General features: G+C 42.8%; 1 protein-coding gene, 1 non-coding gene and 1 pseudogene across 3 annotated transcripts; all 3 read left to right on the top strand.

The window, feature by feature from the left end:
* Nucleotides 1-3338, top strand: part of LOC118993961 (60S ribosomal protein L24-like) — a 3427-nt pseudogene extending 89 nt beyond the window's left edge.
* A 23260-nt stretch (nucleotides 3339-26598) lies between these two features.
* On the top strand, nucleotides 26599-90855 carry TNFRSF21 (TNF receptor superfamily member 21). 2 transcript variants are annotated; one of them, XM_037054441.1, is made up of 7 exons: nucleotides 26599-27143; nucleotides 46303-46951; nucleotides 48481-48975; nucleotides 68939-69204; nucleotides 87557-87785; nucleotides 89201-89268; nucleotides 89515-90855. In XM_037054441.1, exons 1-7 carry the CDS (start codon nucleotides 27057-27059, stop codon nucleotides 89674-89676), a joined length of 1956 nt encoding a protein of 651 aa, XP_036910336.1. In that variant the 5' UTR covers nucleotides 26599-27056; the 3' UTR covers nucleotides 89677-90855. The 2 variants fall into 2 exon arrangements, with proteins under 2 accessions (XP_036910336.1, XP_036910333.1); XM_037054438.1 differs by lacking the exon at nucleotides 89515-90855 and having other exon boundaries at nucleotides 26600-27143; nucleotides 89201-89494.
* A 12814-nt stretch (nucleotides 90856-103669) lies between these two features.
* LOC118994423 (U2 spliceosomal RNA) lies at nucleotides 103670-103853 on the top strand. Its single transcript, XR_005068044.1, has one exon. It is a non-coding gene; the product is annotated as a U2 spliceosomal RNA (small nuclear RNA).
* Nucleotides 103854-140902: the final 37049 nt, after the last annotated feature.

Below are 140902 nucleotides of genomic sequence, written 5' to 3'. Positions count from 1 at the left end.
ACTAACATCTTGGCTCTGCTGCTGGGTGGCTTTGTGATTTTGGATAAGGTAGCTAAATTGCATGAACCTGTTTTCTCATAGTAACCATTCAGTACGTGTAAGTTATATAATTTAGTATTATCGGCAAAAAAAAAGATATTGGTATCTTGGCAGAGGGAGGAGAGGGGGTGTGCCAGGCATTAAGTAGCACACAGTAGGCACTTGATACAGCCTTACGTTGACTGAGCATTTACTCTGCCAGGCATTGGGGTAAATGTATTAATAATGTCTCATTTCATCCTCACTACAATCCTATCAAATAGGTATGGTTATTATTCCCATGTTATAGATGAGGATAAATCTCTAAACTGAGACTTAGAGAAGTTAAGAAACTTAACCAGGTCTTGTAGCTTGGTAAAGAGGAGAATTCAAAAGGCAGATGAGTCTAGCTTGAAAGCCAGGGAATTTGAGAACTAAGCTATATGACAATGCTTCTTAAAGTTGTTCCTCATAAGGGCTGCCTGGTGCATAGTTTAAAATGCCCATCTCAGGATTTAGAAGTTCTGGGGTAGGCTAGTGACTCAGTATTTTCTACAAGTACCACAAATTATTCCTGTGATCAGCCAATTTTGGGGATAATTGCTATGGTGCTTCTCATAGATCCTGAACAGATGTTACATTAAAGATTAAGCTAGCCAAAAATTCTAGTTTACAAAACTGGGGACATGTGTGAGATTTTGATAGGAGTAATAAGGAGGGAATATCATGCACAAAGGTAGGAGGCTTAAATGAATGGGGGTTGCTTAGGTGTTTTAGTAACAAGACGTAACATTTATTTTGCACTTGGGGGAACAGACATTGTCCTAGGCATATTTCATATATCATCTTATTTAATCTTCACAAACAACTTTGTGAGGTAGGTACCATGATTTTCTCACTTACAGATGAAGAAACTAAAGTGTAAAAGAGGTGAAGTAACTTGCCTAAGATCTCATAGCCAGCAAGTGATCAAGCCAGGACCTGACACCAGACAGCTTGCATCCCATCCTCATAACAACCAGATTGAAGTGCCCAGGACTCAGGAAGTAAGGAACTTGTCCCACGCTGCTCCTCAGTCACAGGGATTAGTTTATTGCCAAATCTTTATTTTTCTACTACAACACAATTGTCTCACTCCAAATTGTGGGGTGCTTTAAAATACTGTAGCTTCCTAATTATTTTATTTTATTAAAAAAATTTATTTTTAGAGAGAGGGGACAGGAGAGAGAAAGAGAGGGAAAGAAACACCAATGTGTGGTTGCCCCTCACATGCCCCCTACTGGGGACCTGGCCTGCAACCCAGGCATGTGCCCTGACTGGGGATAAAACTGTCAACTCTTTGGTCCACAGGCTGGCACTCAATTCACTGAGCCTCCCCAGCCAGGGCTATAGCTTCCTAATTATTTTAAAATCATTTACTTCATGCCCATCATTCATGCAAAACCACCATGGAGTGTGTTCATTGGGCCGGAGCCCCAGAGCTACAGAGAACTAAGGCATAGTTGTGTCCTAGAACATCCTAATCTTGAGTGGAAACAGACACATGAACAATTATTTCTGACAGCAGGAGAGTGTAAAAAGCACACTGTCTAGAAAATAGGATGAACTGAATTCTTCCCAAGGGAGCAGAAAGTTGATGAATAAGTCCAGGAAACATGCTGGGGCATAGTCTATACTTAATTCTTCACAATAGGGCACAGGTAAGAACAAAATCAAATGGCATTTGAAGATTAGTTGAAGGTAAGATGGAAATCGATTGAGAGCAGATAAGTTGCTAGTGCAGGCAGGAAGCTATATCAGGAGCCTGGGGATAAAGTAGGAGATGCTGGGTCTAGAATTAGGGCCATGAACATGGGGAAGGGAAGGGAAGGGAAGGAGAGATGATAGAGTATGTACCCAGTGAACATGCAGTTAGTTGTTAAGTCCTTTTATGCGCTCAGTGCTGGGCAGGAAGACTTAGAGAGGGAAACGGCATGAGGGTGCAATGCTGAATCTCAGTGGTTACTCCCTTATACAGTGGAGAGCTCTATGGACCCAGAGAAGAGGATAAAATTCCTTCATTTAGAGGTATTTTGTGGCTAGAAATTTGTCTTTTGACAATGCAAATGCTTACAGGAGAGTGTCTGACATTGGGGGAGGGAATGAATGAGAGGTCAAGAAGTTTCCCCAAATTTTTAATTTTGCCAAAACCTCTGATGACATTTCGTGAGTGAAAATGCTGTCTCTGAGCAGTTCTTATTATCACAAGGATGCTATTTTCATTTCCATGTTCCCGCTAAAGAATCAGGACTCAGTTCTCCTTGCCATCCTTCCTCTTTTCCTACAGCCACAGCCTTGAAGGTTAAGCTCTGCAGTCCTGGTGGATGCGAAGTCTACCCTGGACAAGGGAGGCTCTGCACCAGGACAGATGGAATAGCTTCACAATATTTTAATGCAAAATGCAAGTCAGCATTGCTTTCCTAGAGGAATCCTCAGCAAATAAATTGGACTCTCTGTCCTCCCTGGAAGATACACAGAAAAGGGACGGCCCAAAGACATTTCAAAGAAAAGAACCCACCATGCAGTCAAATTCTGAAAGGCCATCACTGGAGCATCTCTTGCTGATATAGTGGCCACAAGGAATCAGAAAGGCTGAGGAAAGGGGAAGATACAGAATATATAAAATGGAGTCTCTTTAACCAAGCTGCTGAAATTACTAGCATCATGACAGGAGGAAAGATTCCTTTCTTGTTCGAACTGGCCTGGAAACTTAAACTTTTCTGAACTGGCCAGTCATGTGTCAATGCCTGGATGTATATGCATCTGGACCTCCAGATAACCCTCTAGTCACTCCCTAAAAGACTCACTTACATGTCCACCTGACATCCATTGCCCAGACCTCCGGGCATCCCATCCCGACTGCCTGACATCTGACTGGGAATCATCCTGTGCCAATCCTAGGGCTAAGAATGCAGGACTACTATAATTCTCAAAATGTGCTTCTAGTTGTAAGAACTTTGAACTTTTCTTTCTTCTCTGGAATACTTCTAGGTTTTTGTCTATATGTATTTCTAAGACCCTTGAATAAATTTTATTTGTAGGAAACCCTCCAGACTTTTTGAATTTGTTCGACAGGCTCAACTACAACAATCTAACAGGGCTGCCAAGGAAAGTAAAAAAGACTAAGAAATCATGTAAAAAAGACAGCACTGGCTGTGGCTGTGTTTCCCAGAAAGGCAGCTCATCATAAGCAAAATATTTTAAAGCTTGTGAAGGTTGCTCTTCCTTGAGTTGGTGGACACCACCAAATTGGCAGATCAGATTTTAAAATAAAAATCTGAATATTAAAAAAGAGCTCAGTTCTTAAAATCAGGTTCAAATATTTACATTTTTCTTTATTTTCATTTCTCTCTCCCCTGTATTTTGATTTTTTGTTTTTTTTCAACAAATTGTTGAGCGGCATCTTTAAGTTAGCCATCAGCTGGACCTTCGCTGGCCCCGAGTATCTAGATATAGTTATCTCACATCCCATTCCATGCCCGATAGGTGTTCAAAGCCCACCTTAAGGTAACTGTATTTCCAGGCTTACAGACTGTTCTGATCCAAAGTCCCATTTTTCCTGAGTTTCTTAGCTTTCTGATGAATCACCTGGCAAAGTTGTGGGTGTCATCCCTCCTTCCTGCAGAAACATTCACTCTAAGCATGTGATATAGAATTCACCGAAGACTTAGGGAGAAAGAGGGAAGGTTTACACTGCAGAATTATGGGGGAAGAGGAAACTTTCTTCTACCTTCAAGGTTCTTTCAGCTGGTCTAATAATTAAGTAGACATGATATGGGCTAGTAAGAGTAAAATGGCCAAATTTAACTATATACACATATATGGGAACTCTGCATATATGGGCAGAGTCGGAGACCCTATGTACACAAGAGGTTCAAAGACAGAAAAGGAAAATGAGACGTACAGGACAGTCTGAGCTAAGGATCACCTTAGGGTTTCAGAGGAGGAAAGGTGATTGCGGGAGTATAAGAAAAGCAGATGTTTAGTAACCAGAAGTTTGTCTTGCCCCAGAGTTAGGTTAAAAAGGTTATCTCCTATTATCTCCTATTAAAAGCAAAGCCTCTAACTCAAATTTTTCTAGGTAGTTGGTGGAGGGTGGGAGGATGGAAGTTCATCCTGATCCCATGTGAACTTGGTTGCCTTAAGCTGAAAATAATCTGCATACCACAGAGGCAATTCTTGGAGTGATTCATTTTGAACAAAACCTACAAAGTCCTCCAGCCTTATAACTAACAGCAACTTTCCAGCATCCCTGCTCAGGCTCCTAGTCATACCAACTTCCTCCTCTTTCTCCAGCCCCTTGAAATTCTCCTCCTTGCTTTCTGACAAAAATAGTCAGGTCCCAGAAGCCCATACTCTGAAGCCCATTGGATATTCAAGAATTTACCAGCACAATAAGGTTCTTTATTTAACAGAATCCAGCCTTCTTAGATGGAAATTTGTGGTTGTAACTAGCAGGTTTCTTCTCCTCCATCCACTTTCATCACTTGCTGCCTCTACCATTACAGGTATCTTCTCTGTAGGAGATTTTAGCCTCTTCAGAATAAGGCCTAATAAAGATAAATGCAAAGTGCTGAAAAGACATCAGGAAAGGAGAGACCTGTACCCAAAGGCACTTGTGGTAATTAAGGAAATGCTTTATGAGCGTCCATCCATCCATCTGTCCACCCATCCATCCATCCATCCATCCATCCACCCTTCCATACAGCTAACATTCACTAAGAGTAGCTAAGTGTCAGACACCGTTCTAGCCATTGGGTGTATAGTTGTGGACAAACACCTGTCCTATTGGTGTTTATATTCTAGTGGGAGACATGAGTTTTAACTCATGTCTTACAGGCAAAAAAAGTATTCACTGGATCAGTAAGGGAATTAAGACTTTTCCTGCAGAGAGAACAAAATATACAAAGGCACAAAGGCAAGGAATAGCAGGAAATCTAATTGAACTTCTAAGAAATACATATGGTTGGCACATAGAATGTGCAGTGAGAAGGCAAGACAGAGAGACATGAGGCAGGAGCAGTTCTGTATGTAGTTGGGAGTTTTGTTATTACCCTGTGGTGAGGGGAAGGTTAGCTAAATTTTATGTTATGTCTGCTTCCTTTTATCCTGCTGCTGTGCCCTCTCCTGTCTATTCTGGTCAGCATGTGTGCTTGTCCTTCCCACCAAAGAAGCCAGTGAAGATGGGAGCATTAATTTGTTTGAGTAGATATGTGTCAACATCATTTGGAGAAAAGGCACCGGGCCCATTCAGTACACTCAAGTAATGTGATTAGGACTAGTTTGAATGAAGCAAACCTCAGGCCCTCCTAATTCAGTCTTGACTGCTTCAGCCCATCTGCTTCTCAGACTGTATTTTTGGCTATTTTATTTTCCAATTGGCTCAGTTCTCATCCCCACCCTGTTCCACTTTAGTGTCTCTTTTGTTGTCATGATCCTTGTTAGGGCAAGCCACAATATTCATTCATTTCCATAACAAGGAAGGAGTAAGTTCTTATAACCTATCTTCCTTAATGCGGGGGAAGCTACTGTAATGAAAAGATGCTTCAATCCTCATCCCCTCACAACTTTAGTAGATTCATGACTTGCATGGGTGTCCAATCTGTGGTCCGCAGGCTGCAGGCAACCCAGGATGGCTATGAATGTGGCCCAACACAAAATCATAAATTTACTTAAGACCTTTTTTTGCTCTTCAGTTTTCATTAGTGTTTGTGTATTTAATGTGTGGCCCAAGAGGACTCTTCTCCTTCCAGTGTAGCCCAGACACGCCAGAAAGTTGGACAACCCTATTTGGATGAGCAGTTAGAGACTGTTTAGTGAAATTTAACTCCTTTATTTTGTTTTGGGGGGGGAATAAAACAGTCCTTGACTGTCCCCAGCAGGAGTGGCTCAGCCCTGCCTGTGTCCTGTAGTTGAAATGTCAGAGAGTTGGGATGTTTATTTTTTGAGAATATGAAAGATTAAAACGGGGCCCTGAATGTGAAATTCAGTCATTACACTGGTCAAAATTGAGAACTGAAAAGGTGCCCTGGATGACATGGCTCGGTGAATCGAGCATGGGCCTGTGAACCGAAAGGTCACCAGTTTGATTCCCGGTCAGGACACATGCCTCAGTTGTGCTCTGGGTCCCCAGTTGGAGGTTTGCAGGAAGCAACCGATCATTGATGTTCTTTTTGTGCATTGATGTTTTTCTCCTTCTTTTTCTTCATCCCTTCTCCTCTCTCTATAAATAAATAAAATCTTTTTTAAAAAAGAGAAATGAGAATATAAAACTCAATATTAATAACAAAACAAAAATGAAAAATGAAACTGCTTTATGAGCCAGCAAATTCACTCCTGAGTATATACCCAAAGAAAAACCAAAACACTAATTCAAAACAATGTATGTACCCCTATGGTCATTGCAGAGTTATTTATTATACACTGGCCAAGATATAGAAGCAATGTGGGTACCTATCAATAGATAAGTGGATTAAAAAGTAGTGGTTCATGTATACAATGGAATATTGCTGGACCATAAAAAAGAACAGAATATTGCTATTTGAGACAGTTTGGATGGACCTAGAAGGTACTATGCTAAGTGAAATGAGCCAGACAAGGAATGACATACCATATAATTTCATTTACACGTGGAATCTAAAGAACAAAAGAAAGAAACAAAATAGAAATAGACTTATAGATACAAAGAACAGACTGATGGTTGCCAGAGGGGAGGGAGGACTGGAAGAAAAAGGTAAAGGGATTAAGAAGAAATTTGGTAGTTAAAAATAGTCACAGTGAAGTACAGTGTGGGGAATATAGTCAATGATATTGTAATAACTATGTATGGCACCTGGTGGGTACTGGAAATATTGGGGAAAACACTTTGTAAAGTATATGATTTTCTTACCATATACTATACACTTGAAACTAATACAAAATAATATTGAATGTAAACTGTAATTAAAAATAAAAATTAAAAAATGTAACTTTTTGACAAATTTAATCATTCTGGCATATTTTTAAAAGGAATACAAAGAGTAGACTAGACTTCTGACCAAGATGGAGGCATAGGTAGACTTGCTTTGCCTCCTTCCACAGCTATAAGGATAATAATCAATCTAAAAACAAAAAACAACCAGAACTGCCAGAAAAAAACAAACTATATAGAAGTCTAACAACCAAGGATTTAAAAAATAAACATTCATCCAGATGGGTAGGAGGGACAGAGGACATGGTATGGTGCTGCAAGGAAGAGACAGGCAGTGGCAGCAGGAGGCAGTTTCGGTGACAGCCAGTGGAACAGGCAGTCCCATGTTCACATGTGGCAGATAAAAACCAGGAGGGACAACTGGGGAGCAAGTGATCCCAGCCCCAGTCCAGACTATGCAGCCCAGGGTTCCAGCGCCAGGAAAATAAAGCCTTATAACCTCTGGCTGTAAAAGCCAGTGGGGGTTGACATGGTGAAAAAAAACTTCTGGTTTCTCAGAGAGTTTGTTTAAAAGGCCCACAGGGTCCTAGAATATATGCAAACCCACTCACTCTGAGAATCATCACCAAGACAACAGCCAGAAGGGCATCAGACACTCATGGAAAGTGAGAGGAGTGACGAAATGGGGAGAGAGCTGAGCAAGTGGCATTATTCCTTCTCTGACCCCTCCCCCACATACAGTACCACAAAGCAGTGAAGCAGGTTGTACCTGGTGAACACCTAAGGCTACTTACTCCCTTTACAATATAACAGGTGCACTAATAAGTGAAGCCAAAGTAGCTCTACCTAATACACAGAAATGCAGGAAGGCTGCCAGATTGAGAAAGATGGCCCAAATCAAAGAACAGATCAAAACTCTAGAAAAAGAACTAAGTGACATGGAGATAGCCAAATTATCAGATGCAGAGTTCAAAATACTGATGATAAGGATGCCCAGAGGAATGACTCAGTATAGCCACAAAACAAAGGAAGAAGTGAAGGCTATACAAAGTGAAATAAAGAGAAATATATACAGAACCAACAGTGAAGGGAAGGAAGCCATGATTCAAATCAACGATTTGGAACTAAAGGGAGGTAGTCAATTGGAACAGGAAGAAGAAAAAGGAATAAAAAAAATAAGGAGAGGTTTAGGAACCTCTGGGACAATTTTAAATTAACCAACATCTGAATCACAGGTGTGCCAGAAAGAGAAGAGGAAGAGTAAGAAATGGAAAATGTATTTGAAAGAGTAATGAAAGAATATTTCCCCTCTTCAGTGAAGGAAATAGACATACAAGTTCTGGAAGCTCAGAGAGTCCCAAACAAGTTGGACCCAAGGAGGGCCACACCAAAACCCACCATAATTAAAATGCCAAAGATTAAAGATAAAGAGAGAATCTTAAAAGCAGCAAGAGAAAAAAGAGTTACCTACAAATGAGTTCCCATAAAACTATGGGCGGATTTTTCAAAAGAAACATTGCAGGCAAGAAAGAACTGGCAAGAAGATCAAAAGTGTGAATAGTAAAATGACAACAAATGCACAACTATCAACAACAGAATCTAAAAAAACAAAAACAAACTTGGCAAGCAACTAGAATAGAAGCAGAGTCTTAGGGATGAAGATCACACAGACAGATGTCAGCAGGGAGAGGGTGGGGGCAGAATGGGGGAGAAGGAGCAGGGAATAAGAAGCATAGCTGTTGGGCACAGAATAGGCAGGGGGTGTTGGGAATAGTATGGGAAATGGAGAAGCCAAAGAACTCATGAGTATGATCCATGGACATGAACTAATGAGGGGATTGCTGGACAGAATCAGGGTACTGGGCAGAAGGAAATAGAGGAGGAAAAATGGGACAACTATAATAGGATAATCAATAAAATATACTTAAAAATAAAAATGTAAACAAATAAATAAATTAAATTAAAATTTTTAAATTAAATTTAATTTATTTAATTTATTTTAATTTTAATTTATTTTTTAAAAAAAGAGTGGGCCAATTAGGCAGGCCTGAGTTTAAGTTTTGACTCTGGAACTTAAATAATAGCTGTGTAACTTTAGTATATAATTACATTTCTTTACATCTGAGTATTTTCTTGTGTGTAAAAATAAATACAAAAATATTCAGCTCATGAGTGTAGGAATTAATTAATGGGGATGTATCTAGCGAACACCCATTCTCCCGCCTTTTGAACTCTACCTCACTTCCTCCCTCCCTTCCTCCCTTTCTCCCTTTCAGTTTTTTAAAAAACAGCTATATGATATTCTAAAGATGTTTAGAGAAAACAAATATACCAAAAAGATTTAAATTAAATGTTGACATTTTTCTAAGATAATGTTTCAGTGTTCATAGCAAGTATGATACCAAACCTAAAGCAATGAAAAGGAGAAGAAAAGGTAGGAAGAAATTAAGAAAGAAAGGAAGAGCCCTGGCTAGTGTGGCTCAGTGGATTGAGTGCTGGCCTGTGAACCAAATGGTTGCTGATTTGATTCCCGGTCAGGGTGTTACAGACCAGGGCCAAGTGGGGTATGATATACTATTACTGAATGGACCCCCCCACTAGGTTCGCATTGTCCACCGCCAGAGGAAAGACATCTTTCAGTGCCAGAGATTTGTGAAAAGGAAAGGAAATGTTTATTTAAAGCTATACAGACTTAGAGTAGTGACCTAATGTCTTCATTAAAATATTAAAGTCTTTTAAGATACCAATAGACCCACACAGTCCTTCCTTCTCTCTCTGCCCTTATCTGGGGTACTGTGTCTTAGGAAAAGCTGCAGTCTGTGATTCAGGCTCCCAGCACCATCAACTGTGTCACTGTCAGGATCTCCACTTCTTAAGCCATGCGGCCAAAGAGAGCACTCTAAAACTGCGTGGTTCTCTCTCGGCAAAGCTACCTGGTTCTCTTGGATGGCTGCTGCATCTGGGTTTAAATCCCCACACCAACCTTCCTCTGCAGCCCCCTTTCAGACTCCTCCCACAATCGGCTACACTTGCCAGCACTCCCATATTTTGTGGCTTTTCTGGGCTGTCATGGTAAATCTGGGCAGGTGTGGCCCCATGGTATGGAGCCAATCATCTCCAGGCTCTCACACAGGTGCTGTAACCAGGGGTAGTTGTCTCCCAGTATGTTTTCGGTGGAAGTCACTCCCTTCTCCTTGGCTCAAAGCATGGCCACAGTTATTTAACATATCTATGAAACCAGTTAAAGGTTATATAGATACGTTAAATGACCACACCAGAGGTTAGCTGCAAAGCTGTTGCTATGCAAAGCAACACTCAATGGCTCCTGTGTCCCTTCCCCCAACTCACACTTGTGGGGTGGGGGCAAGGGTGTGTGTGTGAGGACATCCTATGTATCTTTCTAATATTTCCTGGACACCTTGACTTCTGGACCCCATTCCAAATTCCTATTTGGGGTCCCCCTCTTGACTGCATCCTGTTGTAAGGGCATATGACTGGATTGCAGGACAAGAGGCAACCCATCCAAGTGTCTCTCATATATTGATGTTTCTCTACCTCTCTTTCTTTCTCCCTTCCACTCTTTCTAAAAATAAATAATAAAATCTTTAAAAAATATAAAAAAGGAAGGAAGAAAAAGTCTACGTGATATTCTCTTTCTTCTCTCCCCTTTTTCCTTTCCTCTCTTTCTCTTAGGATGCAAATTATTTTTTAAATTTATTTAATTATTTTTCAAGTACAGTTTTCTGTCTATTACTCCCATCCCATCCCATCCCCCATGCTCCCCCCTCCCTCCTATTTCCACCCTTCTCAGTTGTTGTCCATGTATCCTTTATATATGTTCCTCTAAATCCCTCCCTTATTTCCCCTGAAATTCCCTCCCCTCTCCCCTCTGGTCACTGTCAGCCTGTTCTCTATTTCAGTGTCTTTGGTTATATTTTGCTTGCTTGTTTGTTTTGTTGTTTAGCTTCCTGTTAAAGGTGAGATCATATGGTATTTGTCCTTCAACACCTGGCTTATTTCACTCAGCATAATGCTTTCCAGTTCCATCATGTTGTTGCGAAAGGTAGGAGCTCCTTCCTTCTTTCTGCGGCATAGAATTCCATTGTGTATATGTACCATAGTTTTTTGATTCAGAATGCAAATTCTTGAAGGGCATGGCAAGTTTTGCAAATCTATTTTTACTTTTACATCAACTTAAGGCAACGTATCCCAGAAAAAAGGTTGGATATGGCTAATCTTGAAGTAAATGGGCAAATATTTATCAAGCCTTTGTATGGAGAACATTGTTCCAGGTTTGCACCACCCCCAAAGTGGGGATTACAAACATGAATGAGAAAGATCTCCACTTTCAAGTGGCTTGTGCTCCTGCTGGAGCACATACAGTCTTACAAAAATGACTAGAATAACTATAATGCAAAGCAGCCATTCTTGCATGAAAAGAGTGTGTGTTTAGAACCATATAACCTAACTGTTCTTTCTATGGGTGCTTAGGGTTTGTATATTCAAGGATTTGGATAGCAGGATGTTGGGGAAGATTGGTACCTTGTCTCCAACCCTCATCTAAACCACCATCCTCTCCAGTCTGGGCTATTTCAGTAGCGTATCTTAGTGGTACCCCCTTCTCCTACAGTCTATTCTCAACACAACTGCCAGACTGATCCAGACAAACACACATCAGATCGTGAAACGCTGATCATCAGCTACCTGACTCACTGGGAGAAGTTGCAGCCAGGGCTCAGGCCCTCCAGGATCTGGAGCCTGTTATCTCACTGATCTTATCTCCAGCCACTCACCGGCACTTAGGTTTCTCAAGGTTCCTCAAAAAACCAGCACTCCAGCCCAGGGCTTCTGCAGGTGCTGTGTCTCTCAGACACAGGCATGGCTCCCTCCCTCAGTTTCCTCAGATCTTTAGGCAAATACCATTTTCCTCAATCGCACTGTTTAAAATTGCAACCTCTCTTTTTCTGGTTTGACTTGTCACTATCATACCATATCATTGTATTACTTTGCTGGGGCTGCCGTAACAAAGTACCACGGACTGGGCTGCTTAAACAGCAAAACTTATGTTCTTTCAGTTCTGAAGATTAGAACTCCGAGATCAAGTTGTCGGCAGACTGGGTTTCTTCTGAGGCTCCTCTCCTTGGCTTCAGGCGGCTGTCCTCTCCCTGTGTCCCCATGTGGTCTTCCTTCTGTGCAAGTCTGTCCTCACCTCTGCTGGTAAGGAGGCCAGTTTCTTGCGGGAACCCTTTGTGTATGTTGAATTTATTTGTACATATATCAAATCATCATGTTATGTACTTTAAATATATCATATTTTTGTCAGTTATACCTTAGTAAAACTGGAAAAAAGTGTTCCAAGTGGTAATAGTTAAACATAAAACAAAATATTTAAAAATAAGTACAATAAAATAGTATCAAACTAAAAAAAAAAAAGAATGTCAGTTATATGGATTGGGGCCTACCCTAATGACCTCATTGTACATCAAGTACCTCTTTAAAGGCCCTGCCCCAAACACAGCCACGTTATCGGGTGCTGGCCATCAGGACCTTAATATATGAATTTTGGGGGGACAGACACAATTCAGCCCATTAAAAATAACTGGAGTATTTATTTTTATTTCTTAGTAAATTTCATGATGTTAGGAGTTATTGTTTGTTTTGTCTATTGCCATGTTCTCAGAACCACGGCTAGCCCATAGTGGGTACTTTAATCAATATTTGAAATTAATAGGTAGTAAAGGAATAAAAAAGCAAAATTAATCTTTCCATAGTTTGGATATATAATAATGGAGTGGGGGGCGACAATAAGCATAGTGAATTTAGAGAGCTGTCTCCAGTGAGGGTCAAATTTTTTGATACTAGTCGGAGAAAGCTGCATTTCTGAAAGCGCATCTTTGCTCCTGCCACCCGCAGGTGTCATCCACAAGCAGCTGAGTGGGACTTTATCTTTATCACTTGGTTGTGTGATCTTGCACCAGTTGCTAGTTTCTCCAAAAAACTGTTTCTTCATCTGTAAATATGGTTAAGATTTTGTGCCTCACAGGATGAATGTAAAGTACTTGTGAAAAGTTCTTAATTGCTCCTAGAAAAGTTTCCAAACTGAAATTGTAAGTTCTATACTTCTCTGAGCTCTGCAGAGTTCACACTCCAATCCTCAGCCCTGGCTTCCCCACCCCTACATTCTGTTCTCTGCTTTGTAAAGCCCTCTGTCTCCGCCCAGGGGACAGGAGAATCTGAAAAAGAAGCAATAGAACTGAAGGCATGTGTTTTTCCTTCCATTGCTGGTAAACAGATGTAATTACTTTGTTAGGGAGACAGTAATTTAATGCCATAAAATGAAACTCATTTTTTTACAATTGCTTCTAAGAGAAAAAAAATTACAGAAAATGCCAATTTACCAACCAATAAAGGCATTTTCTCCTCCTCCTCTTCCTCCTTCTTTTCCTTTCTCAATTGTTTGCTTATTGATTTGAGAGAGGGGGTGGAGAGAACATAGATTTGTTGTTCCACCTACTGATACAGTCATTGGTTGATTCTAGTATGTGCTCGGACCTGACCAGGGATCAAACCTGCAACCTTGATACATCTGGACGTTGCCCTCCCTCAAAGGGGGAGCTGGCCAAGGCAATAGAGGCATTAAAAGCATTTTCAAACCTTACTTTTATTTTTATTTTTTATACATGATATAATTCAATTTATATAAAATTCTCTGGAAAATGCAAAACAGTGTATAATGACGGAAAGATGGTCAGTAATTGCCCTTGCATAGGGCCTGGTGGGGAAGAACATGAGGGAACTTTTGGGGATAATGTATTTTTTTCACTTTTTAACATTTTTTATTGTTGTTCAAGTATAGTTTTTTGCCTTTTCCCCCCCACCCCTCCTTACCCCCCAGCCCTCCCACCTCCTTCTTCTGTTTCCATCCCCCCTTGTCATTGTCCATGTGTCCTTTATAACTGTTCCTGTAAACCCTTCCCCCTTTTCCTCCATTATCCCCTCCTCTCTCCCCTCTGGTCACTGTCAGCCTGTTCTCAATTTCAGTGTCTTTGGCTATGCTTTGCTTACTTGCTCATTTTATCGATTAGGTTCTTGTTAAAGGTGAGATCAACCCTTACTTTTAAAAATAGTAAACAGCTTGCCCTGGCTGGTGTGGCTCAGTGGATTGAGCCCTGGCTTGCAAACCAAAAGGTCGCTGGTTTGATTCCCAGTCAGGGCACATGCCTAGGTTGCAGGCCAGCTCCTACTTTGAGGAGCATGTGAAAGGCAGTAGATAGATGTATCTCTCCCAAATTGATGTTTCTCTCCCTCTCTTTCTTGCTCCCCTCCCCTCTCTTTATGAATAAAGAAATGAAATCTTTAAAAAATAGTAAACGGCTTTATATTAAAGATAGTTAAACTGATTTGAGGACAAGACATATAAGTAGAATGGATTTTCAAACAACACTGTTCATAAATCAGTTAAAAGATCCATTGTGCTCACTGTTTTGAATTATTTATTTAGCATTAGTTTTAGTGCTGTGAAGAGAGATAGATGCCTAAGAACCTTGCAAAGTGACACCACATTGTTGATTAATCTAAGACTTTTAAATATTTTAGATATTTTGGTAAAATGATTATTTTTGAGCAAACTTTGAGTGTTCATGTTCTTTGGGAAGTGACTTCAGATATAAGCAAATTACTTTGATTTATTCTAAGGCATATTGTGAGCAGGACATCCTAAAATCTTAATGCAGTTTAAGCTTTCATTTCTTCATGAGTGTATGTGTTACAAATACCACCACCACCAACACCAAATCTTTGGAAAGTGTATTATTTCAATTTCTCTTTTATTCATTTTGGTGAATTTTGGATAATGTTTTATTTTAATTTTTTTGCTTTGGTCAATGTTTGCCATCTTCATTTAGAAAGACAAAAACTATAATTAAATGTGTAATTTCAGAAAAAAAAGTAGCAACTGTACAAAAAGGTTAAAAAATATTTTTCCAAAAGTACTTAAGTTTCAAACTGCACCAAGACTTTTGGGTCACCCCTTGTAAAACACTATATTTAGTAAGTGCTATGGGGAATAAAAGTGAAACGATTTAATCAGAAGGGAAACTTTCCTCTGGAGAAAAAGATGCTTTTGTTTCTCAATTTAGTTGCTACAGGCCAGTCATCCAAAAAATCTTAAAGGCCCTTGAAGGGGCGAGGCAGGTTGTGTGTGTGGGATGCTAAATAGGGGTGTGTGTGATAACCTTGCCTAAATTTCCATTGCATAAGTAAGGGACTCTGGATCCAGTTTTTCTCTGTCCATTTGTCAGAAGCTTTGCTGCTTTTATCATTTCCAAAAGCAAAAGAATGGCTCAAGAGACATGCTGGTGTATCTACTCATACAAAAAAATCTACAATCGACAACCTATCATTGTGAAGCTATCTCCTGTGTATTGGCTAAGCAGGTGAGCTATGAAGCCAGTGGCTAGGAATGTGACCATAGGTAAGTTAGAAAACCTCTATAAGCCACAGTCTGCCCATCTATAAGATGGGGGTGATGATTCCAATAATACACAATCTAAAAGTTTATTGGGTGGATCAAATGTGATAATGCATGTAAAGGACTCATATGCTGACTAGTACATAGTAAATGTTCAGTATGTGTTGTTGTTAGTGACACTCTGACTACAGCACCCCAAACCCCCCACCTTGCTATTGTTATAAATGGAATCAGGTTTCTTTTTTTAAATATATTTTATTGATTATACCATTACAGTTGTTCTATTCCCCCCCTTTCATTCCCCTCCACCCGCACACTCCCTCCCCCACCATTCTCCCCCCCTTAGTTTATAATCACGTGTCTCAAGTTCTTTAGATTCTATATTTCTCCTACTATTCTTGCCCTCCCCCTATCTATTTTCTACTTACTGTCTATGCTATTTTCTGTACCTTCTCCCCCCTTTTCCTCCTCCCACTCCCCTGTTGCTAACCCTCCATGTGTTCTTCATTTCTATGTTTCCTCTCCTGATTTAGCTGTCCTCTTGGTTTGCTTTTGTTTTATGTGTGGTTGTTAATAATTGTGAGTTTCTTCATGTGAAGTTAGCAAATGGTGAAAAGGAGTCCTTTGTTTTGCATACTGCCTAATTAAAAGACAAGGTCCACTGGTATCAACAGAGCTCTACGTAACAAAGTAAAATATACCTTCTCTAGGATAAGAAGTTTCTTCTATGTAAAATAGTTTGGGATTTCCTAGGGACAGATCCCAGGAAAGTTTGGAGAAGTGTAGGGATGTTGGGAAGAGGAGAGATGCAAGAAAGGACTGTGCACAGAGAGCTGGCCCAAGAAATAGGTGGGAATTTTCAGGAGAGAGAAGTCTGTTTGACCCACTTCCCCTTTAACTGGCAGCTGGACTTTCAGAACAACAGTATCTAATCTAGCTTCCTATTGTACCTAGACTCCTAACCACTTACGATGAGGGGCTCAAATATTGGAAATAATTTAGTTTCAGGTAATATAGCTAATAAACTTAGTAATCAATGTATGTAAAAAGCTATTGTTTCAGTAACTCAAGATATGACTCACCTTGACTCTAGGAGACCTTAATCGGTTCCACCTTTGTGTTCAGAAAGTCTCAAGCAATTAAGATGATATCTGAGCCATGTTACTCCAAAGTGAGATGCCCACACCCAGGGCACACAGATAAAGACCATTGCCCAGGGCACAGATAAAGAAGCAGCTTTTTACCTGATTAATTTTTTCCTTGAATTCGAATCCCCTTACTTTCACCTTTCTTCTCCTTATAAAAAGGATTGGTTGAATCTCAGACAGTCTGTTAAGGTAAAAACCCGCTGTCTTCTCAGATCGCCAGCCATCTGATTTAAGTACCCATAAAGATTCTATCCCCGCCTCTGCTTATTGGTTCTGGTAGGTGACAGGTAGCATTGAAAACCAGCTTTTCTGGTTTCACTTACTTTGCAATGTGTTCCTCTGATAGACATTCAGCTTCTGCTTTAGGCCTTCCCAGATGGGCCCTCAGTTGAAGTGAATCTTTATTTCCCATTTCTGTGTACTATGCACAGCATGCACTCTGTTTGCCTCTCACATAATAACCATTCAGCCATTCAACAAACATGCATTGCATGATCTGTTGCCAAGCTTTAGCTAGGCTTTCAGTATGGAGTGTCAAAATCTGAACATATTGCCCTGGTTGTGTGGCTCAATGGATTGAATGTTAGCCTGCAAACCAAATGGTCACCAGTTCAATTCCTGGTCAGGGTACATGCCTCGATTACGGGCCAGGTCCCTGGTAGGGGATGCGAAAGAGGCAATCCCACATTGATATTTTTCTTCCTCTTTTTCTCCTTCTCCTCCTGTCTAAAAAAAAAATCTTTAAAAAAATCTGAACATATTTGTGTTCCCAATAATATGTCTTTTTAATAATATTACCAGCCCCTTGAAGGCAGAAGTCACCTTTATTCACCACTGTATACTCACACTACCTAGCATAATACATTCAACATAGTCCTCAGAAAATATTTGCTGAATTTGAAACCAGAAATGATGTGTATGCTGCCTGTCACTACCAGAACCAATAAGCAGAGACAAGGATGGAGTCTTTATGGGCGATGTATTCAGAAGACTGTGATCTGAGAAGTCAACAACCATTTTAACATCTCATCTCAAGCAAATCTTTTTTATAGGGAGAATGTGAGCATAGGTAAGGGGTTTAGGGAAAGGTTAATCAGATAAGCGTTGTAATCCTGGGGCAATTTGAGTCATGGACTTCCCTCCCTGGAACACAAGGGCTCAGTCTCCAACTCCATCATTTGCAGACACCCTAGGGCACAAAGGTTGAATTGCCTGTCAGGTTCCCTGGAGTCACAGGGTCATGCATTCCAGTTCCTGGAATAAACAGCTTTCCACCTGCATTAATCACTTAAGCCTATCAACTAAGGCTAAAATCTTAAAATCTTTAAATATTGAGTTTCCCTATCAAATTGAATAAAAGTAAATAGAAGTAAAATATTAAGATGAGCCTTGACTGGTTTCAACTGGTAGAGATTCCAGGCAGAGAAAGTGGACTAAACACAATCGCTCAGTAAGAAAACACATGGCATGCTCTAGGAAGTGAAAAACTCATGCTCTCTGTAGCTAAGCAGGTGATGATGATGCATAAAAGTGATGCTGAGACCCTATCATGGAAAGCCTTGATTGTCAAAATGAAAATTTTATACTTGGTTGTTCAATCCATGGGGAGCCATTGAGGGTTCTCCAGCAGTTCTGAGAAATAATCAAAGTGTGGTACAGGAAGCATCGTGTGGCCGTGCTCGGTAGCAGTGTTAGAAGAGATGGACGAGAGAAAAGTAGCACAATAGTCAAGCCAATTAATGCAGCAAAGGAAGTTGGTAAAAACTCCAATGAGATTGTTTGTAGAAAGTGAAACCATAAAAGCCAGAATTTGCCCTGCTTGTCACTACCAGACCCGATAAACAGAGACAGGGATTGAATCTTTATGGCACTTTATTCAAATGCCAAGAGCACAGTGAGTTTGTACCCTGACAGACCGTCTGAAATTCCATTTTTAATGGACCCTTTTTATAAGGAGAAGAAAAATGTAGGTGAGGGGATTGGAATTCAGGGAAAAAGTTAATCAGATAAAAAGCTGCTGCATTCTTTCATTTGTGTCCTAGGAGGTGAGGTGGGGGGGGGGGTGTCTTTATCTGTGTGTCATCCTGGAGTATAATGGTTCAGATACCATCTTGATTGCTTGCAGTCTTTGAGGCACAAAGATGGAATTGCTTATGGTCTCCCTGGAGTCCAGGTGGGTTATACCTTCAGTTCCTGAAATAATAGATTTTTACCTACACTGATTGCTAAGCTTATTGGCTGTTACCCAAAACTAAAATTTTTCCAACGTTTGAGCCCCCATCAAAAGAAATGGAAAGACATACTGAGACACAGGAGACTTTGCTAAAGTACAGGTCTTAGCAGCAAAGTAGGTGCTGGGCTAGGGGGAGGTAGGGGATGTGAGAAGGCAAAAAAAGACGGGGGTTCATTTTGGGAATCAGGCCTGTGGACGGGAAAAGTGTGGTGCTGTTAAAAAGACCAAATCAGTGATAGCAAAAGAGGTGTTGGTTCATTTAGAAAAGAAGTGGAGAATGGTAAAGCATAATGGTTTCTTTCGTTTAAGCAATTATTTACAAACTTATGGATTAAGATTTTGGACATCTTATAGATGGAGGAAAAGAAAAGAGATTTTTTAAGATACAGGGAGAAAAGGAGCTGCAATCTTAGAGAAGACTGGAGCAGGGAACTCAAGATCATAAAAGAAAGCGTCAGTCCTGGCAAGAAATAGAAGTAAAGAAAGAAAAGGCTTGGAAAGATAGAGAATGACTCAGACCTCTGAAGAAGAAAGTGGAGGAAGATTTCATTGCAGCAACATGAAGCCAAGACTATCCGATGAGGGTGAAGGGGCGGAGATTGGGACAGGGGCTCTGAGGAAAGAGAAGTAGAAGAAAAAAGCATGACTGCCACTGAGGAAGGCCCAAGCTGAGGTAGCATGGCCCGGAGTTCAGTCAGCAAGGATGGGGCTTCTGTACAAACACGGATGTGGGAAAACAGAGACAGGGCTTCTGCCAAAATAGATAAATGTTGTAAGGTGAAGATGGTGAGCCACGGCGTGAGGACTCTGGGGATGACTCTGGGACAAATGGAGCGACAGTAGGAAGAGGGACACCAGACTAGGAGAGCAGAGAAAGGTAGATAGATCAGGAAGCCTGCGGAGAACACAGGGCAGGCTCAGCAGGGCCGAGGGGGAGAAAAGGACAAGGTGTTTGGTTTTAGAGCTTAAAAAGAAAAATGACATCTCTTTGTCTCTGTGCCTTTGTTTACAGATACAGTTCGGGCCACACATCTTGGCACTAAATTATAGCTGAGCCAAACTTTCATGCATGTTCATCTAATCTATCTGAACTCATTGATAGCTTCTGGAAAGCAGGGAACTTACTTGATATTCTGTCTGCAACCCTGCCTCTTAGCACAGTGCTCAGCAGAAGCCTGCCCTACATAACTCTCTGGTGATTGAGTGGATGAAAGGCGATCAGCCAGAGAGCAAGATCGAAAACTGGAGAAGCCAATGACTTGATCATTCCAACTGGACAAACAACTCCTAGACAGAGGCTAATCGTACTCCATGCTTCCTTCCCCATCTCCCAGCATCTATTTGGTTGTCCTGCTCCCAAAATTCCGTCTTCAGTCCTCTCTGCCTTCTTACTTCAAGCAATTTGAACACCCAGCTGGAGAAAGTATTCCAGATGAGGCAATGCTAATCCCAGAACTTCAGTCATAGAAAGGGTCATAAAAGATCACTTGGCCTACATTCATCATTTTGTACATTGGGAACCTTGAAAGAGAACCCACATGAATGAACAGAATTGCATTGACTTGTTCAAATTCACACTGCTGGCTACTGCCAAAGCCAAGATCAGAAATAAGATCTTTCAAATATTACACTTTTCTGAAAGGACAAAGCCAGCTCCATTTGCTATTGTGGCACCATTTCCTAGCAGGCCTGTGACCTGATTAACCACGATTGCCCTTTTACCCTTCTGAGCCTGTTCCCAGGACTGGAAACTACTGGAAGCAAGAACAGAACTAACCGGTCCCTACAGCCACAGGCAGAAGACGACAGGGGCAGGAACTGTAAGCCTCTGGTTACAGTTCCTCCACTGGAACTCCCCACAGCCCTGGGGCCGCACGGCAGCCACCCCCACCCTTTTAATCCAATTGTAATGCAATAAAAACTCAAAGCCCCACCCCTCAATGCAGGTGTATCTCTCCACACCCCCACTTTCTTTCTTGGAGAGTGAATAAAAACTTTTTTTCTCTACACTTTCTTTTCTTTTTGAATTCTCTCACAGCCCACCTCATTGACCACCCTAACATTTCTTTGGCACTCTATCACATGATACCAGAGTCATCATGTTTTCTATCCATCTTCATGCCAAATTCTAATGCATTTCTGAAGGAATTAAAAATTTTTCGATTTCACATTTCTTCTTGAATTAAAGTAGCTAATGAAAGATTATCTCAAAAGGGGATTGGAGAAGGGGAGTTAATTGACTGAGCACATACTGAGGGACAAGCACTGTGCTGGGAATTTTACATATTTTCTCTCGTTTATTCCTCATACCACCACTAGTTCTTACTCTCTTACAAATGAGGAAACTAACTCAATAAATATACTAAGGCCCTTCCTAAACCTACTCAACTAAGTGGTACACAAACGATCCACGTCTGGTGGCTCCCCAAGCCCATCCTCTTTCACTTGAACTATTCAATGAGGTCTATTTTCTCATCAACTCTCCCATCACAGGAGAAGCTATTCGGGGCTCTGAGGGAAAAGCTTATGGTAAAATGAAAACGTTAGAGGTGTGGATTTCTAAAGCACGTGGATAATGGGGAATTCAAGGTGAGTTCCACTTTTCACAGTATAGCCGGCTGTCTCCTTCAAAGAAAGAAAACAATTTCATCATCTCACTGTTCTTGGGAATGAGACAAAGGTGTTATACCTTCAAAGGCCTGGCTATTCTAGTTTTCAAATTATCCCTCTCTTATCATCCAAGAGAAAAGGAAGCCTCTGAAACCCAACCTGTTTGGCAATTCTCTTCCTATTTGATCTTACCCCAAAGTGCCTTCTTTGTCACCATGGAGATTTGATCAAACTCGTGCTCATCCACTTAATTTTGCAATCTCTTACTGAATGGCTGCTTTTTCTTCTTAGGCCAAAGAACAGCAAGTTTTTAAATGAATTCTTCTTCGGAAACAGAGTCGCAGACAAGTTGTTCCACCCTAGTTCGGGACATGGCGATTTGGTAACAGACAAGATTAAATCTGTTATTGTTTATACAACACAACTCAGGATGTTTGATGTAAGACTTGAAAAAAGGAAAGGTACACCAGGTGTGTTAACTATTGTTTGTCAAACTTTTCTGAGTTTGTTTCACTCAGCAAGTATCTATTGAGCCATGTCAATATCTTGACTTTTGACTAGGGAGCTATAAAGATGATTAAGTTATGAACTTCGGCCCAAAGAACTCAAAAGCTGCCCAGGGACACGGAGAAGTAAACTTACTCTAGTATAATGTCATACATGCTATCACACAGCCACATGAGGGAAAGAACCAGAGGAAGGAACAACTAAGCCTGTTCAAATGAGGGTAGAGAAAGTACAGAGGACATTAGACATTAGAAAAGGCTTCTCAGCCCTGGCTGGGTGGTTTGGTTTGTTGGAGTGTCATTTCTGTACACCAAAAGGTTATGGGCTGGGGTCCCGCTCAGGGTACCTAAACTAGGTTGCAGATTCCATCGCCAACTGGGGCACCTATGGGAAGCAACTGATTAATATTTCTCACATTGATGTTTCTCTCTCTCTCTCCCTAAAATCAATGAAAACATATCCTTGGGTGAAGATTAAGAAAAAACAAAACAAAAAAGAAAAGGCTTCTGCCCTCGCTGGTGTGGTTCAGTGCATTGAATGCCAGCCCGTGAACCAAGGAGTTGCCGGTTTAATTCCCAGTCAGGACACATGCCTGGGTTGTGGGCCAGGTCCCCAGTGAAGGCATGTGAGAGGTAACCACACATTGATGTTTCTCTCCCTCTCTATCTCCCTCCCTTCCCCTGTCTCTAAAAATAAATAAATAAAATCTTAAAAGGCTTCTCAGATAAGGTACCATTTGAGTTTGGCCTTAAAGGCTGGATTCATGGGAATTCAATAAGCAGAGCAGGGGAAGTGAAAAGAAAACAACACCTAACAGAGCCTGGGGAGGATAACAGGGACCAGGTAGTTAAGAAACAGCGATCTAATGGGATCAGCATAGGGAGCCTGAGGTTTGTGGGGACTGGTAGGCAGTGGAGATAGAAAACCAAACGGGGATGAAGGAAGTCAAGGCTCTGGGTGCCACACCTGTACACGTTTACCTAACTTGGTGGCAGGGGGAGTGTTAAATGATAAGTTGTCCTGTTAGGACTTTGGACTTCAAATTAGGGATAATGAAACTTTGTTGGTGAGGGAAGGACGTAATCTGATCTGGGTTCTTAAAAAGTTCATTTTTCCTTAGGATGTGAAGGAGAGACTTATTGTGGAATTGAGAGGTCCAGGCAAAAGGAGAGGCTGGGATGCCAGTCATGCGGTTTGTGTGACCAAGTAGGTAAGCAGTCTAGGCCAGAACAGAAGGGACAAAGGGGAGGAGCAAGGGGGAAAAATGACACAGATTAGAATTTTTTAAGGTAGAATTACCAGGTGACAGATCAAATGAGATGGATGATGAACCACCAAGTCCTAGACTTGGGAAGGTTTCCCAGGAGGCGCAGGACAACATTCTGCTTGGCCAGAACTTTAGTCACATAATCATACCTAAGAGCACTGGAAGCTGGGAAATGTAGTCTTTTTTAAAAAAGATTTTATTTATTTATCTTTAGAGGGGATGAGAAGGAGAGAGGGAGAGAAATGTCAATGTATGGTTGCCTCTCATGCGTCCCCTGCTGGGAACTGGCCTGCAACCCAGGCATGTGCCCTGCCTGGGAATCGAACCGCGATCCTCTGGTTCGCAGGCCCGTGCTCAATCCACTGAGCTACACCAGCCAGGGCTGAAATGTAGTCTTTATTAATCTGGGCGGCTACACAATCAGTTGACAATAAGTGTGGAGCTATCCTGGGGGGAAATAGCAATCTCTACCACTTGTACCTGCTATGTTATTTCAGTTATCTTTTTTCCTTTCTCCTCTCTGAGGCTGTGAGCTCCTCATGTCCTTATTATAATTTTTGAAGTACCAAAGTATGTCTGATACATAATAGATACTCAGTATGTGTTAAAATGAAATGTTTCATCCCCCCTTTTCCCTTTGAGCTTGATTTCAGCTGATTCCTGCACCTTTTGCACATTCGTATCTATTTTCATCAAACTCCTGCTCTTCCTTCACGGATCAGCAGTGCATTGGCCACAAAGCAGTCACTGCTCAGAATGAGGACAACTGTTATTTTCATTATAGAAAGTGGGTACTTACATTTTTAAAAATTAAAATTTTACTAGAACTGGTAGAAGTGGGCAGCATAAATAAAATAAATTTAAAAATGAAGCAAAATTCAAGGCAATATGGTAGTTTTGGTGATTTCTCTAGTGCCAAGATATATAATCAGGTTTTAACTATAAAGACAGAGAAGGATAGAAAAAGCATGTTGGCTGGAAGAGTACTAAGGAAGGGGAAGGAATTAACAATGATTCTGAGTCTGGAAACTAGGATAATTGTGCACAACTGGCAGAAATAGAAAAAGGCCATAGTTGGAATGTGTGTGAGGAGATGGGGGTGTTGGAGAGCGATTTTATGGCAAAGATGTGGCAAAACTAATCCTTATATATATTGAATTTCTATCATTTTTCAAGAAAATAAACATGTCTAAGTGACCACACTGAAAATGTGGCAATGAGTTGATGAATTTTCACAAGCAAAATAAAAAGCATTTACAAGTTTGGTTGGTCCTTTCCCCAGTTCTTTTCCCATGTGGCTGTGTTATAGCACGTGTGACATTATACAAAAGTTAGTTTACCTCTCTGCACCCCTGGGCAGATTTTGAATTCTTTGCTTTCGAAGAGAGAGATGAAAGGAGAGAGAGAAACGTTGATGTGAGAGAAAAGCATTGATTGGTTGCCTTATGGAGGTACCTGGACTGAAGACCATAGGCGCCTGACCGGGAATTGAACCTGCAACCTAGGCATGTTCCCTGATTGAGAATTGAACCTGTAGCCTTTTGGCTACAGTGATGCTCCAACCAACTGAGCTGAACTGGCCAGGGCTACAAATTTTAAAGTAACAAATATACCTTTGTCTCTCCCCCATTTTTAAATAGCCATGTAACTCCCTAAAAAAACCCAAACAAACAAAACTTATGATGGTATTGACCAGTCACGTGAATCGTTGAAGAAATAGTTGAAACTGTTATGTATGGAGACATAATGCATATATCCCACTCTTTTGAACTTTTGGAAATAGCTAAAGAAATTCAGGTATAATCTCTCCCCACAATTCTATAGAGAGCGGTAATGTTTTCTAGAATGTCTTCGAATTCTACCAGATATATTTTATGGCTTTTCTCCTATCCAACATTTCAGGACAATTCTTTTCTTTACTGATGACTGTTTGAAAGAATAGATTGGAAATAATCCTTATATTAATTTTCAGCATCTTTCAAAGTGTGCACAAAGACCAAAAGCACAGTATAGTAATCAGAAAACAAATAGTTGACACCTCTGGATACCTTCAAGAGTATTGGGTTTTGAGTTTTGAAACAAAAATTGAGAAAATGTGTTTATCTTGAAGTTGAAAGGACCAAGGAAAGCTAGAATAAACCTAAGACCACATAGGGCTTACAAGTGAATGGTGTGGACCAGAGGGCCAAAGACTTGATTTCAATAAAGTATGCCATGTGCTGTCAGTGCCTGGATGGTGGAGCCCAAAGTTAGGACATTCTGCCTCTCTCTAGGGGAAACAAAGCAAGGGATGCCAGATCCTCTCTCACATTTGGAACGGTGGGAGATGTCCATCATCCGTGAGTATGCTCTGGCTTTTCTTACTTCTGAAGAGGGGTACTACCTTTCTTTCCACCTGTCCACATCTATCAAAGGCATTTGCAACTCAATTAAAACATTTTAATAAAGTATGTGTTTTTTATCTCTATAATAATCCGATTAAAAAAAACTCTTATTAGGAAAACATACCTGCCCACACATTTAAGGATTTCCAAGGTCTCTGGAGGACCATCCTAACTGCACTGGCCTCTGGGTTTGGAGTCCTTAGTCTGGATTTCCTTAGCTGCATTCATTAGCCCGAAGGTCTTCAAACTTCACCCCACATTAAAATCACCTGGAGAACTTAAAAAAATCCAAATGCCCACGCTACACCCAATTCCGATTAAATCAGAATCTCTGGTGGGACCAGGCACCAACATAGAGCATAATATATGTTTTAAATTCTCCTGCTGATTCTAAAGCTCAGCCAAGTTTGAGAACCAACTCACTGGTCTCTTTTTGGCACGCGGTTGATCTAAGTGCTCTGTGGTCGTTGGCTGTTTTTTAATCCTTGAGTCAGAAACAATAGAAAGGCGTCGATCGCAGATATAATTTACTCAGAATCATCGTGGAAAAAAGAAGTACATTTGGGTCGGGGTGTGCAAGCCTTCACAGTGATTTCCTTGTCAGTAAGCAGCTGCAATTTTTTCAGTGAACGCCAAGGGGCACCCTCTTCCTCCTCGCTCTACCTGGAACGNAGCCAAGTTTGCGAACCAACTCACTGGTCTCTTTTTGGCACGCGGTCGATCTAAGTGCTCTGTGGTCGTTGGCTGTTTTTTAATCCTTGAGTCAGAAACAATAGAAAGGCGTCGATCGCAGATATAATTTACTCAGAATCATCGTGGAAAAAAGAAGTACATTTGGGTCGAGGTGTGCAAGCCTTCACAGTGATTTCCTTGTCAGTAAGCAGCTGCAATTTTTTCAGCGAACGCCAAGGGGCACCCTCTTCCTCCTCGCTCTACCTGGAACGCCTTCCCAGTTCGGATGCACAAAGAGCCCTGCCTCTTCCCGGGTGACATCACAAAAGGCCGATCCTCCGCCCCATCGGCGCCACCACGTGTGTCCCCACGCCCGGCGGCCACCGACTTAGTCCCTCGCCGGCGGGTCTCGGCAGCGGAGGAGGGTGGCTGGCAGTGGCTGGAGGCTTCGCTATGGGAAGTTGTTTCTTTGCTTTCTCGCGCCCAGCCCTCTTCCCTAGTTCTCCGCAACCGCTGTCGGAGGAAAGCACCGGGAGGCGCCGGTTGCAGCCGGGGCTGTCTCACCCCGCCCGGGTGGCCGCGCCGCTGGGCAGGTGCTGAGCACCGGGAGAGCCTCGGTTGCCGCCTCCCTCCTCTGCCCGGCTGCCCGGCTGCCGCAGTGCATATGGGGTGTTGGAGGTAGATGGGCTCCCGGCCGGGGAGGCGGCGGTGGATGCGGCGCTGGGCAGAAGCAGCCGCCGATTCCAGCTGCCGGAGAGCCACGCGTGCCCGGCGCCCCTTCGAGCCCGGGGCTCAGCCATGGGGACCTCTGCGAGCGGCACCTCAGCTTTCGCCTCCTGCAGCCACTTCGCGGGAGCCACGATGATCGCGGGCTCCCTCCTCCTGGTGAGCGATCGGGGGGCCGCGCGGGAGCAGTGGGAGCAGCTCTCCCGGGGAGGGGCGGGTGCCCGGGCTAGAGCTGGCGTTGGGGGCAGTGCGTGTGGTGGAGCTGCGGGGTCGCGGGGTCGGGCCGGCTAGGTTAAGGGGCTTGCAATGGAAGGCAACACTCCGGAGGACTCCGAGGGGTCATTTGGGGGGAGTCGCAGGGCTGAGCTGGGACTTGGGGAATGACGGCGAATTGTTTTCCTTGCCATCGGGCTTCCCTGGAGGAGGCGCTAGAGGTGGTAGCTGGGCTTCCTTAGCGTTTCAGGGCTTTTCCCCTACTCGGTCCCCTCGTGCCCCCACCTTCCTCCCCCTCCCCAGCCACTCGCCGCTGCTCTCTCCGGGTGGTGTGGGCCCCGGGCTGTAGTGCTGGGCGCCGAGGGTTGGCCGCTGCTGGCGCTTTGTTGCAGCTGCAGTGTCATGTCGGGATGCTACCGCAGTGGGAGAGTGGTACCGGTGCGCACCGGACGCTGGAGACGGCGGTACGCGGCGCCTGGCATTCCCCAGTAGAGCGCAAGCCGCCCCTCCCCCACCTCTGCTCCTTGGCTCGGGTGGGTCCCAGTTTTTGCTCGCCAAAAAAAAAAAAGAAAAGAAAAGAACCCTCAGACCCAATCTCCGGCGCCTCCGAGCGCCGGCTCCCAGCCAGCCAGAGAGCTTGCACTTGAGGGGGGGAAGGGGGAGAGAGATCTACATAAAGAAAGATGAATTGTCTTTCGTCTTTTCTAAGCGCCCTTTACCTGAGGCCAGACAGGTGACCCTGCAGGGTTGGGGCAGATTCTTCACCAACTGCATTCAGCCCTACGCATATCCTATATCTAGTCCTCCATCAGCTATCTAGTCAAAGCCTGAAACCACTTCTGACCCAGAACTTATCCCTAACTTAACACCATCCCTTCCCACTTTTCTAAATGTTAGAGGGGAGTGGGCGAGTTAAGTTTCTTAATTCTTAACGGAATTAAGAAAATTCAGTTGAGATCACACACCAGAGCCATCGTAAGCTTCCCATGGCATTTTTTTTTTTTTTTTTTTTTTGCAGGGAAGGTGAAGGTTCTTAGCTAAAAAACCAACAAATTTTTTTTAAAAGCCATGAAAAAAACAACAACAACAAAAAACAAGAGCCTAAAGGCAGGCTTGCTGTCTCCTTCTGGGAAAGGGTTTAGTGCCTGGCCAGCCAAGATCTGCTTAGATCCCAGCCCAGTGCAGTTGCTATGGCCTGGGAATTCATCCTACAGACACTGTGGTTTTCCGTGGGAGCGAGTGTTTTAAGGGGAAGAGAGAGACTAGAGAAAAGTTTGGTGCTGTTAGCATTTATAATGAAGCAAGTCCCAATCTGCCTTCAGAGACACTTTTCTGCCCATTTAGAGTAAGTAGTGGCAAAGTCAAGACAGGTTTCCGCGGAACAAGTGTGGTGGGTGGGGACCACTAGGGGGTCCTTTCAAACACAACCTGAATTGACAGTCTTGCTGTGGAAGGAAACCCTGCTAATCCATCAGTAATCTTACTATCAGTGGAATTAAGGCCATCCTTGAGTTTCCTCCTTCTCTGCCTTGAATCTACTCTATGGGTTCCCACCAACACAACTGATCGTTATGCTCCCCATAGAATCCACTCCTACATTAACTCTTAAGTCAATATATTTCATTTATTTTACCTTTTAGTATGAGATAAGTGTTTAAGGTAAGGTCTTGATATAATCCAAGGGTATAGGTTGCTTTAACCACCTGAGAAAGACCTCAGCTCCTTTTCCTAAATTATTAAACTCTGTTATGTAAAAATTGTGCTGGACTTGTAACCGAAGACCTGATAATTAAATTTCGCTATCTCTTTAAGATTTATTTATTTTCAGAGAGGGGAAGGAGAAAGAGAGGAAGAGAAAAATTGATTTGGGAGAGATACATCTATCTCACAGGTGCCTCTTCAGGGACTTGGCCACTTGGCCCGCAACCCAGGCATGTGCCCTGACCAAGAATCGAACCAGTGATCATTTCCTTTGCAGGCCGGTGCTCAAGCCACCGAGTCACACCAGCTGGGGCAAATTTTGGCTATCTCTTTAAAAAATGAAATTTATAGTGGAGGTTAGAAGCAACCCCAAGGTGTTAACTAAAACAGGTATCCTTAGTCTCCTGGTAACTATAATGGAAAGGTTCTTATTCAATTCATGGAATGGCCTAGGGTTGATCCCTTTGTCCTAAAGAGTGATTGAGAGGGTGAGTCTTGAGTTACTGGGGCTGGCTATGCTGTAACCCCAAGCAGGGTGGAGAGGCAATGTCTTTTTTTTTCCCCCATGCCCACTCTTCAAGCTCCAGTTCTTGAGACAGGTGTTGTTAACATATAAAACGATGGTCTCATGTCATTGTCCTAAGGATTATTTATCCCGTTGAATTCTTGACTGTGTGCAAATGACAAACACCAAGCCCAGAACTCAGGTAAAACTGTCAGGTGTTCAGAACACTCCAGGGAAAGGTGGGGAGGTTAGTGACCTTACCCATACATTGCAGTTAGATTAGAAAAGAACCCAGTATGTCCTGTTTATTATGCCTTTCAGTTACCCCTCTTATTTCAGATCCCTCCTGAGCTGTGTCTCAACTTTTGTTATTGTCACATGTTTGATGTGTTTTCTTGTCACGACAGACTTAACTGTACGGAAGAGAACTTATTATAAGCTTTAAAAAATCAAGTAAATATGTATAGTTATGATATGTATAATATAGTACACTTATGGATAATATACATAACACATAGTATGGTTATGTCTATGTAAATTACTATGTGTCAGGTGCTTTATATGCAGTATCTTATTTACTGTCAGCATTTCTGTGAAGCAGGTGCTAGTCTCTCCATTTTACAGGTGAGAGAATGGAAGCTGCAGAGTCTTCACTGGTTTGCCCTGGACCACACAGCTCACAAGTGAGGGCACTGGGGCTGGACCCTAGGACTGCCTGACCCCTCAGCTCATGCTGTCCCCACTCCTTTGCCACATTGACAATTTCGAAAGTCCAAACTGCTAGATGATGAAATGTAGCAGGAGAGGAGGCTCACTAGGGGAAAGTTGGGACTGGTGTTTTGCTTCGTTGCAAAGCATTAATGAACATTACATGAGTGTCTTTGGAAAGAGGTGTTCTTGCCACTTGTGCTTCTGTTTCTGGTGAGTGGTGTCTGCATGGTATTGGAAAGTAAACCATAAACTGAAAGTCAAAATATTACATGTTCCAGGCCAAAAGTCTGGAGAGAAGATAAATAAGACCTATAGGTTTGTGCCACTTTGAAGGAATGCCTACAAGAGCTTGCCCGGTGTGATTCCAGGTGTCTTGTGCCCTCAGGGAACCTGCTTGGACTAGACGGATAGAATGTTGGCAGTGGGGCAGTTACAAGAGAAGGAAACCATAACTGCCAAGGAAATGAAGTCTGAAATTTTGAAAACAACTATTCTGCATACATTATGCATTCCGGATAGAGGGACATTTGCTGTAAGAGCCTGCTCAGCTGTGTGGTAGCTTAGAAAACACCAGCAGTAGGGATCTTCTCTGTTTTTGTGACTGGGTGTCTAGCTTAGTGCCATCTCCTGGCCTTCACTTGTCAAAGTTAATTATCAGTATCTTGGCCCTTGACTTTGATTCTTTGACTGGGCAGTCAGGGAGTGTGGGGGCTGAAGTCCTGAATGGACTTGATGGCAAGTTCCAGTAGAACTTTGAATGAGAGCCGATATCATATACAAAAGATTTTTATCTTTTTCCGTATACCTTAACTCCAGAATTCTAAGGTGTAAAAGTTGGAAGGGAAGCCTGGAGGGGAAAACACCCAGCCTGGATTATTTTTCTTACTAATAAATCTACATTGAACAAGTTCCGAGACAGGCAGTGGAATCCAAGGATGAATTAGGATTTGGATCTTGCCCGCAGGCACAATTTATATAGTATGTAGTGTTTGTCTTGGCCAGTGTGCCTGGCTGAATGTGCCTTGCCACTTGGTTGGAGTGTCGACCCATTAATCAGAAGGTTGCCAGTTTGATTCCCGGTCAGGCAGGGCATATGCCTAAGTTGTGCATTCTGTCCATAGTCAAGAGCATAGGATCCGCAGACTGGGTGCATTTGGGACTGGGTGCATTTGGGACTGGGTGCAGCCAATTGATGCTTCTCTCTCCAATCAATGTTTCTCTTTTTCCCTTCCTTTCTCTTTAAAAAAGCAATGACAGAAAATGGCTTTGGGTGAGAACAACAAAAAAAATGTATGTGGCCCTCAGTCCTGCTGATTGGGTTTCACTCTCTCATGTGGAATTACCAGACAAATGTACAAAAAGCAATACACAAAATGTGATTGATGTGAAAACCTTTAGAAACATGAAGTAAATTTGCTGTTAGTCTGAAAGTCAGAGGAAGAGAAATCTGCCAAGTTTTGTAATGACGTACGTTAGCTTCAGTGGGGAAAGTGACTTAGAGTCAGCAGCATGGGTCACGCAGGCCTGTACTGGAATGCAGGCTTTCTGACTTACCCCACGACTCTCCCTCCCATCCCTGCTGTCAAAATGTATAGAATGTGATCAAGCTTTCTTTTTTTATCTGAACTGGTTCTAAAGGCATATGCATGAATCTGCCTCAGGTCCAGTCTACACGGAAGAAACAAACAAAACTGCAGTGTAAATAAAATACACAAGCAAACTGAAATAACAAGAAAAAAATGTTCTTGTAATGGAACATATACTAACAACTTAGACCAAGAAAAAACAAACAAAACAAAAACCTGAGGCTAACTAGGCAGAGATCTACCAACTGACTAAATTATACGTTAGTGTGGTTCAGTTTGGACAAAGTCCAAATTGGTAAGCGCACTCTTTGGGTTTGGTACACACAGTTAATGCCATGTTTTCCAGGACAGTTTGCAGAAGGCCCCTTTCTCTGGGCATGTCTTTATTGGATAAGGGCAAGTGGGTGTGAACCGCTGGGCTGACTTGATCTAGCAAGTGGTTCCTGTACTTTATGCATTGTAAATCAGAAGGCAGAGACCTCACACTTGAACTTCATACTTGACTCAGTCCCTGAAAATGAGAGGTAGAGCCTCTTTGGAGACTCTGTAGGCAAGTTGCAAATTGGTTTTGTACTCAGCTGGCACTTTATAAAGCCTGTAAACGATAATTAATTGGCTTAAGTAAAGTTTATTAAGTTATTTTTTTGGGAATGGGACATGGTCAGATGCCTCATCAGACTTTTTGGGGGGCCAGTATGAATTAAGTGACTTTTCATTTTGGTGGCTCCGATGCTTGTATTCCGGTATGCACTAGTACTCGGATGACCTTCTTCCCCTAAAGCAGGCCTGGCAAATTCTGGTGGTACCAGGTCTCTGGCAACTTCCTGGCAGACTCAGGTGCTTCTCTTCTGTGGCAAGAAGAGCCCAGGTTACCTCATTACTTCTGGGCATGTGCCCGATGACCATTTGGAGCAGGCTCAGTCTGGACTGGCAGGCACTGATGTGTCTGCTTGACAGAATGAAAACTGAAGCCATCATAGGAGTCAACTTGGTCCCTAAAATTAAATCTCTATTTGGCGTTAGCTGGACACCGGGCTTTGTTGCTGCCGGAGTAGCAGCTGCTGAGCTTTGCTTCTTTAGGAGTAGAGCTGAGATCGTGAGTCAATACTGGCCTTGCCCCAGTGTTTGTATTTGTCAAATAGCAAAAATAAACAGGAATCCTAAATTGGCTTGAATGCTGCCACCTGGCTTTTCTACCACCTCCCATTTCCAGCCTGGGTCCAAGAGGAGAGGAGCTGGGCCAAGGTCGTAATCTGGGAGGAACCTGGCAGGTGCCTGTGAGTGTTGCTGGATTTGGGACTGCAGGGAGGTGGGGCTCCCTGGTGTTGGCTGTTGATTCAAAGCAGCAGTGATCTCCTCTCCTTGAGGGGTGCTAACGGCTGCCAGGAATGGTTCGTGCTCCGTGGTCTTGGAGACGACCGATGTTTGCAGTGGTGGGAAAGTTGTGCTCTGAGGGACCTCAGAGAGGGTGGGTCTGGGCAGGTTGTGGGTGGGTAGTGAGGGCACTGAGCTATATAGCCCCACCTTCTCTTTAGAATATTTGAAAATTATCTCTAAGGGTTTGTCTTAAAAGCAAAAACACGAGCAGGGACTTAGGAAGCTAAGGCCTAGCAAGGCTCATTATCTGATCTTTGTATAATTTTCCATTTGCTCTTCTGCCGCCAGAAGTGCCTGGTGTCTCAGTCCCTTGGAGCCATTTGCAGATCTGTTTCAGGAGGAGGAACATGACTTTAATGGATTTAGGAGGGAGGGGAGGAGTGAGTCCTTCAGTCCTGGAATCAAATGAGAGCAGCCGTGGATTCAGGAGGACTTGAACACTGAGAACTCAGAAGGAGGAATATTAGTGGCTGTTCATATTAATCACTGATATTGGTATTTTTATTGAGTACTTAACCATTGACTACTTTACCATTGAATGCCTTTTAATAATGATCTCAGTTAATCGTACAAGAGTTACAGCATTTGCCCCATTTTATACATAAAGAATGAGGTGTAAAGGAGGTTATGGTGAAGCAATTGGCAACTGCTAGATGGAGGATTCAGATCTCGGCCACCGTGGCTTTACACACACTGCTATTCTGCCAAGTTGTGGGTAGGGGACAAGTGACCTTAATTTACTGGAAATTTGTTTTCTGTTACGGGAATGATATTTCCCGAGAGCTGAACATTCTCTTTCCATCCGATGAGCACTTCTGCTCCGTGATGGCACTTGGACTTTTAGCCCAAACAGCCAAAGTATGAGCAACCTGTGTGTGTGGCTTGGAAGGGGAGGGCCGGACTCATTGGCGAGCATTTTCCTATGGCGTGACTCTGACGGGCAGTGGTGCCATGGTTGAGATGGAAAGAGACGCTTGCAAATTGAAATGTTATAAATAGGGGATGGTTACTTTACTTTCCTGCTTCTTGGGTTGCTTTTGAAAAATATTTGCTTAGTGAGTAACAGTGTGAGATGGAGTCTACTTAGCAATAGTTTCAACTCATTCATCCTGAGAAATTGAGGACCTTTTAGGGTTTTCTTTGCTGCCAGCCTGATTATTTGTATGGGATTAGTGCATGAGTTTGCATCACTGGTTGTTAATATTTCCTTTGTTAACTTCTCATTTCAGGTCTCTTAGAAACTGGTTTGGACTCCGTGATTGTTGAGGTTTATCAGACTCCCTTGTAGTGCTCCTGTAAGCAAGCTTTTAATCGTATCTCTTCATAGGCTGTAGATACTGAGTAAACTAAAGAGAGGCAAAGGGCAAGAGGAAATTTAATCACTGGTTCTGGGGAAAGAGGTTAGAATTCTGGTTTCCCAAAGAACCTTTGAGACAAGACCATTATCTGATTTCGTTCTCAGGATGGGCAGGTCAGCTTAATAAGGATTAGGAAGAGCAGGAGGGTTGGGGAGGGGAAAAAGCTTCACAGGCAAGTGGTGACAGGTTTCCAGAATAAGTTAACTGGTTATTATTCACGCCTTGCTCTTCCTTTGCATTTAGAAATCTAGGCTCCTCTCTCGCTCTTTTTGGGTTTGAATCTTTTGGGTGTTAAAACGTGGTCCAGGAAAAAATACAAAACCTGTCAAGGTTTGGGTGTGCTTCTTTCCTTGTTTGGAATGCTCAGGGCCAGGGCTGTTACTCCGTTTCAACTTCTTCAAGATGACAGTGTGCTAGTCATCTTTGTGTTTCTGGCTCAATGCCGTGACACCTAGTAGTTAAGCAATAAACGATTGTTGAAGGAATTCCAGAAGGATGTTGCTCTAAACTAACTGTTCATTCTAGACAAGTTAGAGGGCAGCCGGAGTGTGAGCTGTATCTTACTCCCGAGATCTATAATTCAAGGGTATTTGAGTTACTAACAGAACATTCTAAACTTAAGCAAGTTGGCAGACCAGAAGAAGTAGGGTATGGAATTCTCTTTGTGAGTCTTCCCAAGTCATTTCTATTCTCTGATGACAGTGTATGAACATTTATGTGTAGTTAAAACTAATGTACTTGCTTGTGTTCTGCCTTTTTCATGTAGCTATTTTCTATCGTCTTACAGAGATTATTTTTATATTTCATTTAATAAATATGATGCATCTCTTAAATGTCAGGCATTGTTAGACTCTGGGTCTGTATATGCTAGTAAAAGGTTATTTATGGTTCCTCTCTTGGAGTTCATAGCCTAACAGGGAAGACAAAAGGGGCAATATGTAAGGATGAGCCAGCCTTTAAGAACAGAAGGAAGAGTGTGCTAGAAAGAGGGAACAGCATGTGGAATGGCACAGAGGTAAGAAAGATCCCGCATGTTAAAAAATTAGAAAGGTCATGTGGTTGGCGCTCAGCAAATAGGGGCAAAGGGCATGTGGATTGAGGGTAAAGAAGCAGCAAGGGCCAGATCATATAAACCTTTTTAAAGGTGTGAAAGTGTCAGGATATCACTCAGAGTACAGTGGACAGCAGGGTTATAATGTATCTTAAATAAATTTTTTTTAAGAGATTGCTGTGGCAGCTCTGTGGAGAATGGATTGGAGAGGGAAGCCTAGACAGACGCAAGAGACCAGTTGAAATCTGCTGTAGTGCAAGGGAGAGATGATATTTCTGGGGTGGTGTTACTGAAGATGGGGATTAACAGATTTAAAAGATTTTGGAGAGTTTGCCGATGGTGAAAGATGGGGGTGGGCAGGGTTGAAGGAAAGCACTCGTTTAGTCTGACTCCCCAGTTCTTGAGCTGAGTCTGGTGGTTGATTACTTTGAAGGGGAGGCGGGGGGGAGGATTGGAGTGGACTGGGGAACCCAAAGTTTGGATGGGTGTTAGTAAGTTTAACGTACTCATGATTCTTATCAGTTCAAGTCTTCATGCCTACCATTTCTAATGGCCACTTTTCCCCGGCTAGCAGTGTGTCCAGCCATCCAACTTTTGTGGGACACTTGGATTGTTGTCATTGTTCTCCCACTGCGAGCAAGCAGCACTGGTGAAGTTGTCTCTGTGCAAACCAGAGGCTCTTTTTCTTTTTGGATTGTTACCAAAAGAGAAGGGTATTTGAGGCCCATTCCCCAAGGTGGAATCCCTGGGTCATGGGAAACGAAGGAACAGTTTTATGGCTCTTGCTGCATATTTCCAGATTGCCCAGAGACAGACTAGATTAATTTAAAGGGCCACCAGCAACCTGTACATGTGCCCTTTACCCCACAAGCCTGCCAGCATTGGAGTTTGTCATTTTAATTTATTTATGCTGCTTTAATAGACATAGGGAGATATCCTTGATTGTGTAAGTTTGCACCCCAGCGGTTGTGAGGGATGTCATACATTTATCCATGAGATGATTACCTGTACTGATATCACCCGCTGTCCCAACTATTGAGTGGAATTTTTGTTAACCTCATTTGCAGTGATTCTTTGTATTTTCAGTTATAAGTTTTTTTGAAGTCCTCACCTAAGGATATATTTATTGACTTTAGAGAGGGAGGGGTGGAGGGAGACTGAGAGAGGACCATTGATGTGGGAGAGAAACAGTGATTGGGTGTATGCGCCCAGGCCCACAGTCTAGGGGTCAAACCCACAACATTTTGGTGAATGGGGTGATGCTCCAACCAAGTGAGCCGCCTGGCCGGGGCGAGTTGTAAGTTTTTATTAGCTATGTGTAACATATATTTTTACATTCTACTTTTAATATTGGTATATTCAGTAACAAAAAATGAGGTTAATATTTTTAAATCCATTTGTGTCTGAGAGTATCTTCTTTGTTATTGCTGGTTTGAATAGTCGGAAATGATCTCCTTACACATGGGCTGGATAAACGTATGTGATTGCTTTGAATTGTACATTTGATCATTTTCACGTGGGGGTGGTTGACTTTAGTGGACTTCAGTGTCACGTTGGTGGTGAGCACTACATCAGTGTGCCCTGCAGGTTGTCCGTGCACCTTGCAGTGAGGAAGGGATGATATGGTCAAGAGCGTTTCAGAACTGCCATGTTCAACTACAGCACCATCTTCTGTAGCCAGGTGGCAGCCATACTGCCAGGGCCTGCTGGAGCCGTCAGCAGCTAATGGTAACTGTGCCTCTCTGAGACAGGGCTGCAACTGGGAGCATTTCCTAAACCTTTAGGCCAGGGATGGGTAACCTTTATCTGTGAAGAGCTGCCTAGTGAGTGTTTTTGGCTCTGTGGCCCATGGCCTCTCTGTGGAGAGGACTCAGCCCTGCCTTTGCAGTACTTTGAAGCAGTACTTTAAGCCATACCTAAAAGAGTGGGGTGGCTGTGTTCTGATAAAACTTGATTCGTGGACACTGACATTTGAATTTCAAATAATTTCCGTGTGTCACAAATATTGTTCTTCTTTTGGTGCCCCCCTCCCTGCCCAAACTATTTAAAATGTAAACAGCATTCTTAGCTTCTGGGCTGTAAAAAAGTAGACAACGGGCCGGAATTTGTTCGCCCATGTTTTAGACCCTAGAATCATGAACATCCGGTGGGACTAGATCCAAGGACGTCACTCTGGAAACGCTGACGGAAATGGCGCCCCGCTTGTCTACAGTGTGCTTCCTAATAGCAGGGCCTCGCTCCTCTGCTGCGTTCTCTCGTCTACTATATACTAAGTTTATACTCTACATCTGTTTTGAAATGCCCCCTAGTTGGTCTTTTACCTCAGTTTGTAGGCTCTATTTTTTGTTTTGTAGAGTGCTCCAATCTAGAGAGGTATATTTTCAGATTATAGCTTTTTTTAAAATCTGGAGTCTTCGAATTTAAATTGGGACATTTAAAAAGATTATCGATTCTCTAATCCCAAGGGAATAAAGCTAAAATACTGTGAAATGATACGTAGGAGGAGTGATAATTAAAATAACATTCATGGAGCACTCTTTGTGTCACGCTTGTCCTATCTGCTTTACCTGTAGTAACAATTCTGAAAACCATGTTAAGAGAGTAGATGTTGCTCAGTGGATGGTGTAGCTCAGTGGGTGGAGCACGGGCCTGCAAACCGAGGGGTCGCTGGTTCAATTCCTGGTCCGGGCACATATGCTTCTCTAAGACAGGGCTGCAGTCAGGGTTGCAGGCTAGGTCCCTAGTGGGGGAGCATATGAGAAGCAGCCACACATTGGTGTTTCTCTCCCTCTCTTTCTCCTTCCCCTCTCTCTAAAAAAATAAATAAATAAAATCTTTTTTAAAAAGAGAGAGAGGTGGAGACAGGGCTGCCCGGATCCCCTTGCTGGGACCTGCTTAAGTGGGCCTGCTTAGCACACTGCAGGTTAAAATAGGTTTCATTTATACATTCTGGCTGGAACTGCTGCACTGGCTGGTGTTGATACTGTCGCCTTGGTTTGTATCAGGATTCTTAGTGAGCACAGAAGAGTATTTCCCCTGAACCTTTACCACTGTCTTCTTAGCAAAGTGGCTTCTGCACGTAGCTGAGGGTCTCAGCCAATAGAAGTGTCAGTTGCAGCAGATGGAAGGCGATGAGGGTCCGTGGTTCACAGACTGAGTGCTGAGTGCACGCTCTTCTGCATTGCAGGTTCCAGGCAAGACAGCAGCTGGGTCAGGTCTTCCCGTTTTTTCCTTTTCCCAGTGTCCCCTAAGCTCTCCTCCTTCCAGTCCTATAGTCAGCACGTTCTAGCTTTGGCATTCTCTATATTTGCAGTTTTGACTGTTACAGTGCCTACTTTTGCCCTAGCAACAGAAGGCTTTTTTAAATCAGAGGGGATAGTAGGAAATGAATGCAAGAGCTAACCAAATTTATATAACATTACCGGGAACAAATCTATCTATGCTTTCCCCTTGCAGCTTTTCCCTTCATACGTTCTTTTTTCCCTTCAAATCTAGAGAATTCCCAGCAGTCAGTTCCTTGCTATTACCAATTTAATGTGCTGCTCAAAATAAAATGGTCAGAAATTCTGGGGGTGTCTAGCTCTGCCTGGCTTTTGATTGTCTGTTAGCATGTTTTCTAGTGACCATCTCAGAAGTAAATCTTGGTTGTCTTATCTTTGTTATAATATTGACAGTAACTGAGGTTTTTCTTAAAATACTAGTTTTATGCAGTATGAAATTTTTTTTTATATTAAGCTCATGAAGTATTCCTGCTTGCCCAATATGAATACACAAAAGTTTATCACTGCTTTCAATGAATTTTGTGAAGAATGAGGTCAATTTGCCCTGACAAAGTGTCATTATTTAGTGTGGCTCAGTTGACTGGGCATCGTCTTGCCAAGCGGTTCTGTTCTCCTTCAAGGCACCTACCTAGACTGCGTGCTCGGTTCCTGGTCAGGGTGCATGTGGGAGGCAACCCACTGATATTTCTCTCACCTGGATGTTTTCCTCCCTTTCTTTCTCCCTCCCTTCCCCCTCTCCCCCTTCTCCCTCTCTAAAAATAAATAAATAAGTAAAATCTCTTAAAAAATTATTGCAATTTGATAGGGAATAAGAATAACATAAATTATGTTACACTTGTAAACTACAAGGAAATTTTTCCCCACTTGCTTGGAGGATGAGGTCATAGGATACGAATCATTAAAGATATATTGGCATCCATGTTCTGACATGTATTAGCATAGCTGCACGTGTCTTGTCTTCAGTCAGGCCCATATCTGTGCCCTAAAGTAGAAGTGACACGGGACAGGAGTAGTGTGGGTGACTCCAGTGAGTGAGGGGGCCCTGGAAGCATTTATAGCTCGTCATTTTAGAGCTCCCTCTTCCTTGCTTTGCAATTTGCTTTGTCTTGGACTTTACCATTTAATCTCCTCGGCAAGTATTTATAGTTTTTCCATATCCTGTACAGTTTGGGCTGCTTCACCGATATTTGCTTTTTTATCCACTACTGGTGAAGTATGTGTCCTGGGTAAATGAAAATTTCTAAATAACTAAAGTTTAAACTAGGGTGGATCACTAATAACCTCTGGAGAATAATATTGTGATACTGCTTATAATTCTAAGCATCAAATTAGTATAATCTTTTTTATTAAAACAAAGGGGGATGTTTTAAACTCATCATTACATTTGCTTGTCACTTTAAGTACCATGCTGAGCATCATACTTGTGAACCAGTTATGGTTCTGTTAAAACAGAATGATACCCTCTGGGTTTCTGGAGATGAAACTATTTGCTCTTATCCAAAGGGTGCCAGATGATTTCATCTCTGAGTTATTGTGAGTGTGCAGTGAAGGCTCTTTGGTTTTCTCACAGTTGCTTTTATTCCTGTGCTCATGTCCAACGGCCTGCTGTACCACCACACTTTAATTGGCTGCTTCTAGTTTGTTCAGGTCTGCAGATCCATTCATTTAGTCCACAGAAGCTTGTCAGGCACACCATGAATCAGGTGTTGGCCTTGAGGGCTTTGACAGCATCACTATGGAAAACAGACTCTATCCTTGACTTCCTGGACCTTGTGCCTCAGAGGGGAAAGAGGACACACTCAATGGAAAAATTTGTCAGTACAAAATTATGGAAGTCATAGGGAAAATAAAAGGAATGAAGGGAGACAGTGAAACCTAATTTAAGTTGAGGGAGAAGAGGGCAGGGATGGCATTTCAGAAGATGCCCTATCTCTGTGAAAGATTTTGCGTCTTCTTCTAAGTTATGTGGACCACTATTGAGAGTTTGAAGCAGGAAGTAAAATTCTCAGACTTGGTGTGTGAAGGAGAGTGCGTGTCGGAAAGGAAGCCAAGAACTCTGTACTTACTGCTGGGTTCTAAAAGAGGCCTGAGGCTCCTGGTCCGAGCATTTCAGGCCTTTCTTTGGACTGATCAATGAAGTATTGGCAGACTTTTTTTTAAAAAAAGCATCAGATAGTAAATATATAAGTTTGCGGGCCGTGTGGTCTCTTTTGTAACTCTTCAGCTCTGCCATTGTAGCTTGAAAGCAATAGCCAGATGAGTGATGGAATTACAATAGAACTTACAAGAATGAGTGGCACGGGGGTTTAGTTTTCTGACTTCTGGCTCAGAGGATGCTTTATCTGTTACTTTTGTCATCTTCGTTTTGAAGTGGTTGAGCAAGCGAGGAAATGCAATCTTCATGGTTGTCCCTGGCCTTGAGCTGCTTCTAATCATTTTGGGAAGAACATAAAAACATACACTTATGAGGCCATCAACAACATTACAAGACAGTATGTAATTAGACACCTACATGATGAACAGAAACAGGAAATGTGGTGGATGGTTGCTCATCTGATTGGAATTTGGTTGTCCAGGAAATATTGTACAGGCTTTATAGAGAAGGTGAAAGTTGACAATCGCAGAGGCTAGAATTGACTACAACTTAGTCCGACCTGCTAATTTTACAAGCAAGGAAAACCAGGTCCAACCGATCTTAAAGCAGTGTTTGGACAAGAATACAAGCCTTCTGTTTTCTAAATCTTTGTCCAGCTGTTCTTTCTACTTTAGATGGGGTCTGCCCAGAGGCTGAAAACACATGTATGGTATTAATGTCAATACTATATCCTATTAATACTATGTCATGTTAGTAGGAGGGAGGAGGAGGAAGAGGTTCCAAGTTGTGGGTTGTACGGAAACTTCTTTTGTCCCTGAAGAAAGCGGTTCTTAAAAGACCGAGAACGGCACGGTGGTAGCTGTCATTTGGGATGAGAAAGAAACAAAAGAGAAATGGGTGGGGAGTGGGAATCAAAGGAGGGAAATATGGATTATAGAGAAATGGTTGCCTACACTCACAGAGGGACAAGGAGGCAATCTACATGTCCCCAGAGGGAAGTGCCCACAATAAGGCATAGCCGCACGGTCGAAGAGAACTTGACCATTCTAAAGAGGGAAGCAGTCCATCTGTTCTGACATGGAAAAATTCAGTGATGCAGCTCATATGAGGAGATGGACACAGTCCAGTCACAGAATGGCGTGTATGGCCTGTCCGCTTTGGACGAAACCGAAGCAGCCAACCTGAAGTGTGTGAGTGTGTGTATGTGTAAGTGCTCAGGGCAGGTCTGCACCAAAATTAACAGCGAGTGTGTCCAGGGGATGTGTGGATTTGAGCAGATACTTAAACATTTTATTCTATTTGGTGGTTGCGGGAACTATTACAAGAATGTTTAAAAATAATGAAACAAGCACAGTATTTCAACAAGAAGTGCCAGGTTGGAAAAGAGGCAGGGGAGAGACCGTGGAACTGGGCTGCTTCCCATGTATTTCTCAGGATCAGAGAATATTCAAGCCAGAGGGGTCTGGCCTTAGTTCAGAGGGTCCAAAAGTGGGAGGGGCGTCAGATTTGGAAAGCTTAAAAACAAAACACGTTCCTGGCTCCATTGCAGAACCACCTGAACTTAAGTGATGGGACTGAGGCTGTGAGTTTTTTAAAAAGCTTCCCAGGTAATTCTGTTGCGGCACCCGAGGTCTGAGGCCTTGGTGAACCTCTGGTTTAGTTTCCCCACCTCTGTGCACACGAAGGAATGGGGGCTCTTCATCAGGTAGGACTCAACCTTGGGTGTTCACTTTCCAGTGACTGTGTCTCCTGATTCAGGTGTTTTCCCTAACAGAAGCATTTAGGTATCATTAAATTGTCTTAACACTACATCTTATAGGGAACAGTCTTAAATGTTGATTTCGAACTTGATCTTTGTCCTCCTACTACCCATGGCTTTGCCCTTTGAATTATCTTTGGGAATGATTTTTATATGATTTTAATTTTTTTACAAACCAGAGAGCTGGCCACTAGGCTGGTGGAAAAAGCTGTAGTTTTAGATCATGAGTCCTCAGCTGACTAAAGGGCCTTAAGAAAATAATTTTTCTCAGGTGTCACCTCTGTCTCTGTTAAGGGAGAAGGACCTGGCACTTCTTTCTCTGGGCAGGGATTCAGTGAGGATGAACAGCCCAAGGGACAGTCCCTTTGGCTTTGTAGCAGGGGGAGTAAACCTTCCTTCAGATGAATTCTTACTTGGAAGCCCCCTAGCAAATTGGCAAAGCAGAGCCGCTGTGTTTGAGGCAGATGGGGAGCTCAGAGTCCTATCTCCTGTTTCTGCCCTGACGTGCACCCTCCTGGCCCATGGGACAGCCCAAGAAATGTGTTTGGTACTATGCCTTCTTGAGTCCAACTTGAAAACCATTGCTTTTTTCCTCTTTCTCCTCCCATTCATAATTATTTCCCAGATCCAGCTGATCTGACCTCTCATATCTGTTGCCTTCTCCTTCCATGACCTCACCCTTGTCTACATCACCCCAACTTCACCTTTAAGAAGGTTTGCATATCTACTGTGTTCCCCAACCACTTTCACTGTCCACTCTGCAACCAGATAACCCTTTTTATTCCTAAATGTGATTGTCTGCCTCTATCCCCAACCTCCAGTATAAACGTACAGTGATTTCTCAGTGCATTTCGGGTTGTGATCAAATTGGGGAGCCTCTCCAAGTGTAACCGTGGCCACTGCGTTGCATCTGGATGTAGAGCCACACAAGTGTCTTGGTTGCTGAGCTGAGCTTCCTCTGCTTCAGACTTTTGTTTGGGGGCTCCCTCTGCCCAGTCCCCTTCCACTAACCCTGTCCAGACTTAAGTTGTGTTCCTCCGTCCTTCAGAAGTACTCCAAAACTTTTCTCTAGTATCTCTCAGCTGGGGGGTACCTGCTAAACCCTTTCTCACAGAAATCTATTTCTCCTTCTCTGCAGTAATCTCAATTCTAATTAAGCAATTACTGATATAATTAGTTGTTTCTGTCTGTCTTCTTCTAGAAGGTAAATGCCATAAGGGCTGGAATAGAGTTCTCAAGGTTCTTGCACACATATAGTAGGTCTTCAATAAATATTGTCCAGTGCTTTCCTGGTATCTAGTTTGTACATAAAACGCATGCCTAGTGTTCAGCTCAGGTGAGATGGCCAAGGCATGTTGTGTGGTAGCTCTGTTTGTAGGAGCTGGAATTGCCTGTTCAAGGATGAGGTAACTTGATGGTCCTTTTTTAGAGCCATATTGTCTTAGGTGGGTAACTTAGTATAATGTAGTTTAAAGAGCCCCGAGTTTTGATTAATTAGAATCTTGATCAGTTATTTTAAGTGAACGAAGAACTGGAAAATTCACTTGATGAGTGGAGAAGTCTGTGGGTACAACGGGGTTTGGGGGTGGGTTTTGTATCTTGCCTGGAGCCCTCCAGTAACTCAGTAATCATGGGACTAGTGTGGAATGGAGTAGCATCCTCACCTTGAGATGTAGAGGTGTGTACTCTAGGGAGAAAAATGAAACTGTAGGAAGCCGGTGCTTAACCCCACATCCAGACACACATACAGTGAACGCATGACCTCTGTGCTCAGCCCACAGAGCCACCTCCTGGGTGTGTGTTGCACTGCCTGTCTAGCCTCCCTGCGTGGGTAGGGGGCCAGACTCGAGGCCCGTAGCACATCAGAGTGATGTTCGTCTCTGCCCACTGCTCTCTGGCTAGATTGCCTGTTCTGTTCTCTGATTTCATTTAATTTGCACGAGTGTAATAACCTGCCTCGGGGTCATTCATACATCTTGCAAACTTCAGAACACCTTAGCTCCCTACAGCTGCTGTTGCCCTTAGAAACTTGGAGAAGTACAGAGCAGAGCCTTTTTTGCAACCTCTTGGGTTGCATCCTTATGGTTGGGTAGGTTGGGGGAAGGTGTGTCTTCATGTACTTGCCAAATGGCAGTTGGGCTCCAGGAGCTGGTCCTGAGTTTTCTTTCCTCAATCAGATGCATCTGCTATGCTTAGAAGGTGTGGCTGGGGCTGATTTTGCAAGACAAGGTGCAAAAAAAGGCAGGAGTGAAGAGGGATGGTACCACAGAGTTAGTTATTGAACAGATTATTTTTCTTGAGTCCAAGATGAAGTTAATCATCTTAACAAGTATATCAGCTACTATCTTTTTGGAGGGTATTAGATTAAAGAAAAGATGAATATATTCTTGTAAACTGAAAATTTTTTAGTATTGTCATTTAACTGGAGGTAGCTCTGGGACAGGGCAAGAGACTTTTAATTTAAGGGTGATACTTTTGGTTCAAATAGTTAAATTTGAGGTAGAGCAGAGTTGAATCTTGGGTTGTTTCAAGATGCTAAGGAGACAGGAGGCACTTTGAAAAAAATTCTTGCTTTATTCTCTCAGTTACTGGTACAGAGACAAATTGAGAAGGAATTTGCCCTCTTGGGTAGCTGGTATTTGAGGTAGCCATTATTTTCTTGACGAATAACCTCTCTCCATTTTGTAGGAGATAATGAAAACTTTCTGTTGGACCCTCTCGATATTCGTTAATGCAGGAAACTCTCTTTTAATATGTATTCTTAACCGCCCACCCCACCCCTAAGGACTTTGGGATTTAGTGCCACAAATATAATTTCCTTCTTCCCAAGTTTTCATTCCGGGAGGTGGTATAAAATTCTGTCTAGCTGGGTGAAGTTTCTGTTGCATAAATTAATTTAGTAGCCACTGGGTCCTGGCTGAGCCCAGCTTTGTGCTTGGGCTCCTGGCAGGCTACAGGTCTGTGTTCTATTGACCATGGCCTTTAGAGGCTGTACAAATAGGATGTGCATCTAAAAGCATCAGCTCTGTTGATTAAAGCACATTAAGAATGCCAAGGGCCTAACTCTGTTTTGCAAAACAAACAAACAACCCAAAACCAAGCAAACAAAAAAACACAGCTTTGCATAGATGAAACATTTGAAAAAAATCACACTATGTCTCTAGGTTAACTGCAACCGGGTGCTGTGAAAGTAGCAGCTTGAATAGATAGATGCCAACCTACTTTGCGCTTGTTTTGTCCTGGTATCAGAATATGGTAATTTAACAATTGGGTCATGGAAAGGAAGATAACTAACTAGTGAGCAAGTTGTTTTCTCCTTGCATTAGGATGTTTGACTTCTGTACAGCATTTTTAATACAAGCTACACAGTGCTTTCGTGTTCATATTCTCTACTGATTTTTATAATTGAGAGGTATTGTCACCTTCACTTTACAGTTGGAAGAAAAGGAAGCCAAGGTAAAGGTCAGGCAAGGAAACCAAAGCTTCACAGCTAGGAGGTCAAGCCCTGGGGTAGAATCAGTCTTTGTTTCTCAGTTGTATAGTAGCCTAGTGTTAGGAAGATATTGTCAGATTTTCACTAGGAATGATAATGGTGGCGGTGGGATTGTTCCATCTTTTATTCTCTGTTCCTGTGTAACACCTTGGTTATTGTTCCTCCCCCTCTCTTTTTATTCCTTTCAGCTTGGATTCCTTAGCACCACCTCTGCTCAGCCAGAACAGAAGGCCCCGAATCTCATTGGCAAATATCACCACGTTGACCGTGCCACTGGCCAGGTGCTAACCTGTGACAAGTGTCCGGCAGGAACCTATGTATCTGAGCACTGTACCAACACGAGCCTGCGAGTCTGCAGCAGTTGCCCTGTGGGGACCTTTACCCGGCATGAGAATGGCATAGAGAAATGCCATGACTGTAGTCAACCATGCCCATGGCCAATGGTTGAGAAATTACCTTGTGCTGCCTTGACTGACCGAGAATGCACTTGCCCACCTGGCATGTTCCAGTCTAATGGTACCTGCATTCCCCATACGGTGTGTCCTGTGGGTTGGGGTGTGCGGAAGAAAGGGACAGAGACCGAGGACGTGCGGTGTAAGCAGTGTGCTCGGGGTACCTTCTCTGATGTGCCTTCTAGTGTGATGAAATGCAAAGCATACACAGACTGTCTGAGTCAGAACCTGGTGGTGATCAAGCCAGGGACCAAGGAGGCGGACAACGTCTGTGGCGCACTCCCGTCCTCCGGCACCACCCTGCCTTCCCCTGGCACAGCCATCTTTTCACTCCCTGAGCACGTGGAATCTCATGAAGTCCCTTCCTCCACTGGTGTTCCCAAAGGTAACTTAACCTCATGAGTTCTTTATTTGAAGAGGGATAGGTGCAGGGGGTTTATACCAAGGATGTTTTCTCCATTTTGTATATTCCAAAGTCACCCCTTGATGAAGGGACTTGCATTTTGTGGCCAATTAAATCTGGCTTCTCGGGACCTTTTAGAAACATTTAGACTCAGAAGTGTTCAAGTAGCCAGAGGTATCGGATATTTAAAAACTGGGTCACGTCAGGCTAGAAAATAAGAACCCAGTACAACAAGGACAGTGTATGGCTTTATATAAGTCACTGAACGTCTGGCCTTGGTTTAAAAGTTGTCAAATAAGTGGATGATTTAGATGTTTAAGGTCACTTCCGGATTAAAAGTTTTTCAACATCGAGTCAGCCCTGGGTAGATTCGGGCAGAAGGTCAAAAGGAGGGAGAAGGGGAGAAGAGAACAAAACACGTGGAAGGGAAGGATGAATTTTGGATTCAAGGTTAGGCAAAGAGGGAAAAATAAGTTAGAAACTTCAGGAAGCAAGCAAATTTGTATCACATTGAAGATAACTAGGATTCACATCTGGAAAATAACTTTTTTTTTTCCCCAAATGATTCTAACTTGGTGCCCTTCATCAGGTATCTCAGTTTTCCTCAGAATTCATTTAGAATCTCAGGGAAGAATATAAAATTTAGTCTTTATTTTCAAATCCCTTTCGGTTGAACTTAATAACGTTCATGAGATGATAGCCAACTTAGGTTGTGCTTTCTAGCGTGATATCACGTGTGATCGGATTTGACCTTTATGATAACCCTGTAAGCAGGGCCTTCTTACAGCCACTGTTTTGAAGGGAAGAAACTGGTTCAGAGAGCTCCAGTGACCTGACCAGGTTCTCTCAGTGGCTGATACAGGCCAGGTCCTATTTCTTGGGACTCAAATCTCTGTCTCTCACAACTTGTTAATGAAGGTAACTTGTGGAAGCTTCTCTGAAAGAAGTCCAGTAAGCTGCCAGGCCAAATCTTATTTACTCTATTAATAGAGTATTCTAAGGAAGTGTCCTACCTTTTGGTATTCACTGACATCTCTCACCAAACCTTTCTTTCACTGGTCAAATTTGAATTTGAGCTTGAGCTCTTTATCTCAGTCATATTCTCAATTTTACCCTTGCATTATGAAAGGTGGGAGAGGAGAGGTATAAAGGAATTAAAGGACAAAGGAATTAAATTTGAACTAGTCAGACAATTAAGAGTTGACCAAAGTTCTTAACATACATGTGTCTGCTCAGGGTGTGGAGCACAGGAGAAGCTGCTGTGAGGATGCCCTGGGTTTCGGTATGAGGAAGCGAATTAGTGCAGCTGTCAAGCTTAGTTTTTACCTTCTCCATAAAGGTGCTTTTAAGATCTTTATGAAAATGTGCAATATAATTTATTCTTAAGCTCCAAAGGGCATCTCTTCTTTAATTATCTGGCCTGGTTTGGAGATGAGCAGGAAGAGGAGGGGATATCCAGATCCCCAAATATAGAAAAGCTCTTCCCCCCGTCCTTACTCTTTTTTCTCTAGGCATGAACTCAACAGAATCCAACTCTTCTGCCTCTGTTAGACCAAAGGTACTGAGTGGCACCCAGGAAGGGACAGTCCCTGACAACACAAGCTCAGCAACGTGGGAGGAAGGTGTGAACAAGACCCTCCCAAACCTCCAGGTAGTCAACCACCAGCAAGGTTCCCACCACAGACACATCCTGAAGCTGCTGCCATCCATGGAGGCCACTGGGGGCGAGAAGTCCAGCACGCCCATCAAAGGCGCCAAGAGGGGCCACCCCAGACAGAACCTACACAAGCATTTTGATATCAATGAGCATCTGCCCTGGATGATTGTGCTTTTCCTGCTGCTGGTGCTTGTGGTGATTGTGGTGTGCAGTATCCGGAAAAGCTCAAGGACTCTAAAAAAGGGGCCCCGGCAGGATCCCAGCGCCATTGTGGAGAAGGCAGGGCTGAAGAAGTCGATTGCCCCCGCCCAGACCCGGGAGAAGTGGATCTACTACTGCAATGGCCACGGTGAGCTTTCTTTTCTCCCTGCTCACAGAGCCCCTGCCTCCTCCTCTTCCCTCATCCCTGGTGTCTGAAGGAGTGGGAAATGCAAAGTTTTTGGAATCTGCTTTGTTCGCTAAGTGCTGTTTGATCTAGTTGTGTTATGAGAAATGAGGTGGTCAGCATTTGATGCAGTGCATTCAGAGAGTGTAACCACTCTGCCCTTTTCTCTCCTGGCACGTTTAAACGAGCGTGTTGCAAAATGAGAGACCTGAGAGGGAACTTGAGGGACTTTGTTCAGCCTTGTCATTCAACGCGGGAGGACACTGTGTTCAGAGAGGTGTGGCTGCAGCCTTAAGCCAGGCCTGCTGCTGGTTCAAGGCAACTGGGACTGGCTCCTCACTGGAGCCCGCCTTTTAAAACCCGGCTAGGCTGTTAAGAAAGTGAAAAACCACTGATCTTAAGTTTGCCTTTTGGAACTTGAACTTTGTTTTTAGAGTCCTATTCTTTTTGCCCAAGTACTTCCCCGTCCCCTGTCTTACATTTTCAGGACCCCATTTCTACCAGGATAGGAAGGTCTTTTAGGTGAGACACCCAGAGCCTGACACAGTGGTGGCTGTTGGATGCCGGGCCCCTCATCTACACAGTGGTCAGTAGTACACAGTGTGTTGATACGGGTCGGGATATTTGTTTTTCCTTTTCTGAAGGCCAAAAATAGCTTGCGGAAGTTGCCCTAGGAGCTGTTGGGTGTGAGGATGGCAGTTTTCAGACTGTGGCAGTAACTTCCCTTTCTTTCAGTCCTAGAGTGAGATTTCAGCCTGAAATATTGATAATTCTAGTTAGGTACCCTTTTGCCCCTTAATGGTAAAAGTGTTAGCCTAACTTTCTGAAAAACAAACAAACAAACAAAAACGGTTTGGCTTTTTGTATTGAGTCTTACAAATGTTTATACCCTTTGACCCAGCAGTTTTGGGGAGAATCTATTATAAAGGCCTAAACTAGAAGTACAAAAAAATTTAAGCACAAAGATCTTACACATTTAACTCAGCATTATGTATAACAAATTGATGCTGGAAACAGTCAAAGGGATAGTTTTAAGGAAATAATGACTAAGTAAATTATGGCCTATCTATCTATAATACGGAATAGTATATTCTCATTGAAGATTCTATGAATTTTTTTTACTAATCTGATAGGAAATTGTTGACATTAGGTTAGAGAAAAAAGAAAAACCAGCCCAGACTACGCAAGTCATATACTACAACCCCAATCCTCTTAAAACCTTGGAACAAAGACGGAAAGAAAACAGGCTGAAATGGCAGTGCTCATTTCTTCCAGTTTGGTGGGAATAGGTGAGCTGTGTGTGTGCGTTTTTTTCTCCGTTAGTTTTCTTTCCCCGAATTTTTTCAGATAAGCCCATGCTACTTTTATATTAAAAAATTTAGAAAAAGTGAAAAAACCAACAGCAGCAGCTCATTCAGCTTCCTTTGCCGATTGGTGTGATCATCAAACCAAGTGAAAATCCGACTGGAACGGACGTGCTCCTGGGGATGGTGCCGGCCCAGACTTGATGAGACTGCCCCTTGCTGGCAGCCTTGCTGGGCAAGGATGGCATCAGTCCTCTCCTTCTTTTTAATAAAAGGTTTTCTTGTTTGGATATAATTTCAAACTCTGTGGGAAAATTGCAAGAATAGTATGAAGAATACCTGTATACCTGTACCTAGATGGATCTATGGTTCACATTTTGTCCTTTTGCTTTATGTGCTTTCTTTATATAAAAAATAGATTTTATAAATGATAAAATATGTATAATACAGAATAGTTTATTGTATAGTATACAGTATATATTGTCTATATACACACATATGTACATCTATAAAATAATTTTTCTGATCTCTTCCCTGACCCTTTATTTTTATCTCTGGTATAGGATCTGGTCTAGGGGCAAATATTTCTTTATATTGCCCTTAAAGTGACCAGTTAGAACTCTTGTTCTGGTATATCCAATTAGTGGAAAACTAGTAGAGAACATCCTGCTGGATTATGCAAATATTTGAAACTCTTATTATTCACTTTGTTAAAGAAATGACTCTATTCTTTTCTCTTTTTTTAAAGATTTTTTTTGTTTGTTTATTTACAGACCTAGGGGAAGGGAGGGAGAGAAACATCAATGTATGGTTGCCTCCCATGCGCCCCCTACTGGGGACGTGGCCCACAACCCACGCATGTGCCCTGGGAATTGAACCAGGGACCCTTTGGATCTCAGGCCAGCACTCAATCCACTGAACCACACCAGCCAAAACATGAGTGATTCTATTCCTTTAGTAGTTGAATTTATGGAGTAGATTATGGCCCGCTATATTTCTGAACTGTCTTTCTCAGTGTAGTTTTCAGAATTTTTGAGGACGCAGTGAGTTATCAAAGTATCCAACACCTGCAGATTCTTATGACCATGGTAATGCTGTAAACTACTATGCCTGTGTTGTTCAAACGTTATCTAGTTTTGTAAAAAGAATGGAAGTGCCAAACTGAACAAAGCCCAACCGTATTTTCTGTGAAAGCGGTATCTCAGAAAAATGCTTTCCCAACTAAAATCAAATGCAGTAGTTCCCCCTTATTTGTTTCAATTACCCACGGTCAACTGGGGTCTGAAAATGTTAAATGGAAAATTCCAGAGATAAACAGTTTAGAAGTCCTAAGATGTATGCCATTTTGAGTAGCGTGGTGAAATCTCATGCTCTTTTGCTCCTTCTGGTCCTGGATGTGAATCATTCCTTTGTCCTGTGGCTCCGCGCTATAGACCTACCTGCTCTGTAGCCTGTAGTAGCCACCTCAGTCATCAGGTTGGTCGTTGGGGTACCACAGGGCTTGGGTTCAAGTAACACTTATTCTACTTAAGAATGTCCCCAAACAGCAAGAGTAGTGATGCTGGCGATTTGGATACGCCAAAGAGAAGTTGTAAAGTGCTTGTTTAAGTGAAAAGATGAAAGCTCTCGACTTAATAAGGAAATTTTAAAAAATCCTATGCTGAGGTTGCTGAGATCTATGATAAAAATAAAGCTTCTATTGTGAAATTGTAAAGAAGGAAAAAAGAAGTTTGTGCTAATTTGCTGAGAGAAAGAGATCACGTTCACATAACTTTTATTACAGGATATTGTTATAATTGTTCTATTTTATTATTGTTGGTAATCTCTTACTGTGCTTAATTTATAAATTAAACTTTATCATAAGCATGTATAGGAAAAAGCATAGTAAGTATATGTAGGTTTGGTACTGTCATCAGGCACCTACTGAGGGTCTTGGAATGTATTCCCTGAGGAGAAGGAGGGACTAGTGTAGACTCATTCAGGTGTTCTGTCTTTTCCAAAAGTTTAAAGCCCCCTCCCAGGTTTTTTCATTGGCATGTTTATATTTAGAGTATTTTTCTAAAGAAGGTCTATTTCCCCCACTAAATTTCTGCTCTTAAAGGTTCAACCAAGTAAGATCCCATTACAAAGAGAGGTTCTGTTTACTAAAAACCATTCCAGGCGCTCGGAGAGGCCTGTAGAAACAATATCTTGTTCTGATTGCATTGAGTTCTGGGCAGCAGGTAATCCGTATAATAAGGTCTTTTTCTGGTCCTTGTCCATTTGTGAGGATGAGAGTGGGGATGGAACTGCAAGGCCTGGGTCGTGTAGGGCCTCATTGACGCCTGTCCCGCTTATGCAGGGCAGGCCCTGCTCCTGAGCACTGTAGACCCTCAGTGCTCTGAAGCCAGGCCATCAACTCCTGTCTTTCTCCACAAGAACCTCTTTCTTTGGCTTTATGCACCCCTCTCTGCCTACCATGGACTTATGGTTTTTGAAGTTGAACTCCACAAAACTGTGGTCCTACTGTCACGGAATCCTAGTATTGGAAGCCTGAGATGAGACCCTATGTGGCCAGGAGACTAAGGGTGCTGTGCTTTTAGTCTGGTCCTTCCTTTGTGGAGCCAGAGCCACGTTACGTTTAGTAGACTGGGATTGGAGTGTGGCTTCTTGAAATGCGTCTACTTCAGCAAAAGGCATTGGAAGTTCCTTCGGAATTTTCATAGACACAACTCTTTTTAAGAGTTTTTTATTGCTAGATTGAAGTGTCATTAAGATGTAAGTCTGTTGCTAATTCTCAATTTATGTTTTTGTTGTTTAAGTAAAACTATTTCTTTTTGCAGTATAACCTCAACGTTATAGGGTAAGTGGGGTTCCAACATGTTGAATTTTACTTAAAATTAAGATTAATGCAAGTTAATGTTAATTGGAAGGTTACATGGAAAACAGTATATTTTGTCTGATCTGTTTTGTCACATAAAGCACAAAAGTAATTGCAGTGAAACCTAGTTCACATACAGATGGCAATAATGATCCCAAAACAAGTCACTTCACTTTCTTAGAGCTGTGGAAGACACAGAACTGTGGTGCAGTCCCAGTTAAGAATGGGGGTGGCTGAGAACAGAACCAACTGCTGTTCTCTCGTTGCTCTTTCTACTACGGGTCCTTCTTCATGACCTTTCCTTCCTTTCTGCCTCTCCTCGTCTCTCCCTTCCCCACTTCTCTCTCTTCCCCTGCCCCCTCCTCTATTCGTCTTTACCGCTGACTATTTGGAAAAACTATGACGTTGGGTCCCCAGCAACCTGTTGCCCCAAGCAGTCTGAAGAGACATTGGAGAAGCAGATTAGGAGTTGAAAGTGCCTGAAAATGCTTGTAGAGGAGGTTCTGCAAGATGATAAAGAGGACAAAAAATGCACAGTATGTCTGCTCAGGCATATTTCCTTTTGCTTTCAGACTTCAGGCTATGAAGAAAAGTAGGGTGAGGGACTAAGGAATTGGGTTTATTTTGTTTAGAGTGGCTTAGTTCCTAATTAGCACATTCTTAGTCCTGAACCGTAGGGAGACAGTAAGCATTAGAGAGGGACACTAATCCCTTCTGGTGTACTTACTTCAAGTACATAATATGTAAGGACAGCATCTCCTTTGAATTGACTGCAAAAGGGATTGTGAAAGCAGCCGGCGCACTTTCTCTAGCAGACTGCTTTGTACCTGCAGCAGCGAAAGGGCAAAGGCCTTGGTCTATAGAACTAGATTCTAAGGTTCTATTCCTTAATTCCTTCAGCTCCTGCGGTCGTGCACCATTTAAGTGTTTGGTGTGCGTGGTTTGTCTCCCCACATTGCTTATAACCTCTTAAGAGAGCAGACACTGGGACTTATTGTGTGTCCCCTGTGCAGGACCAATAACACAGGGTCCCAGGAGAGGTGGTCTGGAGGTGTGCTGGCTTATAGGGTAATTACATGAGCTATTAAATTTAAAACTAAATTAGCTAAGTTAAAAATCCAGTTTCTCAGTTGGAGCAGTCACGGTTTCACTGCTCCGTAGCCACATGTTGCTGGTAGCTACCATATTGGATAGGACAGATACAGAACATTGCCATGTTGGGTGCCACCTGTCTAGAGCACCCATGCCTTACCTACACACTTAACCTTTTCAAGGTTGGATCATTTTCAAGCCTTTCACCTATTGGATTTATATCCTTTTGACTTACAATGATACATGGTGTTAGGGATTTAAACATATAGATATTAAGGTGAGTTCTTTATACTAAATTGCCATATAGTCAAGAGGAATTATTTTTTGGTGCTAGAGAGCCTTCCATGACAGCAGTGTTGTGAAATAATGTGAAAACCAGCCACAAAAAGATTGCTGCTATTCCTTTATCTGATTAGCTTCTTTAAAGTGGAACGCTTTGGCCCTGAACACTGGGGAGCAGCATGATGGGAAGAGAGGAACCCGGTCATTCGAAGTCTGAGGCACCTTAGGAAACGCTTAGATGTCTGTGTTTAACCAGAGTGGAAGTGGAATAGCCTTGTGAGAGACCTCAGGCCGAGAAGCCACGGGAGCCCAGGAGTCCGGCGGCTGAGTCAGAGGTGGGAGGGAGGGAGCTATGGAGGTGATTAGTACTCAGCCTTACTTTTAGTAGGAACCGTTCCCCAGTCCCTAAAGGGATGAGCAACAAAGTAGGACTGTCAGACAAGTGGCGGAGCTAGGAAAAGGTGGCAGGGTGATAACATGTTACTTAGCCCAGGTGTCACCTATGGGACAGGAACTGGGCCCAGAGAGGGCCTGCTTCCTGCCGGCCAGTAGCTTGTGGGTTCTTGATTTCGTGCAGGAAAGATTTCACAATACGAGTCCGAGTGACTTTGAGAGTATGTGTAATAAAGCTGGGGACAGTGAAACAAGGAAGAGCTTAGGGTGAAAGAAGAAACAGGAGAGAGCTTAGGCAGGGCTGCTTTGGCTCTGTGGGAAGTACAGAGTGACAGAGGTGAACCAAGGCGGGGCTGCTGTTGGTTTGCTTCGGAGGGGACCCTTAGAACCGAGGGAGAAAAAGCACACTGAGAAAGAAACGGGGGAAAAAGGCCTGGGTGTGAGGCTTTTAAAGGCTGGGAGCTTAGGGGAGGTCTTACAGGGGCTCTCAATGGAATATTCATCAGTTTTATGCTGATGCGATAAAATGAGATTTATTCCCTTAACTTTCCATCCTTCCGTGTGGTTGGCACAAATGGTACTAATTGGATTTCTTTTTTCTTAATTCTTTTTTGTTGTTATTCTATTACAGTTGTCCCAATTTTTCCCCCTTTGACCTCCTCTGCCTATCCCACACCCCTCAGATTTCTGTTACCTATCTCCCCGAGTAGGGTGGTATAAGTTAATTACCCTCTGGTTGAAGAGGGGCAGTGTAAACCATTTACTCTTCAGTTTCTTTGGTTAGGGAAGATAGGGAGACTTTGTGACTTACTAGATGACTAAACCGCTGGACCGTTTATCTGTCTCTGTTTCCCTATTCCGTGTGTCTTGCTTACGGGCAAGTGGCAGTGAAAGAACACGGATGAGTCAGGCTGGCCTGGGTTTGGAATAACAGCCCTCACTTTATAACTGTGTCAAGCTGCTGAACCTTTCCTCAGTTTTCTCATCTGTACTGTGGACGTAACTCCCGTCTGTCTCATGGGGTTATTTAGGACACTGAATGAGATCATATGTGATATTCATAGAGCTGCTAGCTCAGCTTCCTTTTCTGTCTCTCCTCCCACGAGAAGGTCAGAGAGGTAAGCTGTGCTGCCGAAGCCTTCATGGAGATCTGGGGGCAGGGCAGAGGGACGCACGGCTCTATCTCATCCAACCAAGCAGGAATCTATTAAGGGTCAAATTTAATGAGTCATATGGACCAGGAGAAGTGGCTGCAGGGAAACCGTCCGCACTGGCAACTTTGGCCATAAAATGCCTTCAAGGCCGATTGCCCTGTACAAAAGAAACTGGAAAATGTCAGTGTGGCGCATGTAGTCTGATTCTTAGCATTCTACAGGGAGAGAGGAAGGAACTTTGCTCCACTTGAACCTGCTCCTGCAGGGTGAGGAGCGTGTGCTGAGGTGATAGTGCGCAGCCTGGGGAAGTGGGAGGAGGGCAGCAGGGGGTCGGGGGCAGGGAATGGAAACCTCAGTAGGAGACGGGTGGACAGGTGGAGTGGGGCAGTTACTGGCTGGGAGAGGGGTGGTGTGCAAAGGGAAGGACCTGGTGGTGTGGTTTTGCTCACTGGTATGATGAAACTCTTGGATTCAAGTATGTCTAAGGTCTCACTCCATTCTAAAATCCTTCAGTGATATAAAAATTGAAACGTGAAGCTGAAAACAACTCACCACCAAACACTTGCCATATCTCAAGCTTGGAAACCCAAAGACAAATTTAAAGAGCCGTTGGTTTGGTGGTTGAACCTCTTATTTGCATAACTTTGATGTCCTAATCTGTATGTCAGGGCTGTTCTTAGGGGAAACAAGACAGACGGAGAGCCAGCACCCAGTTTGCTTAGAGCACTTTATCTAAAAGGTTCAGACACTGTCCTTGAACCAAGCTATATTTTAGACCCTGAGTTCCTGGTAACATACATTTTATTTCTTTCATCCCGTCCCCTATCCACAACTCCCTGCTCAGTCAGAGCAAAACATGACACCGTCTCACCTTTACCTAGTCAACGCACAGACACGTCTGTTCTTGTCTGTTGTCTTTAGGTTTTACCTGGTAACAGCCTGGTTCTCTTTTACGTCCTTATGAATACCAAAGAACGTTTCCTTTTCCTTTTCCTCTTCTTCTTCCTCTTAACTTGTGGCTCCTCCTTTGGGAATGGCTGGGTGTGGGAGAACTGTTTTTTATTGGGGGCTGTGAAGGAAATACATCTTCTAGATTATCAACTCTGCAGACTTTGTCCTCTTCCCAGACTAAGCAGTAAGATGCAGTCCAATTATAGGAGTGGAGTGTGATTGGGTTTTTTTTGTATAAATATACTAAAAATTTTGTATTCAAAAAAACAACCTGAGTTTGCAGTGGTTGCTTAGGTGATAGATGTTGAGTCCCTGGAAGCTGTGCCTTGGATATATTTGAACAGTGTGAACAGACTCTTCGATCTGGTTTCGGGAATAACTAAAAGAACCATTTCATCTGACTCATTAAAAATGCCATAGGCAGTGTTTAGAAATGAAGAGCCAATGAAGTGTGTTAGGATTTTGATAATGAGTACTTCTCCCCTTCGTTATTTTTTCTGAAGTGAGGTCTTAGGGTGTTTGCTCCTGCTGACCCGGGGCCCAGGGTGATTTGGGGCGTAGAGGCTACATAAATCGTGACGACTGATCTGTTTTTCTGACCTCTTAAGAGAGGTTTCTGCTACCATGAAATTTTCATCATTTAGTTTTCTTTAACAAAGACCTTTATCTTGCTTAATAAGTGCCATATCTGGTTCTAAATATTTTCTAAAGATTAACGTAATTTTCTTAACCTATGATGTAGGCCACTATCATCACTTTCGCCTCTTTATAAACGGAGGAGACAGGTACGGAGAATAACTTGCCCAAGTTCACACAGCCAGGAACTGGCTGTACGGGCTTTAAACTTGGGCACCACACTGACTCCAGGTACTACCCCTTGATTCTTAGAATCTGGATTTATAAAAATCTGGATTTTTATATTTCCAGTTTTGAAATTTTCAGGTTTCTGTGGTTTATTATTATTTTTTTACCACATTCAATCAAGAAAAATTATTGCCCTCAATAACAAAACCCTGCTTGTTCTGAAATGAAGCAGCTACAAAATTTTCACCAATAAGGAGTTTTCCTCTGTAGAGGTCGCTGTGATTCCCTACATTTTTCTGGGATTGCTTGAGATGGAAAAGCCAGATACCCAATGGCTAAAGGTCTGAGAGCTATTTTTTAAGAATAAGGGCTCTTTCAAATAAGTCAGAGGTGGAGCCCTGCTAACTGAACTCACATGTGTTGAACTTGCTTTTCTCAGCACCAGGCAGCGGCAGCAGCTAGAACCAGAGAAGCCATCCCCCTCCGCCAGAAGACTCCTTGACTGAAAATTCCAGACAGTCATCCTGTCTGTCAGCCCAAATTTCCTATGGGAAGTAGACTTGAAGTGTAAACACCAGGAAGCCTGGCTGGAGGGAGCAGACTATTCCCTCTAAGAGGCTGCTGTGTCCCAGCACTTGCCCCCAGCGCTGTCCCAGCCACGGTCACTTCACAGCGGAAGAAAGAGGTGGGCTGTTTTTACCCACACCCCACCTCTGCCTTTTCCAACTCTGCTTCCAGTAAAGCCATTACCAGCAGACAGCACCTTTCTGTTTTACCTCTTCTGATGTTTGAGGATTGTGAATCACACAGAAATGCCTAAGGAGAAAAAGCCTTACTGCTGTAGCTTAAAAAGCATTATCTTGCCCTGGCTGGTGTGGCTCAGTAGGTTGGAGTGCCCTCCCCTAAAGGAAGGGTTGTGGGTTCGATTCCCAGTCAAGGTATATCCCTAGGTTGTGGGTTCAGCCCCCAGGCATGTACGGGAGGGAACCGATCAGTGCTTCTCTCTGGCATCGATGTCTCTCTCCCTTCTTCTCTCTCTAAAAGCCATGAAGATGTCTTTGGGTGAGGATAAAAAATTTTATTTGAAAGTGTTATCTCACGCAGTGTGGCTGGCCAGAGAGAAAGCAGCTGATGTGGCCTTTGCTCTTCGGGGGGTTGAAGCTGCTCTTTTCCCCAGGCCCACCCACCGATGACGTCTTCCTCTGGGCTTTAGAAGGAGGGTATTAATTTTTTAGATGTGTATTTCATTTTATAATTTATCTAGCAGCATTTGAATTTCAGCTGTTTGGGATATTAAAACACAAATCGGTGTCTCCCCCACCAAAGGCTAAAAGGCAAATAAAAATCCTTAACAATTAGTGTCCCCGAGTCAACCTGGTCAGGTATTATGCATGCAGATTTTGCAGATGAGGAATTTCTAGAATTCTGTTGATCGTATTTCACAACCAGTTGGTTGTGAACATTAGAGTGTGTATACATAATTCCCCATATTTATTAGGTGTGTTGATGACATTGAATTTGAAAAAATAAGTGGGTTGAAGTTTATAAATTAAAAAAAGCTCTTATTGTATTTCATAAAGTCTAAGTTGCTGTTGAATGCGAGGCACACTGTCATTGATTCACCAGTGAGGAAACCCCACTGCAGCCAAGCGTGAGAAGGCATCCACTCGAATGTGCATTCAGACATCTTGGAGTCGGTGAAAGCCGGCTGCCTTCTTGCCTCTTTTCCGTAGAGTGTGACAACAAGATTTCAGCTGTGATGTCAGCTGTATGTCAGCTCAGTTCTCAGTTCTTGGCTCATGGGCAGCATTTGGTACCTTCGTTCCCTTTTCTTTGAAACACTTCCTTCCACTGGCTTCCAGGACACTGAATCTTCCCGGTTCTCCCCTCTCTGGCTGTTCCTTCTTCAGCTCCTAGGTCCTCTTCAGCTCCTGGCTGGTTCTTCTTCTTCAACCTGCCTTCTGAGCATCGGAGAGTCCCAGGCTCAGGACATGCAACTCTTTTCTACTTGCACACTCTTCCTCCCTTGATGGCCCTGGCTTTAAACTGCCCTCTGTATGTTGGTAATTACCAAATGCTTATATTCAGCCTGGGTCTTGTACCTGATCTCAATGTGATACAGGGTGCAGCCAAGAGGGGGTCCCAAAAAGGGATTTGGAATGGGGTCCAGAACTCAAGGTGTCTAGGAAATATTGGAGAGACATATAAGATGTCCTCACACATGACAGGTGTGAGTTGGGGGAAGGAACACATGGAGCAGGAACATGCAGAGCTCTTTTGTACAGCCACAGCCTTGCAGCCAATCCACTGCATGGTCATTTAACATATCTATACCCTTGGGCAGGCCAGTTGGATATGTTAAATAGCTGTGGCCAGGCTTGGAGCTAGGAGGATGGAAGTCGCTTCCCCCCAAGATGGAACTGGGGGCAGGTTTCCTGAGTTACAGAGCCTGCATGGGAGCTTGGAGAGGATTGGCTCTAGGACATGGGGCCATACCTGCCCAGACTAACAATGGCAGCCCAGTAAACTTGGAATAACACAGGAATGCTGGCAGGTGTAACTGATTGTGGGAGGAGTTGGAAATGGGGGTACAGAGGAAGATTGGTGCGGGGATTTAAACCCAGACATGGTAGCCATTGAAAGAGAGCCACGCACTTTTGACAGAGTGAGGACCCCTTCTTAGCTCTGGTGGAAGAAGGGAGAACCATGAGGCTTAGCCAGAGTGCAGACCCCCACAGCTCTGGCGGAAGAAAGAACCATGCGGTTTTGGTCAGAGTGCAGACCCCTGCAGCTTTGGTAGAAGAGGCCAGGTGGCTTTGGGGTGCTTCCTTTGGCTTCGTAGCCTGGGAATCAGGAGAGATTTTGCCTGGAAAATGGGTACAAAGAACTCTTGCCAGTAGACTGTGAGGAGGTGCCACGTTACTTTGGATTAATTAGAGATCCTGCCTGGATGATGACACAGTGGACAGTGGCAGGAGCCTGGATCCTGGACTTGTGCTCTTTTCCTGACTTACGGTACCCTGAATTGGGGCAGGGGGAGAAGGGAGCGCTGTGTGAGTTTATGGTTATCCTAAAGGACTTTGATATTTTAATGAAGATGTTAGGTCACTACTTTAAGTCTGTATAGCATTAAGCAAACGTTTCCTTTCCTTTTCACAAATCTCTGGCATTGAGAGATGTCTTTTCAATTGGCTGTGAAAATAATCCAGCCCAGCAGGTGGTCCAGATGGTATTAGTATGCTGTCCTTGGTTGGGGGGGGGTGCCTGTTGATCTGTAACAAACATGCAGATATCCTCCTGCCTGCTTGACAGACCCAGATGTCTAGTGAGCGCCTCACTCTTAAGACGTGTAATGCTGAATCCCAAACCATAGCTCTGCATCAGTTTTCCATTGCAGAACGCGGCTGCCATTCCAGTTGTCTGCTTGTTCAGACCAAAACGTTAGCGTTACCCTCAACTCCTTTCCTTCTTTCTCATCTCATGTAGGATCCAGTCGTAAGTCTAATCAGCTCTACTTTCAAAATATGTACAGATGTTGGCCATTTCCTATCATTTCCATTTCTACCACTCTGGCCCAAGCCACCGTTACCTCACTCCTGAATCCTGGCCTTGGCCTCCGACTGCTTGCTCCACTTTAGTTTCTTCTTCTTCTTTTTTTAAAGATTTTTATTTATTTACTTTCAGAGAGAAGAAAGGGAGGGAGAAAGAGAGGGAAAGAAGCATCAATGTGCAGCAGCCCCCTGTTTGCCCCCAACTGGGACCTGGCCCACAACCCAGGCGTGTGCCCTCACTGGGAACTGAGCCGGAGTCAGTCAGTCCATGTCATTCTCTGGTCAGAATCTCCCGTGACTTTCACTACATTCAGAATAGCAGCCTTGATGGCCCAGTGTGACCACACTCCCCACTCCACGGTTCTCCCAGCCCGACTCCCACTTCTTTCCCGCTGCTCACTGGCACCAGCCTCCTGTTCCTCCTTGTTCTGTCCTCTGCGCCTGCTGTTCCCGCTTCCTGGGTATGCCTTCCCGGGGTATCTGCAGGGCTTCCTCCCTTACCTCCTTTAGCTCTTGATTGGAAAGTTCACCATCCGTGCAGCCTTCTCTTAGGCATGGGGGAGAAGACCCTGTATCTAAAACCTGAGCCCTGCCCCCTCCTCTTTATTTCCCCACTCTAATTTTCTTCTTAGCACACCTCACTATCTAACACTAAATATTTTATTACTTATTTCCATTATTCTCCTTGCTTCCCCCAGTACAGTGCGGGTTTCACGAGGAAAGGATTTTGTTTTGCTTTGCTCACTGCCTTGTCCCCAGTCCCTGGAACAGTGTCTGGAATGGAGGAAGTGCTCGCTACACTTTGGCTGAGTGAATAAATGGACAGCTTCAAACACTAACTGAGACAGGAGGAGGGAGGCATTTTTAGTTTTGTGGATTTCGTTTTCCCCTGTGGAATGAAAGGAAGGATTATTAGTTTTTCTCACAGCCTCAGTGATATCTGTTCCTTCTATCTGTAAAATTGTCTGCTGTTTTGATAAAGCTTGTCATTGGTAAACATTCCATCCATTAATCTCACGAGACCTTGGCACAGTGCTTTTTAGTATCTTTTGAGAGTCATCTAAGCTTACAATGAGTGTCCATTGAACCTTCAACAAGATAACGATTACTTTTTTTAATCCCCACCTGAGGATATATTTACTGATTTCGGAGGGTGGAGAGAGAGGGAGAGAAAGAGAAAGAAACAGATGTGAATGAGACACGTCAGTTGCCTCCTGTATGTGCCTCAGCTTGGGGACTGAACCTGCAACCTAGGTATGTGCCCTGACTGGCAGTTGAACCTGCAAACGTTTGGTGTATGGGATGATGCTCCAACTAACTAAGCCACTTAGCCAGGGTGAAAGCAGTGTCTTTTAACTCAGGGCGAGAAGTCAAGTTCCTGGTACTGATACAACAGTTTCCTGTGCAATGCGTTGGGAGTGATCCCTGTTAATAACCATTTTTTTAACCATCCTGTGATATACGTGTTACTGCAACAACACACCTGCATGAGAGACTGTTGCTTTTAGGAGCACTTACTCACCAGGCCAGACAGACTATTTTGCCTGGGCGGCTCATCTCTGCAGGAGGATTTTGCCGCAGTGGCAGAATCCTGGAGAACTTTGCTCCTCCTGATCTCTGGTCCCTGACATAGATGCGGTGGACCACCCTCAGTGGGAAGGGCACCAGCAGAGGAAGAGGTTGTTGCACAGGAAGTGGGTGACTTACTGTGCCAGAAAACTCAAGTTCCACCCATTGGTGACCACGCTGTGGGTCTTCCTTTTCATTATTATAGAGACTGGAGATCTGGCAGGGCCCCCTGGCAAAGGTGACAGACAGTATGTGGCTTCTCAGGCAGTTAGTGGCTTGTTACAGAGGCTAATGAGATGGTAAGTGGTGGGGGCATTCAGGCAAGAGGGGAGAGATGACAAAAAAGGCTTTCATTCATTCATTCATTCAAAGCTACTCATTTTACTTTTATCCTGTGCTAGGCTCTGGGAAGTCCTGGGCACAGCAGTAAATCAAAGTAGACGTGGGGCTTGGGCAGAAGGTGGTCAGAAAATTACCATTGTATAGGGAAGAACATTGATTCTAGGAGTGCTAATGCCGGGCTTTAATTCAGATTTCCAAACTTGACCTACATTGTTCTGAATATACATTGCATCCATCTTTGCCCATATATCTGTCATGTGTAAGCCGGAGGTCACAGCACATGCTTACACATGCCTGGGGCAGGTGGCTGGGGTCAGGGTGGTGGTAAAAGGGAAGTAGTCCTGAGCTCACGTCTCCTGGTCCCCACGTGTGTGTCTCAGAGACTGCTGTGTGTGTGGAGAAACCCGCACAGGGAGAACTGGGGAGTCGTCTGTCCTGGGAGGAGGTTGTACATCAATCAGCTCCGTGGGAATTTTCTCATCATTTGTCTCTCTACCTCTCTTTCTGGAAGAATAATGAGAACTGACATTACATTTAACAAATATGGGGGATGCTGTGGGGATGCTTTGGTCTTTTAAATGATGAGCTTTTGGTACTATGAAAAAACCCTTTTTTAAATGAAAAATTCCTTTTCCATGCACGCTTTCTGTGTGGAGCGGGTCAGACAGCACGAAACCCAGAGTGCTGCGTCGCAGGCTGCAGCTGGCCTTCGTTCCCTTTCTCTGGCTCTGCACTGCTGTCCTCCATAGCTCGTCCAGGGGTGGCTTTCACATGGGCTCTTAATGATGGCTGGCATTTCGGATATTTTACCTCCAAAAGCAAAGCGCTCTAATACCTTCCAATGACAAAGGTCAGGCTTTTGTAAAAGGGGGAGAAACCCTTTTTTGCATACTGCAGTTCACGTGGAGCCTAAAAAGGAAAGAGCCTCACATTAGGGTTGTCGCCCAGATAGTATATAATAACTCAGGGTTTTAGAATGCACTGGAAAATGCCGTTTCTTCTGCAGTCACCCAGCTGTCACGTCATGCCCCTCTCCCTCACAGTGGACCTGGGCGGTGTCGGTGGTGCCTGCTGCTGTGTGGTCCTGCACCAGACTGGCACGGCAGCAGCGTTTTTGTTTTCACATTTGCCTTTTTTGTGGATGGTGCCCCTCCCAGCACATACGTGTGAGGCTCTGGGAAGCACAGGACTCCAGGATTCTGGTGCTTGGCTTCATTGTTCAGCACCTATAATCCTGGTGTTAAAACCTCGGTCTTTGTAGAGCTCCTTCCACCTTTCAGGTATGCTGCCCAGTGATACTGTCCACTCAGGGATGGGAGGGACAGGGGAAAGAGAACCACTAGGCATTGACGTGCTGTGCTGATAGTTTTAATACTGGATTCCACAAGTATTCGTACCTACCTATGAGATGTAAGAGGTGGTATTTTATTGATGTGGACATCGAAATCTTAGAGTTTGTCATTTACCCAAGGTCCTGGAGTCATACATTGTGAATGCAGAGTTCATGTTATTTTGCACTCCTTGCATCTTAAAATTCACAAACCATTTGCCTGGGGCCAGGGCCCCCTGAGTGCACGTCCTTTCTGGCAAAGTGCAGGCCCCGGTTTATGGGCCTTGACCCCTTCAATAACTTGTTTAGAAACTTTAGCCGTTCCCAGCACTCTGACATCATAGGAAAAGGAAAGTTAAGCTCCACGCCTCTGTCTGTCAGCACTTCGGGGGGTCGAAGGTTGTGTTTCTTCTCAGTCTAAGAAAAAAAAAAGTTGGTGTCACCTTTAGCTAAACAGTTCAGGTCAGTGCAGCACACTGACTGTCTCCCGTCTGGAGGAAAACTCAGGACTCTGATGGGGCAGAGGTGGTGTCTATTTCACTTGCTGTCATTTCAAATTGAGGTGGAAACTTTCACTGGGGTGTGTGTGTGTGTGTGTGTGTGTTTTCCTTTAACAAAATGCTTCTCTAAATCGTATGCCATTTGATAGTCTATGTCTCTTTAAGGGAAGTCATGGGGAAGGATCTTAATAGAATATTCATCATCTTTATGAGATTTATTCCCTTAACTTCATCTGTCCTTGGGTGTGGTTGGCAAATGGCACTAATTGGTTTTCTCCTATCTCCTGGAATAGGGTGATTTATAAGGCATTTACTCTCTGGCTGGGGAGAAGTATAAACTATTTACTCTTAAATGTCTCGGTTATAGAAGATGAGAGTTTGTGATTTACTAGATGGCTGTAAACTGCCTGGCAGTTTAAATTGCTATAGTTTCAGGTGTTGGTGAACTACAGCACTTACTGTATCCAGCCCACTACTACCTCTTTGTATATAAAGTTTTAATTAGAACACAGCTCCTCACACCATGGCCAGCCCTGAGTGCACTCATACACACCCTGAATGGCCCTGTCTCCAGAACCTGCTTCCAGTGAATAGCCCTGCTCCTCGGCAACACAGTGTTCCCGGTTAACCAAGCAGAGGGACTGCTAACCAGCTGGGTGACTTTGAACGGGACACCAGCTTTTCTCCATGAGATTCCTCGTATAAAATACAACACTCAAAAATTACATATCCCACATAATAGTATGTGCATATATAAAGTATATAAAAACACATGTTATATAAATATATGTATGTGTGTTATATATACAGCTTAGAAGGAATAATAAAGTAAATGTCAAATGAAGTGATTAAAGAAGAGCCTTTTTGTCACCATCCAGCTTAGGAATAGAACCTTGTGCGCAGCTTCCGAAGTTCCTTCTGTGCTAACGTTCCCCACCCACCCACCCCCCCACCCCCCGAGGAAACTGTCTCAATTTGTTTTAATCATCCTGCTGCTTTCCTCTCTAGTTTTTATTTACTTTTGCCTAAAGACAGAACACTTTAAAAGCCCACCCAGTTTTGCTTCATTCGTGTTACTACGGTTTTCGCTGCATTTTCTTGGTGATAAACTCTTCTTGTCCTAAAAGTTCTGAAGGGCTAGCTGTCCGGCAGACACAGTGGCATGCAGGGGCTGCTCAGTAAAATCTCCTGGAATATCCCGCAGCTGTTTCTTTTTTCCTTGGTGGTAAGGTGAGGACAAGATGCATCGAACCGATGGGCCAGCTCAGACTGGTCTCCCTTCCCTGGCGGATTCGTGACTGAGCCGTGGGATAAAAGGCTGGTATCTCCAGAGGGGCCTGTGGTGTAGAATGTTGCCGACCCAGGCCAGCTCACGAGAGTTGGCTCACATGTTTTCAAAGTAAAAGAATAAGATAAAACCCGATTCGCAGGCCTTAAATTTAGCTTTTAGTCAATTTTAGTTTGAAGGACAAGCTCATTGTATTTAGTGTTTGCGTTTTTCTGTTTTTCCTTTATTTTGTGGCTGAAAGAAAAAGTATAAATACTGGGTTTTGGAAGAAGGAGCTGTTATTAAGCTTAAGCCTTTTCAACTCTGTAATTACTCTATAAAGGCTGTGTATTTGCATCAGAAATGCATTTAGTTTTAAGTTATAGGGCCCAGTATATGGAGCATTTATCATCATGGGGTACTTCCAAAAATAAATCAGCTCTATAGAAAATGTTAATCAGCTCGTCCCCAGGGACCATAGTGAATATCCCCATTGTACAAATGAGGAAACGAACATGACAGTTAGTGGTTTGCCCAAAGCCACACTGTCATTGGCATTATGAAGATTTAAGCAATGGACCCACATACAAGAAAACACAGTCATATTTTCATGTAAAACACAGTGGACCTTAGTCAAATTGACCTAAATTAAGATTCAGGGAGTAATAAGCCTTTTGGTGTTTGGTACAATCTACCACATCGACCTCAAGAGCTGCCTTACTCCTCAAAGTTACCTGTGGGGGTTTTGGGAGGAGTCTGTTTGCTTGAAATGAAAAGCTCTGTATCTGGCTAAACATTGCTCTGAAAGCCGAAAAGCAACTGGTTCGAGTCTATTTTACACTGCCAAAGGAAACAGTGTAAGGACAGTAATGTCTCAATTTGTGGCATTCTACTTGTACAGTTGACAAGCAGGCAGCCTCTACTAAGAAATTCTGTTTTAAAACCATTTTCAGGAGGTTGTTTCAGGATGTATATGCAGCCTTTTAAACCATCTGCCTCAATAAGGTTGCATGGGCAGAGTGAGGATTTATTTATTGAGGAACCACAAAGTTCTACATTTTCAAAGAAATTTCTGGAACTTATATTGCTCTTAAGCAAAAATTGTTAGCTCAATTTGTAAATATCCCCCCCCTCCCAAAACTGATAGGAGCAAAAAGTTGTTTTCTCCTTGGTTAACCCCTAATTAATTGAAAAAGGCAATTATCCACAACAGGAAGCTTTTTCTATCTCCTCTTTTCCTTTCCTCATTAACCTTCATTTGGGAACGTGGCCACGTTTTGTTTATTGAGTAGCAAGTGTTTTTTTTTAAGGCATTCTAACTGTAAGAACTCTCGTATCAGGGCATGTGCGTGTGGCCCCATTGGAAGACATGGTATTGACTCAGAGCTCACCATGTAAACTACCAGAGTCCTGTTGTGCGGTTACAGGCACACTCTATATAAATTTGGGCAAAGCCATTATGTAATTGAGGGGAGAAGCTTCTGTAAAGATGAAGAAACCAAAGCATGCTATTGAGGGAAAGCTGTACAACCCTCACAGAGGGTTGGCGCCACGTGCCTATCCTGAGTTTGCAGATTCCAAGATTCAATTTGGGCACTTCACCCGTGTTCATCAAATTTAAGGACTATGGATTCACACTGATTGAGTTTCTAAGTGACTGATAAACCAGACTGACAATATATAACATTTTTCAGAAATTGAACTCAGTACTCAACCTACCTATCTTTTGTAACATTGAGCAAATTGTAAAACTTTTCTGAGTTTTTTTTCCACCTGTGCAAATGGAATGTGTTAATGCTTTATTAAGATGTTCCGTGAGCTAGTGTCTTAATGCGTGGAAGATAATAGCTGTTGTTATTATAATGTCATTTTGACTGTTGTCTTCATTGTAATTGCATGTCAACTTAAATAGATCCGAAGATTGCTTCTTGAGCATAAATTAGAGCACAAGAAGTCAGGAGTTCTTAAGGAATGCCTCCGTTGGGCTTGAAACGGCTGGGTGCATCGTCAGCTGACAGCATGGACACCCTTGCCAGAACCTGAACACCCTCACCCCAGAGAGGGCTGGATAAACTCCACTGCAGTTTAAATCTGTGCCTTATCTTTTCCTACGTTTCTTGAAGTCACCACTTTTTTTAGTCTGGCAGGCTCTGATTTTATTTGGTTCTAGTTTTTTAGCAGCAACAAAGGAATTACTCTGATTACTTTGTTTGAGTTTGGTTTTCAAAACATCTTTTAAGGGCATTTTATTACATGGTACATCCCCATGACTTATTTATTTTATACTTTCAAGATTGCTCCTACTTCTGGTTTCACATTCAAGAACTGAAATTTGCAGGCAAGTGCCTAACTGGTCCCCAGGATGTGCCAAGTGCTGATAGGAGGCAATGCATTGAGGTGAAATAATAAGTATGCTGCTTTTAGTTTGTTATAACAGAGCGATCTTTATTATAAAGACCTTCCCTCACGTGTTTGTTTGTTTCCTTCCTTCCTTATTTATTATTATTCTTATTTTGTTTCTGGAACAGGTATTGACATCCTGAAGCTTGTGGCAGCCCAGGTGGGAAGCCAGTGGAAGGATATCTATCAGTTTCTCTGCAATGCCAGCGAGAGGGAGGTGGCTGCTTTCTCCAATGGGTACACCGCCGACCACGAGCGGGCCTACGCCGCTTTGCAGCACTGGACCATCCGGGGCCCCGAGGCCAGTCTCGCGCAGTTAATTAGCGCCCTTCGCCAGCACCGGCGCAATGATGTGGTGGAGAAGATTCGTGGATTGATGGAGGATACGACCCAGGTAAGGTACACCGGGTCTTCTGTCTTTCCTACTGACGTTTTGGTTCCTGTGCTTCAGATTTTGCCAGGTATATGTAATAAGGAAACATAACTGATGTTACGTGTTTAGGTATACGCACGTGTACGTGCACACGCGCACACCTTCAAAGGCATTAGTTTTCAGTGGGTGTCCATCTAGACATCTTTTTGAAAATTCTGGTACTTGGCCCCACTGTAGACCAGTCAGGTCACAATCCGTACGGGGGACTAGGAATCAATATTTTTCAAATCTCTCCAAGTGATTCTAATGCGTGATAAGAATCATTGTTTTGGGGGAGATTCTGACGTCAGACTGTGCCTGATCTGCCCTCCTGAATACAAAGGAAGACTTTCTCCTAGACCCTCTCCCCTCCAGAGGCTGTTTCCTGTGATGTGGCTTAGGAGAGCTCCACGTTATCTCCTGAGCATGCCGGTGGTTCTGGCAGCAGCAAGTAACAGGATTCAGCCTCCTCCTGGGCTCGTTCAATGCCCACATAAGATGGGAACCAAGGGGTCCTAGGAGTGTGACTTATGTACAGTCTGTGGTCAGTGAGCTGTGGCCGTGGAGCTAAAAAGTGCTGGATTTGAATCCCAGTTCTGCCACTTACCAGCTGGGTTATCAAAGGCCAGGGGCTTTAGCTTTCTCTGCTTCTGTTATCTCATTTGTAAGCCGACTTTGTAGGGTGAATTACGACTAGAAATGAAGCATATAGAATACCTGATGCATTGCAGGCGTTCTGCAAACGGTAGTTATAATCATGATGTAACTCATTTTACTTAGCCTTTCCTAATCATAATGTGCTTCCCTCAAAGTCCACGAATTAAGTGTAAATTTGGATATTGATTTATAATTCTCAAAGTCTTTGATTAAAGTTGTGGAATAGATTCCCAAAGTTTAAAAAAAAGATTATGACACTGAGATTTGAAAAAACCCACTTGAAATGTAAAAAAGCCATTCTGCCTGTGTTATTTTATCATGGCCCATACTCATTATCTGAAAGAGCTGGTGAATTAACTCGAAGTCACTATTTTTCTACACCAAATTTTATATCTCAAGGGACTCTATTTTATGTATTAAATATTTAAGAACTCCAAATGCTTTAACTTTTCATATTGATGGTGTAGTGTGTCTTCACCTATTAAAGCAAATAGTTCAGGTGAATCTTTTATGTAAGTGACTAAATGAAAATTTATAGGTGCTAATTGACTCTGAAGGTAGTTTTTAAAGCTCCTGGCATATTTTTAACTTCTTTGAAATAAGGAATTTCAGAGAAAAACATTTCCTAACACATGTAGTAGTAAGCATTCAAAGGCACGCAACAGTGTCTTGTGAATTTCTGAGGGACAGTCACAATACATGTGGCTCACAAGTTAAATGAGGCTTCAAGTAGCTGGATTTGGTGGAAGGAGAGGAAGATGTTTAATGCCCAATCAAAGTGTCTGAGGTTCACATGGAGGGAGTCCAGAGGCAGGTGTTACTGTGCTTCCTTGGAGCGTTGGCTTTAAGGAGAGGACTGGCAGGGCAAGCAGCAGACTCGAAGAAGGATTTTTAGACACAAGAATAAGTCACTCGACCTCCTTGATGATGCCTACAGGAATGAATAAAACGTGATGGGTGCCATGTTAGCATTGGTTAAGTGCAGTATTTAAGAAGGTGGGAAGATGACTATGATACATTGTTAAGGGAAAACAGGGTTACCGAACTGCAGTTTGTATTTCTCATTAAGAAAAGCAAATGTAGGCATGGGAAAATACAAACATAGGAAAATGAAAATGTATATGTGTTATGTTATTCCATCTAGGTGGTGGATGTAGAAGTGATTGTCTTCTCTTTAAATCATATTCTATAATAAAAATAGTACTTATGTGATTTAAATGTGTTTTAGAATGACAGCTGAAAGGGCACAAGAAAAAGGGTAGGTAGGGCTCGTTTTACTGTGCTGAATTGAGAGAGTGACCATCCTCATTTTAAGGGGAACAGTGACTTATGTGACAATCAATTCTTCCTTATTTGGACTGCAAGAGGTTTTTGATGTTGGGTCAGATTTGCCAAAAATTTACTAAAACTTACTTTGGTTTTTGGTTTCTGTGAATCCATTTTATTTCTTTGTGTACACTCAGAATCATGTAGAATTTGGACCTAGTGTTTGGGGTAGGTTTTTTGTTTTGTTTTGTTTTGGTTTTTGTTTGTTTGTTTTTTGGTATTGACTATAACAAATGCCTTTTTGAGGTTTCTCTGATGGTTGCATTGAATTCCATAAAAGTTTATTGAGCAACTACTTTATTTCAGCTCCTGTCATAATTGCTGGGTACAATGGGCCCGAAGTTGCCCATTTTTAGGAGAGTGATGTATAACAAAAACCACTGAGTCAATGAGTAAGAAACACACTTAGTTCCGAGTGCCAGACTCTCATACTTTTAAGTTCTTTCCTTGCTCTATCTCCTCTAATAAAAGAAATATATATAGTTTCTATTTTTCATTACTTATTTTCTACAAAACAGTGGTATGAAAGCATCTTAGAGCTTTCTCTTTGGTGCTAGTACAGCCTACGTGTTATGATGGATGCTGAGAAGGCAATATTAAGCTTCCCGTTCCATGCCTTAATAATGCCCGTCATTATCTAGCAATATTCTGGACCCAACTTGAACTCTATATTAATGGCCAGTGAGCATGGATTCTGGCTGCCAAATCTTACCAACTGCACAGTATGTAACTGTATATTCATAGTTTATCCCTGAGATTTGTGGAGTCAAACCAGAGAATCAGAATGCAGGTGGCATAATTGAGACTGATTTTTCCCATCTTATGATGGATTTGTATTCTTTGGGTATTGTGGTACTGCCCCAGGAGCTAATGGATTCTTAATGTGTAAAAATGACTGTGCGTGTTTAAAAATGGTTAACGTTTCCTCCTATTCATGAGCTTGAGAGTACCTATGTTATGTTCCACTCAAGGATTAGCCCCAGTGTGCTTTTCAGTGACCTTGGTCAAGAACAGCTGGTCTATCATTAACCATGGTAGCCTATTAGCCATTTTTAAACTAAACACATTCAGAAAAAAAATGTGTTTAGTTTAAACACTTTTCTTTAAAAAAATCTTTTTATCCTTAAAAAATTACATACGAAAATTCACTTTTTGGTGTACTGTTCTTTGAAAAAAAAGTCTTTTTCTAAAAGACTTTTTGGAGCATTTTTAGGTTTAAAACAAAATTGAGAGGGAGGTGCAGAGATTTCACACAGTACCCCCAGCTCCCGCACATGCACACCCTCCTGCGTTATCAATGTCACTGACCAGAGTGGCATATCTTTTACCAAGGATGAACCTACAGTGGCACATCATAGTCATCCAAAGTCAGGAGTTTACTGCAGGGTTTACTCTTGCTGTTATATATTCTATGGGTCTCGACAAATGTATAATGACATCCGTTCATCATTATAATCATACGGAGTATTTTTACTGCTATTTCAGTCCCCCTGCTGCACCCCTGGCAACCGCTGATCATTTTATTGTCTCCATAGTTTTGCCCTTTTCAGAATGACCTGTAGCTGGAATCTGCCCTCTTTCACTATGGTTCCTCCTTGTCTTTTCATGACTTGATAGCTCATTTGTTTTTAGCAGCGAATATTATTTCATTGTCTGGGTGTACCACACTTATCCATTCATCCACTTTATCTTAGGTATGAGCTGTATTTTTCAGTGATCTCTTCTTTCAACATCTAAACTGAACCTGGCCTTCCAGGATTACATCTGTTCTCTTTTTCCAGGTCATGAACATTTGGAAAAAGCAGCAAAGCAGAGGGGACAGTAGTTGGAGCTTACTGGGACTTGGCCAAAGCTTCTTAAAAATCAAAATGAAACAAAAACCTAATATAACATTATCTCTTTCTCTACCCTTTTACTTTGATTTTTTTCTGTAGATTTATTTAAAGAAAGCCCTTTGTAAGTAGCATTTATTTAAGGTTTTAAAAAAATCTAATCTGACAGCTTTTGTCATTTAATTAGGGAATCTCAGTGTGGTTACATTTTTAAATGTAATTACTCGTATGTTTGGGTTTAAAATCTACTCTTATTATTTGTTTTGTATTTGTCCTGTCTGCCCTCTTTTTCCTCTCTCCTCTTTAAAAAAGATTTTATGTGTTTATTTTTAGAGAGAAGGGAAGGGAGGGAGAAAGAGAGAAACATGGATGTGAGAAACACCTATTGGTTACCTCTTGTATGTGCCCCCACTGGGACTGAACCCACAGCCCAAGCATATGCCGTGCCTGGGAATCAAACCGGCAAGCTTTTGCTTTGTGGGATGACACCCAACCCACTGAGCTACGCCAGTCAGGGCTGTTTCATTTCTTGCCTTGTTTTGGCTTAAGTATTTTTTATTATTTGACTTTTTCTCTTCTGTTAGCTCGTTAGTTACACATTTTTAACCCTTCAGTTAGTGAATATCATGGGGATTACAATATACACACTTAAGAGAGATGTTTTATAAATGTGTACTTTTTACTGCTTTCAAACAATACAGCAGCCTCAGAAGACTTTAGTCCTGTTTAGTCTTCTCTTCCATTATGTTTTTCGATGTCATGAATTTTAACACTTCACTCTTCTTAACCCCCCAGAGGCATAATTACTGTGGTTTTACGTAGTCAGGATTCTGTTGATTTACCTGTAGATAAACATTTTCTGTTGTTCTTCATTTCTTCCTACAACTTCACCTTCTATCTGAGATCATTTTTCTTTGGCATAAAGAATATTTGTTGCAGGTTTCCAGCAATAAACAGTTTTTCTTCGTCTGGAAAATGCCCACTAAATCAATACATTGTATTATTTGCCCTTTGACTTTGAAGGGTAGAAGGAAAATAGGATTTAAGCTTGACAGTTATTTTCCTTCAGGCCTTACATACCTGGGTTTACGTTTCCCCTGCTGAACAGCAAGGGAGATGATGTGATTTTATTTTTAAATCTATATTACATAACAAATGATGCATGCAATATTATAATGGCACTTTGGGCAATGCAAAGATGCATAAGTAAGACAAGGTCAGTGCCATTATGGTAGTTCACAGCTGAATGGAAGAAACTCGAACATATGACTTAAGCGGGGAAATGCACCAGAGCCATTAAGGCCACGAATGGAACATCAGTGTGGCTGTGTGTGCCAAGCGAAATTCCTGTCCCGGCAGCATCTCACTTTGGGGCTGTTAAGGTATATTACTTGGCCTCTCTACCTCAGTTTTTTCCTGAGAAAATGGGAACACCATTAAGTGCTTGTCCTGTGAGCTGTGGTGAGAGTTGGTATGACCCACAGTGAGCACTTAGTGACTCTGTACTATTAATAGCTGCAATTATTCCCAGGCTCTGGAGGTAAGAGAGATGGAAGAATGTTTCTAACTAGCTCCAACTCATACACGTAATAGATCCTTTAAATTCTGAGCACTAAAGGTTACTTAGTGTGGGGTGGGGAGGGACTCCCACTTCAAGACTGCTTAGACTGCTAAGCACCAAGGGTTGCTCTCTGGATTCGGTGTCCAAGAACTGGAAATCCCGACTAATTGTAAATATTTATCCCTTATTGCCTGCGTGAATGTTCCTTACCTGCAGGGATGTCTTCCCTAGTGAGGAAGCACAGGTGGAGGTGTGTGTAAAGGTAAAGGTCTGTGCTTTCAGTGCTGTCAGAAAAAGGACAACAAAATCCAGCAACCAAATTTCTGGGGTTCCCTTTATGCTTTTTTCTTTTCTTTTAGAAACTTTGTGTATTTAGATAGGCTCGATTGGTGCCAGCTTTCCCCACCCCTCACTCTCTTGAAGAGGGTAGACTTGTTTGTGTTTTTATTCATTCTAAATTTTCTGTTTAAAATGGGAGTTCAAGTGGTTATCAGAAGTAAATGAGGTGTAATGGCTTGCTAATCTGGGATGTAAAACAGGGAGGTGCTAAAGTGATGCTTAGTGGAAATTCAATGCCAGTATTTCTTTATTTCATTTTGAAAAAGGTAAGGAAAAGGAATTTAATGTACATTTAAAAAATGGTACTATTTTTAAAAATCACAATAATTTAAAATAATATAAAATGTTATTTAGCTGTCTGTTTTGACCACAAATTCACAAATGTAAAGAACTGATGTGTTTAGACACGGAGTTGGTTATTTCATCTGTCCTTCTGTCCTTCTCTACGATTGAGTAGATTAAAACTGCACTGCAATTAACAACAAATGAACCTGAAGCCAGTGTTGTTGTTGCTGACTTGTATGTAGTAGAATGATTTGATTCTTGGTTAGGGTATCTTATCCTTTCCAGAATTCACATAGAACTGTATCCCAGGGGACCAGTTCGTTTTCTCTCCCTCTCGCCTTCTCTCTCCTTTCCTCTCGCTCTTGCTCTCACTCTCGCTCTCACTCTCGCTCTCGCTCTCTCGACTACAGTAGACTCTGTGTTGCAGATTGGGTGACTTCGCGCTATATAATCAACTGGGAGATTCTTAACAGTGAGAAGAGCACTGGGCATTCTCTTGGCGAGGACAGAACCACTGCTTCTGCCACAGAGGGAACTACAGTCACTGCTTTTTTTGCTTACCAGCTGCAGGATGCAGCTGTCCTTATCGAAGGTCTGACTGAGACCAGCTATTTTCGGAAATTTAATATAGTGAGGATGAGTTGAGGCAAATACCAGCTGTACATTTTACTGTTGGCGTTTTGGCTATTCAAATTTTGTCTTTGTCTTCACTTTGCTAGTTGATCATCTCTTAGAAAATAGAGATTATTGTCTTAAGGCCTTAAGGTGTTGGCTAAACGTGCATATATTCACCCCTTGCTCCCTGTTGCATTACCACAGCATATGGGGTCATTTAAGGTCAGGTTACTTAATTTGTAGAGTGTGACTTCGGGCTCTGGGGAACTTCTGGGGTGATGGGAAGGAGACGTTATAAAAGGATTGCAGACCCACACTAGGTCCTGGTACATTAATGGTGCTTGTGTTTCAGGTGGTCACTGTGCATAAGGAAGCAATGTCTCTGAATAAGGCTTTAGGGTTTTAATTTCACTCAGGCTCTTCTACTTATTATCATATTTTAAGGTTCATTTAGTTAGTCAACAACCTTTGGTCAAGCACCAGCCATATGCCTGGTAGTGTGTAAAGAAAGGTGGCCCCTCACTTTGATAGTTCACGAGCTGAGATGGAGACACGTGTGCAAATAATTACAATTCAGGGGCATAAGCAGATGTTACAGTAGAAGTGTGCATGAGGAAACGTGAGATAGTATCAGAAGGCAGGGGTACCCAGTCCAGCAAAATATACATAGAAAACAAGAGCAGGTATGTGTTTGTTGATTTTAAAGTCATTTTTAAAAGATGAACTGCCATTTCTATAAGACTATATTTTGATCTTCTTCCCCTAGACTTTCCCATCTGGTTTCTGCCTGAGGAGAACCATGTACTTTTTTACACTAAGGGCTTCTCAAACCTTGGATTCTGCAAAGAATGTCTGATTTACTGAGAACCTAGTTTTGTTTTGCTCAGTAGCAAGCTTTTCGGAAATCTCTCACTGTTCTGCAGTATTAAAAGTGTAGAGATAAGGTGCCACTTCACATCAAGTGCTGGAATTTGAACTGGGAATCTCCAAGAACTAATAGAAGGGACTGACACATTAAACAATTTGATTTTGGTCCTCCGGATTCAGTTTGAATGCTGTGTTTGCTAATCACGAAGTGACTGGTACTGGACAGGGTGCCTGGCCCAGAGCGGGTCTGCCCAGAGCCTGCTGTAGTGTGTGGGCTCTTGCCTTTGTGTAGGAAGAATTTCACAATACGAGTGCAGGTTGTTGTGAGGGTCCATTTATTAAAGCTGGGGACGGTGCAACAAGGAAGGGCTTAGCATAGAAGCAGTAACAGGAGAGCCTGGGCTGGGCTGCTTTAACTCACTGGCAAGTCAGAGAAAGGGGGGCCTTGGGGACAGGTTCAGGGAATCAGCCTGGGACAAGCTGCCGCTGCCCATTTCTCTCCCGGTTGCAAGTCTTGAGGTCCATTAGAGTCTAGGAGATGTGTGCTTACCGGAGAAGAGGAGACGGAAGGAAATGGTGCCTGAGCTGCTCCCCAGGAGGAGAGTTCTGAGTGCTGGGTCCTTTGTCTTGAGTTTTTATCTCTTTCAGCTGAAATCTTAGGGGAGGACTCAGAGGAGGGTTTCAACAGAATATGCATCACTTTTCCAGGTGTGCTTTCTCAGGGTGGTGGTCTCCACTGATTGTTGCCTTGGCAGGGGGTCCTTAATCATTGCAGCTGATCCTGGTTTTGCTGCTTTTCTGGGCCTGGAGCTGAAGTACAACTGAGGCCTAGAAGTTATCTCTAGGGAGGTGACCTTCTGTATCTGGCTGTAAATTGCCCAGCCAACTGTGTTCAGTTGTCTCAGTTTCCCTATTCCACTTGCTAAGGGATTTTCCTAGCTTCTTACTACCCTGTCTCATGACCTTGAGTAAGTACCATTATGTCTTCAAGCCTCGGTTTTTTCACAGTTGCTTTGTAAGTGTCTGGTGAGGACCAGAGATAGTGAGTTTATATGCAAAAATAGTGTGTGTGTAAACTAGATTTGGTGAGTGTAAATGCCTCGTCTTGCACTCAACATATAGTAGGGGCTCAGTAAGTTTTCTGCTACAATTTGAACATGTTCTTTTTTTAGACCCAAGAACAAGTAATACCACTCTACTTTTAATAATACACATTAAGGAGAAAGGGAAGCAGAGTTTGCTGTGTTACCTATTGTGTCCCAAACGCCATGAAGGGGTTTTAACATCTGTGCTTATCTAGTAAGATTCGTGGTCCTGTGGGGTATAGGTAAGTGGTAGAATTAAAATATATTTCTCCTATTTTGTTGGATGACACGTCAATTGTAGAATGTACCATTATTATATGTGTACCACTAAGAAAGCCCTAGGTGATGTGACTCGTCGTCAAGATTGTCCGTTAGAGTCTTGGTTAGGGCACATGCCTGGTTTGTGGGTCAGGGCATGTACCCTAGGGAAGGCAGCCAACAGATGTATTTATTGATTTTTAGGGAGAGAGAGAGAGAAACATCGATTTATTGTTCCACTTATTATATGCATTCATTGGTTGCTGCTTGTATGTGACCTGACGGGAGTGGAACCCGCAACTTTGTGTGTGGGGATGATGCTCTAACCAACTGGTGTACCTGCCCAGGGCCACACACCCTTAGATTTTTGAGTTCTGTATTAGGCACTGAAGATACTAAATGAATATTATATAAAACTGCTGTATAGAGGATTTGAGGTGGGCTTTTATTTTTTTCCTAGACATGTTTCTCAACATTCAGAAAAGGCCGAGTCTATCAATTGATGACATTTTCTAGCCCATGAATCCATACCCTTACTGGCTTTCTCATAAAGTGCATTGGGAACAAATCGGAATCAATATTGTATAAAGAAGCTTATTTTCTTCATCATTTACCAGTGATGAAGATCGTATTTTCATTTTTTAAAGCCAAAACACATATCTGCATAAAGCTTAGTAGCTTCCAGTTTTGGCCTAGCTGCTTACCCTGTGTTTGTGAGACCGTCTGTAGATCTGTTATAACCCCAGTGCCAGTGATGGGCGTACTTGGTGAGGAACTGCATCACGGTTAGCACTAGGTTTTATTAATACCAGTCAATTTGAACACTTAAACTTCTTATTCTTTACTATTGTCTTGAGAGAGACAGCTGTGTCACTCATGATTTTCCCATGAAAAAATGATCACAGATGGATTTCTCCACAATGGAGCTGAGTCAGGGATAAGCTGGAATGACCAATCACTAGAGTGGCTTTCAACACCCCAAAACCCCTAGGGTAAACATGGGGGAAATGTTTTGTTTCTATAATTAAAACAGTAGGTAAGGCTCTTCTGAGTCTGAGACAAAACACAGAAACGATACAAGAAAGATTTAACTACTTAACAATAACTATACAAGACAGAAAACATGCAAACCTAAAGACAGAATAACTGGGAGAAGTTGTTTGCAACATAGGGTTAATTTTCTTTAAAATGAAGAGTTGTTAGACATTAATTAAGACACCAACAACCCCAAAGAAAAAATGAACAGTTCACAGGAAAGAAAATACTGAAGGCTCTTAAAGCTACACAGATTTTTAACCTCATTCTGAATTAGAAAAATTCAAGTTGAAGCCTCCACTGAGATACGAGGGATAAGAGGGAAAGGTATGACCTTGAAGATTCTTGTGTCTCCAGGGAACAGAAAAAGAACAGCACCCACTGCTAATGGGTGTGTGCGGGAGCCCAGCACCCGTGGACGGCCATCTGGCATTAGTGACTGTCAGCTGACCACTGACATTCCGTTTCTATCAGTACGTCTCCATGTATTTCCATATATGTCCCACATATGTGCTGCGTGATGAAAGTGCAAGTATCCCTTGTAGCATCTGTAATAACAAGAATGGAAGCATCATAAGTGCCCTGCAGTAGAGAACTGGTCATGGAATATCCATGCATTGGGTCAGTAGAAACTTGTCAAAAAGAGTGACTCAGATCCTTCTGAGCTAACCTCCAGAACCGTTTTTAAATGGAAAAAGGCAAAGTGTAGAACAGTGTGTGTGCAGTGTGCCACCATATTTTCAAAGAAGAACGTAAAAAAGAGAGCTGGAGTGGGGTGTAGAATATGTGTACCTCTTTATTAGTGCAAGCATAGACTCTTTCTGGAAGTACACAGGGAATTGCTAGCAATGGTTATCACCTGGGAGGGGAACTGAGGCGCTGGGACTTGGAAGCCAGAGGTTAGGGAGGGAGAAGTATGTTATTTTTCTGTTACTTCTTTTGAACCATTGGAATTGTGTACCACATATATTGTCATTGTAATGGCATGAACCCATCTGATGATTTTATTAAGTAATGCTAATTTAATCAAATTTAGCAAGTTCAAAAAGCTCGAGTCAAAGATGAGCTTGATTCTTCTTATGTCAGGGCTCTGAGTTTCCTGTGAATTTACCTGCTGTCCTCCACAACGCCTTAAGGGATCCTCATAAGATTTGAGCAGCTTTTTTGCCTGGTTAAAATTGTTCACAAAGGCTTTTAGTGGAAAGGCTTCCTATTGTCCCATTCAGTAGAGTTTAGGGAAACTCAAGTCACTTCCCACAGTGTGATCTCGTATGTCTATGGGCTGAGCTCTTATAAGGCTTGGCAGTATATTTATCTGAATGTGAGTGGACTCCACCTCTGAACCAAGGGAGCCCACCAACAATCCTCACTTCCTTGGTCGAGTTAGCTAGCCAGTGAGTCAGTCAGCTCGGGGCTGCAGTATTGCCATTGATGTCAGCGGCCGGGACAGCTTGCAGACTCGCGTGCCAGCAGCTGGGCAGGACACGCCCTTCCTCCCTCCCTCTTTCCAGAGCCAGCTGGTTCTTACCAGCTTTGGCAGCTTTGCACAGCACTGCTTGTGTGACTTCCTGTGGTTTTTCCCCTGTGCATCCAGAAGAGAACAATTGTCTTGCTTAGGGCAAGGATTGGCCTCACACACCTTGGCTTAAATGTGGGTGGATTTGTAGCCTTTAGGGTTCAGTTTTGAAATTATCCCTTAGAAATGATCAGAATTAGCGGGTGACATGTGCACAAGACTAATAGCATATACCTTGATTTGGGCTTGGGCTGCTTAAGGGAGAGACACACCTTGGCCAGCTAACCTGGGCTAAAGTTCGAATGCACTCTTAAGTAAAGTTGTAGTTGAAACAAAATCCTTTCATTATCCTAAGCTGGGACAAATCTAGGTGGGTGAGGGGTGTTTTTTAAAAGTAATTCCCCAGTGGTTTTGGCATTTCCTGGCCAAGGTAATCCTGCGAGCCTCCTGAGCGGGGTGAATTCATCTGCAGGCTCTGCTGCTGGCGCCCCACATTCACCTGGGCAGTGCCTAGTGTTCAGTGCGTTCTGCAACCTCTGTGGTCTAGCGCAGGGGTTCCCAGGGAAGCTGAGCGAGGCATCTTGGCATTTACTCCTGTTCCAGCTTCCATCCCATGACCTCCGATGCCCCCAGGAAGATCTAGACAGCATAAGGCTGACAGTGTCTACTTGCCAATTGACGATTTATGCAATGGAAGTACCTCCTTGCTCCCTTTCCTGTGATCTGGGCTGAGCAGGAGCAAAAAGAAGCAAAGACAACAAAAGACTAAACAATTAGAAAACTTGGAAAAGTTTGGGGAATTTTTGTCGTAATATTTGGCTCTTAGCCCATCTTTTAAATTTATTTTTCTAAGTTTTAAAAATGAGACTTAAAAAATAAAGTTGAAAGCACAGTACAATCACCACCTATAAACTTACCAGCTAGATTCAATAATTATTTACATTTTATCATTTTGCTTTATTTATGTGAGTGTATGTTTCTAGTCCATATTTTCATTTCTAAGACTTCCAAATTTCTGGTAACCCTTCTTTTAAAAGTTTAAGAATCAGCACTTCCTTATTTTCCTCTTAACTTTTTTCTTTTTGTTTGCAAAAAAATTTGCTAGGTAAATTTGGATTACTCTTGCCCAGATCCCTATTCTGGGTTGGATTTAACAAGAATTCACACTCTGGAAGAGTATCTTAAATCATTGTCTCCTACTGAGACAGTCTAGTAAGCCTGGACAAATGGGACAGGGAGGCGGAGACAGTTCAACAGCCGTTTACAGCCTCCAAATCCTATCTTCCCCAACCAGGGACACTTGGGAGTAAATGGTTTACACCTCTCCCCAACTGGGGTGTAAACAGCTTAAGTCACCCTGCCTCTGGGAGACAGGTAGCAGAGATCCAATTAGTGTCATTTGCACCAACCCCACCCAAGGACTGAGCAGTCTGGGGAATAAATCTCATTCTGATGCAGGGCTTCCAGCGATGGCCATTCTGAGGAGATCCTTCCCTCAGAGACCTCCACGCACACTCTTCCTCTGGGCTTTCCCCTCCACCTCTGCCTTTTTCTCTCCCAAGCCCTAAGGGCTCTTCTGTGCCCTCTGTCGCTTTCTAAATAAGCTTTCTCTCTATAATTTGAGTTCTTGGCTCTGAACTCTTTCTTTGCCAAACTCAAGAACTGAGATCCAACTTCACCAGCACTCTTGGTAACACTATTATTTTGGATTTTACAGAAGCCTAGTACTTTCTCCTTTTTTGTTGGGGCTGTATATATGTGTGTGTGTTTTAAGGGAGAAATCATTGTTTATAGATGTTCTCCTTTATAGGTATCTGAACTTAGAATTTGAATAGAATCAGAGTAGTTTTTAAGATGGGGCTGGTAACCCTGATTATCTGAACTCCTGGGACTACATTGATCTGGGTAACAAAGCATTCCTTGTTATCTGGGTTCCTGTAAACATAGGGGCAGAATAGATGCAGATTTCCAGAGGTGCTTATTCATACGGCAAGGAGGATTGTGCTCTTTTCTTTCTTTTTTTAAAAATCAGAGCTCAATTGCACCTGCCCACATAGATCTATAGGAGGTCATGAAATCTCATTTGGGTGATTACAGGAGCAGCTGGGAAAGCAAGGGAAAGAAGCTCGAGACATGGTAATCATTAAATAGTTGTAGTTATGTATTTATTCATGCACTAGTTCCTTTGAGATAAACCGTTAGTGGAAGTGGAGTTTGTTTTCTGAACAGTCACTGGTCTGTTGGGATCTGAAATATGTTCAAATAGAATGCAGAGTTTTGATTACAGTTGAAGTGACTCTTATTTACAGAATCTCTCATCTTCATCTCGGGGCAGTCGTCCCGTGGAGTGTAAGCTCTGCCATTGAGTTGCAGGTCCTAGTAGACCCTGTCTCGGGGGCCTTTGCCTCGGGCATAGGGGCCAGGGAAGCTCCTTATGCTGTGGGGTTGACTATTGTGTTTATAGGGTTTGTCAGTTTCTTTAAATGCGTTGAGTCCAGACGGGGAAGTGACGTGGCTCAGCAAAGAGGATTGTTTGAAACCAGACAGACCCGATCTTGAATCCTGGTTTTGTGACCTTGGTCAGGTTACTTAAACCTCAGTTTTCTCATCTGTAAAGTGGACCTAATAAAGACCGCTAATGGATTACATATATTTGTAACAACTATACATATAACAGCTAATGGATTACATATATTTGATGCTGGATTATTTTTCACAGTATAATAATGGCGCTTTTTTAAGGCCCTTTTTGTTTACTGGATCTGAGTAGTAACGAGCTGGTCAACTCAGATGGAATAGCAATTAGTTTTCATTGAATGTAGCAAATAGACTTTAAAAAAACATTATTAAAGTGATGGAAATTTTCACGAGTATAGCATAGAACTCTTGTTTCTAAGCGCTAGACGAGGTCTGGAGGGAAAGTTTAATTGGAAGGGTGGCTTTGGACTGTAAGAAGATTTCTGCTCGAGTCTGTCAGGCACATCTGGCTGCAGTGGGGTGGGTGGGGGGAGGCGGGCCTCTCGGAATCTAACTGGGCAGTGCCAGGAGAAAGGGAGAAAAGGGGTTAAGGGGGCAAGGGGTTAAGTTGAATTATTTTTGAAGATTGGTAAGGAGCATCCAGGCTGGGTAGTTAATGCTTCATTTCAGGGGGTCACTGAGGCTTCAACGTTGTTAATTAGTTTTATGAAAACAGATTGTTGCAGTCACAGGGAGATTGTAATTGGGTAGTCATCGAAAATAACTCAGGGGTAAACCTTAGCTGTGTGAACCGGTTGGGGGTAACTTGGAAGGCGAAAGGGATGTGGGGTGGGGGCCAGGGTGGGGATGGAGAATGCAATAGCGACAGGAAGAGAAACAATAAGACGTAGTTTGAACAGAGATGGCCCAGTCCAACCTTTTTCATTTCGAACAAGGGAAACAGGTCTGAGGAGGGAAGTGGTTTTCCTAAGACCACACAGCTTGTCCGTGGTGTATTGCCTTTCTTCCTTAGCAGGATATTCCAGGGTTCCCATGAGTATGATTTTTAGGAGCTGACTGTGGGAAACACAAAATGCATGCTGAAGAGATGACTTCTGAGGCCAGAGTTCTGGGTACATTCCCTCATGCAGAGTATGTTCAGGAATGTCACTGGATCATAGGAGGCAAGTGGTTTCAAAACCTTGTTTCATGTGTACACCACCCTTGTCTTACATAAAGTTTGGGAGGATTTTTCCTGTACTATTCACAGCCCCTACTGCCCCCACTCCCCACCCCGACCCTAGGAGCTAGAGAAACACTTCAGCCTTCCCCACCATAGCACCTTAGGAAGGGCCAGGCAGCAGGGGAGTGGTCTGATATTAAAGAGGAGACTTACTATCGAGCTTCGGCTTGCGGGTGTGATTTGGTGGAGCACCCAGAGTGAGCACTCAGGTTTGGGGCTTTGGTTGAGACGGGAGTGAGGATCATAATGACACAGCTGGGAATGGCTCATTCCAGTACAACTGCATTTCTTTAACAAGGAATACAAGGTAAATCCTTGTTCTTAGAAACATGGCTACAAACCTCCGTAGCCCAGAGATGTGCAGGCTCACACCTTTCAGTCAGTACCTCGTTTAAATCTGTTTGGATAGTTCTTCATACTCGGTGGTTCTGGAACTCAGAAAGGGAATAGTCAGGTCAGCAGTGGAACTCCTGTAGCTGTGACTCAGCTGCTGAGTCAGGGGGACCATCTACCTCTTCCCGTGTCGGTTTGGACTAATAACTTCAGTATCTGGAAGGACTCAGTGTACTTGCATGGAAACTAATCAGGAGGACACTTGGGGCTCATTCGGCCAAAATACATTACATGCTCTTGAAGTTTCCACAATATAATAACCATCTGGTTTGGGCTGTTTTTTTCCTTAGTATCCCTGACCCCTCCCCTTCTGGTCTCTCTTACTGTCTCTACCTCATTTCTCAGTTGAGTCTTCCAAGCTAGCATGGTTACCTCATGGCCATAGAGAGAAAAGAACCGTACTTGTCGAGTTTCTCCAAAGGTGCTTCAAATATCTGGTGAACACGGAAAAGAAAGGCCTGAGGGAAAAGTCGGCCAATGAAAGATCAGTGCAGTAAGTTTCGGGGAGTGTTGCCCTTTTGTGCCCGTGAACATTTAACAAAAGTATAGAGAGGAGCTCAGCCAAGTAGATGATCTTCCAGCTCTCCTGTTTCTTGGCTACCAGTGTAAATAGAAGAGGCTGCGGCCACAACACTTTCAAGTTAGCAGAAGGAAAATATACTTATCAGGGGCCACTGCTTTCAAAAATAACATTTATTGTTTTTCTAATTATAAAGTTAATATGTCCCTGTAGAGAATTTGGAAAGTTCAAAGAAGCATAAGGAATTAATTAAGTTACTCATTTGGCGAATGTTTTGAAAAGTTTATGCTCAAAGCGTTTGTAAGAAGATAAGACTCTCTCCTGTAAAAATCTGACTTTCTTGTTTAGAAAGTCTTCCCTTTTAGCGTCTGAATCTTATTAAAAGGGTTTGTCATTTGCTATAAACTCAATACTGAACCATGTATTTTCTGAATTAATAAAGTAAAGGATTCATCCTGGCTGGTGTGGCCCAGTATATTGAGTGCTGGCCTGTGAATCAAAAGGTTGCTGGTTCAATTCCTGGTTAGGGCACATGCCTGGGCTGCCGGCCAGGTCCCCAGTTGGGAGCATGCAAGAGGCAACAAATTCATGTATCTCTTCTACATTGCTATTTCTCTCCCTCTGTTTCTCTCTCCCTTCCCTTCTCACTAAAAGTAAATAAATAAAATCACTTAAAAAACAAAATAATTTGTTCCCTTCCCTTCTCACCAAAAGTAAATAAATAAAATCGTTAAAAAAATAAAATAGAGACTTTACTCCAAATATCCTGATGACTCAAATTTCCGATTAGAGATACCATGGGTAACACAATGCTGGAGTTGCATGTAGTGTTGCAAACCAGTTTTGGTGGATATTGTAAGTATTAAGGTAACGGGAGGAAGGAAGTTCCTGGGATCAATTTTTTATAGGAAAAAATGCAAATAACTTTAGAGAAATCCAGAATGCGCTCGTCTATTGTGTATCCTTAGGAGCCGTACAGATTTTCTGGAAAGGTTAATTGTCACGGTCTCTGGCTTTAACAGCAGTTGTTAGCTCCAGTCTGTGATGCTAAAACAACTCCTGGGGACATTTTCATATTCACTCGACTCCTTCCCAATTACAAGAGAGCATCACTTCATCATTCTGTCTTTCCAAGTTATGTTGGAAATCATGTGCTTAATTTCCACTGATAGGATCCTTTGGCAAAATTGGGGGGAAACTTACAAACTTCAAGTTTTGAACTGAGTTAGGAAATAGGTGGGTGGACTTCTTAGTCTGTTGGCATGTGATTTGTGGGCGGAATTTCTTTTTTAACCAAGAACAGTGCACTATATTGACTGACCATATTGTCCAATGTAGTGTCCCTGAGAACCAGAGTATAGACAAGCGCTCTTTGTCTGAGTGAATAAAAAATGTGTACTGGCATGAATGGGCCGTGTGCATTTTCAGGGAGGAAGGGCACGTGCCAGGCCCTATTGAATTAAAAATTTAAAAGCATCTATGTAAAACTTGTCTGAGGATCAGAAGGGGCCGCTGGCAGTGTGCATTGTCCAAGTCTTACACTAGCACTGGGAAGGTGTGGGTGGCTGTACACAGGAAAAATGTAGCTGGAGCATTCAACACGCAGTAATCAGTGGTCTTCAGAATCTGTCATCGGTTGGAGGAATTTCTTGGGCCTTAAAGGCTGTAAAAAAAGGCAGTTGTGTTTGCCTCGTGCATTTTACAACTGTTAACCTAATACTTTCAAATGAGAGTCGCTGACTTCTTGTTGGGAACTTGAAATTTTGTTTGACTTGTGCGAATGAAGTCCTGAGAATTCTAGTTAGCGGTGATGAGCAGCTTTGGGAAAAGCGCACATCACTCCCTGTGTGACCCGGCTCCCAGGTTTTATTGGCCAGAAGAGCCAACAAAAAGATAAAGTAAATGGACTAGAAAATGCCACAAGTACCCACCAGAGTTTTAAAGTGTAATGTCAAATGACAGGGCTGGGTAGACATATCAGGCCGACCTGCAGTGAACACTGGCTTTCTCCCCAGGGCTCTGTGCCCCCTCTGTGCCTTAGTCATTTCACCTGTAAAAAGGGGTGATGACATTTGTCGTTTCCCCTATCTCCACTGTACACCTGGTATAGCCGTGGTTGCACCTTAGCTGGCCAAAGTAGCAGCATGCTAACTCACTCCCAGAGTGGTGTTTGTGTGTGTGTTTGTGTGCCACAGGAGTATGGTAAGTTAAGGACTGTCAGAATGGGAGGGTTGATCTGCAAAAGATTAGGTGGAACAAAAGAAAGCACTGAGAAAAGATTATATCTTTTTTCTCTATAATTTTTAGGTATATAATTAAAAAAATTTTTTTATTCCCTCCCACAGCTGGAGACTGACAAACTTGCTCTTCCGATGAGCCCCAGCCCACTCAGCCCCAGCCCCATCCCCAGCCCCAACACGAAACTTGAGAATTCCACTCTCCTGACCGTGGAGCCCTCCCCACTGGAGAAGAGCAAAGGCTTCTTCGTGGACGAGTCTGAGCCCCTCCTTCGCTGTGACTCCACATCCAGTGGCTCCTCCGCGCTGAGCAGGACGGGCTCCTTTATTACCAAAGGTACAGGCATTCTTCAAGCCTTCCTCAAAAGAGCCCTCAGGACTTTTATCTTGCCACTTCCACAGTCCAGAAGTAGTTGAATCATTTGAATGACCTGCCCTGGAAAACGTGTCCTAGACAACAAGATAAAGATGGCCTCAGAGAAATCATGTCTTCGGCCAGTGGGGATCCATCTAGAAAACCTTTCACCCCGACTGCCTGGCTGAGAGCCCTTTGTCCGTCACCCTTTATCCTCGTGATGCTATCAGACGTGTTTCAGGAAAGGTCTGATGAAATGCAGTCTGGCAGGTTTTTGAAAATTCTTTACAAGGCTGGTAGAATCCAAGGATTTAAAGCACTAACCTATCTTGTGTCCGAAGTATAAGTTTTAGTGACTTAAATTAAAATCTGCTGTTAAGTGTGGTTGCAAACAAGTGTTTTAAACAATATGGATTGGTACTTTTAGTAAATAATTTGCCACATTCAGTTTTTAATAGTAGGGTAGGGAATTAACATGTGTACTATATTGATGACAGATTTTTGTTAGAAATTTTCTAGTTTATTTAATTCCACTTATATTTTAGTGAAAGGTTATATTTTATGTATTTATAAAATGTTTCATTTTACATACACTGAATATTTTACATATTTATTTATGTAAACTGTTTTACTTATTTGTGTGGTTTTGTTCTTAGCGGGTCAGTGTTAAAAAAACATGGCAACATAATTAGGAAGTCATAAGCAGATTACATTGATTTGGGATTTTTGAGAGGAAAGAATGGGCTGAGGTCTTTGTTTGATAAATGAACTACTGCCCTGGCTGGTGTAGCTCAGTGGATTGAGTGCGGACCTGTGAACCAAAGGATCTTGGTTCGATTCCCAGTCAGGGCACATGCCTGGGTTGCAGGCCAGTTCCCAGCAGGGGACGCAGGAGAGGCAACCATACATTGATATTTCTCTTCTTCTCTCCTTCCCTTCCCCTCTAAAGATAGATAAATAAAATCTTTTTTTAAAAAAGATTTAAAAAAATAACAAATGAACTACTGTTGGGGGAAAAGAGTAAAGTTTTTTGAGGGGGGATAGTTTTTTAGGTTTTCTTTTCTAAATATTACAGCATTCTCCTGAGTTTTAGAATAATTTAGGAGAAGTCATTTAGGGTTAGAAAAACTCCATGTTAACAGGCAGGCACATCAACAAGCCCATTCAAGCAGATCTTTTTCGGATCTTTATTAGGCAAATCTTGTTTTGGTATCTTATATGCAATGCAAGTAAAAATTCCTGTGTTGATTAAAATGGTCCAGAGGTTCACTCCCTCCCCTTGGGGTGGTGAGGTGGGGACAGCCTGGGGAGAGAGTCGCCATCACTTAGCTCTCCTACATGTCCCCCCAATACAGTCCCTTTTTCAGCTGTCCCCTTCCCTTCTCTCCCCTGTGCAGAAAAGAAGGACACGGTGTTGCGGCAGGTACGCCTGGACCCCTGTGACTTGCAGCCTATTTTTGATGACATGCTCCACATTCTGAATCCTGAGGAGCTGCGGGTGATTGAAGAGATTCCTCAGGCTGAGGACAAGCTGGATCGGCTTTTTGAGATTATTGGAGTCAAGAGCCAGGAGGCCAGCCAGACCCTCCTCGACTCTGTTTATGGCCATCTTCCCGACCTGTTATAGAACACAAGGGACACTGCGCTCTGAAAATTGCTCCTTTTAGTGGCAGGGTGGTTGTTTTTGGTTTNGCAGCCTATTTTTGATGACATGCTCCACATTCTGAATCCTGAGGAGCTGCGGGTGATTGAAGAGATTCCTCAGGCTGAGGACAAGCTGGATCGGCTTTTTGAGATTATTGGAGTCAAGAGCCAGGAGGCCAGCCAGACCCTCCTCGACTCTGTTTATGGCCATCTTCCCGACCTGTTATAGAACACAAGGGACACTGCGCTCTGAAAATTGCTCGTTTTAGTGGCAGGGTGGTTGTTTTTTGTTTTTTTATTTTGTTTTTTTTTGGGGGGGTGGCGGTGTTTAATGGAGTATATGGCCAGTGTTTGGAGTTCTTTTTTTTCCCCCTTTCTTTTTTTTTTTTACCCTCCTGTGAAGTTAGTTTATGAACCTTTTCAAGATGTAACTGTTGCAAAATACCCACTACTAAAGTTTTTTAGGTTCCATATTTTCTCTGTTTTGCCTTCTTCTGTATTGTCCAATTGTTCTGTGCACTTTAAATTCACTTCACGTACCGCAGATGCAGCGTGCCTGCTCCAGCGCACTGGACCGTGAGCCTCTCTCCAAGTGCAGTGGCATCTTGTGAATTCTGTAAGCAGTCTTCATGTCTCAACATCCACATCTACTTTTTTATTAGTACTATTTTTATTATTATTTGTCATTTATGAGTTTTCTTAAGGGTTAAGAACATGTAAGACCCCATTGAGTTACTGTAATTCAGTTAGATTTTGTGTTACCCTTTTAATATGCCTTGTTGTATAGTTCATATTCATGGCTGAAACTTGACCACACTGTTGCTGACTGTATGGTTTTCACCTGGGCACCGTGTAGAACGCTTGATTACTTGTGCTCCTCTTACACTAATATACTCTGGGCTGGAGACACGAAATCCTCAAGCCACCAGGACTTGCTATGTAAGGGGCTTGACACCTGGGCCACCAAAGAACTTGAACTTCACCTTTTAGGGGCTGAGCTGTTCTGGAACATATTGCTGCACTTTGGAAAGTCACAACTGAGTGCCAGTGGCACCTTTTCCATAGGGAATTGCCCCAGCTTTGCTTTAGAGATGTCTTGTTTTTTATCCACACATAGTTGGTAGGTCCAGTCTGCCCTCAAGGCCTCGGTCTTGGTGGGTTTCCTACGTCATTCAGTCACTTCAATTAAAAACGGCTGCCGCTGTAAGAACTCTTGTCTGATATTTGCAACTATGCTCCCAGTTATAAACATACTCTCCAATGCTCAGTTGCCAGATCCTAATGCAAAAAGGTGGTGTGGACTCCCTTTGTGTGGGTGGGGTTTGTGGATAATGGTGAGGGACTGACATCGGAAAAATGCCTTCAAGTGTACTAATTTATTAATAAATATTAGGTGTTTGTTACTTGAGTAGTTTGAGTATATTTAATTCTTGCCTTGTGCACGTGCTCAAGTTGTAACTCTTTGATTCGTCTCTTGGGAAAATATGCATATTCTGAAAACCTCAGCAAATTAACAAAGGTTTGTGTTGAGAAAAGTACCTGCAGATTAACGGAAAAGGATGAGCAAACACTAAATGACACAAATTTTCTAGGTCTCCTGTTTTTGAGGTTGTCTCTATTTTATTGTATTAATTTTTAAAAATATTTTATTTATTTATCTTTAGAGGGGAAGGGAAGGAGAGAAGGAGAGAAATATCAATGTATGGTCGCCTCTCGTGAGTCTCCTACTGGGAACTGGCCTGCAACCCAGGCATGTGTCCTGACTGAGAATCGAACCTCGATCATGTGGTTCGCAGTCTGGTGCTCAATCCACTGAGCTACACCAGCCAGGGCTTGTCTCTATTTTAGAAGTGAGATTTGGGGGGTAGAGAGGTGCATGCAAATGGTGAGAACTTAGAGTACATTCTTTTACTGATTTCCATCCAGGAAATTTACCACTCATGGGAAGATCTATACAAGTTCATAGGCTTCTATATGAAACCTAATTACCCCAGAGTAACTTCTTTCTTGGCAGTAAGGCAAGGTGAAATCTGATGATATGACATATTACATTGCATTATATTTATTATAATTTCTGTTTCACCACATCGCGTAGCTTGGGAACACTGAATCAACAGAATTCCAAGGGCCAGACCTCAGCAATTTTGAGTTCTTCTTTCAGTGAGTAACTGGAAGTAGATACCCTGCCTGAGCACTTTGAACCCACCTCAGGGTCTGTACAGGATTTGTTTTATTTCATCCACTCCCACGTGGGTAGTTTCCAGAGAACCATCCTGGTGTTCGGTTTAACTGGTTCTCAGGCTAGGTTTGCCTTCCTTTTGTGGATAGAGGTCAGGAATTCACACAACAAAAAAGCAAATTAGAATGGGTCATATATGGTAGCGGAGGAGACAGATTTTGTGTTTCAAAAGATTTCAGGACTGCCCCATTTATTGTGGGGGTGGAAAACAATGGATAGATGCAAAAATGCTATGGTTATTAAGGGTAAGTTACTCAAAGATTGGGGCTGCCCCTGACCATTTACACAGCTTTATGCTTTACAGAGTGCTTTGGCAGTATCCCATTGAGCCTCTACAATCACCCCATGATAGGTACTATTATTGTACCTTTACAACATGAAAAATAGGCTTGTAAAGGCTAAGGAACTTGCTTAAGGTCCTACGGCAGAGGTGTAGGAGTCAGACTTGAGTCTGAATCCAAGACTGTTTACTCTGTTCTGGACTAGTAACCAGAACTTCTTGGTCCAAAACAGTGGGCAAAGATCACAATGATGAAATTTATCTGGGTTATAAGTAAAGCTGTATACTTACACAATTCATTACATACTTTCACAATTCATTACATAATTGTGAAAGTACAGGGATGGGGTGGTCTTGAAGACCCAGGGGAAGGGGCACAGGGGTTGTGGTTAAAGAGAAGCTTAATCTTAAATTAACATGATACAGAGCTTTTCTAAAAACAAAACAAAACAAATGCAACCCCCTGCTGCTTGATTTAAAATATAATGTTCTGATCCAAGTTGATAGTCTCATTTATATACTATGTTGCTCACTGTGGAGGTTTTCTCTGGTTTGAGCTGCTAATTTGAGGGGTGCGCTGAACTGGAAGGTTTCCAATGTGGGCGGTGGGTTGCGGGGGGGGGGGGGGGGGGGGGGGGGGNGGGGGGGGGCGGGGCGGGCGGTGTGGCAGAGGCAACCAGAAGAGCAAGAAACACAATGAGAAGCAATGATTGGGGAATCGAAGCCTGATTGACAAAGACCAGATGGGCAAGGGAAAGACTATTGTTAGTTTTTTGATGGGCTAGGGGAGAGAGAGTTTTTCTTTAGAGAGGAATACTGTAGGTCAAACGCAGAGGAACTTTTAGACAATTTGACTGGGCTGCTTTTCAAAGGTGAGAAGGACTCATGCACCGGGGACATGGTGGGCCTGCCTGGGCTTCTCCCCCCTTCATGAAACACAGCCACCTGTGAATGAGCAGTCCGCTGTGAAGGCAGAGTCCCGGAGAGGTTTTGTACCCCCACCGTTTCAAACACTTTTATTTATTCTTTTAAATTTTATTTTTCAATTGCAGTGTACATTCAATATTATTTTTAGTTTCAGGTGGACAGCATAGTGGTTAGACAATCATACTTTACAGAGTGATTCTCCCGATATTTCAAGTACCCATCATACATGGTTATTAAATACCCAGAGGATTCAGGAAGGTTTGTGGTGAAGTCCAGAATGAGCTTTCCACACTTTTTTATGGAAACCCTCGTTGGGTCACACTTTGAGAAAAAGTGCTTTAGATTCTTGCTCGTTGGGCCCAGACCAGTGGAACCACACCTGGGAGCTTGTTAGAAATGCATGATTGAGGCCACTTTGCTGAGCTCTTTAAAATTTAATGAGCACATTAAACGCCTGGGGATCTTGTTAAAATGCAGATTCTGTTTCCATTGTTGGGGGTACCTGGGTGATGGGGATGTGGCTGGTCTCCAGATCACATTGAGCAACCTGAGATTAGGCTTCAGTTTCCCGCCAAGAGCTAATACGGAGATTACGCCAATTCCACATGAGAGAAATAAACGATTTCCAATAACCCAAAGAGATGTCCAGAGTCAGGCAACCTTGGTCAAAATCTACAGCAGTGATTTTCGATCCTGACTGCACACTGGAATGAGCAGAGGAGCTTTGGAAATCCAATGCTTAGGTTGTATCCCAGGCCAATTACATATGAATCTCATGGGGTGGAACCTGACGTAGGTTGAAAAAAGTCAAAAACAAAAACAGAAACAAGGAAAATAGCAGTATAGTGAAGATTTACTACGTAAGCGAGGAGCTCACATCATTTCATCAGCAAGGAGTACATTGGTCATTCCACCATTTTGCATGTGTACTGTTAACCATCTTGTCCAGACATTAGGCAAATCATGTGACTGCTTATACATAACACATGTTTCTAAAAGACTGAGGTCTGTCCAGAAAGTATTCAGCACATAGTATGAAAAATAGAGACATTTATTGAACAACATACAAGAAACACAGTGCATAGGAAAATGATGCCTCTGTCCCCTTTGAAGTAGGCACCTTGGGACCTCACAGTTTTCCCCGTCAACATCAGCTGCTGCATTGTATTTTCCTGAGTCTCATAAACAGTCTGAAATCTCTTCCCTTTCAAAGGTGATTTTGGTACAGGGTGCAGCCAAGGAGGGGCCCACCCTCAAAAAAAGATTTGAAATGGTGTCCAGAACTCACAGTGTATAGGAATATTGGAGAGACGTATAAGATGTCCTCACCCCTTCCCCCACAGATGTGAGTTGGGGGAAGGGACACGGAGCAGGAACATGCAGGGCTGTTTTGTACAGCCACAGCCTTGCAGCTAATCCATGGCATGGTCATTTAACATATCTATTATGTTAAATAGATACCATATCATCTAATACCATATCATACCTGCCTTTGGCAGGTCACTTGGATATGTTAAATGGCTGTGGCCAGGCTTGGAGCTGGGGGGATGAAGTCCCTTCCCCCCAAGATGTAACTGGGGGGCAGGTCCCCTGAGTTACAGCGCCTGCGTGGGAGCTTGGAGAAGATTGGCTCTAGGACATGGGGCCATAACTGCCCAGACTAACAAAGGCATCCCAGTAAACTTGTAATAATACAGAAATACTGGCAGGTGTAACTGATGGTGGGAGGAGTCGAAAATAGGGGTACAGAGGAAGATTGGCGTGGGCATTTAAACCCAGACATGGCAGCCATTGGGGGGAGAGCCATGCGGTTTTGGGCAAAGTTAGGACCCCCTTTTGCCCAGGTGAGAGAGAGAGAGAGCCATGCGGTTTGGGCAGAGTGCAGACCTCCTGTTTCCCAGGTGAAAGGGAAAACCACACAGCTTTGCCAGAATGGAGATCCCTGCAGCCAGGTGAAGGAGAAAGACACGCAATTTTGGTGGAGTGCGGACCCCTGCAGCTTTGGTAGAAGAGGCCCACGGGGCTTTGGGGTGCTCCCTTTGGCCACGTGGCCTGGAAAGCAGGAGAGACTTTGACTGGAACTTGGTACAAAGAACTCTTGCCAGTGGAAGGTGCCACATGACTTTGAATTAATTGGGATCCTGCCTGGACCTCAACATAGCTGATAATACCAGTGGCCTGGAAAAACGGACCTGTGCTCTTTTCCTGATTTATGGTACCCAGAGTTAGGACAGGGGGAGAAGGGAGCACTGTGTGTGTGTGTGTGTGTGTGTGTGTGTGTGTAGGTGTATACCCTAAAGAACTTTGATATTTTAATGGAGGTGTTAGGCCTGAATAGCATTAAATAAACATTTCGTTTCCTCTTCACAAATCTCTGGCATTGAGAGATGTCTTTCCAGTTGGTGACAGAAGATTGGGCTCAGTAGGGGAGTCTGGACGGTATTAGTATACCATCCTCTGGAGTCCGGGGCCCCAGTATATCTGTTCTTTAACAGTTTATTTGGCATCCCTGGATGGGCCAAATATTGTGCCCCCTTGGACCTCTGCTCTGTAACAATTTTAGCTTGGGAAAAGCCAGAAGTTGCAGAGCACCAAATCTGGGCTTAGTGGTCTCAGTCACCTGGGTGATTTGATGTTTCTCCCCCAAACTGCACAAGGTGTGATGCGTGAGGGGGCATGTTGTTGTGATGAAGCTGGCAATCACCAGTTGCCCATAGCTGTGGCCTTCCAAGTCACCCAAGTAGGTTCTGCAGAGGAATGTGCAAGCTTCATGTAAAATTTGATGCAGATCTGTTGTTTTCTTCACTCAGTCATTTTGAATGTGACATCCACACAGTACACATGCTCACTCAATGGCATCTACCCCCCACTGACTAGTACAGCAAAGTTGTCATTGCTCATGCATGTGCATTCCAGTCCACTCTCCTTGGCTGTCAGGTTACACTGATGTCTTGCAAACCATTCTTGTTATATTAGTTAACAGTGGCTGGATTTTTTCCGGGCGAACCTCATATATCCCTTCATGGAACTCCTCTTCCTCTTATAAAGTATTCAAAGCACCCGGCATTAATCACTCTTTAATCTTAACCCGAGGATTATGATGTAGGAACTATTATTATTTCCGTTCTACTTCTGAAGAAGCTAAGGCACAGGCAGATTGCGACTTTCCCCAAGTCACACTGCTAGTAAACGGTGGAGCCACAAAACCTGGTTGTAGAACTGAGTCGGCCAGGCATGGTTCTGAATGAGAAATAAGGTGGGCTAAATTCCTGCCTTCCTACAGCCTTTCGCCTGGACTCCACCAAAGCTGAATTGGTTTTGTTTTGGCTTTCTCTTTATTAAACAAAAAAAGTTACTCTGAAATAGTTTAAGACACAAGAAGTTTCAAAAGCAGTGCAGAGTGTTTCTATCTATTCTTCACCAAGATTCTCCCCAGGATAACTTCTTGGGTAGCCATAAAACATGACCCAAATCAGGAAACGGACAATGTCAAACTACAGACTTGACTCAGTTCACACCAGTTTCTATATGCATTTTAATTTTATTTTTTGGTGTACAGCACCATGAAATTGTGTCACGTGTGCAGGTTCATGTAACCACCATCACAGAATACAGAACTGTTTCAGTGCCACAAAGAAACTCCCTCCTGCTCACCTTTATACGCCTTCCCTTCCCCCCTGGGAACCGTTCTCCATCACTACAGTGATGGACAGTGGGGTTTGTTCGGATGGTATTTCCACAGTAGGCATGCACCGCAGTTTAACTGTTCACACACTGGAGGACATCTGGACTGTTTCAGGTAAAGCTTCTGTGATAACCCCTTGTGTCTAGGTTTGTGTGTGCACGTGTGTTCATTTCTCTAGGATAAATAAATACCCAGGTGTGGCTGCTCAGTAGTATGTAAATATATGTTTAACTTTAGAACTCTCTGTCAAACTGCTTTCACAGTTGTGGTACTATTGTATGATCCCAGAGCATCCTCACCAGTTCCGAATAGAGCTGTATTTTATATTTTTATTTAAAATATATTAATTATAGTTTATTAAAATATTTTATATTTTTATTTTAATCATTCTAATATGTGTGTAGTAATACAAACTTGAATTTATAGAATTTTGAACAAATGCATGTAAGAATTTAAAATTAAAAATTCTATCTCTGATACTTTTATTTAATTACTACAATTTTATTTTTTTCTCTTTATTTTATTTTGTGGTGGTAAGAATACTTATCATGACATCTCCCCTCGAACAAATTTTTAAATGTACAGTACTATATAATTGACTATAGATACAATGCTATACAGCATATTTCTAGAACGAATTCACCTTGCGTAACTGAAATTTATGTCCCTTCATTAGTAACTCTCCATATTCTCTCCCTCTCTAGCCTCTAGCAACCATTATTCTACTTTTTGATTCTATAAATTTGACTTTTAAATACCTCATATAAATGAATGTACACAATATTTATCTTTCAAGGACTGGCCTGCTTCACTTAGCATAATCCTAAAGATTCATCCACGTTGTCACACACTGCAGAATTCCCTTCTTTTTTTTCTTAAGTGTGAACAATATTCCATTGTATGTAGATATTAGATTTTCCTTATCCGTTTATCTGTCAATTGATGTTTAGGTTGTTTCCAAATCTTGGCTGTTGTGAATAACGCTGCAATGAACATGGGAATCCTGATTTCAATTCTTTTGAATATATACCCAGAAGTAGAATTTCTGGGACATATGGTAGTTCTATTTTTAGTATTTTGAGGACCCTCCATGTTTTCCAGAGTGGTTATACCCACTTACATTTCCACCAACGGTATACAAGGGTTCTCTTTTTTCCACATTCTCAGCAACACTGGCTATGTTTTGTCTTTTGGGTGTTAGCCATACAGACAGGTGTGTGGTAATATCTCACTGTGGCTTTGATTTGCATTTTTCTGATGATTAGTGATGTTTAACATCTTTTTATATATTTGTTGGCCATCTGTATATCTTCTGAAATGTCTATTCAACTCTTTAGCCCATTTTTAAATTGGGTGATTAGTTTTTTGTTTTGTTTTGTTTTTACCACTAAGTTGGTATAAACTTATATATTTTGAAAATTATCCCCTTATCAGATATATGATTTTCAGAGATTCTCTCCCATTCCATTCACTCTGTTGATTGCTTTCCTTGCTGAGCAGAAGCTGTTTAGGTTGGTGCACAGCACGCACCTATTTTTGCTCCTGTTGTCTCTGCTTTGGGGTCATATCCATGAGATCATTGCTAAAACCAACGTCAAGATTTCCTCCTATGTTTTCTTCCAGGAGTTGTATACTTTCAGGTCTTATGATTATATCTTTAATCCATTGTGAGTTAATTTTTATGTATAGTGTAAGATAAGGGTCCAGTTTTATTGTGATACGGAGAAAAGTCTCGATGCCCTGCTCTATATTAGTTTTGTCAGAGAAAAATTTGTTCAAATGGATTCAAGTCAGCATCGAAGACTAACGCTTAAATCACTCAGTATTTCCCCTGAGGTGTTCTGGGAGCCTCTAGTGACATGTAGAACAGTTCACAAAAAAACTTCTGTAGGCCAACACTTTTTAATTTTATTTTATTTTTAAAGATTTAATTTATTTATTTTTAGAGAGAGGGGAAGAGGAGGGGAGAGAGAGAGAGAGAGACATTGATGTGGCCTGCAACCCGGGCACCTGCCCTGACTGAGAATCGAAGCGAACAGGCCACCTTTTCATTTGCAGGCCAGCACTCAATCCACTGAGCCACACCAGCCAGGGCTAGGCCACCGCATTTTGAAAAAGCTACATACTAGGTGCCCCTCCCACCATCTCGTTAATATTACAGTGCTCACCAGTAGCATATTAAAGGACTTGGAATGTCCTATAATGAGTATTTTCTGAATTCACATGATCATGAAATAAACATGTATACATAGCACTTTTGTTTGTTCGTTTTTACAAATTCCTGTTGTCTCATAGAATAGTACTTTTCTACAGAAGTTAGTCTAGAGGACACTGAGGTAAATCGTAGTATTGTGGCACCCTAGAAAGGACCCTAGGTTGGTTCAAAAGTTCTGGGCCCTTAACTGCTGGTTAAGGTTAGGAAGATCTGAGTACATTCGAGCCGACTATTAGAGTAAGGTAATATCCCAGGGGCTCAAGAGGCCCTGAGAATTCAAGGGAAGTAAGAAGTATAAGACAGACACTTACTATGGTCATGTCAAATTCTGGGTCAGAGTCCAGCGTTCAGTCATAGAAGGAAGAAAATCAATATCAGAGAAAAGCAATTAGAAAGAGATAAGGTGGTGCTGATAACTGAGGCTAGGCTTTGGCAGAGCCAGACATCCACTCACCTTCACTTTCTCCTTGGCCAGAAATCAAGTCCAGGGTCATAAGGGAGGCTTCAGGCCCAGCAGGGGTTGGGGCAGACTAGGGAACTGTGGGATCATGAGCCCAGGTCGGGCTGTCAAGACAGACTGAAAATCTACATGGGAACCCCGCTGGGAGATATAAGGTGGTGGGGTCCCAGAGGGTATGTGTCCCAGGGATCTAGAAGTTGTAGGTCATGAGGACAATTTTCAAGGCCTTATGGTTTAAAATCCAGTGGTGGCTCCAAGCAGGAGTAGGGGAGGAGTCCGCAGAGCTGGATGTTAGCATGAAGATAACTAGCAGCATGTGTTGGGCAAGCAGCGTCTGAAAGATTGGAAATAGACCCTACTAGTGATGGTCTGAGAGTGGAGGGATTCAAGACAGGGATTTTAGGCTGTATGTACCCAAGAAACAGCCTGTCTTCTCTAAGATCAGGCCTATCTCTGAAGTTGGAGGCACAACTGAACTTGCAGATGAAGGTGAGAGTGGATGGATAGCAGCCATGCAAGACAGTACAATCGGGGCATAGAAAACGATGGACTACAAATGCGAAAAACAGGTGAGTGAGCCCCGGACTCAAATGGAGAACATATGGGTGGAAACAAAGTCACATCTGGATGCAGGGGAACTGGAATTGTGCTGGAACAAGATTCTTGCTGGAATCTAAAGCCAAATCTTATAAGCATAAAACTTGATCTCAACGTTGTCAAACTGTTCCCTACATCATCATCAGTGAGTCATCTTGCTGCAGTTTGGTTTCTTTTATTTGAGAAAAAAAGTTATAAATATAGTAGCCCCAGATAGCTGTGGCCCAAGGACCAGAGTATTATTATGTAAATATAAGGAACATTAGAGGTCATTTAATCACACCCCTCACTCCAGAGCTCACTGTTGCACACTTCATTGCAATTCAGATTCGTGACCCCTGGAACTTACAACAACATCAGTCCCTCTAGCCCTGGAGCTCTGAAACCAGTCAAGTGCAAAGTGCAGCATTTTCAACTGCCAAACAAATTGGGGTGCTGGTGATAGCCAGAACAGATATTCAATAATTCCATGGCAATGGTTGTCTGCGGCACTCCAATTCAGCAGCCAATTGGCAACCCTGGGTTTCGTTTTGAATTCTATGAATCTAGCTCAAAGCCTCAGCTCCATGACTCAATAGCTCTTGTGCCACGAAGCGAACATTTCCAAATGTGTTTCCACAGATGCATTGCAGTCTCAGTCAACCTAATAAAAACAATAACCAGAATGAAATGATTTCTCTGCATTTCCATCCTTCCATCCCCATTAGCATTTGTTTTATTGCCCCAAGAGAAACAAATATATAAAAGTAAGGTCTGGTCTAGTGTCTGTTTTGAAAACATTTTCTGGAAAGAAGAATGTTTGCAAACTAAATAGATGTGCATGCCTTCGACAATATTGCTGATCTGACATGTAGTTTCTATATCGTGGAACAATGTTTGGTGGAGGAACCAGTTCTTAGTAAACTATTGAGAAGATACGCTTGTTTCAGAGGGTATGTTCTCATAGGAGATACTGTTGAAGTTGAAAGTGTCGCAGTGAACCCGGGTGCTCAGAGAGGGCATTATGTGTCTCTCTCATAACAGGACTCCTTCTCCCACCAGCTCTACTCCACCCCTACGCCCTCAGTTCAACAGTACTGTCCTCCGAGACTTGGACTGTGCTTAATTCTATGTATTTCAGTGTTCGTTATTCTCCGCCCTTTATTCATCACATTTGTTGATCCAGCCACACAGTACATTTTGCAGTTCCCCTCATAGGCCCCAAATTTCCTTCCCTGACCTTGCCAGGGCTGCTTCCTCCACCCGGAATGCCATGTTGCACCTTTCACCACTTCCATCCTCCTTTGTCAGCAAATTCATCCTTACTCTTTTCAGCTGCACTCCCCACCTTTCTCCAACTCTCAGCCTCCAGTGTCTGCTAGGTGTTCTCATCTCATTTTCATTTTGCCTACTTAGATGCTAGGAGCTGGGCCCAGTAAATGTTGATGGGAGTAATAAAGGGAAGTTAGGAAGTTATTAGGAGATTGGCTAGGGATGAAGTCAGGGCATTAAGAAGAAAGGGAGGTAGGAAGGTGAGCCGGATGTCACCCGGAGCACTACAACATACAGCATTGAATTCGGAAAATGGCTCTTGCTAGCCAGGTGTGTCCAATTCAATAGGAGTTGATGAGTGAGACCATTAAAGCTAAAATTACAGGGCAACGCATTCAACATCAATGATAACGAATAAACTGTGTAAATGTAAAGTGGAGAAGCAATTAAAATGGAGTCGAACTGGTCACTTTCTGCTCACCCTGGAAACTGGGCTTCTTGCTTTCCTCTCTGCCATGCCTCATCCCTTGTTTTAGGAAAAGTATAATTTATGTAAAATGCCCTCCTCCCTTTTCTTTCTTTTTGAAGTATCTGCATCATGAAATGATACAGTGCTTTGGATTTGTTTTACAATAGTTTGGGTTTGGGCAGGAAGTGAGTGGAATATACATGAAATAAGCTTGGCTGTGAGTTGATTATTGTTGATTCTGGGTGATGAATTCTGGGTACATTGCGGTTTATTGATCTATTCTACTTTTGTATAAATTATTTCTAATAAAAATGCAAAATAAATACTCTTGGAAGCACGAGTTCTTCTCTGGTTAAATAATTCACCGGGATAGATTAAATACTAGCTGAAGGCTTGTAGATGCCCTCATCAAAATTTAACGTACACATGAAATGTGTCAGATACTTGACAAGGTATAAGATATTTGCTGAGATAAATGCAACTATCCCTGTACTCTCTGTTTCTTCCTCAAACTGAATCAGTTGTCCTGGACCCTGACCCTGATTCATCTGGAGGGAGATGGCGAGTATAGCCCGTGGTCCCACATCTGGCTGGGAAGAAGCATCTAACTGAATTTAATGCTGTATGTTGTAGGGCTAATGCTCCATGTAACATCTGGCTCACCTTCCTACCTCCCTTCTTAACGCCCTGCCTTCCTCCCTAACCACTCTCTTCATTTACTAGTTTTCTTTATTAATCCCGTCATTATTCAGAGGGTTTAGCTTTCACTGGATGCCAAGAAGGGTCATTTACATATTAAATAGCCACCAGATAGGGGGACACTTACACTGTCCTTATACACTGTCAAGCCATATCCCTTATCTGGTTAGGCTTATCTAGTATCTTTAGATAAGTAAATTAAGGCACAGAGAGGTTAAATAACTTGTCCAATTCACACAGCAAGTTCGGGGTGGACTGAAGATAGACCCTTAAGGTATCAGCCCTGACTGGTGTGGCTCAGTGGGTCGGGTGTCTTTCCTGAATACAGAAAGGTCCCAGTTTGACTCCTGGTCAAGGCACATGCCTGGATTTCAGGCCAGGGTTCCGGTTGGGGACGCATAGGAGGGAACTGATCGATGTTTGTCTCAAACACTGATGTTTCTCTCTCATATCGATGTTTCTCTCCCTCTTGATCTTCCTCCTTTCCTCTTTATCTGAAAGTAAATAAATAAAATCTTTAAAAAAATAAAAGAATCTTAGGGTGTCAGACCCCAAAGCCAATCCAGTGAATTACTAAGAACACCCAAGGCAGCCCTACACTGCCTTGGTTTCTGCATCTACTCACTTGTTCTCATATCTTTTCTCTCTCAAATACTGGCTTTACGGACAAGTTTCTTACTCTCCTCCCATTTAGAGGTTAATTTTTCTCTCTCTTTATTGTATACCTAATGTTGAATGGCCTTAGGCTAAATGTGATTATCCTTAGTCCCCAGATACACTTCCCCCACCCCCCATAAAGCTATATTATTTTTGGGTTTGGAGTCTTTGATATTGCCAATCAGGAGATGTGATGACGAAATGGCAAAGGGAAAAGAGGAGAAGGAAGTGGACCAGTCAGTTGCTCTCTTAAGAAGTTACTGATGCCTCTTCTTCTTTCTGGAAACAGCTCATCAAAGAAGCAGAGCAGGCTAATGACACTAATAACTAACGTTTGGTGAGCCCCCAGTGGATTCTAATGCTGAGCACTTTATATAGTTTTCTTAACTTTTAAAACAACCAAGTGGGGTAGGCACTGTTATCTCCATTTTGCAGATGAGGACCTATGATAATGGACGTTAAGGACTTCAAGCCATTGCAGCTGGTGGGCATTAGAGGAGAGATTTGCACCAGGACTGCTGTGGACAGCTGTGCATGCTTGGAACGCCTCTCTCTAAGGGTCACAAATGTGCCACATGGAGTAGTGTGGCCCAATGTGAACCCAGGCCCAGCTGACTCCAGAGTATGAACGTTGAACTTGGATCTTGCTTTCTAGGTGTGGGCTGGGGCTTGCTTTCTCTTTTCTATATTCTTTTGTCTTCTTTTCTTTTCTTTCTTCTTTTAAAAAAATATTGTACTTATGGATCACTTCTTGGTCTTTAGTGTAAGATCAAGTGTAGTATCTGTTCTTATCAGTTTTAAAAATTTTACGTATTGATTTTAAAAAGAGAGAGAGGATTTGTTGTTCCACTTAGCTCATGTGTTCATTGGTTGCTTCTTGTATGAGCCCCTGCTGGGGGTTGAACCTGAAACCTTGGCATATTGGGCCAACACTCTAACCAGCTGAGCTGCCTGGCTAGGGCTAAGCCTGGGCTTTCTGTGACACACACAATCATTGCTCCCTGATGTGCATAGGGTTGCTACAATGACATTTTGAGGGATCAGTGTGGACTGGTAAAAATAGTTCATGGAAGAAGTGAACCCGAGACACACCTTAGTGAGTAGGCAGATTATTTTTAAGCAGAGGGAGAAGACGGGATTTCTTAGGCAAGACAGGAGGGGGAAAAGGCACCAGAGTTAGACATGAGCATGGAGGGTACAGGGAAGAGTGAGGAGGCAGGGCTGATTAAATCAGGTGTGTAGATGAGCAAAAGGGTCTAAGGATGGAGAGTGAGGCAGGACTGGACTGGGGTGCCTAGAATGGGCAAGAGCGGTTCAGACTTGAAGCAGGAGACCATGTGGAGCCAGGGGAGTCATCTGATCTGGGGAGGGGTGAGATGAAAGCATTTTTCAGCAGGATTAGCCTGGCTGAGGCACAAGATGCCTTGGTTTTAGACAGGTTCAGACCAATGGTAGACAAGCAGTCTCAAAGGAACTCTCATATCGTGAGGCTGGGCCCAGCTTTGTTTCTAAGTTGTAGTTACAGCAGCCTCTTAGGAAAACGGGAATTGTCTATGGGACCCGTCTGCGTCTGGGACTCATCCTAACACAGCTTTGCTTCTATGCTGTGGTAATGTAAACTGAAGGACTCAGGAGGCTGGAGTTTTCCGAGGTAATAACTCCCAGAACCTGCCTGGTCTGGTTTTCCTCCCCTGCCGAGAGGAGAAACGCTTTGTTAAACTTGGCCAGGGGCCTTTGCAGTCATACTCCATGGCTGACTCTTTGGCTCACCTCATCTGCCCTTCTTGTGGGGCCTTTGCTCCCACCTGTTCATACATTGCACTTACTTAAACCTTCTCCATCCCTCTCTGGCTTCTTTACTTGGAGCCTCTAAGGGGAAATACCACTGCTAAGCCCCAGCGGCAAAATTTGGAAAGACAGTAAGCGCAGCCAAGCGTTGGATGGCAACTTAATGAGAGGGTGAAACTCGTTACTGCTGCTCTTTCACTGACACTGTTTTATAAGGAATAAAGAAGGCTCCCAGCGGGCACTGGTGCGCTGCCTCATGACAGGTCAGGAGCAGGGCTTGCGTTGTGGTTCCTGCTCAGTCATAGCCTGGCCCAAGCTCTGCACCACCTCCAGGCCTCACTTCTCCATGGCCCCACTGGCGCCGTGGGGGTTTGGGCTTCTTACTCTCTTGCTCTCTGCAGCCCCAGCCTTCAGGAGTCCCTGTGGACTGTCCCATTCTCAATATGTTGCATGGGGTGGAATCCTGGCTCTAACCAGGACGGTGGCTGCCCACCGAGGGCATGTGAAAGCAATGACCAAGTAGGAACCACTCCTGCAAACAACAGTTATACATGCGCTCACACAGACAAACAGACACACGTACACACACAACTCACATACACACTCACACACAACTTTTCTTTCTATGACTCTGATACCTCTCTCTCCAGAGAGAATCAAGTTGAACTACATTTCCCCCAAGAAGCTTCAGTGAATGTATTACCTGTGTCCTTGTCACTGAAATGCTCCCGCACTGTGTTAAGGCCCTTGGTTGGGACAAAGTTAAAGGAAATTGTACATGTTTAATATATTTGTGTGATTTTTTAAAGGCACGTAATGTCCTGCTTTCCCTGTTCTGCCCCGTTTCCTTGACCTTCCAGACCCCTTGTCTGCTATTTTTGCCGTATAACAGCAATAGTCAACCAGAGATGGACAAGTAGGGTGCTTGAGGCTCTTGGCGCTGTCTCAGAGCAGCATAGGCTAGGGTTTCAGCCGGGAGAATGATTCCAGTCTGGGTAAGGGGCTCAGTATCCAACCCTATAGGGAGTTTTATGTGAAAATTACCAATGAGAAGAGAGGTTTTCACTGTCCTAGACTCTTCAGGGAGCTGAGGGGCTGACAGGTTCAGGGAAGGTTTCCAGGAGGTGTGTCTTCAGTGGAGATGTAAAGGACTGGGAGGATTTGGGTGAGTGGGGTGGACACATGGAGATTTCTCAGGAGGAAGTAGGGCGATATGCATGTGAGAAAGGAGGTCCCCAATCTGGACTTGTTGGTTTGAGGCAAAATTTCATGGGCAGTGGTGTTGGAGGGAGAGAAAGAGGCATGAGTCAAGGATACTGGCATGAGTGGAAGAGCTGGCACCTGGAAAGACAGGGTGTGTGTGTGTGTGTGTGTGTGTGTGAGAGAGAGAGAGAGAGAGAGAAGCAACTGAAATGATGGCAAGATGAGGGAGTAATTTGAAAGTCAATTTCTTTGGGGATAGTTCTCTTTCTTGTCCTTAGATTCAGCTCTTCTTCCTAGTCTTGGATTTATTTACTTTGCTTCACACCGAGGCTGTAATAAATACCCATAACCCTGGGTCTGCCAGCCTATAAGCAGGGACCCTAGACAATATGATTGGTTCCATATTAAACTGTTGCCACCACTAAAGTCACATGAAGGTCTCCTGAGATTGCGCCAGCAGTGCTGTGGTCAGTGATGAACAGAAGGTAACATATTCCATCTTCCTCAAGGAGCTGAGCTTTCACTCCTGTTAAGCAAGCAACCAGTTAGCCAAATAAATACTGATTGAATGTCTATTATGATGCTCAGTATTTGGAATTCTAACTCTGACTTGAGATTGGACCTGCCTTTGCTCCAGAATCACTTGGTTTCTTTGAACTATTTTTATTTCTTCCTTTGGAGACCAAAGGAAGAGCTCTGTCCTAAATGCTTATGGCACAAGTAAAGAAACAGGATAATTCAGAATCAGTACAGAAAATTCTTTCAGTTATTTAGTTCTACAGTGATTTTGCAGTACGTGGATATGTTTCCTCTCATTTTAGAGACATGAAATGAAATCACTTCCTATAATGATGGAAGTACAGGTGAACATGGCTTGCCCACTTACATAACCACAACAAGATTACAACTAAAATACAGAACAACCCTCACTCAGAACCACCAGAAAACAAGTTCAATGGACATATGACAATGATGGGATCAAAGAAATCACATCCATCCAGACAGGTAGGAGGGGTGCAGATGTGCAGATGCTGATCAGGCTGGTCCCACACCCATGAGTAGTGGATAAAAATTTGAGAGGGATAATTCAGAAGCAAGGAGTCCCAGCCCCACACCAGGCCCTCTAGCCCAAATTTCCAATGTCAGGAAGAAAAGTCCCCATAAATTCCAGCTGCAAAAATCAGTGGGGATTCAGTCAGTGGAAGAAATTCCTGGAGTCCCAAGCAGTTCCTCTTAAAGAACCCATAAGTGGACTTACTCACTCAGACTCACTCCCTCTGAGTTCTAGTACCAGGGTAGCAGCTTGAAAGACACTAGTGGCATAAAGGGGGAAACTGAAGTGTCTGGCATCAAGGTGAGAGCTGGGGAACACCTTTCTCCCACACAGAAAGGCAGGCAGAGGCCACTGTTCCTTTTCTGAACCCTCCCATCACAGAGCCACAGAGCTGGCAGGTAGGTGCTATATCTGAGACTCCATCCAGCTTGCTCACTCTGTTTGCCCCCACCCTGGAGATCCCCTGAGGCTCTGCCTCACCCAACTTATAGGCCCACCCAAGCTGTTAACAGTGGTTTTATAATATAAATGACTGGTCTTGGCTCATGCTTCATGACTTCCTAGATTCTCTCAAACAAGAAACAGCTGGCTTCAGTGAGACCACAGCCCCTGTACCCCTTGCTAAGTGGCCCTGGTCCTGTACTAGCAGCAGCATGCCGAGGTTCACAGCTTAGCTTCACCTGGGAATCTTCAAGTCAAGCACAAGTAGCAACCATCTCAGATTGCTTGTAACACATTCAGGGTGGCCCTGGGCATAACATCGGTGCGGGCTGACCTTGGCTTGCACCACCGGGAAATACGAGTCTGCACACCCCATGGACAGCTATAGACCACATCAGAACACCACCACCTTACCCCTGTACAGCTGATCCTCCAAAGAATGTGGAGGTTTGTGTGGTCACAGCCAGTCCTTGCAGCTGACTAGCCTGGGTGAATACCTCCCATTTGCCTGCCAACAGCAATCAAGTCTCAATTACAAGAGGGGGGTGAACTCAGCCCACACAAAGGGTGAACCTCAAGTACCCAGCTTGGGTGATGGGGGGGGTGCCACTGGACCCTATAGGACACCTACTACATTAGGCCGTACTGCCAAGACATGGAGTCAAAGCAGCTCTATTTGAAACATAGAAACAAACACAGGGAGGCTGCCAAAACAAGGAGACAAATGTGGCGCAAACAGTGGGACAGATCACAACTCCAGAAAAAGAGGATACAAAATGGAGATAAGTAATCTGTCAGATGCAGAGTTCAAAACACTGGTTATAAGGATACTCAAGGAACCTAGTGAGGACCTCAATAGCATAAAAAATCCAGTCAGAAATGAAGGATACACTAATTGAAATAAAAAACAATTTACAGGGAAACAAGAGTAGAGTGGATGAAGCCGAGAATCAAATCAATGATTTGGAACATAAGGGGAAAAATACAACCAATCAGGACAATAAGAAGAAAAAAAAGAATCCAAACAAAACAAAACAAACCAAAACCAAAACCAAAACGAAGAATAGTGTAAGCACCCTCTGGGACAGCTTTAATAGGTCCAACATTTGCATTATAGGAGTGAGTGCCAGAGATGAGAAAGAACAAGAAACTGGAAATCTATTTGAAAAAGTAATGACAGAAAATTTCCCTAATTATGTGAAGGAAATAGACATGCAAGTCCAGGAAGCACAGAGAATCACAAACAAGATGGATGCAAACAGGCCTACTTCAAGACACATCATAATTAAAATGCCAAAAGTAAAGATAAAGAGAAAATTTTAAATGCAGCATGAACAAAGAAGTTAGTTACCCACAGGGGAGTTCCCATAAGACTATCAGCTGATTTCTGAAAAGCATCTTTGCGGGCTAGAAGGGACTGGCAAAAAATATTCAAAGTGATGAAAAGCAGGGACCTACAGACAAGATTGCTCTACCCTGCAAAGAATCATTTAGAATCAAAAGGTAGATAAAGAGCTTCCCGGGTAAGGAAAAACTAAAGGAGGTCACCACCACCAAACCTGTATGATATAAAATGTTAAAGGGACTTACTCAAGAAACAGAAGAATATTAAAACTATAAACAATAAAATGGCAATAAATACACACATATAAACAATTGAATTTAAAAAACAAAGAAAACAAAAACAGAGACAGAATCATGGATACAGAGAACATTTTGTTGGTTGCCAGATGCGAGGGAGATTTGGAGGAATGGGTGAAGAGGTGAGGGATTAAGAAGTACAAATAGGTAGTTACAGAATAGCCGTGGGGAAGTAAATTATAGTATAGGAAATGGAGTAGCCAAAGAACTTATATGCATGACCCATGGACATGAACAAAGGTGTGGGAATTGCCTGAGGGTGTGGGAGGTTTTGGGTGGAGGGGCACAAAGAGTAAAAAATTTGAAAAACTGTAATAGCATAATCAGTTAAATATAATTAAAAAATAATAAAGACATGAATCAGTGTGCACCAATAGAAAAGAATCCATCCAATTTGTCAGATTTTAACATTTAGTCATAGCCGCTTCAGAGGATTGTTTTTTAATCCTCACTCAAGAGAGAGGGGTAGAGAGAGAGAGAGAGAAGCATTGATGTGGGAGAGAAGTGTCAATCAGTTGTTGCTCACATGCACCCCACTGGGGACCAAACTTGCCACCCAGGCATGTGCCCTGAACAGGAATGAAACTCACAACCTTTCAGTTTACGGGGCGATGCTCCAACCAACAGTGCTACACTGGCCAGGGACACAGTTTTGGTTATTCGAGAAATGGAGCATCGTACTTTAATACCAATTCTATGAGGTCTGTCCAGAAATATTCCAACTGTTGTTAATATAATGAAAATGATTTGAACAACATCAGCGTAATGTGGCAGCCAAGGAGAGAGGACTGGAATATGCGTGCCTGAACAATGACAACGTCACTGTGCTAGTTAGTGGGGGTGGTAGATGCTGTTGGGTGAGCATGTGTACTGTGTTGCCATTGCATTCAAAATAACTGAGTGAGTAGAACGATGACTCTGCATCAAAGTTTATGTTAAGCTTGAACAGTCCTCTGTGGAAACTACTCAGATGATTCAGAAGGCTACAGCTATGGGCAACTGGTGGTTGGCAACATCATCACAACAACTCGCCCGCTCATGCATCACCATGTGTCATGCAGAGTTTTATTGGTGAAACATCAAATCGCCCAGGTGATTTCAGCTCCATCACAGCCCAGATTTGGCACCCTGAGAATTCTGGCTTTACTCAAAACTAAAATCTCCTTTGGAAGGGAATAGATTTCAGACTATTGATGAGATTCAGGAAAATACGACAGGGCAGCTGACAGTTACTGGGAGGACTATGTGAGGTCCCAAGGTGCTTTTTTCGAAGGGGACTGAGGCATCATTGTCCTATGTACCATGTTTCTTGCATTTCATATCTTCTTCAATAAATGTCTCTATTTTTCATAGTACATGGCTGGATGCCTTCTGGACAGACTTTGTATTCTGTGACCTAGAGATGAGTTGGCTACCTCCGTGCTTTGTGTTTAAAAGGGAGGGCTTTAGGAGGGAAGAGGTAACAGAAACGCCAGATTCTGTTGCAAAAGCATTATGAAAAATATTGACTACTTAATAGAAAGTCTAAAATATTTTAAAACTGAAGTTTTCCATTGTACAAATTAAATAGAGTTTGAGTAGATTTTATTTTCCCTAATTACTAAAATATTGAAGGTTTTGAAAGTCTATCTCTCTACAATGTAATAAATCCATCCACCAGTCTATCTATTGTCCTTGCCCTCTTCAAATTAGCCGTATCCAAATGATTATCAGACACATAGAATTTAATAATATGACTTATTTTTTGGTTTCAGTCCTTAGAAACCCCAGATTTCAATGTCACTTTCTGTTTTGGCTTGGCTTAACAATTTCCTAGGTTGTTCTTCTGAAAAGGGAGATATGCATGAATAGTTAACCTCATTAACAATTGGCTTTGAGTTTAAAAGGTTGAATGGGTTGTTTCACTTTGATTCAGAAGTTGGTTTGTAGAGTATTCATTTATATACAGAACCAATCTGGTAATGATTTTTTAAATTTAGAATGTGTAAAGCATGTTGATAATAGCGGAAATATTTTGAGAGGTTAAAGATGACTCTAGCAAATTCTAATATTTTTCATTCTCATTTTATTTTTTAATTAAATTTATTGGGGTAACATCAGTTAATGAAATTATATAGGTTTCAAGTGTACGATTCTATGACACATCATCTGTATGCTGCATTGTGTGTACACCGCCCAAAGTCGGACCTCCTTCCACCCCCATGTATTTGATCCCCGTTACCCTTTATTACCCTCCTTCCCTCTTGTAACCACCATACTGTTGTCTACCTCTATGAGTTTTTGTTTGTTCATTTGTTGCTTTAAGTTTTATATCCTATAGATGAGTGAAATTATATGGTCATTTACCCTTCGATAGCTTAGTTGGTGGTGCCAAAGACTCTCATTTTAAAAATCATTATTTCCAAGGACAAAGACATGTCATATTTATCATGTGCTTACATAATTCCAAGGTAAAGAATAGTCAGTCAAGTTTAACTTGGTTGACAACAGTGCCCACAGCCCTTACTGGGAACTAGGAGAAATTAAAAGATTATTAACACACAGCTAGTTCATCATAAGGTTGTACGGTCAATGACAAATTTCTAGAAGGGGAAGTACAATCTCTGAAAAGAAATGTTGGTTGAAGGTGTGGCAGTTACCAGGGACAGAAGTGAAAGGGAAAAGACCTAAGGGCTGCACATAGGGGACCATGAAGAAATCCCACCTATTTGGTAGAGGAACACAAAACCAGCAAAGAACAAATGAGATTTGTCAAGAAGGAGAAGGCTATCACACTCAAATATGTTGTGGCCAGAGTCTTCAGCATGTGGAAACATAACTTGGAAATTGGTAGATAGCAGGGCAAAGATGAAGAGAAGAGGATAATCAGATATCGATTTCAAAACAGGAGACATTTTTTAGTTTAGGAGGTAAAAAGTAATGCAAAGATGATTTGGAAGCAAATGGACTAGAGGGTGAGGAGAATATGCTCCCTTGACTCTGAGATATAGAAAAACGAGGAAGGATGCAAACTCTCCTGAGAAGGTGAAAAGTTGGTTAAAGGGAAAATTAGGTTTTCAGCAGTGAAAGGAAATGGAAGCGGGAGGATAAGGTGGGAGTGTTCAGGGCAAAGGTCCAACATCTAAAGGAATTATTGACAACGCAATGAGAGTTCCTAAGGGTACAGTAGCAAGGTTTAACCAGTCAATACATTCTCGATGAGTCAAGTAAACCTAGCATCACAGTGCATCTCACCAGCTATCTGTCCCAGGAATGTAAATTATGGGCCTCTTAACTCTTATCATAGTTAATTACATATTTCATAAAGATGACCATTAATTAGTCATTAGCATTCCTGATTTTTGTTCTTTTAGAGGCCACTCTCCTATTATTTTCTCTAAATGGACTCATTATTTTCTTATCCTCATTCTAAACAATAATGTCCTTAAAATCACTAGTTCACATTTATGTTTTATACACTGTGAATTATATTCTTAACTGTTTAAATAGAAAAAGTTTATGTAGATAGAATATGGGGTCTGACGCCTGGCAACTTGAGCCAAATCTCATCTCCACCACTTACGAGCTGTCTGAACTAAGGCAACTTACTTAAACTCTCTATGCCTCAGCTCTCTCTTGCATAAACTGAAGATGTCCCTGGATGCTCCAGCCCACTACGATCTCTCTGTTCTCTCAAACTTTTTGGCAGTTTTTTCTGTCTTATTTTCTGTGTAACTTATTTGTTTCTTGTCATACACTAACTTCACTCTTTTTCACTCCAGCAAAATTACTGAACACTTGCAATGTGCCAATCACTGGGGGAGCATAATGGAAATGACCCAGACCCCTTTCAAGGAGCCCATAGCCTACTTTAGAAAGAACTGATAGGCTGGCAACCTGACCACTGTGGTACAGAGAGTGTCTTTTACACAAACCTCAGAGAATAGCTGTGATCATAGGAAAGTCCTACTGGAGTAGTGATACTTAAATTCAGGCTCGGAGAATGAGTGAGGGTCAACTGCACAGACATAGTGGGTAGGATGTAGGCTTAGGGAGTGGGGATTAGAAGGCATGGGGTTGGAGGGTACACTACATTCAGAAAATTCTAAGTGGTTTCTAATGGTTGGAGCATAGAGTAGGGAAGAAAGTCAGAGCAAGTAGGATTGGATTGTGAGGAGTTTTATAAGCCATATTAGACACCCAGACTTTATAAACAGAATAAGATTAAAACCACAGATTCTAGAACTGTATTTATAGAATTCAAATCCTCCTCATGTTACATACTGGCCAGTATCCTTGGGTAAGGAACAAATTCTCTATATTTTAGTCTTACCATCTTTAAAATGGGGATTATATAAGTTATTATACATTTGCCTCATATAAGTTACTATATGTGAAGTGCTTAAAACAATGTCTAGCACGTAGTAACTGTTATAAAATGATTATAATTTGTTATGGAGGAATCATTGAGAGACGTAAGTAAGTGAGAAAAATGATCAAATTTCACTCTTACCAAGATAACTCTGGGACTTCCAGTGAAGATGGTGGGGTGTAAAGACATGGCTCACCTCTTCACACAACCACATCAAAATTACAACTAAAATGTAGAACAACCATCACTCAGAACTGTCAGAAATCAAATTGAGTAGAAGTCTGACAAGTATGAAATTGAGTTGAATGGATGGCTGGCAACTATGGAATTAAAGAAACCACATCCACCCAGACTGATGGGAGGGGTGCAGACACAGATCGGGCTGACCCCTGACCCACCTGGAGTGGATAAAAATTTGGGAGGGATATCTTGGGAGCTAGGGGTGCCAACTCCACACCATGCCGCCAGTTGCTTATTTACTTATTTACTTCCAGTTGCTTCTCTCTCTCTCTCATATACGCCCAGTCCTGGGTTCCAGGGCTAGGAAGATGAGTTAAGTCCCCACAACTTGTAGCTGCAAAAACCAGTGGGGATTGAGTCAGTGGAAGAACCTTCTGGAGTTCCAAGCAGTTCTTTAAAGAACCCACACATGGACTCACCTACTCAGACTCACTACCTCTGAACTCCAGCACCAGGGTAGCAGCTTNACAAGTATAAAATTGAGTTGAATGGATGGCTGGCAACTATGGAATTAAAGAAACCACATCCACCCAGACTGATGGGAGGGGTGCAGACACAGATCGGGCTGGCCCCTTACCCACCTGGGGTGGATAAAAATTTGGGAGGGATATCTTGGGAGCTAGGGGTGCCAACTCCACACCATGCCGCCAGTTGCTTATTTACTTATTTACTTATTTACTTATTTACTTATTTACTTCCAGTTGCTTCTCTCTCTCTCATATACGCCCAGTCCTGGGTTCCAGGGCTAGGAAGATGAGTTAAGTCCCCACAACTTGTAGCTGCAAAAACCAGTGGGGATTGAGTCAGTGGAAGAACCTTCTGGAGTTCCAAGCAGTTCTTTAAAGAACCCACACATGGACTCACCTACTCAGACTCACTACCTCTGAACTCCAGCACCAGGGTAGCAGCTTGAAAGTCACCAGGGGTATACTGAGAGAAATGAAAGTGTCTGGCATCAATGTGAGCAGTGGCCATTGTCCCTTTTATAAACCTTCCCCCAACAGAGCCAACAGGCTGGTGCCATATCTGAGACCCCATCAGACTCGCTAACACTGTTTGACCCACCTTGGACACCCCTGGAGGCTCCATCAAACCCAATTTACTGGCCCATCCAAGCTGCTTTCCCATATGAATGACTGTTCTTGGCTCATTTTTCACATCTTCCTAAATTCTATCAAACAAGCAACAGCGGGCTTTGGTGAGCCCCAGGCCCAGAGATAGCAGCAGCCAGCTTAGATTAACAGCTTGGCTTCACCTGGGAATCTCCAAGTCCACCACAGTAGCAGCCACCTCAGATTGCTTTATAGCTCTGGCAGGGTGCTCTGGGAAAAACACAGGTGGGGCTGACCTTGGCCTGCACCACCCAGGGCTAACACACCCAATGAATAGCTACAAACCACAGTGTACCACCACCCTCCTCCTGCACAACTGATCGTCCAGGGAGAGTGGAGGTTGGTGGTCAGTGGTCAGGACCAGGCTTTGCAGCTAACTGGCCTGGGTAAATACCTCCCATTGTTCTTCCAATGGCAGCCAAGGCTCAACTACAAGAGGAGGGTGTACTCAGCCCACACAGGATGCACCTCAAGTATCCAGCTTGGGTGATAGGATAGGCAGTGCCACTGGACCCTACAGGACACCTACAGAACACTACATTAGGCCATAATACTAAGACAGGGAATTATAGCAGTTCTACTTGATACATAGAAACAAACACAGGGGGCTGCCAAAATGAAGAGATAAAGAAATATGGCCCAGATGAAACAATAGATCAAAACTCCAGAAAAAGATCTAAACAAAGTGGAGATAAGCATTCTATGAGATGCAGAAGTCAGAACACTGGTTATAAGGATGCTCAAGAAACTTAGTGAGGACCTCAATAGCATAAAAAAGATCCAGTTAGAAACAAAGTATACACTAATTGAAATATAGAACAATTTACAGAAAAACAACAGGAAAGTGGATGAAGCCAAGAATTAAATCAATGATTTGGAACATAAGGGGAAAAAACAACCAATCAGAACAAAAAGAAGAAAAAAGAAACCAAAAAAAAAATGAGGATAAGATAAGCAATTTCTGAGACAACTTTAAGAGGTCCAACATTTGCATTATAGGAGTGCCAGAAGAAGAAGAGAAAGAGCAAGAAATTGGAAATCTATTTGAAAAAATAATGAAAGAACACTTCTTTAATTTGGTGAAGGAAATAGACATGCAAGTCCAGAAAGCACAGAGAGTTCCAAACAAGATGAATGCAAAGAGGCCCACACCAAGACACATCATAATTAAAATGCCAAAAGTAAAGATAAAGAGAGAATATTAAAAGCAACAAGAGAAAAGAAGTTAGTTAGCTACAGGAGAGTTCCAATAAGACTGTCAGCTGATCTCTCCAAAGAAACTCTGCAACCTAGAAGGGACTGGCAAAAAATATTCAAAGTGATGAAAAGCAGGGACCTACAGCCAGGATTGCTTTATCCAGCAAGGCTATCATTTGGAATCAAAGGGCAGGTAAAGAGCTTCCCAAATGAGAACAGACTAAAGGAGTTCGTTATCACCAAGCCATTGTTATATGAAATTTTAAAGGGACTTATTTAAGAAAAAGAAAATCAAAACTGTGAACAATAAAATGGCAATAAATACATATTTATTAACAATATAATCTAAAAATCAAACTAAGCAAACAAGAACAGAGGTAGAATCATGGATACAGAGAATGTTTTGATGGTTGCCAGATGTGACAGGGTGGAGGAGAGAATGAGTGAAGAGGAGAGGGAATTAAGAAGTACAAAGAGGTAGTTACAGAATAGCCATGGGGATGTAAAGTACAATTTTGGAAATGGAGTAGCTAAAGAACTTAGACTCATCACCCATGGCCATGAACAATGGTGGGGGTATTGCCTGAAGGAGTGTTGGGGCTGGTGCTGGGTAGTTGGGAGCAAAGGGGAAAAATTGGGACAACTGTAATAGCCTAATCAATAAAACATAATTTTTAAAAAAAGCATGATAATTGAGAGGAACATAGAGGATCAATTGAAAAGCCGTGAAAACTGGAGTCGGGAAAATGACAGGATGAAACTGTAGTAATTTGACAGTGCAGTGTTAGGAGTGTTGGAGAGGCAGAAGGAAGAGGGACAGGGATAAATAAATTACGAAGAAGGCATCGTAAGACTTCTAATGGGAGGTCTGGTGGGGGGAAGGAGAAGGAGGAGTTAGTGCTCCGTGTTCTGATGTGAACACTTGGATTTGTCTTGGTGCCACTAACCAAAATAGGGAAACTTACGGGTTTTGGCATTCAGGTGGACCTGGGGCCCAGTCTCCCTTTTGCTGAGTTAATCATGAAACTTCAGCTAAGTTATTTGACCAGGTTGAGGTTTGATGCCTTCCCTTAGAAAATGGGGTTGATAAAATCAACCTTGTAGAGTGCCAAGGGTTGACATGGGGTCAGAAGTGGACCCCACACAATGCTGACACAGACATAACAAGCACTCAGTGAAATGGAGTGATGAGGATGGTTCGAGGTTTGAATGTGCTAAATCCCAGATCCCTGAAGAACATCCTTGTGGACAAAACATCTGCCCAAATAAACAAAGGCATCCTGGAATGTGTCCCTTATGGCAATTATCAAGAGCAATACTTTTAACACAGAAACCCTCAGGGCATTCTTATTTTGATTTTCTAGCTCACTTCATAGGACTCGAGACTATTATTGCCTTGCTTAAGCTCCAAAGCTTACCTGGATGCATTGGCAAGAAAGAAGCCACTGAGATTTGGGCAAGTGGAGACTGGAAAAGGGGGAGGAACAGTAAAGAAGGGTGAGGAGTACTCGTAGTGCCCGAAGGAGCAATTGTTCAGTAAACAGAAGGAATGTCCCTATCTGTAGCTAGGACTCAAGGTGCCTTTCTTCCCTGGCTGAGACTTGTCAGAGAAGCAAGATCTTGGTTCACATTTCAAATTTCAGCCCAGAGAATTTCAAGAAAAGCACTCTCTCCTCAGCTCTGGTGGATAGAGGAGAACCAGATACCATGCTTCCTGTCAGTGGGTTGGGTGGTTGCCGTCCTTCTCCCCACTTGTGGAGGGTTTCTCCCCGGGGCTGCAAAGTTCGCAAGCTCTGAGTGAGTCAAAAGCAGTGCATCGAGGGCTTTGATGTTTGTTGAATGGGATTTGGTGAATTATAAGGAGCCCCATTTCCAGTTCATGCTCAGGGCAGGTCCTGGATTTTGAAGAAAAAGGGGTGAAACTCTTCTGGAATCTGTGGACTGCCTGGTTAATCAGATAAGAATCAAAAGGGAATTTTCTGAGGATTTCAAAGTTTTTACTATAAACAGCTGAGAAGCCTGTACTTGAGTGTGAACTTTCCTTTGACTCCTGGCCTCCGTGTTGCCTTTAGGATAAACGCCAACTACTTCCACAACTTATCTGTGAAGTACAAAGAGCCTGCTGAGGGTCTCTATTGCCTGGCTTCCCTAAAGGAGAACGTGGTGTAGGCTCTTCTTGGAATTCAGGACCTGGATTTCAACATATAATGAGTTGATGTATTTTCATTTTATTTTGTATGTTGATAACATACACAGCAAGGTTAAATCAATACTAATCAACAATATGTAATTATAAACTTGATTCAAATCAAGATCTAATTGACCATTACTGGATATCTGTGAGAAACTATGTCATTTCATACATGTCATCACATTTAATCATATTAATCTTCATAACAAATCAGTGAGATAGGTATTATTTAATCCTGTCCTAAAATGAAGAAAATTTAAGGTCACTTACTAATACCTTGCTCAAACTGTAACCATAAGAAAATACTTTAAAAAATATTATTTTCACAGAATGAAACTCTTCTGTTCATNTCAACAATATGTAATTATAAACTTGATTCAAATCAAGATCTAATTGACCATTACTGGATATCTGTGAGAAACTATGTCATTTCATACATGTCATCACATTTAATCATATTAATCTTCATAACAAATCAGTGAGATAGGTATTATTTAATCCTGTCCTAAAATGAAGAAAATTTAAGGTCACTTACTAATACCTTGCTCAAACTGTAACCATAAGAAAATACTTTAAAAAATATTATTTTCACAGAATGAAACTTCTGTTCATGAACAAATGCAGAAAAATTTACAAACAACATATTTTGAAAATTATAAGTTAAGGGTAGTGAGATGAACTGTAACTAGTTGAGACCTTAAGCTCTGTCTTGTTTTTCTGTTTTTCCCTCATGTCCCAACATGATAGAGATTTAATAGATATTTATGGAACAACATGGACAAATAATAATGATTTCCCTGGGCCTTGGATAAGTGTATACATTTGCAGGAAATAGAATTCCAGAACTGGAAGGGATCTTAGAACCACTCATAGCAGCAGTTCTCACACTTGAACATGCAAAATCAGAATCCTCTGTGCCCCATCCTCCCAGAGTTTCTGGCTCATAAGCCCTGGGATGGGCCCGAGTATTTGCATGTCTAACAAGTTCCCAGGTGAGGCTCCTGCTGCTGATCCAGGGACCACATTTTGAAAACCAGTGATTGACAGCAATAATAACTAACATTAACAGATTACTATATGCCAGGCACTGTACTAAGTGCATTACTTATATTATGTCATTTGGTTGTTATAATAAGCCTAAGGATGGTGACATTATCATCCCTATTTTAATTATAAAAAAATGAGAGATGGAGAAACTAAGTATTTTGTCCCACTTCCCCTATCTACCAGCGGGTCGGAGCAGGGTTATGAACTCAAGCAGTCTGATGCTCAATGCAGGACTCTCACACCGTTATAGGATCTCATGGGGTGAACAGCCTCTTGCAGCAATCCAGGTAAGGAAAAAAAGGTTCACAAGAAGTGACTCACTGAAGGTCATGCAGTGAATCAGTAGGAGCGTGAGAATGAGGACGCAGTCTTCCCAATTAAGCATCTTTTAGTCTGCCTCCTCTTGACACAGAGTGCTATGGGTGGGCAAGTGGTCTAGTGCCTCTTCCAGTTTGGATTCCTAAGGCCATCACCTTCTCATCGGTTTGAGTGGAGCAGATGTCCATACCATGCACTGACATTTTAAGTCTCCCCTATTTACCTGCTATTTCATCTGACTAAGAGAGGTGGTGGTTACCATGGAGGACAGAGTAGGGGCTGCAGGATGAGCCACAATCCTGGAGACTAAGCCCCAGAAAGCAAAGGGGTTAATCAGGCTGATGGATGGCTAACGAGTGGGTGGAAGAGAATGTGTCCGTGTGTCTTGGCAAGTCCTCAGTTGTGTCTCTATTGACACTTAGAAAATCCAGCTCTCGGGGACTTTAGGTCACTAGACCTCGACCTCCCAAGTCTCCCAGGGATGCTGGGAAGGAAAATTAAGATTGTTTGGTTAGCAGAAGAATGGGCCTGGGAGGGCTCATGATATCCAAAATTCAGTTTCCCAGAGGCTCTGTCCTTAGATGTGCTGTACCCATTGCCCCAGAGAGAGCGTGTCCTCTCTTGAGCCAGCTATTGGGCAAATGTTTACAAAGAGAGGCTGTGCTCTGAAGTGGACAGAACACTGTTCTTGGCCCAAGTCCACTGACTGCTTCATGCACTTGAGTGGAACTATTATCTTCCAGAGCTGGCTTCCTCATCTATAAGAGGGGAGTAAGCAGGAAAATGTCCTCCCCCAAATAATCCTGATCCTTAGAACCTGTGAATATGTTACCTTCAATGGCAAAAGGGGTTTGCAGATGTGATTAAGGGTCTGGAATTGGGTAGATTATGTTGCATTAATCAGATGGGTCTAATGTGATCTAGGAGTCTTTGTGAGTGAAAGAGGCAGGAGAGTCAGAGCCACAGAAGGAGCTAAGATCACCGAAGCGTAGGTCAGAGTGACGTGATTGCTGTCTCCGAGGATGCAATGGGGTCGCCAGCCTAGGAGTGCAGGTGCCATCGATAAACTGGAAAAGGCAGGGAGCTGATTCTCCCCTAGAGCTCCCAGAGGAGCCTAGCCCAGCCAGCACTTTGATTTTCGCCCCTAAGACCATTTTGGACTTCTGACTGTCAGAAAGGAAAGCTAGATGTGTGTTGTCTTAAGCCACTAAATGTGTGATAACTTGTTATAATGGCAGTAGGAAACTATGTAGGAGGCGCAGAATGACTGCCCTGTCTACCTCTTAGGGCAGCTGTGAGAGTCCAGTGAGATCATTTATGTGGTTCCACTTTCTTTTCTTTTAAAGATTTTATTTATTCATTTCTAGAGAGAGGGAGTAGGAGGGAGGAAGACAGGGAGAGAAACATCAATTGGCTGCCTCTCGCACACCCCCAACCTGGGGACCTGGCCTACAACCCAGGCCTGTGCCCTGACTGGGAATGGAACCAGTGACCATTTGGTTTGCCGGCCTGCGCTCAAGCCGCTGAGCCGCACCAGCCAGGGCCATGTGGTTCCACTTTCAGTGCTGTAACCTACTATCCAAACATAAGGCCATCATTATTACTTGAAACAGGAGCATGGACAAATAAGCGGAGTGGTGTGCTGGTAAATATTTAATAACCTGTTCTTGGGACCAGATGGGGCGGGAAGAACCCTGATTTGGAGCATTTACCTATTCCCATGATATACATACTGCCCCCCATGGCCCATTTCAGGCTGCAATGTGAAATCACTGACCCAGAAGTTGGGGAAAGATACACACACCAGGTCTCTCCACTGTGAGGCAGCTCCAATACATCATTGCAAGAAGCTCAAACCCAGTCTCACTACAAAACAAGCAATGGGTGGACTATGTTCGTTCCGGTGACTCTCAACATAGTCCTCACACAGGAGGGCCAGAACATTACTGTAAGTCCAGAAATAACATGAGGAAAGAAGTCTTCTTTCAGAATGTGCACTGAGTTGGAGTTTGTAATTTTCAAAATGAGGGTATAGTTATTCTCTGCCTCAGATAAAGACAGGTCAAGGGAAGTGATCAAAAGGTAAACACTTCCAGTTGTGAGTTCTGGGGATATTAACGTACAGCACAGTAACTGTAGTTAGTGGTACATAACCACAATTTTTGCATATTCAGAAATTGCTAAGGGAGATCTTCAAAATTATCATCATAAGAAAATAATTAAAACTGTGTGAGATGATGAATGTTAACTGAACTTACTGTGGTCATTTCATGATATATACATTTATCAAATTATTATATTTTATACTTTGGACTAATTAAATGTTTTATGTCAATTGTATTTCAATAAAACCCAAGGCAAAAAGGAGTGAATGGAGTCCTTACCTAGTCTCAAGGAAGAATTCAAATTCAGTTGAAGAAAGAGTTTCCTACATAAAAGGATTTTCCCTATCCGGACAAGTTTTTATAGCAAAAACCAATCTGGGGACCTGGGAAATAGATTCTCCTGAAACCTGGCTCCTTGCCTGGGGTGGCAGGTTGGTCCCACCCAGCAGGAACAGATCAGACATGTACTGTATCCCAGTGCTGGGCTCGTGAACCCGTGTTATAACAAGTAGACGTGGTCCCTGTCCTCGAAGAGCTGATGGCATAGTCCAGTCTTTCTTAGACATCAGTCACATGTGTCTCATACTCATGTCTTTTGTGTGACATTTCATGTGTACTTATACTCAACACATTTTTCTTTCTTTCTTTTTTATTGTTGTTCAAGTACAGTTGTCTTCATTTCCCCACCACCACTTCCTACCGCCCCATGCATCCCACCTCCCACCTGGCATATAGTAATCTGTTAATGTTAGTTATTATTGCTGTCAATCACTGGTTTTCAAAATGTGGTCCCTGGATCAGCAACAGGAGCCTCACCTGGGAACTTGTTAGACATGCAAATACTCGGGCCCATCCCAGGGCTTATGAGCCAGAAACTCTGGGAGGATGGGGCACAGAGGATTCTGATTTTGCATGTTCAAGTGTGAGAACTGCTGCTATGAGTGGTTCTAAGATCCCTTCCAGTTCTGGAATTCTATTTCCTGCAAATGTATACACTTATCCAAGGCCCAAGGAAATCATTATTATTTGTCCATGTTGTTCCACAAATATCTATTAAATCTCTATTCATGTTGGGACATGAGGGAAAAACAGAAAAACAAGACAGAGCTTAAGGTCTCAACTAGTTTACAGTTCATCTCACTACCCTTAACTTATAATTCCTACCAACCTTTGGCCTTGCCTTTGTGTCCTTTATACATGTTCCTTGATGACCCTTCCCCTTTTTCTCTCCATTATCCCCATCTGCCTGCCCCTCTGGCTACTGCCAGTTTGTTCTTTATTTCAATGTCTCTGGTCATGTTTTCCTTGCTTGTTTGTTTATTGATTAGGTTCCACTTATGGGTGAGATTATATGGTATTTGTATTTCACTGCTACTTTTCAAGTTGAAAATTTTAAATGCTCTTTTTTTTTCAATCTTCACCCAAGGACATGTTTATTGATGAGAAAGAGAAACATCAGTGTGAGAGAGAAACATGGATTTGTTGCCTCCCAGATGCTCCCTTATGAGGGCTTGAACCTGCAACCCACGTGTGTGCCCTGATGGGGGATAGTATCAGCAACCTTTTGGTGCACAGGATGATGCTCCAGCCAACTGAGCCACCTGGCCAGAGATCAAATTGGATATTTTAAATACAAAGTGCTAGAATTAGATTTGGCTGGATATACAAGAAGCCCAAACACAGTGGCCTAACCAATCTTGGGAACGGTTTTTCACGCAATGAAGAGACTATTGTAAAGAAAAGCAGCACCAGGGCAGCTGCTCAGGAAAACAGCCTGTCTCATCCTTCTCTACCACCCTCAGCACCTTCACGGCTCAAGGGGTCTTTATCTCGTCCAGTCATTTCACTCAGTTTCGAGGCAGAAGATGGAGTGTGGTAGTGGAGAAGGGAAATCAAGAAAAATTGAAAGAAAAAGGCATCTGCTAGCTGTCTGACCCTTTTTATCAGGAAAATAATAGTTTCCCCCGTATTTGTATCCAGTAGACTTTTGTTTACATTTCATTGGCCAGATTTGGCCACACGCCATCCATAGCCGCAAGAGTCTGAGGAGATAAATATTTTTAAATGGGAACAGGGCTACCTGAATAAACCTTGGGTTCTGTGAATAAAGTTAAGAGGGTGAGATAATCTAGGCAACTAGCAAAAGTCTATCACAACATTTATTTACTCAGTCCTATTTAAAAACTATCTCTACAATCAGAAAACGTATTTGAAAAAATAATGAAGGAAAACTTTCCTAATCTCTAAAAGGGAACAGACTTCCAAAAAATCCAGGAAACCTCAGAGAGTCACAAAGAAGTTGGACCCAAGGAGGAACACACCAAGGCACATCATAATTACATCACCCAAGATTAAAGATAAGAAATATATTAAAAAATGAAAAAATAATTACCTGGAAAAAAGATAAGGAGAGAATGTTAAAAGCAGCAAGAGACAAGGAGACAGTTACCTACAAAGGAGTTCCTATCAGACTGTCAGCTGATTTCTCAAAAGAAACCTTTCAGGCCAGAAGGGGCTGGAAAGAAGGATTCCACATCATAAAAGGCAAGGACCTCCATCCAAGATTGCTCTATCCAGCAAAGCTTTCATTTAGAATGGAAGGGCAGATAAAGTGCTTCCCAGAGAAGGTCAAGTTCAAGGAGTTCATCATCACCAAACCCTTATTATATGAAATGTTAAAGGAACTTATCTAAGAAAAAGAAGGTTGAAACTATGAACAGTAAAATGACAACAGTCACAACTATCAACAACTGAACCTAAAAACAAAAACGAAAACAAACTAAGCGAAGAACTAGAACAGGAACAGAATCACAGAAATGGAGATCACATGGAGGGTAATCAGGGAGGGGGAGGGGAGAATGAGGAAAAAGGTACAGGGAATAAGAAGCATAAATGATAGGTACAAAATAGATGGGGGGGGGTTAAGAATAGTATGGGAAATGGAGAAGCCAAAGAACTTATATGTATGACCCATGGACATGAACTAAAGTGGGGGTTGGGGAGGGGAATACTGGTGGGAAGGAGGCTACAGGGTGGAGAGAAATAAAGGGGAGGGAAAAAATGGGACAACTCTAATAGCATAATCAATAAANCAAACTAAGTGAAGAACTAGAACAGGAACAGAATCACAGAAATGGAGATCACATGGAGGGTAATCAGGGAGGGGGAGGGGAGAATGAGGAAAAAGGTACAGGGAATAAGAAGCATAAATGATAGGTACAAAATAGATGGGGGGGGGGTGTTAAGAATAGTATGGGAAATGGAGAAGCCAAAGAACTCATATGTATGACTCATGGACATGAACTAAAGTGGGGGTTGGGGAGGGGAATACTGGTGGGAAGGAGGCTACAGGGTAGAGAGAAATAAAGGGGAGGGAAAAAATGGGACAACTCTAATAGCATAATCAATAAAATATATTTTAAAAAAGAAATATGTCTACAATGACATACCTATTACACCAGTTGGGGGATGCATGTTAAAATGTAAAACAAACATTAAAACACAAAACCCATAGCTGTAAAGGATTTACATATCAAACTTTTGAAATAAGATTGTGACTACCATAGTTTTCTGGGGTGCTTTATGGGTATGAGGAATTTGGTGAAGTCCCTTCTTAGGTCACAGGGCTTGTTCAGGCTCCAGTGAGAGATGATTTCCAAGGACTCTGGGCTGTAGAATCAGGGAGCAGGCATTGAAAAAAAAATTTAAATTGGGGTGTAATATACAATGAAATGCAAAGATCTTAAGTGTACTGATTGATGAGTTGTAACAAATGTATTCCCTTTGAAACTGGCATCCCAATCAAGACATGACTCTTCCCGTCACCCTGGATAATTACTTTGGGGCCCTTTCTAGTCTACCATTCCTACACCCTGGGGGAAAAACATTATTCTCATTTTGATCCCCATAAATTAGTTTTATGGTACCCGTGAGCCACATTCAGTGTGGACAATGTAAAACATTTTTAAGTGAGCTTACTCATAATTACAGAAGAAATTTGCCCACTTTTCACAGCTGTGCAGCACCTGCCAAATGGCAGGTACAGACAAGGACAGCAGTTGCTTTTGCTGTGTTGGTGGCCAGGGCTGCCCTTTCTTTGGCCCCAAAAAGCTCTCACTCTATGCCCTACAGGACTCTGCTCCCCGAGTGTGCGTCATTTACAAAGCTCTTTGATATTGAGATCATGGGTGTGATCATAAATGAGCCCTGCCTCTCCCCAGAGCCACAGATGGATACATAAACTGGTGAGTGCCTGGGTGGTGGGGGATTTGCTCTTCAGGATGATGGGGACACGCAGGCCCGAGAGACCAGGCACTCTCCAGTGAGTCAGTGGTAACCGACAGGGCACAAGGCGTGTTTACCCACTTTTACTGCCCATCCCCACTCCAAAGTCTCTACCAACCTCGTCCTCCACAAGAGCAACAACTGGTTGAGAAGACATATTTTTATAAACAAGATAAGGTTAGAATGGCTGTTGCTATGACCCAGCTACTCACCTTGAAAGCATCTGCAGAGTCAGCACAATCGTGGGTGAGCTTGCTAACCCGCTTTTCTCTTTTTCGCTGACTTACAATGGAGATACACACTTTTGAAGCTTTTTTTTTTGTAAAGACAAGATAATTACATTAGCCAAGATTAAAATGAAGGAGAGAATTCTAGAAGCAGCAAGAGATAAGGGGACAGTCACCTACAAAGGAGTGCCCATCAGACTGTCAGTGGATTTCTCAAAAGAGACCTTACAGGCAAGAAGGGGCTGGAAAGAAGTATTCCAAGTCATGAAATCCAAAGACCTACAGCCAAGATTGCTTTATCCAGCAAAACTTTCATTTAGAATGGAAGGACAGATAAAGTGCTTCTCAGATAAGGTCAGATTCAAGGAGTTAATCATCACCAAGCCCTTATTATATCAAATGTTCAAGGGACTTATCTAAGAAAAAGAAGATAAAAAATATGAACAGTGAAAGGTCAGCAAACTCACAGTTATTAACAACCACACCTAAAACAAAAGTAAACTAAGAGGACAGCTAGATCAGGAGCAAAACCATAGAAATGGAGATCACATGGAGGGTTGGCAACAGGGGAATGGGAGGAGGAGAAGGGGGGAGAAGGTACAGAGAATAAGTAGCATAGATAGTAGAAAATAGACGGGGGGGGGCAGGAATGCTATGGGAAATACAGAAACTAAAGAACTTGTGACATGTGGACATGAATGAAAAGGGGTGAATGGTGGGGAGGGGTGTGCAGGGTGGCGGGGAGTGAAGGGGGGGAATAGGACAACTGTAATGGCATAATCAATAAAATATATTTAAAAAACAAAAACAAAAAACAAGAACAAAATGGATGTGGTGCCTGGAACTCTGATAGCTACCTGAAGCTGAATGCATCTTTGGCCAGTGAACTGCCACGGGCCTCTTTGGTTCCCAGTCACACTAAGTTACATGTGCTGGGGATTTCCACACAGGGTGTGGACTTGGGATGGTGGGGACAGCATCTGGCCAACTGACCAGTATTGGGACCCCTGCTGCTCTCCTCAACTCAGTCCCAAAGGTTTCTGTAGTCCCTCTGTTAGTTATGGCTTAGGCATGAAGTGTCCTCAAAAGGTTGTAGCTTTCCTCATTATTTTTAACTTAATTAAGCCCATAAGACACAGCCTGGCATTCTAGTCCCTGGAGAGTTTGTTCTCAGCCAACTGTTGTCACTGGCTGCTACCCTGTGTAGACCTCATTGTTCTGTAATTAGTAGAGTTTGGTAGTCATGGACTCTTGAGACAGAAAACGCAGGGTTCTAATTCAGCTCAATTCATTATTCTTAGCTAGATCAGCTCTAACTTAACCCTGCCCTTGCTCACACCATTACTGTGGCCTGAAATGCCACCTTTCCTCCTTCACATGTAGGCAAATTCTATTTACCTTCTTAAGGTCAAGTACAAATATCACCTTTCAGCCCTTCTTAACTACACAATCAGGTATGATCTTTTCTTATGAGTTATTTCAGCAGTCCATCTGCCTGCCATATCTTGGTTTTAATTATTTCTAGAACTCTCTCTCTTCTGCATTTCTACCTAGAATGTCTCATAAAACCTGTTATGCAATAGGGTTGCCAGATAGAATACAGGACATCCAGTTAAGTTTGATTTCAGTTAAAGAGTATGTAAATTTATTTGGTATAACTATGGTCCAAATATTGTATGGGAAATATTTAAGATTAATATTTTACTATCATTTTTCTGAAATTAAAACTTATGGGAGCCCTCTGTATTATGTGTGTGTGTGTGTAACAGGGGAATAATAAGTCATTTTGGCATCTCCTAGTTAAGCAGGCACAGTTGGATGGGTGGCCATCAGAAAAATCACCCAAATTGGATATGTACTTCCTGTTACCAGGCAATATGCAAAGAATGCCCTCACTCACTGCAATCTGGCCTCAGTGCTGTACCAGGCACTGTGCTAGCTACCTGACTTATATCGTCTCACTGAAAACCACAAGAGCTCTATGAAGTACACATTCTCATCTCAATTTTGCAGATGAGGAAACAGAATGAGGAGATTAGTAAATTGCCCTAAAGCCACAAGACTGGCAATTTATAGCTGCAATTCAAACCCAGTTTCCTGACATCAGCCCTCAGGCTCTTCCTCCAGTGCCCACGGTTCTTCACTCTGGTTGCACATTAGAATCAACCCAGGGAGCTCTTCCAACATACTGATGTGTGGATCCCAACCCCAGAGACTCTGACTTAATTTTTGCTTGTAATCATCACAGTTATGTTGCTCTCCCATTCACTAAGACACAAAACAAAAGAATCCAACACAATCTAATTTGATTTCCTATAGTCCCCACTGGTGAACTTGTGTGCGAACCCTTTCCTACAGTGCCTACTCAGGACTGTTTGCCTTAATTGCTGCTATGGGTCCTAGGTATAGGTGGAAATGTGGGTACAGCTGCTCAGAAGCACCAAAGCAGAGACGGCAGCCGGCCCTGCTCTCCTGCAGTCTAAAACGAGTTCTTTAAAAATAGTCTCTCATCTCTCTGATAGCTAGTGATATTGAGCATCTTTTCACATGTCTCTGGATCCTCTGTATGTCCTCCTTGGAGAAGTGTCTGTTCAAGTCCTTTGCCCACTTTTTAATTGGGTTTATTGTCTTCTTAGAGTGGAGTCATGTAAGTTGTTTGTCTATTTTGGAGATTAAACCCTTGTCTGAAGTATCATTAGCAAATATGTTTTCGCATACGGTTGGTTCCTTTTTTATTTTAATACTGTTTTCTTCAGCTGTGCAGAAGCTTTTTATTTTGATGAGATCCCATTTGTTTATTCTTTCCTTTATGTCCCTTGCTCTAGGGGACATATCAGTAAAAATGTTGCTGCATGAAATATCTGAGATTTTCCTGCCAATGTCCTTTAGGACTTTAATTGTATCACAGCTTATATTTAAGTCTTTTATCCAACTTGAATTTATTTTGGTGTATGGTGTAAGTTGGTGCTTGAGATTCTCACCTTTAACAGGAACCTAAACAACAAAACAAACAAGCAAGCAAAATATAAACAAAGACAATGAAATAGAGAACAGGCTGATAGGGACCAGAGGGAAGAGGGGAGGAATTTCAGGGGAAAAGGTGAAGGATTTACAGGAACAAGTATAAAGGACACATGGACAAAAACTAAGGGGGGGGGTGGAAATGGGAGGGAGGTGGGGAGCACTGGGGGGGGTGGGCTAAGATGGGAGTAAAAGACAGAAAACTGTACTTGAACAATAATTAAATTTTAAAAAAAGTCTCTCAGATCCCTCCCCCACCCCCGCCCCCAAATTTGCTTTCTTTGGGAACCTTTTGATGCATGGTACTCAGTTTTCAGACACATGTTTCTTCTTTGATGATCTTTACTCAATGGATGACTTCATCTTTCTCTAGCCAGGACGAATACAAGGTAAGGCTATGCAATTTGTTGTCCTTGCTCAACTGAATTTTTTGTTGTTGTTTCCATTTCAGTCTAGGAATTTTTTAAGAGTTTATTTATTTATCTTTAGAGGGCAAGGGAATGAGAGAGGGAGGGAAATGTCAATGTATGGTTGCTTCTCGCGCGTCCCCTGCTGGGAACTGGCCTGCAACCCAGGCATGTGTCCTGACTGGAAATTGAAACAGGCCCGCGCTCAGTCCACTGAGCTACACCAGCCAGGGCTCAGTCTAGGAATTTTGAGGATTGTATTCACCTTTTTGTCTTCACTATACCTGAGAAAGTCTTCCCCACAAAGAAAATTTTCGTGTGCTGTTAATGTTGACATTTGCAGTTGGGCTTTGTTTCAATATTGCTGACTTGCTTATTAGAACTGTGATCTTTGACCAATCTTATTCTAGGGAATTTCACTTTTTTGTCATTGTTAAAGGGGGCATAATAAAATCTGCCACTCATGATTTCCACGGAAATTCATTTACTGTGCAAAATCGTTGTGTGTATGTGTTTAACATGTCTCCTCTAGGAAAACTGTAAGCTCCTCTGGGCACCGAGTCTGTTTTGATTGCCACTGTGTGCCTGGTGCCTGGGTTGTGGGGGAGTTAGCAGGTGCTTAGTAAGCATGTGTTGCTGGAATGTTGACTGTTGAGTGGGTTTGGGAGTCAGACGTGCGGGTTCTCAGCTCCTGTGCCCCACTTACAAGCTGTGTGTTTGTGACCTCGAGCAAGTTTTTGGACTTCTCTGGTCCTTTTTTCCTACATTTGTAAAGTAATAATAATAACAAAAATGATTATGACCATCATATGGTTGTTGTGAAGATTAAATGTGTGCATATAAAGAAATTTGTTCAGTGTCTGACATGTGGAAGGTTTTTACAAGTGCTACTAAAGATGGGGATGTTACCTAGGAATATTGATTTGCACAATAATGTTGTTGGGAATCAAAAATATATTCCAAAATTAAGAGCTACTTACTACAGCCCTGGCTGTTCTGGCTCAGTTGGTTGGAATATTGGCCCCGTAATCAAAGTGTTGTGGGTTGGATTCCCAGTCAGGGCACGTGCCCGGGCTGTGAGCTTGATCCCCGGTTTCAGCGCTGACGAGCTCTGGTCTGGGTGTATATGATCCTGGGACTGGGTCCCTATGGGAGGCACCTGGTTGGTGTTCCTCTTTCACGCCAATGTTTTTCTCTCCCTTGCCCCCTCTCCAAAAGCAATGAAAAAGTGTTCTCATATTTTTAAAAAAACTACTTCAAGAAATAATAGCTATTTATCTCCAAATAGGCAAATTAATGGAGAAGATTTTTACTCTATTTTCACTTTATATATATATATTCCACCTGTGCATTTCTCTTTATGAAGAAGAAAAGAAACAAGTTAGTTCAATTCGTGCTCAGGCATGAGTGACTTGAAGGGTTATTCTAAGGCAGGGGGCCGGGAGAATAATTGCATTTTAAGAGTCCAAAAGTAAGACTCATTGACACATTCAAGATCTGTGCTTTTCATTTTACATGCATAATACATTAAACAGGGAACTGTAAACAAATATTGAACTCTAATTAATGGTGAGCATGCTGCAGAATTTGGGGATGAAGTGCCCTGATGTCTGTCTGCATGTTACAGAACAGACCCGGGGAGGGGTGAATAATATACTATTACCAAAAGGACCCCCGTTTTTCTCCAGGGGAGAAATGTTTTCCTAGAGGAGACATGTTAAACACACACACACAACAATTTTGCACAGTAAATGAATTTCCGTGGAAATCATGAGTGGCAGATTTTATTATGCCTCCTTTAACAATGAAAAAAAAAAGTGAAATTCCCTAGAATAAGATTGGTCAAAGATCACAGTTCTAATAAGCAAGTCAGCAATATTGAAACAAAGCCCAACTGCAAGTGTCAATCATTAACAGCACACAAAAACTTCCCACTAGGTTCGCTATGCCTGTTGCCAGAAAAAAGATGTCTCTCAGTGCCAGAGATTTGTGAAAAGGAAAGGAATTATTTATGTAAAAGCTATACAGACTTAGAGTAGTGACTTAATGACTTTATTAAAATACTGAAGTTCTTTAGAATACCCACAGACACACAACAGTCCTTCCTTTACCCCTTTTCCCAGTCCGGGGCACCGTATCTCAGGAAAAGAAGTAGAAGTCCATGATTCAGGCTCCTGGCACCATCAGCTGTGTCGCTGCCACAATCTCCAGTTAATTCAAAGCCATGTGGCACTGTCTCATGGCCCATCAGCAAGAGTCCTTTCGCCCTTCCTTCCTGGCAAAGTCTCTCCTGCTTCCTAGGCCATGTGGCAAAAGGGAGCATCCTAAAGTCGTGGGGTCCCCATTCTGCCAAAGCCATGTGCTTCTCCTTGGTATGGCTGCCGTGCCTGGGTTCAGATCCCCGCGCCAGTCTTCCTCTGCAGCCCGATTTCTGATTCCTCCTACAATCAGTTACACCTACCAGCATTCCTGTATTCTTCCAGCTTTTTGGGGCTGCCACAGTGAGTCTGGGTAGGTGTGGCCCCATGGCATGGAGCCAATCATCTCCAAGCTCCCACGCAGGTGCTATAACCAGGGGGACTGGAGTCTCAGTTATATCTTGGGTGAAAGTCGCTTCCATTCCCTGGCTCAAGAAGCACACCACAGCTATTTAAGACATCCATGAAACCAGTTAAAGGTTATAGATAGGTTAAATGACTGTGCCAGAAGTTAGCTGCAAAGCTGTTGCTCTATAACACAGCTCTGGATGGCCCTGCTCCATGTGTCCCATTCCCCCAGCTCAGACTTGTGGGGTGAGGACATCCTATATATATATTTCTAATGTTTCTTGGATACCTTGAATTATGGACCCCATTACGAATCCTTATTTGGGGCCCCCTCTTACATGCCGTGTACTCCAAAATACATTAAACTATACAATGCAGCCCTGTCTGGTGATGTTCAGTGGGTTGAGTGTCATCCTGTAAACTGAGAGGTTGCCAGTTGGATTCCCAGTCAGAGCACAAGCCTGGGTTGTAGGCCAGGTCCCTGCTTGGGGGATTGTGAAAAGTAACTGAGAGACGTTCTTCTCTTGCATCAATTCTCTTCCTCTCTTTCTCTCTCCCTTCCCCTCTTTCTAAAAGTAAATAAATAAAATCTTAAAAAGATAAGATGCCTTGATGGGTGGTTAGATGCTTAGATACGTGATAAAGCAAATATAGCAAAGATGCTCATTGTAGAATCTAGAGTTTAGAGGTGTTTACTGCACAGTTCTATCAATATTTATGTATGTTTGACATGAAGAAATTTTTAGTTTGGTCTCCTGACATAATAATATTAGTTATTATTTTTTGTAATAAAATGTTGGGGGGGGAGAAATTGGGGGACCCTAGGGAAAGTTAACACCTAAAAGCAAGGAGGACTCATTCATGTTGGACTTCAGACACGTGGTACTTGTTAGTATCTATATTTTTGGAAGACGTTCCTGATTTTCTTTCAACCATAGCCCATAGGAAACCTCCAACACTACCCCTGTAAAATGTGGACCTAGATAAAAAAAAAAAACAAGGTCTGGAATGGACAAAGAGCAATGAAAGAACATGTAGACACTGACAGACAGAAGCAGGCTGTCCCTAGGCCCTTTGGGGACCTAGTCATCCAGGACATGAGATTCTGATCCTTGGCTTTTAGACCTTGTATCATACCTATTATTGACCTTGTGAATGAAACATATTATATGAATAATTGACAATTAGGTAGAGAGTTATGAACAAAATATGCATAGGTCATTGTTTTTAAAAAGTATTTAAGATCCTAGCTGGGTTTTTGAAATGGCAGTTTTTTTCTTGTTGTGGAAAGTCATAATAAGAAATGATATGATAAGTTTGAGAATATGTGTCGATTTCCAGCAAGTTAGAATGGTTTGCAAATTTGGTTACAAAATAAATATAGGCTTTAGGTTTATATATATATATAAATAATCAATAACATGGTCTGGTGATTAATCTAAAGAAACATGAATATCTTCTCTCGGCCATAGGAGGGTGTCTAGGAGTATTGTAGACTTTATAAAGAAGACGGAAGGGAGTGCCTATACTATTGTACGTTTGGACAAAAGGACCATGCTCTCATCATGAGCTCATTCAAGTGGCTGTTGTGAGGCCCATTGATTTGACTTATTCTTCCGTTTGCACAAATGGAAACACCCTGCAGGGTTTATTTAAAACAGATGTTTAAATACCAACACTGAAAACTTGTTTAACCAGGAAACAAGAAACATTAAAAGGCACCAAAAGAAGAGAATGACCAGGAATCAGGCAGAGAGTTATGCGGCAACCTGCAGAAATCCTAGCCAGAAAAACAATATCCGAATCAAGGCCATAGCCAGGGACCATCAGTCACCAAGGGAAGAGAGCAAATGACATTGACTTCTTCACCATTTGCTCAAGAAAGAGAACCGGCTTTCTACTGGGGTTATTTGATGAACTCAGAACTCCTAGCCACAGAGCCCAGGGGCCTGTACTTGAGGGCGGGTTGCAGCCAGCAGGACCAGGTCACTTTACACTGTGAAGTGTGCAGGGTGCTGCTAGCACAGAGAGCACCCCTGTGCCTGTTACACAGGTCCCCTCTGGGTGTGTTAATTACAGAAATGTGCAGGCTCCTCTGGGGTGACACCAGATTTGGGGAGGGGAGTGGCGGCTGGATCTCAACCCCCATCACCCTCAGCTGGGACCCTTTGTGGAGGGCACACAGTGTAGCTGCACCTGCTGGCCCTGGGAAGCTCCCACTGCAGGGGCGTCCCACTTCCACCCAGGAGGAAGCTGAGTGCTCGAAGACTAAAACACCTTACTTAAGGCTGCAACCTAAGTCAAAATAGCCCTTTTGGGGAGGTAAACTACCATATTTTGCTGTGTAATGAGCACCTATATTTTTGGCCTAAACTTTCAGGAAAAAATCTTTCATTTTAATTTTTTAATTCAATGTTTTATTATTTATATTTAAATGCTTGTTTTTTGTATTATAAAGGGATTTTAGCATGTAGTTTTGAATGTATTATGATACAAGAAATTTTACGTAACAAATAATTAAAACACAAGAACAGAGAGATACCAAGTATTTCAGGTACTGCCCTTGTATAATGCACACCCTTATTTTTCCCTCAAAAATTTGGGCAAAAAAGCGCACATTATACATGACAAACTACAGTATTCCCAGAGTGGGCCTTCATCAGCATCATTGTGCAGAGCAGGTTCTAGGGTGTGGTGTAGGCTACAAAGATGCCTAGGCATCTAATTTTGGAGGTAGGCAGAGCATGCTCTGTGCTGCCATTCACGGGGGGCCCCTCTTCAGAGCGGTCTTGACTGCAGACCTTGGCACTCTCTACAACAGAACTTGCCCAACGCGTGTCCTGGGTGCCCCAGCACTGTTTCCTGAGGGGTGGTAACCAGTTATGCAAGAGAATCTTGGGTTAAGTATTAATGTTAACTCACCCACGTAACAGAGAAACAAGTGAGGAATTCCTGGGCATGTTGCCATAAAATATTTCTAAAACTTTTAGAATTACAGGTAGATCAGGAAGGGTTTGTATTTGGTATCTATTACTATGTAATAAATTCTCCCAAACTTGGCAGATTTTAAATAATAAACATTGAACTGTTTCTCAGGGTCAGGAGTTCTGGAGCCTCGTAGCTGAGTAGGTCTGCTTGGGGTCTCTTTGAGGTTATAATCAAGATATTGGCCAGGTCTGTGTCATCCGAAGGACTGGGGCCGAAGGATCTGCTTCTAAGCTCAGGTGCGTGGCTGTGGGAAGGACGCCCAGTTTCATGGGTCACCCCTAAGTGAGTGTTTTCCCAGCGTGGCAGCTGGCTTACCCCAGAATGAGGGATTGAAGAGGGAAAGCATATGCAGTATGTAAAATCTTTTTACATATTACAAAAGATTATAGTATGTAAACTACACGCAGGAACCGCAGTGCCTTTAACGATGAGGTTTCTGACAAAGCACCTCCTCGGCTGTATTTTACAGGTCATTCAGACCCTCCTCGATACAACGTGAAAGAGAATTATAGTAGGGGGCAAACACTGGGGACCATCTCAAACGCTGGGGTACCATTGAATCCATATTTTGAGGAGACTAGAGCTTTAAAAACACATACCAGAGGTAACATGTGACCTGGATATCCTTAAAACTGTTCTTCTTTAAGACACCTGAAAACCCTGAATTAAATGTTTTGAAAACTATTTTTAAGTACATCACTATGCCGACTGGAAAGTAAGAGGCAAAATAAACAAACAGTTAAGGAAGCACAAATTCAGAGAGATAAGTGTTTGAGCTGAAGGCTCCCCTGGGATCGCTGTCTTCCTCCAAGTGACTCGGAGAACTGGTTTTAATATCTGCATGGCCAATGTGCAATAAAGCCTAGGGCAGGGTGAAAAGTCAGACCTGGGACACTCCTGTAAATACTTTGGGCCCCAAAGGAGAGCTCCCCAGTGACAGTTTAAACTAGAAATTTTGCAACTCCATTCCCCACTGACGAGGATCAAAAGGAAACTTGCCTGTCTTAACCTTGGCTCCAAATAGCGGGAGGAAATGTCCGAGAATTTATAACCACAGGTTAATCTTTATGGAGGCTTGCAGCCAAGCTGACATTCTCAGTGTGGTTTGTAAAACCCCAGTGGATAATTTGTTTTCATGTGGCCTGGAGTTGGTAGCACTCTTAGTCTAGAAGTAAATCCTATCTTTGCTAAAAGAATCTGCTTTATCGCAAGCCTCAAAGATTCTCAGGTAGAAACTTCTATTAAACTGGAGTTCGCAATTTAAAAAAAAAAAATCCCAGTTCATGGGAGGAAAAAAGTATAAGACAGAACTGGCAGAAACAACAGACAACAGACAGGCTGACAAGCACTTCAAATATTTGGTTATTGATAATGGAATAGATGTAAGTGTATTTAATATGCTTAACAAAGAAAAATGTTATCAGATGGATGAATAAAAAAATAAGATGATCAAAGATGACTAAGACTATTTGACGAGAGTTGAAAATCAAAATTAATAAAAGTAAAAGAAAATATTTCATTTTAAAAGGTTAGGCAAATACCTATAGGATATCTTTAATTTTGTCTCTTGGTCCAGAAAGTCTAAAATATTCACTATCTAGCCCTTTACAAAAACCCTTTGCAAATCTCCGCTGTAGAGACACTAGCTTGCACAGGAGACCCTTGGTCAGCCTGAGGTGAAGATGCAGGAAGTAGCCACAAGGGCGGGGCTGATGCTGTGGAGTGGAGGGCGTGAAGGGGTTGAATGAGGAAGGCCAGGCAAGGCTCAGTTGGATGCAGGAGGGAGGATGGTGTTATGTGTCCGTAAATAAAATATAGTTGGGTGGAAAACTTGAAGGACTCCAGGGGAATGTTAGAACCCAGAAGCCTTGCCTTCTTAACTTTTATGTATGGGGTGAGGGAAATAAATCTTAGTTACCTTGGAACCTCAAGAGCTTAACGCATGAGTGTGGGCAAGTTGGTGCAGAAAGGTATTAGTCTATGAATGAAATTATTAAGCAATTATGGACGGCCTTCTGCAAATAGAACAAGCTAAGAAGGAAAGGGGGAAAGGGGATTTTTTTTGCCTGAATCACATGCGTCAGCTGCATATCCTCAGAAGCTCTCTGACTGCCAAATGCAGATCAAGACCAAGTGCTTTTTTAATGCCACTGGCCGTGCCCCAATAGGCCTCTAAACTCTGTTTTTGAACAGCAGGTACTAGCATGTTTGCTCTGGGAGGATTAAGGGAGGGGCAAGGGTGCTGGTAGGAACCTCTGAAGTGACTTGAGGGTGGTTTGAGCTGCAGGAAGCCAATAGGGGAAGTGATTTGGGGAAGGGAAAGCAAGAGGCTTACCACGCCCCGGGGACCTCCTCTGAGGATACGCACCCCACCCAGTCTGTACCAGGGCACTTGCGTGTGTGTGTTCATCTCCCCTTGTTCCCCAGAATGAGTCAGCCAGGATGCAGTCAGAGAACAACCATTTTTGGAGCCTCTATTATGTGCCAGATGCTTTTCATGTCTGGGGGAGGATATCTTCCTCCCTTTTTATAAGATTGGGGGAAACTGAGGCCCAGATAGAAGCATTAGAAGCAGTGCCCAGGGCCACAAAGTAAGTCAACCATGAATTCAGGTCTCACTCCAATTGGTAGGTCTTACTCCAAATCTCAGTTCTTTCTTTCTTACCAAGAGAGTGTAGTCAAGAGTCAAATGGAAGGAACACCCTCAGTCCTCTGGCAAGAATAAGAAAAAAACCCAGGAAAGTAAGCCCCACTGTCCTGAATTCCTGCATGACCTTGTCTGATGTCCATGGTCACTCTACTAGGGTTATTTGCCTCAAATATCTCTCTTGATCTATATGGCTCTTTTTGTCTGACACATTAACTCTATCTTCAGGGTAAAATATGGGTAAAATGAAAAAATTAAAATAAAACAAAAAAGAAATTAAAAATGTTCTGTTATCAGGAAGTTGCTGTCGAAAAATGTTATGAAATGGATGAGTAAAAAATAAGATTATCAGAAATGACTATTTGACAAGAATTGAAAATCAAAATTAATAAAAGTAAAATAGCACTTCCGCCAAGATGGAGGCATAGGTAGAAACACTGTGCCTTCTCTCACAACCAAGTTTGAATACAACTAAGGTTGGGAGAACAAAGACACAGCCAAAGGACACAAAATTGAATTATACGGAAGTCCAACTACATCTAACTGTTCAACGGACGGTAAGAGGGGTGGGGCCAGCAGCGAGCAGGATCGGGCAGGACAGATCCCCCGACCTGGGCGCGCAGGCAGCCCGGAACCAATTGGGGTGCGGGGCAGACTGACCACGGTCACACATTTGCGCACAGTGAGACGGACCATGCAGGCCCCAGGGGGTGAAGGCTGATGGGCGGTGGCACACTCGCATACAGTGGGATGAAACAAGTGGGCCCGGTGACGGTGGCAGCTGCAGCACCAGTGGGGGCCACGGAGGCAGGCGGCAGACAGGATGCCTTAGTCCCTCTTTGACACCGCCCCCACATACAATGTCACAACCCAGCGACTTAGTTGCCCTGCTCTAGTGAACACCTTAGGGCTCCGATCCTGCTATGGAACAGGCATGAACAGCCCAAAAGATGGTGCAAGAAGAACTCAAAGTCCCAGAGCCAATAACTCTAAGCGACCAAGAAATTGCCAGCCTCTCAGAAGCACAATTCAAGACACTGTTTATCAGGATGCTCACAGAACTGGTAGATTATAGTCACAAATTAGAGGAACATATGAAGGCTAAACTAATTGAAATGAAGGGAGATGTCCAGGAAACCAATAACGATGGAAAGGAAACTGGGACTCAAATCAATGGAATGGACCAGAAGGGAGAACGAAACATCCGACCAGAATGGAATGGAGAAATGAGAATTCAAAAAAATGAGGAGAGGCTTAGGAACCTCCAGGACATCTTGAAACTTTCCAACATCCGGATTATAGGGGTACCAGAAGGGGACGTGGAACAGCCACAAGTGGAAAACTTATTTGAACAAATAATAAAGGAGAAATTCCCCAGTCTGGCAAAGGAAATAGATTTCCAGGAAATCCAGGAAGCTCAGAGAGTCCCAAAGAAGTTGGACCCAAGAAGGAACACACCAAGGCACATCATAATTACATTAGCCAAGACTAAAATGAAGGAGAGAATCCTAGAAGCAGCAAGGGATAAGGGGACAGTCACCTACAAAGGAGTTCCCATCAGACTGTCAGCGGATTTCTCAAAAGAGACCTTACAGGCAAGAAGGGGCTGGAAAGAAGTATTCCAAGTCATGAAATCCAAAGACCTACAGCCAAGATTGCTTTATCCAGCAAAACTTTCATTTAGAATGGAAAGACAGATAAAGTGCTTCTCAGATAAGGTCAAGTTCAAGGAGTTCATCATCACCAAGCCCTTATTATATGAAATGCTCAAGGGACTTATCTAAGAAAAAGATGAAAAAATGTTAACAGTGAAAGGACAGCAAACTCACAGTTATTAACAACCACACCTAAAACAAAAGCAAACCTAGAGGACAGCTAGATCAGGAGTGGAACCATAGAAATGAAGAACACATGGAGGGTTAGCAACAGGGGAGTGGGAGGAGGAGAAGGGGGGAGAAAGCACAGAAAATAGCACAGAGGGTAGGTAGAAAATAGATAGGGGGAGGGCAAAAATAGTGGGGGAAATATAGAATCTAAAGATCTTGAGACACGTGGTTATAAACTAAGGGGGGGAGAGTGGTGGGGGAGGGAGTGTGTGGGTGGAGGGGAATGAAGGGGGGAATAGAACAACTGTAATGGTATAATCAATAACATATATTTTTAAAAAAGTAAAATAAATATTTCATTTTAAAAGGTTAGGTAAATACCTATAGGGTATTTTGAGTTACATGTTGGGAACGGAGAGATGAGAAAGGGTCTGCTGAGATTTCCTGCAGGGATAGACATACCAAGTAGTTAGGCACTGGGATCTCCCAGAGGTCCCCACCCTGACGCTGGAGGGCTTGATGGCCAGTGCAGAGCCGGAGGAAGGCTCTAGAAGGGCATAGAGATTGGATCAATATGACCACTCCTGAGTAAGGAGGCTGCTGTGTGCAGACAGACTTCCTTCACAGGCTTCACAGTTATCTTGAAAGCCCAGCCTAGATCACACTTCCTACTGGAGGGTACTGTAGGGGTTCAGAACAAGTCACCCCAACGTGTGGTATGGGAATCATTTGTGCTGAAGGCAGTCAAGACCCTGTAGGCTCACAAGGAACTTTTACCTCTCCCTTAAAGAGTATAAATTAGGGGCCTTGCCCATAATGAGTTATTACCAGAAATAACTCTTTACGACTTATCGATAGGGCAGGGCAAACTTTTAGCTAATAAACAGCTGCTCTTCTTATGGTCCTGCAGTGACCTTCCCTCCACTCTGAAGTCCCAAGATGTCTTACCGAATCTTTAGTTCAGAATGTCAGATACCTCATGCTGCCTCTGAACCTTTCACGCATGTGAGGACTCTCTCATGCATGTGGGGTTCCCATGCATGGGTATGGTTGTTATCATGTCAATCTAACTATTAGGCTAGCACAAAGAACATTGAGGGGCAGAGGGAAGTTTCTTCTTTGCCCACAGATCTACGGTGAGAATTCTAGTGAAGGGCAGAGGGAAGGGAGAGGAAGAGCATTGTGACAGTTAATATCCTGAGGGTTCATGCTCACTGAAGTAAGTCCCACAGAGAAAAACAAATACCATGTGACCTCATTTGTACATGAAACCGAAAAAATAGAACTCATAGAAACAGGACAGAATGGTGGCTGCCAGAGCAAAATGTGTGAAAATGGTCAA

This window comes from Sturnira hondurensis, unplaced genomic scaffold (genome assembly GCF_014824575.4).
Source record: "Sturnira hondurensis isolate 20B ecotype Veracruz unplaced genomic scaffold, ASM1482457v3 Scaffold0000880, whole genome shotgun sequence".
NCBI classification, from domain to species: Eukaryota; Metazoa; Chordata; class Mammalia; order Chiroptera; family Phyllostomidae; genus Sturnira; species Sturnira hondurensis.
The sequence above is the reverse complement of the archived record's forward strand: the minus strand, read 5'-3'. Positions and strand labels throughout refer to the sequence as shown.

Coding starts and splice junctions, on each gene's coding strand:
- TNFRSF21 (XM_037054441.1), top strand. CDS start 27,057: ATGGGGACCTCTGCGAGCGGCACCTCAGCTTTCGCCTCCTGCAGCCAC. Junction 46,952..48,480: donor CTCCACTGGTGTTCCCAAAG/GTAACTTAACCT, acceptor TTTTTTCTCTAG/GCATGAACTCAACAGAATCC. Junction 48,976..68,938: donor CTACTACTGCAATGGCCACG/GTGAGCTTTCTT, acceptor TTTCTGGAACAG/GTATTGACATCCTGAAGCTT.